The following is a 123,207-nucleotide window of genomic DNA, read 5'->3' as shown; positions in this document are numbered from 1 at the left end:
GGCCTACAGCGAGGGTTAGGTTAACCTAACTACGTTGCACATGGCGTGACATTTTTCACAGCCCTGAGCGGTGTAGCTAGGTTGACCTAAGTTTTAGGTGTAGATGGGAAAGCTAAGGGGGAGAGTTTAAGTGACTTGATAACAGAAGTGTTAAGGACCAGATTTGCAAAGGAGCTCAGCCCATTGGGTCCATAGCGCCTTTGAAAATCTTACCTACATGGTATTTAGGTCCCTAAATGGGAACTAAGCTCTTTTGGAAATCTGGTCCCATCTGTAATGCCAGAAGTGGAACCTCTGGAATGATAAGAACTGTTGGTTCTCGCATTATGTACTTTCCTTCTCTTCCTGTCACCTCTCTCTTTTTTATCCCCGCTTCTTCCATCTCTACCCTCTCTCCTCTTTTGATTTCCATCGCTTCACCCCTATACATTTTGAGGACCATGTGCAAGATGCTATCCACCTGTCTCCACATTGATAGCAATAAAGGTATAGCTCTTAGCATATTGCAGGATCAGACCCCTAAAATTTCCTTCCTTTCTCCGTGCTGTCATCAATGTAATTACAACACATGCTTGCTTTAGGCTATGGTTACACTATGAGGCTTTTAGTGACACGGCTGTGCCGCCATGCCACTAAAAGGCACGCAGCGTAGGTGCTGTTTGTCAGCAGGAGAGAGCTCTCCTGCTGACAAAAAACTTACACCCCACCCCCCCCACTCTCCCCACGAGCGGCAGCGGCTTTGTCAGCAGGAGCAAAGCGCTGTTCACACTGGTGCTTTTCATCCGTAAAACTTTTGTCGTTCGGGGTTTGTGTGTTTTTTTTAACACCCCTGAATGACAAAAGTTTTGCCAACAAAGCGCCAATGTAGACAAACCCTAAGTCTCATGTGTAATTGATCAACTGCCAAACCAGTGATCAGGTCTCTCTGTGCTGTTATCTATTAATTAGGATTTGTCTACACTGACACTTCATTGGCAAATCTTTTGTCATTACTCACGTAGCTGGAGATGTGTAGCATAGGTTGACTTACCATGGTAGTAGACATAGCCTGAGTGTGGGAAAGAAGGCACCACAGTTTGACTGTATTTCTAGCAGCAGTCCTTTATTCAGATCTAAGGATATGTCTACACTACCGCGGTAAGTCAACCTACGCTACGCAACTCCAGCTATGTGAATAACATAGCTGGAGTCGACGTACCTTAGGTTGAGTTACTGTGGGGTCTACACCGCAGAGGGTCGAAGGGAGAAAATCTCCCATTGACTTACCTTACTCTTCTCGTCGGGGGTAGAATACAGGGGTCGACTGGAGAGCACTCTGCAGTCAATTTGGCGGGTCTTTACTAGACCCACTAAGTCGACCGCCGGCGGATCGATCTCAGAGTCGATCCCCACTGTAGTGTAGACCTGCCCTTAGACCAGTTGTAGGGTCACACACTTACTTAGGACTTGTCAACACATAGTTTTTATACAACTTTATATTAGTTTGAAACTAGTATAGTTAAAGCTATAAAAACCCCTTGTAAGGATTCAGCTATACCAGTATTACTGTGTTTATACCACTATAGTTTATTCTGATAAATGTAGGGGAAGAAGCTGTATCGATATAAACACCTATATACTGATACAGCTGTGTTCATACTAGGGCTTGTGCCAATATAAGTATTTTGGTAATTAAAACCACTCCTAATCAAAATAGTTAAATTGGTACAAAACTGTCTGTAGACCAGGCCATATGTAAATTTTAATTTGAGTAGTTCCATTGACTTCTATTGGAGTTACCCATGATTTACCTTGGTGTGAGATCAGAATTTCAGATCACCTTTCCAAGATGAGAGAGCAGGAAACTGAGATGTCAGGTACGTTATTTGTTTATTTCATTACATTGTATTGATAATTTTTAAAATTTTGTTTTCACTGATTTTCAGAACTGACACATTGGGCTAGGATTTTAAGTATGCAGTATTCTTACAGCCATTTAACAAATCTGAATTATTGTCTTGTCTTGAGATAGATTTACGTGCAGTGTACTGTAAACACTAAAATGAGAAAACAATCATGATCTGTAAACTTTGTGAAATGTTCCTCTCACCCTTTCTAACCACAGAATTCTCCCTCTGAACCACGACGTCATCTTTACAGAACAGCATGTATTACTTTAGTTACATTAAGAGAAAATAAAAGTGAAATGATGTTTTGGATCACATTATAAACCTCCTTATGCTTTGCATAAGAGTTAAGAGGAATATCCTTTTTCAGTACACTGACTGTGACTAATTCCTTGTTTTGTATACATCTGAATGCGTTTACAACTTTGCTTTTCTGGTTTTGCAGTGAGGGGATGAATTGTTCAACTGGAACAATCTAGTACAGTACATTTTGGTTCATAGTTATTTAATTTACTGGACAGTCTCCTACAAATTAGGTTTAATAATAAAGGAAAAGTCCTGACAGTGAGCTCTATAAGACTTTGAAATAGTCTCCCAAGAGAAAGATTGAAGTCCAGTCCCTGGAAATACTTGTAATTAGATTAAAGAAAGCAATAGAACAATCCTGTACTAGCAGGGTATGGATGAGGGTTGGGATTTTCAACACAGCCTAAGACAATTAGGCATCTAACTCAAATTTGAACAGAGGCACCCAACTCCCTTAAGCTCCTTGAAAATCCCAACCTGGATGACTTACTGTAAAAGGTCTTTTCCATCTCTGCCCCTCCATCATTTCTTCCCCTTCAAGAAACAAGACTTCTGTTATATAGTTGCAACAGTATTATTATTTTTTACTGTTTATACTGCAGTAACATCTAAGAAACCCAGTCATGGACCAGGATGCCATTGGGCTAGGCACAGTATAAAAACAGAACATTTCACTCCCTGCCTCTGAGATCTTACAAAATTTTTGTCCTGATCAAAGTAAAAGAACCTACCCTTTTTTGTTTTGTTTTGTTATCCATGACATCTGATTTTATTAAGAACTTGGGATAAGGATAATAATTTTAGTGGTTGGAGGTAATCTGTTAGAAAATGTTGACTTTTGAATGTCAGTGGCAAACACTGTGTCTGTTGTGGTTGCCCTCATTTGCAAATAGGATAGCTTTTATACCAGTTGTTCTCAAACTTTTGTACTGGTGACCCCTTTCACATAGCAAGCCTCTTGAGTGCGACCCCCCTTATAAATTAAAAACACTTTTAAATATATTTAACACCATTATAAATGCTGAAGGCAAAGCAGGGTTGGGGTGGAGGCTGACAGCTCACGACCCCCCATGTAATAACCTTGCAACCTCCTGAGGGGTCCCAACTGTACTGAGACCACCACATTGATTTTATGTACATCACCAAACAACCATCCTCAAACCACTCACCACACAAAGGGCCAGCTTCCTCCAGAACACCATCCTTGACAGCATGGATGTCACCTCCCTATGCCCACATCCCTCACAATGACGCATTTCTGCCTGCCTCAGCTATCAACAAAACTATGGACAACACTCAGATATCCATCCCAAACACATCCATTTCATCTTTATCCATAACAATTTTACATTCAACAACAAACACTGTCCAAACCATGGGAACAGCTGTGGGTACTAGGATGGCTTTCCAATATGCCAACCTCTTCATGGGTCACCTTGAGGAAAACTTTCTGGACAAATGCACCACAAAACCAATGACATACCTGAGATACATTGATGATATTTTCATCCTCTGGACAGACTGCCTAAACTCCCTCATAGATTTCCACCAGAACTTCAACAACCATCACCCCTCCATCAAACTCTCTTTAAAATACTCCTGGATGAGTACCTGGACACCATGATCAGCTTCAACAATGGAACCCTACAGACAGCTATATACAAGAATCCCACAGATCACCATGCTTACTTTCACTGATCCAGTAACCTGCCAAACACACCAAGAAATCTGTTATCAACTGCCAGGCTCTCAGATACCACAGAATATGCGCCAAGGAGAAGTCCAGGATACAAACCTTAACACACTTAAAATCACCTTAATGAAACAAGGACACTTTCCAAGAAAAGTTTTAATCACAAACAGGCAACTCAAGTCTCCAAGAGAATCTGCTTCAATACAGGGGAAAAAAACAAAAACAAAACCCTCTGACCATACACTCCTAGTTGTTACCTACCACTCCACAGTGGAATCCATGCAGCGTATCATTAAACAGTTACAAACCATACTTGATGGGAGCCCCATCCTGAAATAAATCCCAAACCCACTCTTCTCGCCTTCAAACAACCTCCCCCCGCAACAAGATCCGTGTGTCCTGTCACATGTGGTGTACCTCATCCAGTGCAGTAAATGCCCCAATAACAACTATGTGGGTGAAACCAGACAATCACTACACTATTGAATAAACTTCCACAGAAAAATGACAAAAGAGAAAAAACCACATCACCCTGGGCAAACAAAAACTTTTCACAAAACCATTAGTCCACATCTGACCTCTCAGTACTCGTCCTCAAAGGAAACTTGCACCACACCTTCAAAAGCTGAACTTGTGAGCTTAAATTCATAATTTTGCTAGACACTAAAAATCATGGTCTTAATAAAGACATTGAATTTATGGCTTATTACAACAATCTGTAACCCACCTTTTTTGTCCTGTGATTGGAGAGATGTTAATGGGCCACTTCACCTTGAATAGTCTCTCCTTGTATTCAGTTGTGACTCTCTGAGTACTTTTCCCAGACCTGAAGAGGAACTTCGGGCTTGTCTTCACATACAGCGCTACAGTGGCACAGCTGTAGCACTTTAGTGACAACACTACTACGCTATTACTATGGATTTTTCATATCCCTGAGTGACGTAGTTATATCGATATAGGTCTGTAGTGTAGACCTGGCCTTTATGTAGCTGGAAAGCTTCTCTTTCCCCAACAGAAGTTGGTCCAATGAAATATATTACTTTTCCCACCTTGTCTCTCAGAGAACCATGAGACACGCACCAACAACTTTCAGAGACTTCTGAAGTGGGCTGCATTTCAATCAGTAATACAGTCCTCTATCAGTTACTTTTCTAATCTGCACAGTTTTTCTACTATAAATTGGAAGTAAATTTTGACAAGCCACTTTTTTTTTTTTTAGTTAAATGAATGTTATTTCACTGATGATTTAACAACTCATAGGGTCATGAAAAATTTGAGCACTATCATTAACTGACCAGTACCTTCTGGTGTGATTTTTCATGATTGTCATTTAAAGTAGGTTGAGCCCTTATGTTCAGCAGGAGAGCAAGAAGTATGTTGCATTTCTATGTAACAAATGGATAATCTCTGTTATCTTCAGTTATGCTGAGGGACAGGATAATTCACTGTTGAAGACACAGGTCAGAAGTGTGTGTGTGTGGTGAGAGAGAGAGAGAGAAAATGGCTAATGAACAAGATGACAGAGTAAAAAGGGAACCATGAGTGGACTTGATTTGTACCATTGAGTTCTAGCACTGAGCAATAAGATGATTCAATCAGAAAATATGCATATCACACAAGTGAGTGCTGTGGTCTGCAACATATAGGCAAAATTCTGGATCTCTCTGTTTGACCTCAATTAATGCTGCTTTTTGCAGATTTAGTTTTTGCCTGTGTTCTGGCCAGCTGTGGTCATCAATACAGCTCCCACACAGCCACCACCTGCGTGGATTATTCCTTACAGAAGTATTCGTCTGTGAATCAGTGTCTGAGAAGTGTCAACATCACAGGTTTGGGTGAACCAGGTCAGGTGACAGAAGTGCCTTTTAGTGTCCCCCACACCCCACAATCTGTCTGCCTCTTTCCTACACATGTAGCTGGCCAGCCAAACTAACTTTTTACATGCAGCAGGATGGGCTAAGTGAAATCAGGCACATACCAACATTATTGTTAACACCTAGATTATCACTGGCAAAGGTGAGGGGGAGCACCTTAGCAGGTGCCAGGGGGACCCTAATTTTGTTTTTCTTTTAACCACATAGGGTGGCAAGGTAAATGAGGGACAGGAAAAAGGGGGAAGACTCTTAGATGGAATAAGATATCGTAGCACTTTCAAATATCCCCTGGACAGATGATAGTCTTATCATAACACACATGCCCAGCAGTTCCACCGTGAAGTCCATGTAATCAAAATCACTCAGTGTTCAGCATACTCAACAAGCCACTAAAGCAATGCTTTTTCCAGGTGTAATATGTTCCAGTGTGTTAGAAAGTGCTCAGAACTTGAAAAACAAGTTCTACTGAGTTGTAACAAACTAACTTCGAATGATTTTTAAAAGAAGCAAGAAATTCCAGTGGTTAGAGCAGAAGATTGGGACTCAGGATATTTTCTGTTCCTAGCACTGCCATTGTTTTGTTTTGTGAGTTGAGACAAATCATGTCTTCTCCCTGTGCTACAGTTTCCTCTTCTTGGGGATGTTAGAGGGCTTATTCCTTCACCCGCTCACTTCCCTGGTCCTTCTCGCATGAACAGAGAGCAACAATACCCAAAGTCCGAAGGTGCAAACAATTCGATGTTTATTGGGGTGAACTTCCAGCAAGCATGATTCCAGTTTCCTTCCTTAGGGTCTCCCTTCCCAGCTCTGACACCACATAGCCTTGCCTGTGTCCCTGTTCCCATTTCCCCCCCTTAGCAAAACATGATTCTAATTCCCCCATTCCCTGTTCCCATTCTCCTCCCCCACTTACTTCCTGATTGACTGCAGACTATATAGTAAAATTTGAGTTCTGCTTAGCTATACCTTAATCAATCATTTTACTGAAATTTAACTAACCAATCCTAACACATTTAACATAATTATTTAACCAATTATGTCCCACCACCTTAATTGGTTTACACCCAACAAAATTAATTATACAGCAGACAGAAACAATCACAGAACCAGACAGAGATTACACAGACAAACAATAGGGAAGTGGAGACTACAGTGATTGAACAATACAGAAATGAGGATTTCATATCCCAGCTATTGATAAGTGAGTTCTTGCCAGACAGGATGCTATCTGAGGCCTTGGCTACACTTGAGAGTTACAGCGCAATAAAGCCTCCCCCAGCGCTGTAACTCACTCCCCGTCCACACTGGCAGGGCACTTACAGCGCTGTATCTCCGTGGCTACAGCGCTGCAGGTACTCCACCTCCCTGAGAGGATTAACAGCTGTTGCGGAGTGGCTGAGACGCTGGTGCTCCAGGGTAAATGGGGAGTAACCTTATTGCGCAGTGATTGACCTCCGGAAACTCCCCATAATCCTTTTAAGTGAAGGTTCCTCTCCTTGCTTTGTTGTGATGCCTCTCTTTGTTTTGTTGTGAACTCCGGAGGCTCCGGGAGCTGCTTATCAAAAAAACAAACAGCTACTGTTTACTAAAAAAATAACAGGAGTACTTGTGGCACCTTAGAGACTAACAAATTTATTAGAGCATAAGCTTTCGTGGGCTACAACCCACTTCTTCGGATGCATATAGAGTGAACCATATATTGAAGAGATATATATACACACACATACAGAGAGCATGAACAGGTGGGAGTTGTCTTACCAACTCTGAGAGGCCAATTAAGTAAGAGAAAAAAAACTTTTGAAGTGATAATCAAGATGGTTCAGTACAGACAGTTTGATAAGAAGCAAGTGTGAAAATACTTACAAGGGGAGATAGATTCAATGTTTGTAATGGCTCAGCCATTCCCAATCCCTATTTAGCCCTGAGTTGATTGTGTCTAGTTTGCATATCAATTCCAGCTCAGCAGTCTCTCGTTGGAGTCTGTTTTTGAAGTTTTTCTGTTTTAAGATAGCCACCCGCAGGTCTGTCATAGAATGGCCAGACAGGTTAAAGTGTTCTCCCACTGGTTTTTGAGTATTATGATTCCTGATGTCAGATTTGTGTCCATTAATTCTTTTGCGTAGAGACTGTCCGGTTTGGCCAATGTACATGGCAGAGGGGCATTGCTGGCACATGATGGCATATATCACATTGGTAGATGTGCAGGTGAACGAGCCACTGATGGTATAGCTGATGTGATTAGGCCCTATGATGGTGTCACTTGAATAGATATGTGGACAGAGTTGGCATCGGGCTTTGTTACAAGGATAGGTTCCTGGGTCAGTGTTTTTGTTCAGTGATGTGTGGTTGCTGGTGAGTATTTGCTTTAGGTTGGGGGGTTGTCTGTAAGCGAGGACAGGTCTGTCTCCCAAGATCTGTGAGAGTAAAGGATCATCTTTCAGGATAGGTTGTAGATCTCTGATGATGCGCTGGAGAGGTTTTAGTTGGGGGCTGAAGGTGACAGCTAGTGGTGTTCTGTTATTTTCTTTGTTGGCCCTGTCTTGTAGGAGGTGACTTCTGGGTACTCGTCTGGCTCTGTCAATCTGTTTTTTCACTTCAGCAGGTGGGTATTGTAGTTTTAAGAATGCTTGATAGAGATCTTGTAGGTGCTTGTCTCTATCTGAGGGATTGGAGCAAATGCGGTTATATCTTAGAGCTTGGCTGTAGACAATGGATCGTGTGGTGTGTCCTGGATGGAAGCTGGAGGCATGTAGGTAAGTGTAGCGGTCAGTAGGTTTCCGGTACAGGGTGGTATTTATGTGACCATCGCTTATTAGCACAGTAGTGTCCAGGAAATGGACCGCTTGTGTGGATTGATCTAGGCTGAGGTTGATGGTGGGATGGAAATTATTGAAATCATGGTGGAATTCCTCAAGGGCTTCTTTTCCATGGGTCCAGATGATGAAGATGTCATCAATGTAGCGCAAGTAGAGTAGGGGCGTTAGGGGACGAGAGCTAAGGAAGCATTGTTCTAAGTCAGCCATAAAAATGTTGGCATACTGCGGGGCCATGCGGGTACCCATAGCAGTGCCGCTGACTTGAAGGTATATATTGTCCCCAAATGTGAAATAGTTGTGGGTGAGGACAAAGTCACAGAGTTCAGCCACTAGGTTAGCTGTGACATTATCGGGGATACTGTTCCTGATAGCTTGTAGTCCATCTGTGTGTGGAATATTGGTGTAGAGGGCTTCTACGTCCATAGTGGCCAGGATGGTGTTTTCTGGAAGATCACCGATGGATTCTAGTTTCCTCAGGAAGTCAGTAGTATCTCGAAGATAGCTAGGAGTGCTGGTAGCGTAGGGTCTGAGGAGAGAGTCCACATAACCAGACAAGCCTGATGTTAGGGTGCCAATGCCTGAGATGATGGGGCGTCCAGGATTTCCAGGTTTATGGATCTTGGGTAGCAAATAGAATGTCCCTGGTCGGGGTTCTAGGCATGTGTCTGTACAGATTTGTTCCTGTGCTTTGTCAGGGAGTTTTTTTAGCAGATGGTGTAGTTTCTTTAGGTAATCCTCAGTGGGATCAGAGGATAATGGCCTGTAGAATGTGGTGTTAGAGAGCTGTCTAGCAGCCTCTTGGTCATATTCCAATTTATTCATGATGACGACAGCACCTCCTTTGTCAGCCTTTTTGATAATGATGTCAGGGTTGTTTCTGAGGCTGTAGATGGCGTTGTGTTCAGCATGGCTGAGGTTATGGGGCAAGTGATGTTGCTTATCCACAATTTCAGCCTTTGCACGTTGACGGAAGCAATCTATGTAGAAATCCAGTCTGTTGTTTCGACCGTCCGGAGGAGTCCACGCAGAATCCTTTTGTTTGTAGTGCTGGTAGGGGGGATTCTGTGGGTTAGTATGCTGTTCAGAGGTATGTTGGAAATATTCTTTGAGTCGGAGACGTCGAAAGTAGGATTCTAGGTCACCGCAGAACTGTATCATGTTCGTGGGTCTGGAGGGACAAAAGGAGAGGCCCCGAGATAGGACAGACTCTTCTGCTGGGCTAAGAGTATAGCTGGAAAGGTTAACAATATTGCTGGGTGGGTTAAGGGAACTACTGTTGTGGCTCCTTGTGGCATGTAGCAGTTTAGATAGTTTAGTGTCCTTTTTCCTTTGTAGAGAGGCAAAGTTTGTCTTGTAAATGGCTTGTCTAGTTTTTGTAAAGTCTATCCATGAGGAAGTTTGTGTGGAAGGTTGGTTTCTTATGAGAGTATCCAGTTTTGAGAGCTCATTCTTAATCTTTCCCTGTTTGTTGTATAGGATGCTGATCAGGTGGTTTCGCAGTTTCTTTGAGAGTGTGTGACACAGTCTCTCAGCATAGTCTGTGTGATATGTAGATTGTAATGGATTTTTTACCTTTAGTCCTTTTGGTATGATGTCCATCTGCTTGCATTTGGAAAGGAAGATGATGTCTGTCTGTATCTGTACGAGTTTTTTCATGAAGTTGATGGATTTCCACTCCATACGGCTAAATGCAGTGCCTTGCATAATGACAGGTTTCAGAGTAGCAGCCGTGTTAGTCTGTATCCGCAAAAATAACAGGAGTACTTGTGGCACCTTAGAGACTAACAAATTTATTAGAGCATAAGCTTTCGTGGGCTACAACCCACTTCTTCGGATGCATATAGAGTGAACCATATATTGAAGAGATATATATACACACACATACAGAGAGCATGAACAGGTGGGAGTTGTCTTACCAACTCTGAGAGGCCAATTAAGTAAGAGAAAAAAAACTTTTGAAGTGATAATCAAGATGGTTCAGTACAGACAGTTTGATAAGAAGCAAGTGTGAAAATACTTACAAGGGGAGATAGATTCAATGTTTGTAATGGCTCAGCCATTCCCAATCCCTATTTAGCCCTGAGTTGATTGTGTCTAGTTTGCATATCAATTCCAGCTCAGCAGTCTCTCGTTGGAGTCTGTTTTTGAAGTTTTTCTGTTTTAAGATAGCCACCCGCAGGTCTGTCATAGAATGGCCAGACAGGTTAAAGTGTTCTCCCACTGGTTTTTGAGTATTATGATTCCTGATGTCAGATTTGTGTCCATTAATTCTTTTGCGTAGAGACTGTCCGGTTTGGCCAATGTACATGGCAGAGGGGCATTGCTGGCACATGATGGCATATATCACATTGGTAGATGTGCAGGTGAACGAGCCACTGATGGTATAGCTGATGTGATTAGGCCCTATGATGGTGTCACTTGAATAGATATGTGGACAGAGTTGGCATCGGGCTTTGTTACAAGGATAGGTTCCTGGGTCAGTGTTTTTGTTCAGTGATGTGTGGTTGCTGGTGAGTATTTGCTTTAGGTTGGGGGGTTGTCTGTAAGCGAGGACAGGTCTGTCTCCCAAGATCTGTGAGAGTAAAGGATCATGAGGCAGGCAGGGGGGCTCCCTTTGGAAGCCCACAACTAATGTTTGCTTGAAGGGGGGGGGGGGGGTTGTTTCGGCAACCGGCTGCTTATCTGGTCTGTGAGAAAAAAACAAACAGCTGCTGTTTGCTTTCAGTGAGTGAGAGAGGGGTAGAGGAGGGGGGGTTCGGAACTTGCAAGGCAGGGTGCTGACAGTGTCGGCACTCCAAAAACCTACTCTCTCTTCCCCCACCCGCCCCTTTTGTAAAGCACATTGCAGCCACTTGAACGCTGGGATAGCTGCCCAGAATGCACCGCTCTCAATGCTGCTGCAAATGTGGCCACGATAGTGCACTGTCAGCTGTCAGTGTGGACAGACTGCAGCGCTTTCCCTACTCAGCTGTACGAAGACAGGTTTAACTTACAGTGCTGTACAGCTGCAAGTGTAGCCATACCCAAACTAAGTTTCCTTTTACATCTTCTAGGCTCTTCCCTTTCTCTGGGGGTGATAGATTGGATCACCTTTCTAACAGCCCCAGATTGCCTTATTTCAATGTGAGGATGTGACCGTTCGCTTCCCAGCTTATGGCTGCCTCTGCTGCTTAGCCTAAGAACAGGGCCTCAGACTGTCACAGTAAGAGAAGGCCCTTACACTGGCAAACAGTGATTTTGATTCTTTCTTTTATACCTCTATAACTAGCTAAGTGATAAGAATACACCTAAATTCTTAAAGTATAGGCCTTTGCAGACAGGCCTGAATATCTATATCAGGCCTGCACAACATACGGCCCGCATGCGGCCCGCGGGGGTTCACTGTGCAGCCCGCGGGGGCAGGGCCGGCTCTAGGCACCAGCAAAACAAGCTGGTGCTTGGGGCCGCACATTTTTAGGGGCGGCATGGCCGGCGCCAGAATGCCGCCCCTAAAAATGTGCCCCGGCCGCCCTAGCTCACCTCCGCTGCCGCTCGCGCGCCGTTACTCGCCCTCCCTCCCAGGCTCTCAAGCCTGGGAGGGAGGGGAGATCCCGAGTGGCCGCGGCGCGCGAAACCGGCCCCCCTGCCCCAAGCGGGACACGGGCAGGGAGGCCTCGCGCGCTGCCGCCCCCCCCCCCCCCGCCCGGGAATATTTGAGAATGTCAGTCTATCACGCATGACTGTACGGAGAAGAATAGCTGACATTTCTACCAATTTAAGTGATCAGTTAAAGCAGAGAGTCAGTGAATTCTGCTTTTACTCCCTAGCTATGGATGAAAGCACCGATTTAAAAGACACCGCCCAACTTCTTATTTTTATTAGCGGTATTGATAAAAACTTTGAAATTACTGAAGAACTTGCTGGCATGTGCTCCATGACGGGTCGCACAACCGGAAAAGAAATCTCCAGTGAAGTGATAAAGTGCACGAATGATAAGTCGGGATTAGATTTCACAAACTTGGTGGCCATTTGTACTGATGGTGCTCCAGCTATGTGCCAAAAAAATGTTGGAGCAGTTACTCTTCTTGAAGAATTTATCGGGAGAGAAATAACCAAACATCACTGCATTATGCATCAGCAGGTTTTGTGTAGCAAAGTCTTAAAATTTGAGCATGTAATGTCAGTGGTAGTTTCCATTGTAAACTACATCCGTTCTAGAGGACTAAAACATAGGACATTTCGAGCCTTTCTTGAAGGGGTAGACACCGAGTGCAATGACTTAATATACCATACAGAAGTGAGGTGGTTGAGTCGAGGAAGAGTGCTCCAGCGTTTTGTTGCTTTGAAAGAGGAGGTAGCAAAATTCCTAGAAAATGGGCCAATAAAATTCCCAGAGCTTGAAAATGAGTCCTGGAATCAAGATCTCTTTTTCTTTTGTGATATTACAGCACACCTGAATGATCTCAACATTCAACTTCAGGGAAAAAATCAACTTATATTTCAAATGTGTGCAGCAGTGAAAGCTTTCAAAATGAAATTGAAACTTTTCAGAAGTCAGCTGTCAAAAGGTGAAATGTGTCACTTTCCCACTTGTGCACAGCGTATCCCTCAGCACAAACACGCCGAGTTAGGAGAAAAATACGCAAAGCACATCATTCTTTTGATTGAAGAATTTGACAGAAGACTTACTTTGTCTAAAGAAGAAGACGTCCAGTTGAAGCTGATTGAAGATCCCTTTTCTGTGGATCCAGAGGAAGTGCCACTAGATTTGCAGTTGGAGGTTATTGAACTTCAGTGTTCAGCAGTTTACCGAAATAAGCACAGAGAAAGCAGCTTGCGGGACTTCTACAAAAGTCTGGACAATGAAGTTGCACTGAAAACGTTCAGCATTTTTGGACGCACTTACATATGTGAACAAACATTTTCCATCATGAACATGAATAAAAACAAGCAACGTTCTTCTCTGACTGACGACCATTTGGAAGACATTATGAAAATATCCACTTCAAATATGACCCCCAAATGCGACAAGTTTGTTGCCGAAAAGAGATGTAATATTTCTCATTAAATTTGCAAGGTAATTATGAAAAGTACAAATGTTTTCTTTCAACGGAACAGATGTTTTTAATTTTTCCATGATTAATAAAAAAAATTAAAATAATTTAAAAAAATGTTTGATTTAATTGAAAAATTCTTAATAAAGTATCACACACCCTCCCCCCCAAACCTTAGCTGTTTCGGCGAGGCGGTGCTGGGGAAGGAGGGTTTGTTTCCACGGGGCTGGGCAGTGCTGGGGGGGGGGGGTGTTTCCACGGGGCCGGGGGGTTTCGGCCCTCAGCTGTTTTCTTTGGAGTAATATGGCCCTCGCCGCTTTACGAGTTGTGCAGGCCTGATCTATATCCTAACAGGGGATACTAGTGGGACAGTGGCAGACCAGTTGCCGGCTCATGCCAATGCTCCTAGGCCTCACTCAACACTGACAAAGCATAGCTGGAAACCCGTCTAGCTAACCTGTGTGCTAGCATTGTTAAAATAGATGTTACGCTGATAATGTGTTTAGGCTTTATGAAATGCTTGTAGGATGCTACATGTATTAATCTTACTAATAATATCTGTATTGTATGTTATAAGGCTGTGGTTCTTAGAGGTCTTCCAGGGCATACAACAGGCTACATAAAAAGCACTAGTGAAGTCAGTAAAAACTAAAATTTCATACAATGACTTGTTTATACTGCTCTATATACACTGATATGTAAGTACAGTATTTATATTCCAATTGATTTATTTTATAATTATATAGTAAAAATGAAAGTAAGCAATTTTTCAGTGTGCTATGAGACTTCTGTATTTTTGTCTGATTTTGAGTACTGTACTAAGTAAGTTGTTTTTAAGTGAGGTGAAACTTGGGGTACGCAAGACAAACCAGACTCCTGAAAGGGGTACAGTAGTCTGGAAAGGTTTAGAGCCACTTTTATAAGGTAATTGTTTGTAACTATAAAAGTGTTTGCTAAAACTGTAAAACCCCAGGCAGGAGAGAAGCATTACCAAGTGTGAAATACTAATTTACCACAAGAGATGTCATCTCCTGCCCAACAAAACAAGGCCTATAAACACCAGACAAGCTCGTGTGGAACATCAGTGGACAAAATACTTTGTTCATTGCTCCCCCCTATGCCTTTGGAGATCGGCACAAAACTTCTCCCATCAGCTTGAGCTCTGGGGGAGGGGGATAAAAATCTGTGTAAAAAAAAATTATCACTATTAAATTGCTTGGAATTTGGAGAAGGCAGTATTTCTAAGCAGAAGAAAGAGATCCACAAGCTGCTTAGCTTAGGTTAGCCCTAAAGGACATATAGTGTTTGCACATTATAACAGCTTCTATTATCTTTTGAAACCTAAGCAACTCATTTGTGTATGTTTACCTGCTTTAACCTTGTAAACAACATTTCTTTTTCTTAGGTAATAAATCTGTATTAATTATAGGATTGGCTACAAGCATTGTCTTTGGTGAGAGATCTAAGGTACAATTGACCTAAGTGACTGGGGGGACTGGGAGTAACCGGAATATTGTTGTGATTTTTGGTGTAAGGGACCATCTATCCCAAAGGCAAGTTTGTTTAGGTGGCAAGATAGACCAGAGTACCCAAGGGGACTGTCTGGGACTCCATGTTAAGGCTGTTGTAGTACTTGAGGAGTTCACACTTGATACTTCATTGGTGAAATCTAAGTATAGAGAAAAAAAATTGGGGGGTTTGTGCCTTATTTCGTAATAGTCTGCCCTGAGGATGTCACTCATGGTTGTGAGCCACTCTAGACAGCTTGAAAACTACTACTTATTTCATAGGTGGGATAGGCTCTCTATCACTACTGTGGGTCTCTCTGCCCACCCTTCCCCCTGGGTCTCTGAGGTTCCTTTTGCAGTCTTTTTGCTCCTTCCTTTATCACTGAAGGGTTGAAGGGAGAATGAACTGTATTCAGTCTCCAATGTACACAGCGCCCTCTGCAGAGAAGAGCAGGAAGCGATGCAACATGTTACTTCTGCCTCTACAACTTGTTCTAAATTGGGATGAGCTTTGCCAGTGACCTCAGGGATGAGAGGAAACAAAGTAGGCTGTGGGGAGGACAGCCAGGAGAGTGAGCTGCTCCTTAGCAAATGAAAGAGCTGAGGACTCCTAGCTCTTTGTTCACCCAGCAAGTGGGTTGCCCAACTGGCAAGTGCCTTAGACCTACCCTCCTGCTCAATAGGCAGAGATAATATCCTTACTCTCTTTGTAAAGCAGTTTGAGATTTTCAATGTCTCATACATACAAATTATGAATTATACTAAAGGGGTACACAGATGTCTTCCTGGGATTACATCAACTCTTCTAGACATTTGTATAGTTTAATCACAGGCTACATAAAAAGCACTAGCAAAGTCTGTACAAACTAAAATTTCATACAATGACATGTTTATATTGCTCTATATACTATACACCAAAATGGAAGTACAATATTTATATTCCAGTTGATTTTTTTTATTACATGGTAAAAATGAGAAAGGAAGCAATTTTTCAGTAATAGCGTGTTGTGACACTTCTGTATTTTGTCTGATTTTGTAAGCAAGTAGTTTTTAAGTGAGGTGAAATTTGGGGTATGCAAGACAAAAAATCAGACTCCTGAAGTAGTCTGGAAAGGTTGAGACAAAAGTAAACAAGCTAAAGACATCCAAAAGCTGGAGGGAAGGGAGCCCTCAATGGTCAAACTCATTCACTGGAGTTTGCTTTTAAGGATCACTGCTTGTACAGTGGGGCTGATTTGGTCCCATGGATCAAAAGGTACTTTCCAAAAACCCTTTCCTATTGACAAAGGCATTTGGTATAAAGATTATACTGGAGAATAATTTCTCTGACATTTCCAAAGAGAGGAAAGAATTTCACGCAGTTCTTAAGAGCAACTAAGAGTTAAGCATCAGCATAGTTGTTTACTGAAAAAAGTCTTATTTGCAGCTAAAGACTATTACAGCTGATGGGAGTGCACATTAAAGTCAGTTATAACCAGATGGACCTGACTTGGCACTAAAATGACTAATAGAACTTGCTGTCCATGCAAAATAGAGGTGTTGCTTGTATCACATACTGGAAGGGGAAGTTGACTGTTCGAGAAATCTGTAGTAACCATTCAAATATAATGATCAAAAGGCCTGGTAGACCAATTTAATCGGTTTAACAAAAGTCCTCTATAATCTCAAAAAGAAAATGAACTATTTTTCTAGAACAATTAATGTCTGAAATTATTAGGATTAAAATTTCAATTTGGAAATTATTGCAACCTTTGAAATTAGAGGTAAATGTTGCTAGATGAGTGCAAGGATTTAGCTATATACTGGGCATTGACTTTAGTGGACCTTCATACAGATGAATCTGTGGGAATTGTTTGGAACTCTTTCTCTGAAGTATATGTATTTCCAGTACACAACCTATTGATTTGTGGCCACCGTATATTACACCAGGACCATCCTTCCAAGAAGTGAAATTTAAGAGCCAAGTTACAATTGTTTTCATTTCTATAGATTTAAGTAATTGAGAAAAATGACCAAGACACTGGAACTCTGCAAAACAGGTACCATCAATTAAATACTTTTCTCTACGATATTTTGTACGGAGGTGTGTCACATACCTAAGTGTGTATTTTTGTACTATTTCCACACTGTCTAGTCCATGAAAGTCAGACTCATTCTGTGTGGAGGGCCAAGTTACACTTTTCATTATGCTGTGTGTGTGTGTGTGTGTGTGTGTGTGAGAGCTGCAAACTTAGGGCATATAATACCCATGATCTACAGAAGATTTCTTACTGAAATCAGTGAAAATGAAGCCATTTAGTTTAGGTGTCTAACTATGGATATATAGGGACTTTAGGTATCAATTTAAAAAAAAATCCTAGCTATGCAGTGTGACGTTATGCAGTCTATATGGTTTTATAAAAACATGGTAAGTGAATATAATGTAACTGGGATAGTTTTATAAAGATTTGATAATAAGTGAATATAATGCAACTGGGATATGCTTCGTGCAAAAGGTCTCTTGTAAGGTATCATTACAAAGCTCATAATCTACTGAGTCTGATCATCCTATTTGTAGAAATGTACCACTCTTGTATCTAAAACTAGAAATATAAAATATAACTCTGAGGGCCTATTGTAATTATGTAAAGTGTGGGCCATTAATGATGGTTTGGAATCTTGATGACTCCCATTAACAAGGACCATTGTCTGCAGATGGCTGTGTTTACCTGTTAGTCTTCCTGTATGTGTGTGTGCTGGCAAGTGGGCAATGAAGTCTTGCAGTGACATGTGATCATGTCACCTGAACTGGAATCCATCTTTAACCTAGTGCTTTTCCAGTGAGGGGGGGTGGAAACCCAGAGGGACAAAGGGTTCCCGCCTTATGCAAAAGATATATAAAGGGGTGGAAGAGAACAAAGGGGAGAGGAGCCATCATGAAGAATCCCCTAGCTATCACCTAAGCTGGAACAAGAGCTGTACCAGGGGAAAGAATTGTGCCCAGGCCTGGAAGGTGTCCAGTCTGAGAAAAAACACTTACTGAAGCATCTCTGAGGGTGAGATTATCTGTATTCAGTTTGATTAGGCATAGATTTGCGCATTTTATTTTATTTTGCTTGATGACTTACTTTGTTTTGTCTGTTACTACTTGGAACCACTTAAATCCTACTTTCTGTATTTAATAAAATCACTTTCTACTTAGTAATTAACTCAGAGTATGTATAATACCTGGGGGAGCAAACAACTGTGCATATCTCTCTATCAGTGTTATAGAGGGCGAACAATTTATGAGTTTGCCCTGCATAAGCTTTATGCAGGGTAAAACGGATTTATCTGGGTTTAGACCCCATTGGGAGTTGGGCTTCGGAGTGCTGAAGACAAGCACACTTCTGTGAGCTGTTTTCAGGTAAACTTGCAGCTTTGGGACAAGTGATTCAGACCCTGGGTCTGTGTGGGAGCAGACGGGAGTGTCTGGCTCAGCAAGACAGGGTGCTGGAGTCCTGAGCTGGCAGGGAAAACAGGAGCAGAGGTAGTCTTTGCACATCAGGTGGCAGCTCCCAAGGGGGTTTCTGTGATCCAACCCGTCACATGCAGTTCAAGATGACACAAAAGAGAAGTTTGTACTTCACTTTCAGGCACTTGGTTAAGATTAGTGGTTTTCAAAAAACAAGAATCATATTCACAATAGTTCTACAAATCAAATATATTTTGAGTCTGAATGGCTGAGTTTAGGTTGGGGGAAGAAACAAACTGTTGTCTTTCATCCACCAGTGCTATGTAAAAAATTCTCTCTCAATCTCACTGATCAGGGAGGTTAGATTAGTGTTTCCCAGTTGATTATTCTTATTAATTCTCTTTGTAGTGATCCAGTATCTTCTCTCAACAACAGGTTTCTGACTCTTTTAAACCTAAGGGTATGAAGTTTTCTACAACAGTAATTAGGCAGGAATTCTGATGTGTGCTCACCTCTTCTCAAATGTTTTTTTTCCTGAGAGAAGTTCAAGGGTCCAAAGATTTTAATGACACATGCAGTGCATATTTGTCTCAATTAGACTAAAACACAAGGAAAGAGCAGAAAGACATATAGCAATGGAAAGAGGAGTCATGTTAGATATCTGCACTCTGTATCCTCTACCTCAAAATATTTAATTACAAAGTGTTGTATGTTCAAATTTGAATGAGAATTATATATCTTAACTAAAGCAAAAAGAATACACACAGGCCATCCGATTGTCCTTTTATATTTTTATTCGGTGTTAAGTAACCCCACAAGAAAACAAAATCAGTTACTCTGGTGTACATGAAATCAGAACAAATACAACCACTTGAAGCAAAACAGTAGAAACAAATTTCAGCCCAGGAATGGAAAACTGATATTTCAGTGCTATGGATATGCAATGCGCTTCATACCACAGTGCAGTTCAGCGTTTGCCAACCTTTAATGCTTTTTTGTGTCTCTATCCATACAGAAAAACTAAAAACCACACCTCAACTCTCTCACTGAAAGCTTCAGAGCTTTAGCCATTAAACTATGAAAACAAGTACAGACAATTTGTTATTGCCCAAGCTCATTTATATACCATTTTATTTCCCCCCAAAAGGTGCTGGAATATTACACCACAATGTAACTAAGGTCAACACCTTTGTTGTTTTTGAGCCCTTTCTTACTTAAAAAAGCAGCTCTATCCAAAATAAACTGAGCTAAAGATTGTGTTTGAAATATGTCCATTTGGTCATTTTTTATTCTAGAATGAAGCTCTATTCCATTCTTCCTTGTAGTGATTTGAGGAATTTACATGTTACGTTCATTTTACTTTCACGTTTACAGATAAATAGTTTTCAGTGCAGGTGCTACACAACCTCTTAAGGAAGCTCCAGAAGAAAGTAAAATACATAAAAACCTATCCAAAATCTGCAAATAAATAAAAATTAAAAAAAAATTTAAAGTGTCAAAAGATTTGTTGTATGAATATAAACCCTAAGATAATGTAGTTTAATAGCAGGATCAGAAAAATTTTCATGGTAAGAACAAACAAAGCCAATTAAGTAAGGGTTTCAACAAAAAGGATACATGCAGCCTTGCATGGCTTTATAACCACAGATCTTAATTCTTGTACTATCAATTAAGAAAAGGCAACAAAACCCAGTTATTCAATTCACTTTCCTGCCACAGAACATATTTCAAAGCCAGTTCAGATCATATTTCAAACAGCTATAAATCTTAGGAGTTTTTATTGCCTGTCAAAATTAACGGTTAAGCTTTTTCAAGTCAGTACTAGACTGTCTGCACTTCCTGCTGTTATAGACATGCTGCTATTGTATAGATTAGTTTTTTAAAAACTTAGTTGGTAAAAACTTAAGATGTTTATTTTTGCAAATATTGCTCCTCCTGTCTTATAAATTTTGCATAATGTGTTAAAAAGCACAAGGAGCTGATACTCTTGTACAGATGCAACTTGATGATGTATTGACTTTCTAGGTTAACAAAATAAAATTTAAAAGCAAGTCACATAAAGCAACAATCACTACTGCAATCACACATGTATGTTGTAAGTCATCACTTCCCGCCCTCCCCACCCTCCCACCCACCACACACATAACTTGCCCCTAACATTCTCTCAGGAACAAAATGAACTACGAGATTTACTAAATTACAGCCACAACAGCAGCTAACTGCAGCAGCCACAGGATTTCTTTCAAGTGAAGCACTGACCTTTTGCATATAAAACACTGAACATTCTGAGCATTTTAGATAGTTTTAGTCATCAGGCTCAAATTCAATATAGGATGCATTTGCAGGATACATGAATGCAACCATTTGCAACAAGACAAAATCCTTATTACTTGTTACAAAGTTTACAACTATCCCCACATAACCCCAGAGGTTTGGGGGCTTTTTTGGTGTGTGTGTGTGTGTGTTTTTTTTTTTTTTAAATACTTCTACCTTATAACGGCAGGTCACTAAAAAAGGACAAAAAAAAAAAAAGAAAAAAAAAAAAAAAGAAAACTCACATTGCCTCCATACCTACAAAAATCCTTGGCTTCTCCAGTTAGCAAGAAGACTACAAACCATAGCATTTTCAGTGTTGGTTTGCGGGATGGGGGGAGGGAGGGGAAAAATCACAGGATAGAAAACACAGTTTCTGTAAGTCTCTAAAGCACAACCCTGTTGTTCCTACTTCAAAGTTATGAGATTTACTGAATGAAGACTGGACAAGTCATTCATGCTTTTCTCCTGCATTCAGAAAGGCACTGATAGATTACAGTGTTTAGTATTTATCTCCCAGTTCTCAAAGAACAAATCCTAAATGTGCCAAAAGCTAAAGTCTGAATAGCAGAAGTAGTTGTAGACACTGCAATGCTAATAAGATAGTAATAGTGGTAAGGCTACAGTTACGAATGACAATAACTGCAGTTAAGATGCAAAAAAGCAGTGGTACCACTAAGACAAGCACATGCACATCCATTCTTGATTTGACAACACAATCTAGTCTAGTTCAAATAGCCAAGAATTTAACAGTTTGGAGAAAGTAAAATATTCAACAGGACAGTTATGTCCCTAACTATAAAATAAGCAAGAAGAGAAAGATAAATACATATCTGAATCCGTTAACTGAAGAGGAAACGCAAGTTGTTGTTTTAGAGCTACAGACCCTCAGGAAGGACAGTTTTCCATCTCATGTTACTTTTAAATCATTTGTTGTATTCTGGAGTTTTATAGGTGAGTTCGAGAAAAAAGCTCCTCCTCACAAGGATCAGCCCATTCACTTCCACCTTCTGAAGCTGTCTCTTCAGAGCTGGAGCTATCACTGGAGTATATTTTCTTCCTGAAGCCATTTGGTTTTGCTCCAGAATTTCTACCATCTGTACACCTTGCTTCATGAACAGAAGAAACCTAAGGATTTAAATTGACAGTTTATTTGGTACAGTGGAAAACAGAACATATTTGTCTATTTATAAGCTGGCAGATTTTATAATGATTTATTTTTTGGGTTGGGGCAAGATGCCACAGTAATTCAGAGTTACAGTTCTCACTTCCCCTCTCTAACTTAGACATGAATAGCGAGGGTTGGGCTGTGATGACAAGTCCACATTCAGGACAGCATTTTTTTCACCCATCCTTTCGTTCAAAGTCTTCCATTTCTGACTCTCTTGCCAATTTCTGAACCACATTTGTAATTCTGAGTACATTACTATCACTGCTAACTGCAGAGTAACTCTCCAAGTCATTCCCAAATCTTAACAACTGGCTCTATGTGGTTTACAGGAGCACATTATCCCACCCTAGTTACTGAAAGTAAGCTCTGTGAAGAAAAAATACAGCACTCTTCCAGCACATCTGACCAATCAATTCACAGTCATCCCAGAGGGCTTACATTCCATCCTCTTGGCCAAAAGACAGGTAAGTATGGTGAGGGGTTTGCGAAAAATGCGAGGACAAGAAAGTGGCTTCAAAATGAAAACGTGGAGAAAATCAGAATTTGTAGTCTGGAATGTAACTGGGGCCAGCCACAAAGACTGTGATGACAGAGGATAAAAATAAATCACTCACCATATTAAAATCTAAAAGATGTTCTTCATTGTTGGGAACTTCCTTTACATCTGGGTATTCTCCTACACCATTCTCTCCCTTGGCATTTGTGTAACATTCTTGAGGTGTTTTTGTTTCAGAGTGGAGGAGACAAAAAAAGAAGAGGAAAATCTCATTAAGAAACAAGGTTATCTACATTTCACTAAAATGTAGAACATCTAATACGTTTTCTTCAGATTTATCTTAGGGTAAATTAGGTCGATTTTATAGAAGTTGATTTTTAGAAATCCATTTTATACAGTCGATTGCGTATGTCCACACTAAGCGCATTAAGTCGGTGGAGTGCGTCCTCACTATCGTGGCTAGCATCGACTTACGCAGCGGTGCTCTGCGGTGCATCCCACAGTTCCCGCAGTCTGGGAATTTTATATATAGCTGGTAGTTCTATTTCTGGTCATCTGTAAAGTAAGCAATTTTAATACAGTTAGTTCAATAACGGATGTCTTCTTACCATCACACTGTGATGCAGGAAAGAGGGGAGAATAGAGTGCCTTTTCCCACCAGGACTTCTTTTCCTGGCTGCCACTCGTTGTTTGCAGATCAGCGTTCAATATAGGAAACTGTTTAGACAATAATCATACATTAGTATCCCATAAATAACAATGCACTCTGACACCCAAGGGCAAAGGGTCTCTCTTGAAAACAATCTGGCAAGCCATGGAAATAACATGGTACAATTTCTAATTATACTGGAAAAGGGCTCTTAGGGTACATTTACACTACAGCACTTACAGTGCTTGTGGTGGAGATGCGCTAAGCCCACAGGAGACAGCTCTTCTGGTGGCTTAATAACTCCTGCCTCTGAGAGATGGTAACTATGTCAGTGGGAGAAGCTCTGTTACAGACATACCACTGTCTACACAGGTAATTGATGTCACTCAGTTGTGTGGATTATTCACACCCCTGAGCGATGCAAGTTATACCCAAGTAACCTGTAGTGTTGACAAGATCTTAGCCTCCTAATGTTTGCGCTCTAATAGCATCTGAAAGTGGATGTAGCAATAGTGCTATCAATTGGATACACTGAAGGAAATCTAGATTGTTAAGGAGTTAATTAGTAACAGTTTGGTTATAAAACAATTACTCCATCTTTCTTTTTAAAAAAATCAGTTATATCATGTTTTAAAAAATCTTGATCCATTACTAAAATGTCACAAATTTTATTTTTGAATTCTAATGCTTCATTTATGTTTGTCACAGACTAGTTCCTGCAACACAAATGCACATGACCGAGATACTGAAAGCTTGCCACAATAGGCATGACTGTGCAATTCTGTAATCAGATTTGTGGTAACAGCATTTGTATTTTGTGCCAGCTTGTGAATCTTATGTAATGCCTTTTAAAGAAGTTAGCCTGTGTGTTTTTTATACGAGCCATATTGCAAACCTCAACACTGGCTCAATGTCCAGCTTCCGCTTTTATATAAAGCTGAAGATGATAAAATAGGGAAAAAAATCACTAACATGAACAAGTTGCTCTGTTCATCCTTTAGCTGAAAAAAGGTAATAACAATAAGTGGTAATTACAAATTTGGAGCCTAATCCTGATCCTGAAAAAAGCAGTTACCTACCTCTCCTAACTGTTGTTCTTCGAGATGTGTTGCTCATGTCCATTCCATGTCAGGTGTCTGTGCTCGCCACATGCACCGGTGCCAGAAGTTTTCCCCACCGTGGTATCCGAAGGGCCGGCTCTTGCGCCCTCTGGAGTCACACACATATGTGCCGATATAAGGGGCCCTTCAGTTCTCTCCTTCAGTTCCTTGTCAGAATTCCGACGAAGGGGAAGGAGGGTGGGTCAAGGAAAGGATATGAGCAACACATCTCAAAGAACAGTTACAAGATGTAGGTAACCATTTTTTCTTCTTCAAGTGCTTGCACATGTCCAGTCCACGTCAGGTGACTCGCAAGCAGTGCCTCTGGAGGTGAGCCAGGAATTCATGGATGGGTCAATTGTAACACCACTCTGCTGAAGCCAGAGTCATCTCAGGCCTTTTGAGTGATGGCAGTGGGTCGTGAAAGTATGGACAGCTGACCATGTTGCAGCCTTGCAGATGTCCTGGATTGGAACATGAGCCAGGAATGCTGCTGACGAAGCCTCTGCTCTTGTTGAATGAGCTATCATTATTGGCGAAGGTGTGACCTTTGCCTGCTCATGAGTGGTGATCCAGGACAAAATCCTCTGAGATGACACTAGGAGTCCCTTCATCCTGTCAGCCTCTGCAATGAAAAGCTGAGATGAGCTACAGAAGGGCTTGGTTCGCTCAAGGTAGAAAGCCAGGGCATGTCCGAGATCCAGAGCGTGCAGATGCCTCTCCTCGGAGTTCTATGGCTTTGGGAAGAACACTGGCAGGAGGATATCCCGATTGACATGAAACTGCAATACTACCTTTGGCATGAAGGCTGGGTGGAGGCGCAGCTGAACCATGTCCTTACAGAACATTGTGTAAGGGGGTTCTGAGGTTAAAGACTTGATCTCAGAGACCCATCTCACAGAAGTGATTGCTACAAGGAAAGCGACCTTCCACAATAGATCCAGAAGTGAGCAGGATGCCAATGGCTCGAAAGGAGGCCCAGTGAGCCTAGATAGCACTAAACTGAGGTCTCATGGGGGGGGGGGGGGGACCAGGTCATGGACCAGTGGAATCTTTCCAGACCCTTGAGAAATCTGATTGTCATTGCATGCAAGAAGACTGATCTGCTCTGGATGTGAGAGTGGAAGGCTGATATGGCTGCCAGGTGTACCCTGATTGATGAGAGTGCCAAACCTTGGTGCTTTAGATGGAACAGATATTCTAGGATGGATTGTAAAGATGACTGAAATGGAGAGAGGTTCCATTCAGACACCCAGCAGGTGAAGCACTTCCACTTAGCTAGGTAAGTAGCCCTGGTAGAGGGTTTTCTGCTTTCTAAAAACACGTTGGACCTGTCTGGAGCAAGCCTGCTCCTCAAGGCTTAGCCATGCAGCATCCATGCTGTCAGGTGCAGAGAGGCAAGGTTCAGATGCAGCAGTGGTCCGTGGTCCTGCGAGAGCAGGTCTGGAAGCGTCCACAAGCATGCCAAGCCAGTGTTGGTGAGGCAATGCCGGAGCTATCATGATGACTTATGGCCCTGTCCCTCTTGATCTTCGTAAGAACCTTGTTGATGAGAAGCATTGGTGGAAAGGCATACATCAGGTTGCATACCCGTAACAGGAGAAAGGGATGTGAAAGAGCCCTTGTTGAGGCTAGGCAGAGAACAAAACCAATGACATTTTCTGTTTTGTTTGGTAGTGAATAGGTCCACCTAGGGAGTTCCCCACTTCTGGAAGATGTTCCAGTGACATCCAGGTTGAGGGACCACTCGTGGCATGAGGAGGACCACCAGCTGAGGCAACCTGCTAAAGTGTTCAAGACCCCCAGGAGATGCGAGGCTTCTAGATGGATATCATGTTGGATACAGAACTAAGGGCTTCTTGGCAAAGAGCTGATGACTGTGCTCCCCCCCTTGCTTGTTGACATAGAACATCGATGCTGTGTTGTCCACCAGTAGCTGCACTACTTTGCCTGATAGTTGAGGAAAGAACACTTCACAAGCCAGACGGGTGGCTCTGACTTCCCTCATGTTGATATGTAACAACAGCTCCTCTTAAGGCCACAGGCCCTGGGTCCTGAGTGTACTGAGGTGGGCTGCCCACCACAAGTCCAAAGCATCCGACACCAGGGACATGGGGTTGCAAATGGAACCCCTTCTGTCACATGGTGTGGGTTCGACCACCATGCTAGGGAGGTAAGAATTTGCGGTGGTATGGTGAGGACCATGTCCAAGTGATGTTTGGCTGCAGAGTAGACCAATGCCAACCACATCTGTAGGGGTGGGGTCTAAGACGTAGCCTTGCATGCTGTATTACATAGGTGCACCCTGCCATGTGCCCTAGCAGTCTGAGGCATACTTTGGCTGTGGTGAGTCGTGACTCGGACAATCAGATTTGACATCGTCAAGAATCTGGCTTCTGGTAGGAAAGCTCTGGCTTGGGTAGAGTCAAGGACTCCTTCAATAAACTCCATTCTTTGTACTGGCGGTGCTTGTAGCCCTTGTCCTCCTTTCTATAGGGCTTAGCCCTGGCCTGGCCCCTGAACCTCTGAGGCTATTGAGGCCTGAAATGCTTCCTTGAGGCTGTGGGAGTGTAAAGGCCAGGGAGCATAGTGTGGCCCTAGAATCTTTTAGTCCGTGCAGCCTGCTGTCAGTTTGTTCTGAAAACACAGCCGATCCATCTAAGGCGAAGTCCTGGATGGATTGCTGGACCTCCACGGACAGGCCAAATGACTGCAGCCACGATGCCCGTCTCATGGATACAGCCGATGCCCTTGTTCCAGCTGCTTAGTCGGCAGCATCCAAGTCTGCCTGGAGGGAGGCCCTGGCTACAGTCTTTCCCTTGTCAAGTATGGCCAAGAACTCCTGTTTGGACTCCTGCGGCAGAGAGTCAGCAAACTTGGCCATAAAGTGCCACACACTGTAATCATATCGCCCCAGCAAAGCTTGGTGGTTCAATATGCGCAGTTTCCAGGCTGGCAGTCAAATAAACTTTTCTGCCAAAAAGATGTGGCCTCTTTGACTCCTTTTTTTGGGGGTCGAACTGGTCTGACCTTGTCTCTCTCTCTCATTGGCTGCTGTGACTACTAAGGACTGAGGTGAGGGATGAGAGTACAGATATTCAAAGCCATTGGCAGGGCATAGTACTTTCTCTCTGTGTGCTTAGAAATAGGGGGCAGAGAGGATGGGGTCTACCATAAGGTCTTGACAAGTTTCACGACCGCCTTGTGGACAGGAAGGGTGACCTTCAATGGGGACGCTGCTGCCAAAATATTGAATAGGGCGTCAGTGGGCTCCTTTAGATCCTCTGCTTCTAAGCCCAAGTTTGAGTTCTTGTGGAACTGTGGAACTGAGTGAGAAGGTCCTGCCACTGCCTTATCAGGTGAGGAAGAAGAAGAGGCCAGAATGGGGGGAGGTATCAATTCTACTTCCCTAGTTGGGGCAGCCTTGTCTGAGGCTAGTGGAGGCGCATGGACACCTCGGACTGATCCTTCATCTGAGTTGGGCAGTATACCGTTGTTGAACACCTTTCTGAGGCCCGAGAGACTGAGCATTGTACCTGGGATCCCGGGGCAGGGAAGAACCCCCACGGGTTCCAGAACTGCCAGGGTACAGGCCATTGGCCTTGTGGCCATGCGCTTGCTGACGGGCCTGGGGGAAAACCCGCTGGCAATGCAGGGTACACCTTGCTCTTGGGCACATCAATCTCCTCGCCCTCAGAGCAAGGGTCCTCCCTTGGTGACCAGGGCAGTGCTGCTGCCGTCTCCACTTCCCACACAGTATCGGGAGGGCTGGTGTTTAATGCTTGGGGAGCAGTACAGGGGTTCCATGGAGCGATGCCGTGCGTCTGGCGACCAATGATGGTGCTCAGGGGATCGGCGGCAGCACTCCGGGGACCAGCGGTGCACCTCTGGGACCACCGCTGAGGGACTGGTGCCAGGAGCTCAGCGAGCAGTATCAGGTCTCTGAAGAGTGATTGCGTGGCTCCAGGGATCGCTGATGAGACTCTGGTGACCGGCACAGTGCCATGGGGACGGGGAATCGCTGCAGGGGGTCCCATCGCCAGCCTGCCTCTAGACAAGACCACCACCGACAGTACCAATGGGAGGTCCCAGGACCTCTCTTCATAAGGTGTCAGCGTCACCAGCAAGGGACCAATGTCCATGGCTGCTTGAAACACTTGACTGGCAGTCTGTCGGACACCCCTACTGCTCCCAGGGGTTGGAGACAGGTCCTAGGACATGCTTGGCAGTCTGCTGGGTGAGGCTGCTGCCTCACCAAGTTCCGGGGAAGACAAGCCCCCCAGCATGGGTCTTGGCTCGTCCCCCACCTTCCCCTTGAGGGATACTGGGAAGCACCCTCTTCCTGTATGCTTCTTATGTCTCTTGGCAGGCACCGGAGACTGGGATGAGTGCCGTGAGGAGGTCGGTGGTGAAGGGGCATGCCTTACTGATGCCGATGTACTCGGCGCCAAGTCTGAACAGGCTGGCTCCATGAGAAGCGCTCTAAGTCTGCTGTCCCACTCTTTCTTAATACGCTGTTTGAACCCTTTACCAATCCTGCATTTGTCACATATGTGGGTCTCCCCAAATCACTTCAGCAGCTCTGGTGGGGATCACTGACAGGCATGGGCTTCTTGCACAGCTTGAAGACCAAGGACCTGGGCATGCACTATCCCTGGGCTAAGTCCCTCAGGGACTATCTATAACTTACACTGAAGTAACTATATACACTAAAATCACTACTGAAAACAGATAGGAAAGACCACAGATATGGACGTTCCAGCACCATCACTGGCATAAGAAGGAACTGAAGGGGGAGGAAGGGTGGGGGCGGGCCGGCGTCGCCCTTTATATTGGCACATATGCACGCAACTTCAGAGGGCGCTAGAGCTGGCCCTACAGATACCACTGGGGGAAAATCTTCCGGCACCAGTGCATGTGGCGAGCACACACACCTAACATGGAATGGACATGAGCAAACACTCAAAGAAGAATACTTACTACTGAGTGTATATTCCTACTGAAATCAACAGAACTACTCACACAACAAAGCACTGTACTCAGAAGTGTCTGCAGGACCACATTCTTATGAATTTGTCATTAGATTCAGTAGTAATAGTAAATAAGAGAGACAAGGTGGATGAGGTAATTTCTTTTATTGGACCAACTTCTGTCAAGCTTACATAGAGCTCTTCTTCAGGTCTGGGAAACGTACTTAGGCCTTGTCTACACTAGAGAGTTTTGTTGACACAAGTTAAGCTGACAATCAAAAACCAGTATAATTACAACGCTTGTGCATGTTCATACTAAGCTCCCTCTGTTGGCAGAGCGCATCCACTGCTGGTGTTCTAGCATTGACAGTGAGAGCAATGAACTATGGGCAGCTATCCCATTGTGGTACTCGCCATATTTTGCTGCTAGACTTTATGGGAAGGTGGAGTGGATTGCAGTGCATCATGGGTAAAGGCTCAATGTCCCATGATGCAGTTCTTTCTGTCCCAGCATTCCATGGGCTTCCGACTGCATTTCATGGAATTTTTCAATGGCCTCTGTTTACTGCGCTACCACCATCTCTGTCTGATAGGATGGATCCCACACTGCTCTCTACTGTTGTGGTTACTGTTATGAACACATTGCGGATGGTCATGCAGTATATCATGAGTAAGGCTACATTTTAGTCACAAGTATTTTTAGTAAAAGTCATGGACAGGTCATGAACAGTAAACAAAAATTCATGGCCCATGACCTGTCCATGACTTATACTATATGCCCCTGACTAAATCTTGGGGAGGGGGTGGCCTGGGATCCCTGCTGGTGCTGGGGCGGGGGGAGCGGACTGGTGGGGCTGGCAGGCTCCCGGCCTGGCTCCTCGTGGTTCCCCAGAAACAGCGACATGTCCCTCCCTCAACTCCTAGCTCTGCGCGCTGTTCCCACCCCAAGCGCCAGCTCTGCAGCTCCCATTGGCTGTGGTTCCCAACCAATGGGAGCTGTGGGGGCAGTGCCTGCGGGCAGAGGCAGTGCACGGACCTAGGAGCTGAGGGAGGGACATGTCGCCACTTCCGGGGAGCCCCCCAAGGGAAGAGCCGCCCAGAGCCCTCCCCCCCTCCCACGCCCTCCCCCCCCAACTCCTGCTGCTGGAAGGGGGGCACAGTGGCACAAGACTGCCCCAGCAGCGGCTGGCCCATGGGCTGCCCAAGCTGCTCAGGCGGTCCCCAGGCCAGCCGCACTGACCACGGCAGAAGTCACAGAGGTCCCGGAAAGTCACAGAATCCGTGACTTCCATGACCTCTGTGACAAACTCTCAGCCTTAATCATGAGCTCCCAATCTGAACAGGAATTAGAATTTCCTGACTTGCTGTGTGCCATGGAAAGAAACAACACCAGATTACCTTTGGCATTCACGGAGCAATTGAACATGGTGGACCATCGCTTTTGGGCTCAGGAAACAAGCACTGACTGGTGAGATAGCATCATTATTCAGGTTTGGGATGATGAGCAGTGGCTGCAGAACTTTCGGATGCGGAAAGCCACCTTTCAGGAACTGTGTGTGGAGCTTGCCCCAGCACTGCAGCACCAGGACACCAAAATGAGAATTGCCCTCTCAGTGGTGATCGCTGTGTAGAAGCTGGCGACTCCAGACTGCTACCACTTGGTCGCAAATCAGTTTGGAGTCAGGAAGTCAACTGTTGGGGCTGCATTAACCCAAGTGTGAAGGGCCATTAATCGCATCCTGCTACGAAAGACTGTGACTCTGGCAACGTGCATGAAATATTGGATGGCTTTCCAACAATGAGATTCCCTAACTGCGGCAGGGCAATAGATGGCACGCATTTTCTAATTTTGGCCCCGGATCATCTTGCAATGGAGTACATCACCAGAAAGGGTTACTTCTCTATGGTATTTCAGGTACTTATGGATCATTGTGGGTGTTTCACTGACATCAATAGGGTGGTCTGGGAAGGTGCATCTTGAGAAACACTGGCCTTGGGGCTGATTCCACTGTCCGCCGCCTCCAGTCCCGCCGAAGTATCCATGGGGCTCTTAGCAATGGAGGTGGGGTCGCCCCCAAGGATGGCATCCAGCCCCTTATAAAAACAGCAGGACTTTGCCGCAGAACCAGAGCGTCTGTTGCCTCCCTTGCCTTCTGGATTGCCTGTCTTAGCTCCTTTATCTTCGCACAGCACTGCTGCACGTCCCACTCATAGCCCTTCTCCAACAAGCCACGAGAAACCTGACTATAGAGATCTAAGTTCCTACAGCCGGAGCAGAGATAGGACTGCACAGCCTCCTCTCCCCACAGTACCAGCAGATCTAACAACTCAGATGTGCTCCAAGCAGGAGAGTGTTTGCTGCGTGGAGCCACCCTGGTCAGCTGGGAAGATGTGTAGTTGACAATAGTGCTTCTGTTTATTGTTAATTATGTCTCTCCAGACTTGAACTTGAGAACCAACCCCCCAACAGCAGCAGAGCATCTGCGCAAGGTAAGAAAACGGCTGAGACAGACCAAGGAAGATACGTTCCAGGTGGTGCTGCAGCAGTCAAGACAGAAAACACTGAACGCAAGAAGTGGAGGGAAAGCGAAAAGCAGGAAAGACAAGAGAAGGATTCTTACAACAGGGATGCCACAGAGAAGCTGATTAAAGTTCTGGAGCATAGAATCATAGAATATCAGGGTTGGAAGGGACTTCAGGAGGCCATCTAGTCCAACCCCCTGCTCAAAGCAGGACCTAATCCCAACTAAATCATCCCAGCCATCAAACTGACATGCTCCAGACTCTTGTAACACTACAGACTGCGCAGATGAGTTCCCGCCCTCCCCTTCAGCACATTCAGAACTCTTTCCCATGCACTCCCCAAACTCGCTCTATGCATTCCTTTCTGGCACGTCGTGCTTTCTACACTCCACCCCCGCAGACAGCTTTTCAAATGAAAACTGGACCTATACTCAGCTATGAAGGTCAGCACCCCTGGTACCGTCTACCCCACTGAGAGAGAGGTGTTGTGGTTTATTTGGCAATAAAAGCAAAGTTTTTTGAATTATAACCACTCTATTTGTTTACACGCAAGGTATGATACCTCATGGCACCTGCAAATCAACAGGCACTTTTATTAGTTCCTTACATTGAATCCTAGGCCATAACAATCACAACTGCTTCCTAGCATACCAAATGTAATTAACCATTGCAGTCCCCAGCATAGCAACAAACATTACAGGTTTTCATCTTCCAAGTGTTGCCTCAAGGCATCCCTGATTCTTATTGTCCCAAGCTGAGCCCCTCTAATAGCAATGGCACCTGGCTGCTCAAAATCAGCAGTCAGGTGTTCTGCCTCAGCAGTCCACCCCTGAATAAACCATTTGCCCTTCCCTTCACAAATATTATGCAGCGTACAACACGCGGCTATAACGATGGGAATATTTTCCTCATTCAGGTCTAACCTGCCATATAGGCATCGCCAGCATGCCTTTAATCAGCCAAACACACATCCAACCGTCACTCTGCACCTACTCGGCCTGTTGTTGAACCACTCCTTACTGCTATCTAGGTTTCCCATGTACAGCTTCATGAGCCATGGCATTAAGGGGAACGCCGGGTCTCCCAGGATCACTATGGGCATTTCGACTTCCCCTACGGTGATCTTCTGGTCTGGAAAGAAAGTCCCTGCTTGCAGCTTTCTGTACAGGCCAGTGTTCCTAAAGATTCGTGCATTATGCACCTTTCTGGAGCAACCCACGTTAATGTCAGTGAAACGACCACAGTGATTCACAAGCACCTGCAAAACCATGGAGAAGAACCCCTTCCGATTGATGTACTTGGTCGCAAGGTAGTCCGGTGCCAGAATTGGAATAGGCCATCTATCGCCCCTCTGCAGTTAGGGAAACCCATTTCTGCAAAGCCATCCACAATTTTATGCATATTGCCAAGAGTCACTGTCTTTTGCAGCAGGATGCAATTAATGGCCTTGCACACTTGAATTAACACAGCCCCAACAGTTGACTTCCCCACTCCAAACTGGTTCGCAACCGACCAGTAGCAGTCTGGAGTCACCAGCTTCCACACTGCAATCGCCATACACTTTTCCACCAAAAGGGGAGCTCTCATTCAGGAGTCCTTGCGCCACAGGAGCTGAGGAGAGCTCAGCACACAGTTCCAGGAAGGTGGCTTTACGCATCCGAAACTTATGCAGCCACTGCTAGTCATTCCAAACTTGCATAATGATGTGATGCCACCACTCTGTGCTAGTGTCCCAAGCCCAAAAGCAACGTTCCACTGTGTTCAACTCCTCCGTGAATGCCAAAAAGCAATCTAATGTTGCTGCTTTCCATGTCGGACACCACGTCAGGCAACTGTGACTGCCGTTGCCTTTGTAACTTCAAGAATAACTCCACTGCCACTCGCGATGTGCTAGTCAGAGCTAGCAAAGCCGTGGAGAGCAGTGTGGGATCCATTCCTGCAGACAGATGTGACGGGGAAAGCAGAAAACAAGGGGAAATTGAAAAATGCCGCAAACTGAAGACAGGAGCACATGGAATGCTGGGACGGAAAGCAGTGCATCACAGGGAATTGAGCCTGGACCCATGATGCGCCATGATCCCCTCTGCCTTCCCACAGTGGTACCCACAGTGCACTGCTCTCATTGGCAATGCAAGTGCCGCAAGTGTGAACACGCTATGCCACCAGTGGAAGACCATGTGAACACACAACAGCAGTTTTCTTCAAGCACTTTTTTATCAGCGACTAAGCTCTCAGCGAAAAAACTCTGCCAGTGTAGACATAGACTTCCAGTGTCATTGCTAAATACAAGGTGGAACAGATTGTTTACCATAAGTACTTAACAGATATATATAAAGGGAACATTCAAGGTGAAGCAGCCCATTAACATCCCTCCAGTCATAGGAGGGAAAGGAAGCAGGGGAGGCAGCTTTCCCCCCTAGGACTGGAGAGTGTTCACAGGCCACTTCACCTTGAATGGTCCCTTGAAATATGTGTTAAGTACTTATGGTAAACAAACTGTTCCACCTTGTATTTGGCAGTGAAACTAAGTACATTTCCCAGACCTGAAGAAGAGCTCTGTGTAAGCTTGAAAACTTGTCTCTCTCACCAACAGAAGTTTGTCCAATAAAAAGATATTACCTCATCCATCATGTCTCTCTAGTAACCTGGGACCGACACAGCTACACCCCACCACATATAGTAATAGTAAATTAACTGTTGAAGAGAACCATGATGGTTTCCCATTGATAAGATATCCCTCCAACATGGTTCTCCTCTGAGAACTGCTCCTATATTGGTGCCCAATCCTTAATTGTGCTGTATTTATCGAATGTAAAAACATGTCTTCCTACTCTCTTATTTCAGTAGAGCATGGCACCAAACGTATGAACATTGAAAATTCTAAAAAACAGTACTAGCCTTGTCAACAAAAGCATTATTGCATGCTCAGATTCCATGGTAGTACATGTGTTAAAAATAACTTGTTTGATACATAATCAGGCTTAAAGAATACTTGTGCTTAGAAACTTAAAATTCTTGTGAGAAAAGTATAATCTCTGTGATATGAACATACTAGTTTATAAAATACATTACTACCAAATGTTAAAATTAAAGAGATTCTTGTCACATATTGTTTTATATGCCCTGACTCTTTGTGTCCTGTATATTGCTGTCATTTTCCTGCTCTATCAACAACATAGACACAAGTAGCACACTGTACTCTATTTAAGAAGAAATTACAAATACTAAATGCAAACTCTGCATTAATACAATTTATTGTGGACATTTTACATGCATGTTAATAAAATCCAACTTATGCTTCCCACGTAATCTAGAAGTCCATCTCTTTATACAGTAAAATAGAAAATACTACATCTGTACATAGTGGTAACAATTGTACCTTCAAGTGTTTGCCATTTGGCTGAGTTATGATTGCTGTGGGAATCACAACTGATTTTCTTAACTTTAGTGTTGTCATTTGGCATGGGGCCAGCAACTCCTGAGTTCTATCCCAGCTCTCCCACTACAACCCCAGGCTCCTTGTCTCAATCTATTCCCCCAACTCTTACCCACTCTGCACTTGATACAGGTAGCTTTCTCCTCCTCACTACCTGGACCCAGCAGGGGGGCACTGATAGCATAGGAGAGAGAGCGTCCCTCCTCTCACTTCAAGTGCCTGAAACTAGCTTGGCCCACAGCAGCCCAAAGTTTCAGTTGCAGGGAAAGTCCTGCTTAGTTTCCTGCACTCCCAGGGCTGGAACACACCCAGTGTAGATGGGACCTTGCGAGTTTTTAGCTGGGAAGCTCTAGAAAGTCTCTGAGCATGTGAGAAATGCAATTTTTAAAAACTCTTACAACCTGGTACATTTTCACAGGATGGCAGAAGGCATGTCCTTGACACAAAGGCCAATCTCCTGCCAAATTTCAAATCCTGGCTCAAACGTATGGGGGCTCTAGAGCTTCTCAAAAAAGGTTTCCAGTTTTTTTTTCCTATGCGTGCACACACTGTATTTTTTCCTTACTTCTTTTTCAGAAACCACTGAAACTTTCTGGCTGAAATTTTCTTTAAAAAGCAGACAGCATGTAAAATTTGGGCCCAAACAATTAATATTCGGCAAAGTTATAAGGAAATTAAAACAGGATCTTATAACGGGAAGTGTCTCGCAACTTTAATAATAGGCCCCACCTATAACAAAAACACCCACCCACCATGCACTAACACTTAGACTTAACAGAACAAAGTCATTTAAAAATAACCAGCTGTGAAGAGAAGCTGTCGCATAAAATGTGAAGCATTGTAATGTGCTTTGGTGCATTCTGTTTACATAATGAAGATTTGTTTTCTTATTTTAAAACGAGAGTTTTCCCATAGAATTTGTGAAAAAAAGAAAATACATTATTGTCAGTGATAGATAAAAAAAGACAACCATGGGTAAAGCCTGGTCTTCTGGTTTCTATTCCTAGCCCTACCACTAACTTACTGTGTGTCAGGGGCAAGTCACCACTTCTCCATGCCTCATTTGTAAATCAGGGATAATACTTTTCTACTTCACAGGCGTTTTGTGAGGGATTGTTCATTAGAATTTTATTAGCATTTGACAGGTTTCAGAGTAGCAGCCGTGTTAGTCTGTATCTGCAAAAAGAACAGGAGTACTTGTGGCACCTTAGAGACTAACAAATTTATTTGAGCATAAGCTTTCGTGGGCTACAGCCCACTTCATCGGATGCATACATTTGTTAGTCTCTCTAAGGTGCCACAAGTACTCCTGTTCTATTAGCATTTGAGATTCTCAACTGGGGGCATTATTAAAAGAGTCCTGTGACATGCAAAAAATGCATACCTACTTACTAAAATGCTTTGAGGTTTTGAAATGAAAGTGTTAAGTACCACTATTATTTTATAAGCTCAGATCTAAATATTCAGACCTGAGAAAAGTGGCTTATGCAGCCTCAATGGGCATTGCTTTCTAAATGGGAATATGCAGTCTATTCTAAAAGTGGTAGTATTATCCAAGCACCAATGGTGTAGAAGTATTCACTGGTAAGATAGATACAGTTTCCAGAACATCCCAAAGTTGGTTTTTTACTGAAGAAAAAAAAATATTCAATTGCACAGTAGCTTAGTTAGCTACTATAACGCATTTTAGTCTGTCACCATTAAAATTTCTGGCGACTACATAAATATAAATTATTTTTAAAAGGTGTAGAACACCTAGACCATTACAATAACTGTTGTTTCTACCTTTCCCTCTTTTCTGTGTGTTGGTTTTCCTCTTGCTTCAGAGACTGAGTTTTCAATCCATTTCTCTCTCTCTCTCTCTCACACACACACTCCTGCTTTTGCTTGCATAGAATGTTCCACAATCGCCACAGCAAGGATTGTATCCAACTCTACATTTTTCTACTATGACTAATTGGCAGCCCGATGAATAGCACATGTAAGCTGCACCATCAGTTAACAGACCTGGATAGGATTTAGTTGTAATCTTGTACGAGATTAAGCTGATATTTGATAGAAATGCTAAGAATCAGAACTTGGATTCTTCCAGGCTTAGCTTTTGCAAAGATATTAGGTAGTAAAAGAGATTGACTAATATAAAGATGAGGATGACTAGGCCTTTATAGAGATTATGAAAGCACACTTACATATTATTTCTTCTGAATGTTCTAACAGTAAACGTGGAATTATCAAAGCTAAAACCCTGGGGCTGAATAAATGAAAGTGCAGCTGCTAGAGGTAGCAGAGAGAAGTTTAAAAAGAAAGCCATCTTATTTCCTAAATTTGGCCTGTGTATGCAAGATACATCAAGCAAAACTTGAGACTGAAGCAGACGTGAAAAAAAAAAAAGAATGCAGATATTTGATTACTGTGTTAGATTCTGAGTTCACACTTATCTTCTCCGTAAGTTTATTCACATGTAAGTGTTCACTACACATTCAAAATGCAGTCCAGTCTATTACAGATGAACATAATCAACCTAACCTACACAGGGGTCAGTTCAAGCTACTTGAACAACCAAGGCTGGAGTTGTAGCAGGAGACCAAATCCCGGTAGCCCCATCTTGTAAATCAAAAGTAACTGTTTGGCTGCATTGTATATCTCTTGAATTGGAACAGGTCTCAGGCTGTTTTCGAAAGTATGCATGCCTGGGACAGAATGTATCTTAACATGACCTAGAAGCTGAAAGCCTGCCAAGAAGCAATTTAAAAAAAAGAAGGCAGCCATGGTTGTTTCAAAGCCTTCTGATCCAAGGTCAAAACAATAGAGCATCATGGACATTTTAGGTGCTTTAGTCCACTCCAGATACAATGCAAGGGACCTTTTATTTATTATTTGTTATTTGTTGCTTTATTGTTATTTCACATTATTTCTGCCCAGGAGTGTCTGCTGATGTATGAAATAAATGGATTAAAACCACAAACCTAGTAAAAAAATTAAAGGATATGGTATCCTCCCAGGGTGAAAGTTAGTTAGAAAGTTCTCCTGCCTTCCTCTTTAGTCTCAGTCAAAAGGAGGAGTGCACCTGAAGAGTCTTCTAGCTTATCAAGAGTAGTCTAGGTCAGGAAAGGTTGTCTCTATCATCTCCTGTTTCCCAGGGTTGACATCTCTCTCTCCTGAACAGGCTGCAGTCATGTGTAAGTTCTCCTTCTGGATGGCAGTCTCCCTCTGACTCTCAGAAATTGTTTATCTGGAAATGGAGGTTGTTGGATTTTTGTTTCTTCTATTGTTTTTGGCTTTTAATTTGGCCAAAGGGCTAAGCTAAACTAAATCCAAGAAACCAAAGCTATTCTTCACTCCATGAGTCCAGGGATCCACTAATTTTCCTTTCCCCTCCACTCCCTCAGAATGTTTGGAAATGCTGAATGGAGAGGTAGGAGAGGGTGCACATGCACTATAATGGGCACTGCTTGGAGAAGGTTCTACTGTTAGGCAGCACCAGGCAATGCATTACCCGTAAGTGGCAATATGCAGAGACACTTGAAGAACTGTATTACCAATAATATTCACATGTATTGGGAGCCCTGCCTGCCAAATGCCTGAGTCATCCCTGCTCTAGAATTGTCATTTTCATGAGCACTAAATAAAATCAAACCAAATAAAATAATTCCACCCCTAAATAAAACAAATTCATTTCACAGAAGGCTTAGCAATATGGAGTTTATACACTTAATACAATTCATAGTAGTCCTCTCCGCTTATTAGAGTTCACTAAATAGTCTAGGTCATCAAAAATTTGCTTCAATTCTTAGAACTCTATTCTCTTACTAATAGACTTAGAGTGATAGTTTTAAGCTTTCAGTAACGATCCCCAGGTATTCTGCCTATGGCACCTTGTCTTCTGCTCCACTCAACTTAAAAAAAATAATAATCATTTATTTAAAAAAGACTTCTTATTAAAAAGAAATAGGGTCAAGACATGGCCTCTGATGCAGCCATTGTTGTAAGTCCATTGTTGTAAATTCATCTTAACTACCCAATGATTCTCTCAATGTGCAAGAATCCTCAGGTGGCACAGGACTGGCATAGTGGTTCCAACACAACCCAGCCAGTGCAACTTAGAGAAGACCAGAGGCTGCTTTAAATTGAACCTAGAGACAGAATCATGGAGTTGTAAAGCCTCTTATTTCCCTATCCTCTTACCTGTTCTGAGTTGGAAGAGCTACTCCTGGGGACCTGGCCCACAGCCTCTCCACAGTTGAAGCTGCAACAAGGTTCCTCTGTCCACTTTAGTGAGGAGCTAACTTTAGGCTGCACTCTACATTCTAAAGCACTAAATCAAATGACTGTGATTTGGAGCTTCATACGGCTCAGCAGCTTAGAACTTTGTAGCTATAGAGTTCCCACCTGGCTGTGTGATAGAAGCAGATTCAAGAGTGGGAAGCCCCTCGGTGTTCCCCCACAGCACGAAGATTAGGGAGGAAAGACATCACTGGATAATTTCAACTAGCAACTCAAGCCAATGGTTCTTATTAAGCACTGTGCTTATCTGGCACCAGGCACTGAACAGGGGAAGTAATGCAGGAAAGTTCCTTATCAAGGACACACATCCGATGGATGGATGGACGGACGGACACGGAAGAAAAATGATGAGAATAAAGATCCTAGTGGTTCTCTTCACCAGGGAAGGGTGGGAGGCGTGTTTGAAATTCCAGCATTTCTATTCCAAAATCGATGTAGGAAGTGTAGTTACAATCTTGGTGGCTCCTGTTGCAAGGTTTGGGGCAAAGGGAGTGTTATTCCAGCAGTTTGAACTGTGCTTATGAGAATTCAACTTGTGCTGTCATCCTGTCATTCCATATGCAAGAAAAAAACGAAACCTGAGAGTATATTTGTGGTGACTATAGATGTGTACTAGAGAAGTCTACTTCACCACATCAAATTAAGTAAATCATGACAACCCATGGCTAAATAAAAGTTTTGTATAAATTCTGAATCTTAAAATTATTGTGGTTTTTATTAAGTCTGATAGTGCTCGATGATTAAGTGTAATTAGTATCCTTCTATAAGGGATTTAATTTTTTAATCCTTGATACAAGAACACATTCACATAAGTTTAACCTGAGAGGCTAAAATATTTTTGTATTTTCATTTTGAAAGATTCTGCTCAGCAAAAAACTTAGTTTTTCTAGAATTTAATTAATATTCCAAGCCTATAATTCATTTCCCCCCTTTGAAGTATTGACCAGGACATGGCAATTCAATAAACTAAAACAGATGTGATCAAAACATTCATTATTGTTCTGTTTGGCAAATGAATGTGTTTTACTCAAGTGTAAAAATGTAAAACTTTTGACTACTTAAAATATATTCTGCTCTATTAGTAAACATATTGAAAGAACTGATTTAGGATTACAATACTCTATTTTAACACGCTTGCTTCATGTTTCAGTATTGTCAAGCTAGGAATTTAAACACATTTTTTCCATCAGATTACATATAAATCAGACAAACCAAAAAAGGGAAAGTTTACTTAATCTTTCAATACATGAATTTTTAAAACACTGAGATATTTGCTTATGTAAGATGACTCAATAATTACTACCATTAGATCATTAACTTTGCTATCGAAGAATTAGATGTCATCCATTAAATCGAACTACCAAATGACTAGAATGGGTGTTGTATAAACAGTCTATTTTTTGACTTTTGCTAGGTGCAAATCCAATAATCTTACATCAACACATACCTCTTCCAGCTCTCCTGAAGAAACAGGATTATCCTCATATGTAGGGAAATGGCAACCTGCTTTGCAACTGCAAAACCTGTTTATTTCTTCATGTTGCTCCACTATTCTGCAGTTTATTCTGGAATTTTCCATATCCCTCATATCTAGTGATTCTTTCATACTGCACTCTAAGCAGGGATTTTGGTTTCCAACTGGCAACATTCCAGCTGATTCTTCCTGGGAATCCAGTGATGTTTGTGCACTCTTCTCCATTCCAGACTTCTTTAATCTGGGAAGGAATTTTCCAGATTCAAGCTCTAACTTTCCATAGTAATGCCCTTCTTTTTCTGCATCTTCTTCTAGTGGTTTGAGATCTGCTTGTGGATCTTCAAACACGTCTACTTGGGAAGGGGCTGGAATACTTCCTTCATCTTTTTCTGACTCAAATTCTGACTCACTTCCACCCCTTGGAGAAAGCTCAGATGCAGAAATTGGGCGAAAGTGAGTTCTTGGAGAAATCCGTATAGCCCTGTACTGCGTCCTGTCAACACCACATATCCTGGGATGAAAAACTTCACTGTCTGAATCAGAGCACAGAATTGATTTGGGTTTAAAACTAGGGCTGAAAGATGCAATTCCTTCTGGTTCGAATGAACACTCTACATGAAGAACTTGTGAAAATGGATTGTTCAGGTCAAAGGAAGAGAATGAATATTCAAGTCCAGGTTCTTCGACTTGAAAGTTACCACAAGCTCCCAGTAAGTCTTCATGGAAGATAAAAGAAAACCCCTTATTCAATCCATTATCTCCATTCTTCGATTGCTCATTCTGTTCAAATGATACAAATGGCCTCCATAATTGCCTGTGACCAGGAGCAAAGCTGTTTCCTGGTGTCATGAAGACATCTGTACCAGCTATTGTCACTACATCAGAAGCTGCACACTGTAATAAGCTTCCTTTTGCGTGACTGGGGGGCACTAGTGCCCATTCTCCATCACTATTAAATGTTTTGAGCTCCCCATACACACCACCAAGTATAAATGAGTTTTCTTTATCCTGGTTTATGTCCCAAGGTTTTGATGGTGTAGTATAATCACCACCATCTATTTCTGATAAATCATTTGCAACAAATGCTCTCTTCTCCAAGTTCTCTTTTTGACCTTCCCAAAGATGATACTCTGATCTCTGCACTGCCTTATTAGGTTCCTGGAGGATTTCAACTTTTGCTTCAGTATCTAAGCAGCAGCAGTAGTTATTTACATCAGTTGAAAACAATTCATCTTCTATTCCTTCTATCTCTACTATTGCTGCAGAATTTCTGTCTGTCATATTTGTCCAAATGTCTTTAATAACCCCTGAGCTATAGCCATCTCCATGTGGGCTGCTTTCACTAGACACTTGTGTTGTTTCATAATCTTTACCTTCTCCTTTTTGTTCTAGCTGAATACCACAGACAGATTCTAGTTTAGATTTTTTTTTGAAAACCAAAGTGGGCATTTCTCCTAAAGTTCTAGCTTGTTGCTGGCAAGTTTCTTCTTGAAAAAAATCTAGAATTTCTTCATCTACGTAACTTGAAGACACCCTAGGAACTACATAATTTATATCTTCTGCATTAAATTGTGTGGATTCTTCAAATGGAATATTTAAAGTTTCATTGTCTGAACGTGTTTCTTCCGAGTGTGACCATGGACTACAAGTTCTTGTTGAAAGATTGGAACAGTGTTCATTTTCATCAAAGGCACTATTTTTGGTCCATATGAGCAATCTAGACTGTGTCTTTCCAAGCATATTAGCACTGCTACTAGAATCTGCATTTTCATTTCCCAAATTGAGTGTTTCAAAAGAAAATGGTAAAACAGAATTTCTGCATTGCACTTCAAACACTGAAAAACAAGAGTTTATACCAGACCCTTCATTAATATCCAAAAAGAGCTCTTGATTGCCAGCAAGCATGTGTGAATTAAGCATTGTGCTGTCTAAGATAGGAGAATCTGCTCCAAAACTTTCTCCATCTGCATCACCAGAGCTAGAAGATGAACAGCACTCCCAAAATTGAGCTAAATTACTAAGGTCTTGCAAGAACCACCCTTCAGCACCAACAGAGCTGGTTGAATCTGTCCATATTGCACTTTCCCCTTGCAACTCCATTCCATCTAACACTATGCAACATTCTGCCTCAAAATCAGATTTCTCTTTACTTTTTTGTCGAATCATATTCAAAATCCGACTTTCTCCTTGCATTTTATCTGAGGCACCAGGATCCAACATGGATTGATCAATATCCACTTCATAGAAGTGTGTTAGTTCTGACAGATGAACATCATCCAAATATTTATCGTCCTCTGGTTGAGAACATATTGAGGTCCCAGTGAGGTCAATATCCTCATTTAGAACTGCAGGCATTTCTACAAAGTGACCATCAATAAAAGTACCTGCTGCGAGGTATGTTTTATGAATATTATTGTTGCTAATACAAAGACCATGCACTGATTCGGACAATTCTTCTACAGCCTCTGATGTTATATCACACGTATCTTGTCTGTTGCGGTATGTAGTCTCAAGCTTACTTTTTCTGCTCAGAGGAACAAAGTATTCTGTAATCGGCTCAGTATACCATAAGGGTTCTTCTTTATATTCCTTTTCGTTTCTGCTGTTTAAATACAGATCTTTTCCATCATTACTGCCAGTTTCTTTCCTTCCAATTTCTTTTATTGGTCTTTTACCCCTTTTACACAGCTGTTTGATCGATCCACTGCTGCTGCTACTTCCACTATGGATTTTTCTTTCGGTCTTTTCACCAGTCTTCACTGAAAGCCTGCTTTGCCCATTCCGCCCCTTTTTATTTCGAACCTCCCTTGTTTTATGTCTTACTTTAATACATTTCACTGATGCTTTTAATTCACCTTGATTACCACTTGAACTTGAGCCTGCTTCACTGGAACCAGACGACCAGGAGCGAGGACGCATCTTTCCCTCAGACTTATGTCGGACTTGCTTTTTATATAAAGCAGGCTTATCTTCAACAGTGCCATTACTGAACTTGTTCTCTCTCTCAGTTTTACTTTTTTTCTGCTGGCTTCTTTCATGTACAGTGGCAGACACTTTGTTACTTCTCTCTTTAGTTACTTCACTTTCACTATTGCAGTCCTTTGGAGAGGATGTATCAGTGCTAGTTGGTGGAGCATTGGATGAAGATGAGGAGCTAGAGTAAGAGCAAACTTTCGATTTATTCCATACAGTCATAATTTCTTGCAGGCAAATTGGCTTCTCAGAAAGAGGAGGAAATGCTTCATAATACCTGAAAGAAAAAGAAAAGAGATATTTAAATTCAGTTTTTAGAACTTCTACAGGCACTTTTGAAATACTTAATTTCCAATTTTGCTTTTTTCAAGTTCTTTTACTTCCATAATCACTAGAATATTCTACAACCCAAGAGATCCCAAATACCAAGCATAAGTTAGTGTATTTGAATGATGATACAACAGAAAACCACCTAAAAGTGTGCACAGAATTATATTAGATAATTATATTTTAAATATAATTATATTTTAAAAACCCACAATATATACAATCCTGAAAGCTGCTGAGCATCCTCAATTCCTACTGAAGCCAATGGGAGCGGAGGATGTTCAAAACCATGAAGGTTCAGCTATGAAGTTATCAGATGACATAGCTTTTCACTAGAAATTTTTAACTTAACTGTTTGGAATTTATGATTTCCCTATTAAAACTGCACTATTCAATGCTCTACAGAAGCTCTAAAGCCAATCTATCAATTGTCAAATGACTTACATATATGCAACACGAGAAACTTCCTACATGAGCAACAACCAAATTGTAAGCACCTAGAGGATAATAGGGTTATATAGAATAGGCAGCATGGATTTGTTAAGAACAAATCATGTCAAGCCAACTTAATTTCCTCCTTTGATAGGATTATTGACCTAGTGGATAGGGAGGAAGCAGTAGATGTGATATACCTTGATTTTATTAAGGCTTTTGACAAAGTTCCACATGACATTCTCATAAGTTATCTAGGGAAATGGGGTCTAGATGAAATTACTATAAGATGTGTACAAAATTGTTTGAGAGATCATACGCAAAGAGTTGTTGTCAAGCTGGGAGGGTGTATCCAGTAGGGTTTTGTAGGGGGTCAGTCCTGGGTCCAGTACTATTCAATATTTTCATTAATGACTTGTATAATGGAGTAGAGAGTATGTTTATAAAATTTGCAAATGATACCAAACTGGGAGGGGTTGCAAGCACTTTGGAGGACAGATTTAAAATTCAAAATGAGGTTGACAAATTAGGAGAATTAGTCTGAATTCAAGAAGATGAAATTCAATAAAGAGAAGTGCAAAGTACTTCACTTAGGAAGGAAAATTCAAATATAAAATGGGGGAATAACTGTCTAGGAGATAGTACTGATGAAAAGGATCTGGGTGTTATAGTGGACCACAAACTGAATACCATGTGATGCAGCTGCAAAAAAGACTAATGTGATTCTGGGGTGTATTAACAGTAGTGTTTTATGTAAGACACAGCAGGTAACGGTCTTGCTCTATTTGGCATTCGTGAGGCTCCAGCTGGAGTACTGTGTCCAAATCTGGGGACCACAATTTAGGAAGAATGTGGACAAACTGGGAAGAATCCAGAGAGCAACAAAAATGATGAAAGGTTTAGAAAACCTGTACTATGAGCAAAGGTGGAAAAACCTGTCCATGTTTAGTCTTGAGAAAGGAAGACTGAGAGGGGACCGGATAACAGTCTTCCAATATGTTAAGGGCTGTTATAAAGAGGATGATGATCAATTGTTCTCTATGTCCAGTGACGATAGGACAAGAAATAATGGGCTTAATCTGCACCAAGGGAGATTAGGTTAGCTATTGGGAAAATCTTTAACTATAAGGGTAGTTAAGCACTGGAATAGGCTTCCAAGGGAGGTCATGGATTCCACATCATTGGAAGCTTTTAAAAACAAGTTAGACAAACACCTTTACGGGATGGTCTGGGTTTACTTGGTCCTGCCACAGCGCAGGGGGCTGGACTTGATGACTTCTCGAGGTCCCTTCCAGCCCTACAATTCTATGATTCTATAGTTTGATTTTTAAAAGAAAAGCAAATTATGACTAATACATGATACTAATTTGCATTAACCAGTGAGAAGTTTTAAATATACATTCTAGTAACCCCAAACTCTGGGAACATTGTTATAGCCACTGTGACAAGCTTTTCAAATATATTTTTTTATTTGAGTCAAGCCATGGAAACAGCTTACACAAATACTACTTTAAAATCAGGGTCCCAAGCATATGTGACCTGAGACTCTCTGGCATGCCCATCACAAATAGGAACACCATAATCCCTATATGCTCTTAAAATTATTATGTTATATATCATTTAGATCAACTGTAAATTTATGGGATCCAAAGAGTCTTAAAAGCCACTGTAATGAAGGCACATTTCTCAATCCACCACCATGCCCCACCCCCACATTTCAAAAATAGCCTCCCACTAACAAACCATGTAACACATATATTATCTGCTTAGATAATAGTTTGTACTTGTTTGTACAGAATGCCAAACAAACTGTCTCCTTTAAATTTGTGAAGTTTAAATTAACATGCAGGGGTCTGGACTAGACAACCTCTCGAGGTCCCTTCCAGTTCTATGATTCTGTGCTTCTATGGTAAAAACAGGCACTGCTACCTCAGCTTTATCTACACTAGGGCTTGCACTAGTTGCAATTTTTTTGGTTAAGTTTCACGAATGCAGACAAGTCTGAAATACATTATTTTCCTTAACTTTAAATGATTTCTGAGATTGATATTCAAGATATCTATACAGGGAAATCCCCCCCCCCCCAATGACTACCCATTCAAAAAAAGTTTACAATTCTATGAGATCCGTAAATTGGCACAATTATCAGTGTAATAAGTGTAATGCTGTAATAAGCAATGTTGGGGTCACTTATCTGAACATTAAACTCACTATATAAGTTCCTTTGAATATTATTTTGAACATTAAGGTATGATAATTTTTCTCTCTTTTTTTTTTTAAAAAAAAAGAGATATTGTCAACTTAATGACACTTCTGTCTGACACATTTTACCTGTTGCTGCATCAGTATCAGAAAGATTGCTTATAATTCTTTAATTGAAAGATAAAGACAAAATCATACTTCTTTCCCCAAAGAAGTCAAAAGCAAAACTATTGTTTTCAGTGGTAGCAGCACTTTGTTTACAGTCGACTTCATACTTTCCCCTTTTTGTATGGAAGACAACACTGTCTTAAAGATATAATACCATAATTATACCACCACAAATCTGGAATGGGGACAAAAAGGTTGGAATAGTACCTGAAACTACTTTTAGCACTTTAATTTGTGTAGCTGACACAGTCCCCTTAATAAAAATTGGAAAAATTTAAATAAATAGAACACTACAGTTTAAAAATTCAATTCCATAAGTGTCAACAAAAATAAAGTTGGCCTTGTTGCAAATATATAAGGCATCAAACACCTAGAACACAGAACACTACATGTGCAAAAGGGGACTGTAGGAATAACTTTAAATTTCCTGACTTTTTAACCACTTTATTTAGAAGATTTTAAGTTTCAAGTTAAAAGAAACATACATTTCCACTTGATCCTTTGCTGTGGGAGATAAATCAGCCTCAGGAGACAAAGAACCCTCTAACTTTTTGTTAATCTTCTCCTCTGTTATGAAACAAAATGCCAGAAAGTTATACCTTAGTTTTACAGAGAAATTCAGAAAGTTATTAAATATAAACTAAAAGTATCTAACAAAAACACAGGATATACACCAGTAGTTAAATATTTACAATAATATATGGTAACCTGTTATTACTTAGCAATAAAAACAATTTCATGTACAGAAATTGTTATAAAGTGTAACCTAAGATTGAGAGTTTCTAAAATAATCTAATTAAGCCCCATTAATTTCACCAAAGATGACCAGGATGCAACTGTGGGCTACACTAGGCCCTAGCTACACTCTTTTCCAATTCAGCATTTTACTGTACTTAGTTTGTCAATATCCTTAACCTCTTTTGGAAATTCTACATGTAAAATAAAAGACTAATTGTCCATTTAACACGTAATTGCTATTGGTTTTGCCATCTAACTGCAAATTTCATGTATTTCAGTGGGAAAAAATTAAACTCCAGAGCAATTAGTGTAATTATTTTTGTGGCGGGAGGGAGAAATGCAGAGGGGGGATTTCAGTTGCAAGGGCTGTGTATAATATAGGATTATGAATTTTCCTATGAAAATATACAAGATATAAAAATGCAGTTGATGTACATACTTGTCTTTTTTACTCATATCAAAATTAATGGTTTTATATAATCAACACCACAGAGGCAGCTCGAGGGGGTCACTGAAAAGCAACCCGAAGAACTCACTGTGAATGTTGAGAGTGTGCTTCTTTTTATGGTTAAAGAGTTATACTTATGCTGGGTGCTCACAGTGATACACAGATGTTCTTATAAACACTGGAATCCAAAGAGCATGACTTATAACATCTGAAATCATGTTTAGAACAGTTAGATTTATTTCTTCTGAAAGACTGAAGCAAAAGAAAGTAACAGTTTAAGATGTGAATTAGGGTTGCATATATAAAGTATAAAAAAGAGAACTATCAAAAAGGGAAAAATATATTTACTTGATTTTAAACTTTTTTGTTTTTGTTTTCGGTTTTTTAAAAGGGTGTCTGTTTAGAGGTACTGCCACAACAGCCTTTTGGCTATACAATGGAACAAGGCTACTAAAATTCAACTTTCTTGGTTTGTTTTATTCTGATTTTCAGAGAGAGGTCTTATTTAAGAAAGAGTGAAATTTTTATTTATTTCTGTTTTTCATGAGTGTGCAAGACACTTGATTTTCACTTGACTGAATATGTACTGCTGTTGAATTGTCAAAATATGCTGCCCTATGGTTAGATGAATGTTCAGCTACTATGAACTCTGGTTGTAGACTCTACAACTATATTTTATGTAAAGTAGTATGAAGTCATTCCAAATCATATGTGAATATAATAGGACTGCAGAACTTTAGTATAAATGAAGATCAAGCGTTTTAAAGTCTTAACAAGAGAGGTTTATGGAGAGAAAATAGTGCAGTAGTAGCATTTTGAGAAGCAAAAGTGCAAGAGTAGCACTGTGAGGTTCCACTTTTACAGTCTCAATTTAGATATCAAATGTAAATAAAAGGTTCTTCCCCTTAGACCTGGCGAGTCCCATTTACAGCCTCAGTTACATTCAATGTAGTCTTTAAATTATGACCTGACACCTAAGCAACCTCACTTCATGTTAGTGGGTTTTCACAGATATACTTGATTGTTTCATAACTGTAATTTAGTAATCTATTCTTAGTAAATGAGTGGTAATGTACAAAAAGAAACAGAATCCAGCTCACAATCTCTTATCTTTGTTGAGGCTGCAATGTGACCAGGAATAAAAATTCACCAAAGCAAGCAGAAGGTATGACTGAACACACACACAAAAGCATATCTGTTCATAAAGGAAGTGCCATTTGAAGATAGCCATTTTTCAGGTAAAAGAACATATCGATATAAGATTATTCATTTTATTTTCCAACTGTTTGCCTTATTTAAAGGGAGCAGAGTAATGGGACCAGAACATCTCAACCTGAAAACCCCCAAATGATATACTTTACAAACATGCTCTTTGGCCTCAAAAGACTCAGTATACTTCTCACCTTGCTTACTCTGAAGGTCTTTTAGTCTGGAGCAAAGTTCCTCCACTAAAGTTTCGATCCCAGAGCTCTGTACAACAACAAACAACAACAACAAAAATAGAAGTGCAAATTACTAAAAAGAATATAAAAAAAGAATATGTATACCAAATTATGAATGCAGTATAAATATCTAAGAGACAAAGTAGATGAGGTAATCTCTCTTATTGGAACAATTTCTGTTGGTGGAAAAGACAAGCTTGCAAGCTTCACAGAGCTCTTCCTCAGGTCTCAGGAAGGTAATTAGAATGTCCAAGTTGAATACAACATAGGACAAATCATTAAGCATAAGGGGTTCACACATGCTGTAGATCACTTAAAGTTAAGTTGGCAATCAAGAGATAACTGTTGCGATGAGCCATAAAACCAATATCTCTGTTACGTCTATGGTTTTTAGTGTCCAGCAGAATTATGAATTTAAGTTCCCAGGCTCAGCTTCTGAAGATGTTGTGCAGGTTTCTTTTGAGGAAGAGGAGTGAGGTCAGATACAGAGTGATTGCTTTGTGAAAACTGTTTACCCATGGCGCTTTTGTATCTCATTTTTCTATGAGAGTTCATTTGAGAATGTAGTAATTGTCTGGTTTCACCCATGGTTGTGCTTAGTGCATTTAGTGCACTGGATGAGGTACACCACATGCTGTAACAGGCATGTGTAGAACCCATGGATCTTCAAAGGTGTTATATTGGGGGTCTTGATCATCATAATAGTGGAGATAGACCTGCAGGTTTTTCATGTGTTTTGGCAGGGTCTGGTGCCATTTTGAGTTGATATGTCCTAGTCTATGGGAAGCCTGCTTTTGACCATGAGCTTGGCAAGGCTGAGGAGGTTGTTTGATGGCCAGAAGAGTGGGTTTGGGAAAGATTTATTTCAGGATGTGGTCCCCATCAAGTATGGCTTGTAATTATTTGATGATACCCTGTATTGTAGAGTTGCATTGTTGAAGCTGATTGTGGCATCCACAAAATTGAAACTGGTGTGGGAGTGTTCTAGAGAGTTTTTGATGAATGGGGGTGATGGTTCAAGTTGTTGTAGAAATCAATGAGGGCATTTAGGTCCTCTGTCCGGACGATGAAAATATCACTGATGTATCTCATGTATATTGTTGGTTTTGTGGTGCGTTTTTCCAGAAATTCTTCCTCAAGGTGGCCCATTAAGAGGCTGGCATCTTGGGGAGGCATCCTAGTACCCATGCCTGTTCCCATGGTTTGGACAAATCCACCAACAGAAGTTGGAACAATAAAATATATTACCTCACCTACCTTGTCTCTCGCATATCCTGGTACACCTCTACCCCGATATAAGGCGACCCGATATAACACAAATTCGGATATAACACGGTAAAGCAGCGCTCCGGGGGGGGGGGGGGGGGGGAAGGCTGCGTGCTCCGACAGATCAAAGCAAGTTCAATATAACGCGGTTTCACCTATAACCGGTAAGATTTTTTGGCTCCTGAGGACAGTGTTATATCGGGGTAGAGGTGTACCTGGGACAGGTACAACAATTCTGCAAACAATGTATAAATATCTAGTCAGTCATGAATTTTCTATGTTTCACAGGCTAAGTATGCATCAAACTGCACCAGAAAATGGTTAAAATTATGTATTTGTTCCCAGGAAGAAATGTGTCATAGTAAGAGTCAATGTGATCAAGTGAAACAAGTTAATAAATACGAACATAAAGAAGAGGTTTTCCAAATGCAAGTATCATACTATGAAATTTACTGTAAAGTATTTGTGAGTTTATCACTTGTATACTTTTATGTATACACGCACTATTGTCAATTAGGGTTGAGTTGAATATCATAGTAAAAATCATATCAGTAGATCATGGAATTTACTTTAAGAAGCTGAATGACTCTTCTATTGCAGGGCTCACATAAGATATTTTTCAGAAAGGGACTGTGAAGACGACTTTCAAAGTTCTTACTTCAGTTCAGGCCCTACCCTAATGCTCTTTCTACTTACCATGCCTGAATTAGCTTTTCTGTAAGTGATTTCTTCATCCTCTCTTTTCTCATGCTTTTATTATCCATCTCATTTTTGATGTTGGCCTCCCATTATCTCCAGTCTCTTTTCTATGAACTGCCTTTCCTCCATTACTCTCACCCCCAACTTTTTTCATTCTTTATTCCCCCCCTCCTGCCACCCTGAAAGCAGTTCTAGAATTAGAGAAAGCTGTACTACTAATGTTAGATATTAAACATCAGAAGTGCAGCATGTTAGTAATACTACCAGCAATCTGATGGAGTAGTATTCCGTAGTGTTCCAATGGAATAAAAGGTGTGCGACAGTCAATACAATACAGGATGCAAACCCACAGCCTGAAATGACCCCTTGGGGAAGAGCAGAGCACAATGGTGTACGCAGAAAAATAGCTAAAGAGAAACCCAATTGAAAGGGTCAAGTTTAGAGACAATATGGTATAGCAACTTACACTCAGAAGCAGAAGGTTGGAGTTGTAATAGGAAAAGCATCATACTGGGGGATATAAGAAGCTGTATGTGCAGCCCCCTTTACACTGTCACACTTCTTAAAAACACCTGTAGGTTGCTTTTCCTATTACAACTCCAACCTTCAGTCCTCACAGCACTTGAAGTTACTGTGACTTAGACAAACCTACTGGCCATAGCTACCACCACCATTTACCTTCTGAATTTGACCCAAACATCTTTTTAACCTTTTCTGTATGTATGAATGTGATGTACACTTCTTTCCAAAGGTACTACATACAGCACACAGAGACTAACAAGTGAAGAAACAGATGCAAAAAAGAGGCAGATTTGCCTGCATCACCATGTTGGCGCAATGCATTTCTTTTTAAAAAGATTTACATACACACACTCACCCCCTCCCCGCTTACTTCTCAGTAGAGGAATTGGCAGGAATGAGAACATAAGATGATACTGATACACAATGAAGTTTTAGGGGAAAAAGGACCAAACTGTACAATTAAAATAGCTTTTCCATTCTGAAATAATATGCTCATTTGAAAAGTCATACTAAAGTAATGGCTTGTGCTCTTTAATTTATAAGTTTAATTATTTAAAGTTAAAGTGACAAAACAATTTCCTAACCCAGTTAACTGCGACTGCAGGGTTGAAAGTGCTAAATATAAAACTTCACAACATATACTTAACTCAAGATGACTCAGCAATATTGAACATTAGGTTATATCTCCTGTGTTTATGAAGTACCTACTATTTAAAAAGATAGAAAAGAATAGCATACTACAGATAGCCACTGCAACCACACAAGTTGTCAGTATATACATGCACCATCTACAGTAGCTTTTTTGTATGTTTGTTTTAAAAAGTAGAACAGAAAGAGCTGGTCTTGTTTTCACTGTGCTCTGAAGAATGACTACATGAAAAACAACCTGTGGCAACTTTATAAAAGCTAAGCAATTTAAAATCACTACACTAACCTAACACAAATACATGTAAGAAAAAGGTAATCTGCTTACCATTATGCTGAAGAAATGAAAAAGTTTTGGATTCAAACACTCAGTTTCCTCCTGTATCACAAAACTAATACTTAAATCAGCTGACATACTGCATGCTGTTATGCACAGCAATCCTATGTAGCGAGCACTAGGTTAAAAAAAAGCCTACAGTGCAGAACGTCAAACCTCTAGAGATCATTTATTCAACTTCTTACTGCACTGTGTAAAACAGGCTGCAGATTAGCAAAGTAACACCTCACAAGCAGTGCTAAAATGCTTTAATATTCTCTTGTAGATTGTGAGATGTATTTAACAAATCAATACAATATAAAAGTAATTTTCTGGTGTTTTGTTAAGGGATATATCTTAGCCGTTACACCCCAAGTTTAAAAAAAAACCTAAAGTAACCCAGCTAGCGTCCGTTTGTCTCAGTAGGATATGTAATTATATGAATTTGCTTTTCTTAGTTTTAAGTTCTGCAATATTTATATGGGTTTTGATTATTTTAAGAAATATTTATCCCAACATGAAATACACAGAGCTTAAATCACAATAGCATTCTGCAACAATATCAAGTGGTTAACTCTCACGATTTCTGTCTTCGGGTGGAGTATGAAATATTGTTTGAGCTTATTTCAGCTACTAAGCTAGCTTCCAATAATAGTCCCTCTTTTTTTCCTCCTTCAAGATCTGGAGGTGGGGTTTCTAACCCACCACTTTTAAATTTTGTATTTTTAGTTTTTCCCTTCCCCTCAAATCAATCCCACATTTTCCCCTCTCTGTTCTAGTGTCTTCCAGGATCCACTTACTCCCATCCCTCCTCCTTTTACTTCCATCCCAATCCATCAAAGATATTACTTTTTGGCACTCTGCCCACTTGTTGAGCACAGATACTACACTCCTCTGTCAAGAGTCTCCTGCAGTAGGTGAAGAGAAATAACGTTAAATATGAGATCTGTAGGATTTCATTTCTAGTTTAAAAAAATAACTAATAGCTCTACTGTAAAATCCCTCAAAGTGACATATACAGCCAGATGCAATATCAATGAAATGCATCCGGTTGAAACATAACCCTTTAGATAACATTATGAAAGGTGGTAGGTTTCATATACTCATTTCCAAACTTAAGTATCTCTTGATATTTTTAAGAGAGGGGAAAAAAGGCAAAGACATTCTCTAAAGAGAAGGGAGCCTGCACACTTTTTAAAAATTGTGGTCTTCAATTAGTACAGAAGATTTGCCTTTAAAAAAATAAGTCCACCGATTTGCTGCATTTGGAATACTGTATATAATTTTAAAATGTTGATTTAACCAATTTTAACTCACAAAGACAAAAACTGTCTCTGTCAACAATTATCTATGCCAAGTTCCAGCCCATTAAAACGCAACTGTCAGAGGTACATCTGTAGGCAGGAGAGATATTTTGTGCCTTTAAGGCTTTAGCCAGGAGCTTCAAGAGATTGGGTCCCATTGGGAGCCTGAAGATTAGCTGTAATCTAGGATAAGTATATCAGGCCCAGTAGACTCATTCTAAAGCAGGGGTTCTCAAACTGGGGGTCAGGACCCCTCAGGGGGTCACGAGGTTATTACACAGGGGGTCACGAGCTGTCAGCCTCCACCCCAAACCCTGCTTTGCCTCCAGCATTTATAATGGTGTTAAATATATTTAAAAGTGTTTTTAATTTATAAGGGGGGAGGGTCACACTCAGAGGCTTGCTATGTGGAAGGGGTCACCAGTACAAATGTTTGAGAACCACTGTTCTAAAGTTTATTTGAATATAGTTACCATCCAATAGGTTTAGCATGTTTTCCCAGAGTTTCTGCTACCATGATGGTCACATCTCGAGATTATTTTACCAAGTTTCTAGTCTACATAACTGAAGGTAGCATGAGTAAGTAAGGATATATGCCTCTTTATCCTATTTTCAGTGGATCTGTTAAGAAGTCATTGCCTATTTCCTCCCAATGGTATTATTTGGCTAGGGGCCAGTTGACTGAGCTTGCCTTCTATGACATATCAGTGAAACAGCTCCCTGTACTGAGAAATTTGAACAATTCAGAGCTAGATATTATAAACGACATCTTTCTAAAATTACTTAAAAAATATATGTACAATATAATCTACTTAGCTAGCTATGACTTTGCATCTTGTTCCATGTGAAGCAAGGTAAAGTCTTCCTTGTCCTGCCCTGAACTGTGTCCTAGCCTTTTCTTTGTTGGTCATGTCTTATTTAGCTACAAGTCTTTTCTATATTGGTGAAGCACCATAGTAAATTAAAGGCACTATATTTTAATTGTTAATGATAATTATAATAGTGATATGAGAATTAGTCACTACAGTTTCCCTTTGGGTTCATAGTATACTTTAAATCTTAAAAAGCAATTCTTCATTTTCATAAAATACAGCTTTGAACAATGAGATACAAGTTCTTAGTTTGACTTTTTGATAGTGTATAACTGCAGTGCACCAGATTGCTTTTCTTGGCATGTGGCCTGTCACCAAGTGAAAGATTAAGCAGCTGTTCTGGGTGAATCAACTGTTAAGACATATGAACTGACTAAGGTACAAAATGTGACTCACCCCAACTGTACATTTGTTGCTAAACTTACTCTGTCAAATGTAGACGGTTTTTAAATAGTCAATGTTTTCATTTGCTTAAAAGATTGCTTACATGTTACAAAATACAAATTATACTTTAACTGCACTGTAAAACATTTTTAAAAGTTTGAATATAAATTTAATGCAAATAATAGAAAAAATGTATCCATATTTACCTGAAAATTTCCTCTCTTTCAAGTAATAAAGTGCACAGACCTGTTAAAATGGGTATTTCAGCCTGCTTCCAACTTGGAGGCAGAACCAGACCTCTCAGTCAGCCACTAGCAGGCAAGGGAAAGCCCTGACTCCTAAAGTTCCCTCCGGCTGAGATAACTTTCACAGCTAGGGAATTCAAATCTACTTTCCTACATCACAGATTGTGTTAAATATAATTTGTGGGGGGAAACAACAATTTTTCCAACTGCAGAGCATAGTAATTTCCGCTAACTGACAACGAACCTCAATCCTTGAATGTCAATTTTCATTGGTCTGCCAGATGATCCATTTGTCTTTGGCTGGATCTGTGGCCCTTATTATTTGACTAAAGTATTTTTTCAGGTAAGCACAGATATATTTTCCTATTCTTTTTCTAAAGGTCCACAGATCTGTTATCATGGAATTTTCAAACCATGTGCCCACAGGGTGGGAGGTAAATATCGTCTTCATCTTCCCCTAGTACTAAGCCATAGAAAAGACTTCTCCCAAAATAAAGAAAATGGCATTTGCTAAGACTAGATAACCAAAATGCAGAATTTGATGAACACATGGCTGACTGACAGATTTCAATATAGGAGACATGACTGTCTGCCCTGAGGTTGACAGTGCTTTGATAATTCCCAGAAAGAGAAATATTTCTTGAATTTACTTAGGGAATGAATGTTATGATAGTTGTGAGAATCACCTGCCTGAATTAAAAATACAATACTGGGGCTTGATAGAGAGAGAAAGCTCCCAACTTCAAATAAAAAACCCTTATCTGATTAGACATGGTAACATTGTCAGGCCTACTCTAAAAGATCTGTGGTATAACGAAGCCTCCTGCAGGGCTTCAATCTGAGTAGTGCTGCAAGGAGCAGAATGAGATTTCAAGATTATGCTCTATAACCTTGCAGGGTTGGAATACTGTGGATGCCCTAAGGAAGCATTTAGTGCTGGGATTGGTATAATCTTCCTTTTCTTGAAAATGCTGAGAACATTATACTACAGAGAGCTGATCTTTTTACTTGGATGTTTATACACACAAAATAAAGCCCTGCTGGAAGAACTCAAGGTTATGATTCACTGGTTTAAACACAATAGTTAAAACTATGGATGTTGCACCAGCCAGCAGAATAAGTTCTATTTGTTGTCTTCTATTTTGGTATCCATACACCCAATATCACTTCATCCAAGTATTCACTATAAACCCGTCTAGTTTCGAATGGCAGGACTGGTCTTGCAACCGCGGACTTCTGTGAGACCGTCAAATATCTAACGTGAGGCAGCCTGAGAGCCATAGCCTTGTCAGACAAAGGCATAAACAGTATCCATGCCCAGCTCTCTCATTCTATCTTTTTGTACTGTCCTGAGAAGCAGTGGAAATGGTAGGAAGTCATTCACTACCTCATTTCCCTGATCCAGACGCAGAGAGGGGTAAGCAGGGCACTTTATTTACTATTTCCAGATGCAAAGAGGTCAATCACCAGCTCAACAATTAACTTACAATGAATGAGATATTTCTAGGTGCAGGAGACACTCTGCTAATCCACCTTGCAATGCAAGTCTGTGTGTTCATCTCCCCTTTGACGGTCAGCACAAGAGATAGGAAATTCTGATCCAGCCAATGCAGGAAAATTCTCTTTGGAGTAGGGTTAATCATATTCTTCCCAATTATCATGAAACCCCTATCAGACACAGTGACTGTGGTGACCAGAACAGATCTGTTATCCTGTGAAGGAGCAGTGCCCTGAGACCTCAGTGAATCATTGTGTTTCAGAGGGTGGATGCTGCGCTGTCTCTTTCTAATATCCATTCCCTGAACTGAATCAGAAAGATAGTTAAAAAATAAAAATCTGCATTCACTAGCTGTGGGAACACAGCTATACATCTGAAGCTAAATCTGTCCCAACAGTTGAAACAAGATATGATGTGGAGGGGATACCTGGAATTACTGGACAGGTAGCATATGAACTCTTGATCACTAAAGCATACCTGCATAAGAACTGAATTTTTGTTTCTGTGGCACCACTTGTTTTTCTTTATGAACGTCTTCATCTTCTGCTTACATTCTTCCGAGATGAGACCTTGGTACCTGACAATATTCATCCTCAGCCCGGGTCTATCAAACTTCCCTGGTACCATGTGTCTGTCCTGAAACCAAGATACTCCAGGGACGTTATCACTGTGTGCTTGCTTCTGAACCCTAATCAGAAAAGTTGTCCAAGAAGAGAAGTGAATTTCCTTTTCCCCTTAAAGCCAACATTATTGCTACCATGATCCTGGAGAGACATCCTGGGATAACATTTAAGATCAAATGATACTGATTGAGACTGGGTGAAGAAAAAGCCTGCCTCCCCTCTGAAAAACAATTATCGAAGGATGGTAAAATGGGAATGTTTTGAAGACAACACTCCATCAGGAAAAACGGTTACTCACCATCTCGTAACTATTGTTCTTTGAGATGTGCTGCTCATATCCATTCCAGTTAGGTGTGCGTGCGCTGCGTGCACAGTTCTTGGAAAGTTTTCCCCTAGAAGCACCCGTCGGGTCGGCTGTAAGAGCCCCATGGAGTGGCACCTCTATGGCGCTCAATATATGACCCTGTCAACCCGGCGCCTACTAAGTTCCTTCTTGCTGGCTACTCCGACAGGGGAAGGCAGGTGGGTCTGGAATGGATCTGAGCAACACATCTTGAAGAACAGTGATGAGTAGCTGAGTAACCGTTTTTTCTTCAAGTGCTTGCGCATATCGATTCCAGGTAGGTGACTTCCAAGCCCTACCTCGGAGGTGCGGTTGGAGTTATGGAGCGTCAGACTGGAGCACTGCTCTGCCAAAGGCTGCATCGTCTCTAATATGTTTGGTTATAGCATAGTGAGTGGCAAATATGTGCACCGAGGACCACGTCGCCGTCCTGCAGATATCTTGAATTAGCACCTGAACCAGGAACGCTGCCAATAAGGCCTGCACCCTCGTGGAATGGGTCATGAGAACCGGGGCTGGAACATTAGCTAATTTGTAGCAGGTGCGGATGCAGGACGTAAGCGACAATGAGATCCTCTGCGACGAGACCGGGAGACCTTTCATACGGTCTGCTACTGCCATGAATAGTTGGTTCGACTTCCGGGTCAGGCCTGAGCTGCACCTTGTCCCCAACAGAGGGGAGAGGAACGGGTGCCACCCTACTTATGTAAAACATTGCAGTTGTGTTGTCCGTCATGACTCCCACACATTGACCCCTTAAGCGGGCCTGGAAGGTCTAGCATGCTAGCCAAACCGCTCTCAACTCCTTGATACTGATGTGGAGTGAGAGCTCGTCTTGAGACCAGAGGCCCTGTGTCTGAAGGTCCCCCAGGTGTGCAACCCACCCCAGTGCTAACGCATCTGTTACCAGGGACAGGGAGGGCTGAGGTCTATGGAAGGGGACGCTCTTGCACACGTCTTGGTTGAGCCACCAGTCCAGGGACTGGAGGACGTGACCTGGAAGAGTGACCACAGAATCCAGATTGTCATGTCCTGGGTGGTACGCTGACGTAAGCCAAACCTTGAGAGGTCTGAGACACATTCTGGCATGCTGTACCACGTATGTACAAGATGTGATTTGACCAAGTGGTCTCAGGCAGGCCCTTGCTGTGGAGGTAGGGTACTGTCTGAGTAGAATCCCTTGCCCCCTAGCTGCCGAGGAATCTCCTCTGCTGCCCCTGCAGCAAGGAGCATTTGCACCTCCTGGATAAGGAGTTGCTCATGAGAAGGGTCCCTGAAGAGGGATGGGGAAGGGGGTAGGAGGGAGGGCAGGAGCAGAACTGGAAAGAATAGCCCACTTGTACCATGCGAAGAACCCAGCAGTCCAATGTTATTTGGGACCAAGCACGGTAGAAGTGGGATAGACAGTTCAGAAAACAGGGTTGAGGATCTGGTCCATAGTCTGGCACGCTGTCCCTGGGCGCACCTTCAAAAGGCCTGCTTGGAGCCCGAAGAGCTGCATGCCTGGCCCTGAGTGGATGAGGGCTGGGACGGCTTCTGCCTGCCATTCCTACCACACTTCCTAGAAAAGTCCCATCTAGGATGTGGTTGGTAGGGACGTTGAGAGGTCTGTGGTTTAAAATGTTTCCGCTAAGTAGCCAGGGTGTGCACCCCCAGTGACTTCAGCGTAGCCTTCAAGTCTTTTAGGCTATACAGCCTAGAGTCAGTTTGCTCCGCAAATAATCCTGCCCCATCAAAGGCCAGGTTCTGGAGGGGTTGCTGAACCTCAGGTGGCAGACCTGAGGCCTGCAGCCATGAGCTTCTCCTCATGGCAGAGGACAAGGTGCACGCCGCTGAGTTTGCAGCCTCCAGTGAGGCCTGTAAAGAGGTCCGTGCCACTGCCTTGCCCTCCTCAACAATAGCCCCAAACTCCTCCCTGGACTCCGAGGACAACAGTTCCCTAAATTTCAACATGAAGTTCCAGGAACTGAAGCTGTATCTGCTCACGATTGCCTGCTGATTAGCAATCCTGAGCTGTAAGCCACCCTGTGGAATAGACCTTCTTGCCAAAAGGTTGAGTCCTTGGACTTTGGAGTGGGTCCTTGTTGCCCCTGCCTCTCACGTTCATTCACCACCGACACTACCAAGGAGCAGGGCTGTGGGTGGGTGTACAAATACTTGTACCCCTTAGAGGGGACGAAGTATCTCCTTTCTACACCTGGATGGTCTTGATAAGTGGCAGGGCCACTCTAGATGGACTTTCCGGGCCAGCATGTCCGCCGTCGGGGCCTCTTGTTCTGCCACCTCCTCAGCCTGTAGGCCCATATTGCACACCACTCTGCACAGCAGGTCCTGGTGGGCATGACTCTAATGGCAGCAGCCCTGAAGTACAAGTCCCTGCCACAGCCTTTTCCAGAGAGGACGATGAGAATGCAAACAGGGGAACAGGGTCATCCTGGACTTTCTGGTCCATCGGGACCTCCTGCCCAGCCTCCTGTTCTGGGTCGATTATCCCTGGATCCACTGAAAGAGCAGAGGCGGGCTCCAGGAAAGGCACTGTGACTGCAGTTCCCTCAGCACCCCTGAGGGAAGGGTGGCTGGACGACCAGGAGACCTTTGCCCAGGGGGTCCAAAAGGGCACTGTGCCAGCCTGTGCCATTGCGCCAGCCATGGCATTGTGCCCACATCAGGATGTCAATGTGCCAACCTGTGCCGGTTCCGGCACGAGTATCTAAACCCCGCCTCCGAGTCCGAAGATGAAGACCGTGATCTGGATGGCCATGGCAGTGCTGAGCGAAGCTGGGCTGGTGATTGGTGCCACGAGGATGGGGAGCGGTGCTGGGATCTGGAGCGGCGCTGTGACGAAGACTGGTGCCGAGACCTTGAACGGTGCCAAGATGCCCGGTGCCAAGAACGGCACCTCCGCTGAGTCAGGGATCAGTGCCGGGATGGTGTGCAGTGCCGCAAGTCACAGTGTCATTGTGAGATGGATCAGTGCCGGGACTCAGAGCGGTACTTCCCTGTCAGTACCGGCGAACGGTGCCTTGGAGATGCAGGCGGACGCAACATTGCCGGCTTGCCCCGTGACTGTACCTCCTTCAGTGGTGCTGGAGGCTTGTGGCAGAGAGTCGGGGACCCTAGTGCTGTCATGGCAATGAGGTCCCTCACGGCCTCAAAGGTGTCTGGGGTTCACGGTAGCCCCACCTCTTCCGACACGGTCCCGTTTGCGGAGCCGAAGTTGACGGTGCCAGCTCCAAAGCTCTGTGCCAGGTGCTCCCCAAAGGAGTGGGTCTCCAAGGCAGAAATCCACTACTATCCTGCTTCCGACGCCACTCCTGTGGCACCGGGGATGGGACCGGGACTTGTTGCGCCGAGGCGGATTGAACTTGGTGCTGGATCTTGCCGCGCCGAGCTGGATTGCAGTCACAGAGCCACCTCCATAAGAAGCTGCTTTAAACAGAAGTCCCTCTCCTTTTGTGTTCTAGGGCGAAACCCTTTACAAATCCTGCACCTATTGGCTTGGTGCGCCTCCCCCAGACACGTTAGACTGTTAGGATATAGTTATTTAAGCCTGTCTGTAAAGGCCTATACTTTAAGAACTTAGGTGTATTTTTATCACTTAGCTAGTTATAGAGGTATAAAACAAAGAATCAAAATCACAGTCCGCCTGTGTATGGGCCTTCTCTTACTGTGACAGTCTGAGGCCTGGTTCTTAGGCTAAGGCCTTTGGCTAAGCAGCAGAGGCAGCCATAAGCTGGGAAGCGTATGGTAACATCCTCACATTCCAAACTAGTCACATTGAAATAAGGTGGTATTGGGCTGTTCGGAATACAATCCTGTCCTGATAATGCCTAACACCACCAGATAAAGATGGTTAAAGAAAACTTAGTTTGATAGCATCCTGTCTGGCAAGAAATCACTTCTCAATAGTTGTGGTTGTGAAACCCTCATTTCTATACGTTTTATCTTTATGGCCCCCACTTTTCAATTGTTAATCTGTCTGGTTCTCTAATCGTTTCTGTCTGCTGTATAATTAATTTTGCTAGGTGTAAGTTAATTAGGGTAGTGGGATATAATTGGTTAGAGAATTATGTTACAATGTTAGGACTGGTTAGATAGATTTCAGTAAAATGATTGGTTACGGTATAGCTGAGAATATTACTATATAAATTAGGGGCAAACAGGCAATAAGTTGGGATTCGAAAATAAGGAAAAAGGAACTTGGATTTAAGCTTGCTGGAAGTTCACCCCAATTAACATTGAATTGTTTGTACCTTCGGACTTCAGGTATTGTTGCTCTCTGTTCACACGAGAAGGACCAGGGAAGTGGGAGGATGCAGGAATAAGCCCTCTAACATAGACAAGTGGCATGGGCTTATTGTAGGACTTGCAGGGTTTGAACCCTTGGGACCAAGGCATGTCCCGAGTCGCCAAAGTGAGATAGGCAGTCGGGGTGGAGGGCAGTGTTCCCTCTAATTTTTTATCACCCATATGCAGAATGCATTTTGTTATGTGTACCAATATGGAGGTGACATATTGATGTGCATAACAAAATTAATGTGGTGGGGGTGGGTCCGAGGGATTTGAAGCGTGGGAGGGGAGCTCAGAGCTGGGGCACAGGGTTGGGATGCAGGGGTGTGAGGTTTCCGACTGGAGGGGTGCGGGCTCTGAGGTGGGGCTGGGGATGAGGGGTCTGGGGTGCAGGAGGGTGCTCCAGGGCTATGGCGCGGAGAGAGGACTCCCCCCCGCTCTCTTTCCCCACAGAAGCACCTGGTTTGGGAGGGGTGGGGGAGGTGGAAGGAGAAGCGCCTCTCCCGACCTCGGCAGCTCCGGGGCTGCAGGATAGGCGCCCCTTCCCCGGCTCCAGCAGGTACAGGCTGGGTTCGAGCAGGAGAAGGGCCACCCTGGCTGCGCCTGGTGCTGGGCTGGGCCGGGCCACTCCGGCCACGGCAGGTTCGGGCCGCAGCAGAGTTGGGGCCGGCGGAGGGCTGCCCTAGCATGTCCAGGCCTCCCTGGCCGCAGCACGTCTGGGCAACCTCAGCAGGTTCACTTACACTGGCCTCTCAGAGCCATGGTTGCTTATCTGAACCTAAAAGGGACAAATGTTTTTCCCCCTTCCTAAGCTCTGCTCCATATATTTAGTAAGTTTTTAATTTGCACAGAGTTTTTTGCAGTGGTTTTTGTTAACAAAATTCTATTGTGCTGAAAATAATTCACCTTTATTAGCTCCCAACATATGCTGCAGAATGCCTATGTGTACTGAAAGCGCCCACTTGTTCTAAAAGTTTGACAACAACTCATAGGATGAGTGACAAACAGCGTAATAATCATCAACGTAGTAACATCACAAAATTAAAAGGTGCATTGAGAGGGTTTTATTTATAGATCTACACCAAGCACCACACAATTCCCAACAGGTCCCAAAACAATGTAACCAGGTAGAGCACAATAAACCAAAATACATCACTGTAAAGCCTGCTTGAGCTGTACAGCTCTATGTTAAGCTCTTCTAATAGCCCTTGTATCCAACTGTTCAAATTCAGCAGACAGCCACTCCCACCTCCACCCCAGCAGCAACTTTCCCCCTCTGCTCCACAGATATAATGCAGGACACAGCAGGCAGTTATAACCATTGCAATGACTGAGAGATCCAATCTTGTGAGTAAACACCACCAGCATCCATTCAATCTACCAAAGCACATTCAATTGTCTTTCTGTACTTGCTGAGCAGGTAGTTGAAACTGTCCTTGTTGCTCCCCCAAGATCACTATTGGCATTTCAACATCACCACTGGTAATCTGGCAGTCAGGAAACAAAGTCCCTGCTTGTAACTTTTTGAACAGATCTGTGTTTTTAAAGATGCGAGTGTCATGCATCTTCCCTAACCAGGCAACACTGATGTTGGTGAAGTATCCCCAGTGATCCACCTACACTCACATAACCATAGAAACGTGGCGCTTTCGGTTGATGTACTCTATGACAAGGTGGTCTGGTGCCAAAATATGGATATGAGTGCCATCTCTTGCTCCACTGCAGTTCGGGAATCCCACTGCTGCAAATCCATCCACTATATCTTGCACCTTGCCGAGAGTCACACTCCTGAGTAGCTGGAGATAATTAATGGCCCAGTATACTTGCATGACAGCAGCCCCCACAGTGGATTTTCCAGTTCCAAAACAATTTCCTACTGACCGGTGTTGCAAGTTTCCACAGTTCAATCGCCACTTACTTCTCCACTGTCAGTGCAGGTCTCATTCTGTGGGCTGGGGCGAACTCTGCACCCAGATCCAGGAATGTGGGCTTGTATAACCAGAAGTTCTGCAGTCACTGTCCGCCATCCCAATCCTGCATTATAATGCAATCCCCGCAGTCAGTGCTCGTTTACTGGGTCCAGAAGCGGCGCTTCACAATCTGCAGCTGCTCCATGAATGCCACCAACCACCTTGAACTGGTTCTCGCTTTGTACCACAGCCATCTGTCCTCCATTAAATTGTCATGTTCCCTGCTGATTCTGTTTCCTCTTCAGCTCTGCAAGTGCATCCTGTACTTGCAATGCTGCTAACAACAGTGGAGAGCTGTGCAGGCTTGATGCTTCTGTCAAAGATAGTGGACAACAAGGAGGGCCGCATGGGTTTGTGGCATTTTTTTAAAAAGAAGTGCAAAAGTTATGGGATACAGATGACACTATGGGATTGAGAAAGTTGCATGTTGGGAAACTGTTCCCAGTCACCCTGAGCAACCTATTTCTGCCCCACTATGCACTGCCAAAACTTCCCAAAAGACCATGTGCTGGATAGTGGCAAGTTGCACACTGGGATATCTACCCATGGCGCATGGCACCATGCATCAATACAAGCAATCCTGGTGAGTATACAGAGCACTGACAAAAGGAGTCAAGTATACATGCGCAAAAGCAATATACTAACTGCAGCAGCTTTATGTCAACCTAACTTGCATTGGAAAAAGTTTGTAGTGGAGACATGGCCTAAAGTGAATGACGTCCCTCACCATGAGGGACAGTTATGAGATACAATGTGTTAATACAATATTGTCATAATGCAACATTTTAAACAATTAGAATATGTGGTCAAAAATCAAGTCAATTACCAGTAGGTCATATTCACAGAGGGCACTTTAAAGGCTTTCAGAGTTAAAATACTTGAAAAGGAAAACCAACTTTGAAGCCCTACCTGTTCTCATGTAGTTTCTAATCTTTGAGTGCACCAGGCTGAGCCATGAAAACAATCACTCTGCTAGCAGACATTACTTTTATGATTACATGTCTTCTTTTCTCTCAGGACATTTACATGAGATTGCCATCTCCTCAGCATCTCTTTTCAAACTGGTAATTATACTCCTTACTAGTCTTTTGGACAAGAAATTCAAAGTGTGTTCACAACAGCTATGTTACTGCTTTCCTCATCTTAGTAGTATTGACTCCTCTGAAGAGGAAAACTAGTTGCATGACACTTACGTCCTCTCACACATTTTGACTGTATCACCAGCAATTATAGTGAAATATTCAGATGAACATGGAGAACTGGAGGCATCAATGTTTGTCTTACAAGTAAACAGACCCACCCCAGCAGTTATTTTATCACATGTACACACACGAGATTTTCTGAACTTTACATCACCCATCCACATTCTCACATGCACTCACTAACAGGTGCTATAAACCGTTTGGTCTTCTCCTGTTAAAATATTTAATACAGAAGATGTTCAGTCTCTACCAACCCTGATGAAGGGGCAGCCTTTTGAATTTCAATTTCCTCGACTTGTGGATGTACACTCTCTCTCTCTCTCTCTATACACACACACACACACACACACACACACACACACTATATCTATATAAAAACACACACACATATACACACACACAGACACAGGGTCCTGGGACTTCCCTTTCTGTTACAGATGAATATTTAAATGTAAACTTAACAGAAAAAATATATAAAATCTGATTTTCTACTAACAATTAGGAAACTAATTAGCAAGTATAATACATCCATTTTAGCAATCTATGATTATAAAATAAGAAAATAAAGAACTGGCAAACATGTAAATAAAAACAAAATAAATGGATCCATCTCTTGTTTCAATTACACCCTCCACTCTCAGGCCTGGTCTACACTACGAGTTTAGGTCGAATTTAGCAGCGTTAAATCGAATTAAGCCTGGACATGTCCACACGACGAAGCCCTTTTTTTCGACTTAAAGGGCCCTTTAAACCGGTTTCTTTACTCCACCTCCGACGAGGGGATTAGTGCTAAAATCGGCCTTTGCGGGTCGGATTTGGGGTAGTGTGGACGGAATTCGACGTTATTGGCTTCCGGGAGCTATCCCACAGTGCTTCATTGTGATCGCTCTGGACAGCACTCTCAACTCAAATGCACTGACCAGGTAGACAGGAAAAGCCCCACAAACTTTTGAATTTCATTTCCTGTTTGCCCAGCGTGGAGAGCACAGGTGACCACGCAGAGCTCATCAGCACAGGTAACAATGATGGAGTCCCAGGATCGCAAAAGAGCTCCAACATGGACAGAACGGGAGGTACGGGATCTGCTCGCCATATGGGGAGATGAATCAGTGCTAGCTGAACTCCGTAGCAGTAAACGAAATGGCAAAATATTAGAAAAAGTCTCAAAGGCCATGAAGGACAGAGGCCATAACAGGGACGCACAGCAGTGCCGCGTGAAAATTAAGGAGCTAAGGCAAGCCTACCACAAAGCCAGAGAGGCAAACGGAAGGTCCGGGGCAGAGCCGCAAACATGCAGCTTCTACGCGGAGCTGCATGCCATGCTAGGGGGTGCAGCCACCACTACCCCAACCGTGTGCTTTGCCTCCATCAATGGAGAATCACGCAACAGGGAAGCGGGTTCGGGGTACGAGGAAGATGATGATGAAGACAATGAAGATAGCTCACAGCAAGGAAGCGGAGAAACCGGTTTCCCCAACAGCCAGGATATGTTTCTCACCCTGGACCTGGAACCAGTAACCCCCGAACTCACCCACGGCGTGCTCCCAGACCCTGAGGGCGCACAAGGGACCTCTGTTGAGTGTACCTTTGTAAATATTACACATGGTTTAAAAGCAAGCGTGTTTAATGATTAATGATTAATTTGCCCTGGCAATCACGGCCAGTACAGCTACTGGAAAAGTCTGTTAACGTGTATGGGGATGGAGCGGAAATCCTCCAGGGACATCTCCAGAAAGCTCTCCTTCATGTACTCCCAAAGCCTTTGCAAAAGGTTTCTGGGGAGGGCTGCCTTAACCCGTCCGCCATGGTAGGACACTTTACCACGCCAGGCCAGTAGCACGTAGTCTGGAATCATTGCATAACAAAGCATGGCAGCGTATGGTCCCGGTGTTTGCTGGCATGCAGACAACATCCATTCCTTATCGCTCTTTGTTATCCTCAGGAGAATGATATCATTCACGGTCACCTGGTTGAAATGGGGTGATTTTATTAAGGGGACATTCAGAGGTGCCCGTTCCTGCTCGGCTGAACAGAAATGTTCCCCGCTGTTAGCCACGCAGTAGGGGGGGAGGGGTGAAGTGATCATCCCAGAGAATTGGGTGTGTGGGGGGGGTGGGGGTAGTTGGGTTTGTGCTGCATGTTAACCCGGAAACTGCAATGTAAAAGGAGGGGCTGCGAACACATTTTAAATGGCCAACCCAACGGGTGCTTGGTATGGGAAATGAGGGCGCTACTGTTTGAAACCATTCCCACATGTTAAGAAGGTTAAAAAAGCCAAAAGACTGTGGCTTACCATGGCTGCCTGCAAGCCGAAATCTGTTGCCAGGCACTGCGTGAGTGATCTCTCACACCAAACCGGCAGGCCCTCAATATAAAAGGAAAAATGCGACCTTGTAATGAAAGCACATGTGCTGTGTAATGTGAACAGCAAAATTTAACGTGAAAGAGTGTACCCATTGTTCTCTAAAATGTGTCTTTTTTAACCACCTCTCCCTTCTCCACCACCAGCTGCAAATGTTTCTCCTTCACAGAGGCTAGTGAAGATTAGAAGGAGAAAACGGCGGACTCGGGATGATATGTTCTTGGAGCTCCAGATGTCCTCCCATGCTGACAGAGCACAGCAGAATGCGTGGAGGCAGTCAATGTCAGAGTGCAAAAAAGCACAATATGAACGAGAGAAGAGGTGGCGGGCTGAATCGCGGGCTGAAGATAGCAAGTGGCGGGCTGAAGAGGATAGGTGGTGTCAGCTTGCTGACAGAAGGCAAGAGTCGATGCTCCGGCTGCTGGAGCACCAAACTGATATGCTCCAGCGTATGGTTGAGCTGCAGGAAAGGCAGCAGGAGCAGAGACCGCCGCTACAGCCCCTGTGTAACCAAACAGCCCTCCTCCCCAAGTTCCATAGCCTCCTCACACAGACGCCCAAGAACGCGGTGGGGGGGCCTCCGGCCACCCAGTCACTCCACCCCAGATGATTGCCCGAGCATCAGAAGGCTGGCCTTCAATAAGAGTTAAAGTTTTAAACTGCAGTGTGTCCTTTTCCTTCCCTCCTCCCCCAGCCCTCTCGGGCTACCTTGGCAGTTATCCCCCTAGTTGTGTGATGAATTAATAAAGAATGCATGAATGTGAAGTAACAATGACTTTATTGCCTCTGCAAGCGATGCTCGAAGGGGGGAGGGGAGGGTGGTTAGTTTACAGGGAAGTAGAGTGAACCGGGGGGGGGGGGGGGGAGCGGAGGGTTCATCAAGGAGAAACAAACAGAAGTTTCACACCATAGCTTGGCCAGTCACAAAACTGGTTTTCAAAGCATCTCTGATGCGCACTGCTGTACTCTTCTAACCGCCCTGGTGTCTGGCTGCGCGTAATCAGCGGCCAGGCGATTTGCCTCAACCTCCCACCCCGCCATAAATGTCTCCCCCTTACTCTCACAGATATTGTGGAGCGCACAGCAAGCAGCAATAACAATTGGAATATTGGCTTCGCTGAGGTCTATCCGAGTCAGTAAACTGCGCCAGTTTCGCAGCCACTGGGAATCGTCCCACACCTGCAACACGATGCGGTCCCACCAGTCTGTGCTTGTTTCCCGGGCCCAGAATCGGCGTTCAACGGCATGAATCTGCCCCAGTAACACCATGATTTGCACACTGCTGGGGCCTGTACTTTGTGAGAGATCTATGTCCATGTCAATTTCCTCATCACTCTCGTCGCCGCGCTACAATCGCTGCAATCGCCTCCTCGCCTGGTTTTGCTTTGGCGTGTTCTGGCTCTGCATATACTCCAGGACAATGCGCGTGGTGTTCATAGTGCTCATAATTGCCGCGGTGATCTGAGCGGGCTCCATGATCCCAGTGCTATGGCGTCTGGGCTGAAAAAAGGCGCGAAACTATTGTCTGATGGAGGGAGGGAGGGAGGGGCGAGTGACGACATGGCTTACAGGTACAGGGAATTAAAATCAACAAAGGTGGCTGTGCATCAGGGAGAAACAGAAACAACTGTCACACAGAATGGCCCCCCCAAAGATTGAACTCAAAAACCCTGGGTTTAGCAGGCCGTTGATTTCACGGAGGGAGGGGGAAGCAAATGAATACAGAACAAATCTGGTCCATCTATTTTTTACATCTTAAGCTGGCAGCAGACAGCGCAGCATGACTGATAGCCATCGGCATCTTCTGGGTGGTTGGCAGAAGATGCTGTACTGCGACTGCTAGCCATCATCGTCAAGACAGTTCAATAGGACTGCCGGCAGGACTGAGTCTCCAGGAGACAAAACATGTCTGCCCAGGTTCCTCTGATCGAACTCATTGAGGAATACGACGATGACGGATATCAATCGTAATACACCATCTACTGCCAAAAGGCAAGGAGCTGCTGCTGTATAGCAATGCAGCCCCACGTCTGCCAGCACCCAGATAGCCGATGACGGCTACCAGTCATACTGCACCGTCTACTGCCAAAAGGCAATTAGCTGCTGCTGTGTAGCAATGCAGTACCACGTCTGCCGGCACCCAGTTGACATATGGTGACGGTGAGCTGAGCTGAGCTGAGTGGGCTCCGTGCTTGCCGTGGTATGTTGTCTGCACAGGTAACCCAGGTAAAAAGGCGCGAATCGATTGTCTGCCGTTGCTCTGATGGAGGGGGAGGGGCCTGACATGTACCCAGAACCCCCCGCGATACTGTTTTTGCATCATTCGGGCATTGGGATCTCAACCCAGAATTCCAATGGGCGGCGGAGACTGCGGGAACTGTGGGATAGCTACCCACAGTACAACGCTCCGGAAGTCGACGCTAGCCTCGGTACTGTGGATGCGGTCCGCCGAATTAATGCACTTAGAGCATTTTGTGTGGGGACACACACAATCGACTGTATAAAACCGATTTCTATAAAACCGGCTTCTATAAATTCGACCTAATTTCGTAGTGTAGACATACCCTCAGAGACAGAACCACCAAGTAATTCCTTTCTTGTTCATGGAAATGACATGAGAGATCAGGGACACTGCTCCCCACTGAAAAAAAACACAGCCATGAATGCTCTTTGAGCTATAAGAGCTAGCTAGTCCATTCCCCAGTGCTGGTGTATATCTTTAACTACAAAGTGAAACTTAAGATTTTTTAAAAAGTGTCATTATGCAAGTCTACTGCTATATAGGCAGTGCAGAGACTTCAGAGGTGTCTGGGGCCTGGGCAAGAACCCTGGCAAGAACAGCTGAGGCTTGTAGATCGAACAACATGTCACACAGTACATACTATAGAAGTCTTAAATAGATGTATGAAATCTGGGTACAGATTCAGATTCAGTCATCATACAGGGACATAAAGAGCTCTCACAGACACCTAAGGCAACTAATTAAATAATTTAACCGAAGTAAGAAGTCCACTTATTAAAAGGCTAAACACCTTAAGTTAATATAGCCAGTTTTGAAGAGCATTACTCTAGTAAAGAATCAATTAAATAATCCAAACTTACTTCATCAGAAGCAGAGCGAAGACACTGGACAGCTGCCTGTTTTTTCATTTCCTCTAGTGTTAGATCAGAACACTTTTTCTTACTCTTTCCCCATTTCTTGTAAGCTCCTTTTTCCCAGCCCAGGAAGATGTCATTCTCCTAAAATAAGTTAAAGGAAAAAGGATCAAAATTAACTGAAAGAAGATTTCATTAAACATAATTTATAACACTTATATAATCCTCTCAACACCCACATGAAATGAGTAGACAGCTATCATATCAGATCTGAGAAAACAGAGGTATAGAGAAGTTTGTCTCCCAATACCTCACTTAGTCCACTAGACCAGGGGTCAGCAACCTTTCAGAAGTGGTGTGCCGAGTCTTCATTTATTCACTCTAATTTAAGGTTTGGCGTGCCAGTAATACATTTTAACATTTTTAGAAGGTCTCTTTCTATAAGTCTATAATATATAACTAAACTACTGTTGCATGTAAAGTAAATAAGGTTTTTAAAATGTTTAAGAAGCTTAATTTAAAATTAAATTAAAATGCAGAGCCCCCTGGACTGGTGGCCAGGACCCACGCAGTTTGAGTGCCACTGGAAAATTAGCTCGCGTGCCGAAGATTGCCTACCCCCGCACTAGACCATGCTGCTTCTTGAGACTCAGCATACACCTACACTGCAATCTCAACGGTGACTGCAGCACAGGTAGAGATACCTTTGCTAACTTTACCAGCACTAGCATGGCTAAAAATAGCAAATCAGGCTTCACCATGGGCTAGGAATGCAAGTAAGTACTCTCGATCCTCGGCCCTTGTACAGTTCACACTGCCACATCTAAACTATAGCTATTTTTAGCTATATTAGTACAGGTATCTCTACCCTTGTGGCCATCACACTTTGGATTACAGTGCAGACATACCCTTAGTTGCGTGAAATTAACTGTGATACTTCATTGAAAAATATCTGCCCTTACAATACTTGAAAGGAAAATTTAAAAATTTCAAATAAGCTTTTAGTACCCATTTGCTGTGAAGCCGTTCCCTCAACAGTTAAAGCAATGAGAATAAACATCTGGAACTGACATCATCAGATAAGTTGGGGAAGACAAGGGGGGCAGAAACAGTGCCGATGTACAATATTATAGCCTACATTTTAAAATGCTCTCTTTCCTTAACATTAATTTATGTCTTTTTTTAATTCTCAACTATTTATGCTTCATGAAACAGATACTTAGAATGATCTTTAATAGTCTATGTCAACCCATTTTTATGTTTACTCCCGGTTACACTTCACTACTTGTATTATCTTATAGTTAAGGCTACGTTTTAGTCACGGGTATTTTTAGTAAAAGTCACGGACAGGTCACAGGCAGTAAACAAAAATTCATGGCCCATGACCTGTCCCAGCCAATGGGAGCTGTGGGGGCGGTTGCCTGCAGGCAGAGGCAGTGCACAGAGCTGACTGGCCATGCATCCATCTAGCAGCTGAGTAAGGGGGATGTCGCCGCTTCCGGGGAGGCCCCCAGGTAAGCACCGCCCAGAGCCCGCCTCACCCCGCTCCGTGCCCCAGTCCCCTCCCACACCCAAACTCTGCTGCTGCTGGGTGGGGGGTGCGGGCGCCCAAGACTGCCCCAGCAGCGGCTGATGCACCGGGTGCAGGAGCTGCCTAAGCTGCTCTGAGCCAGGCGCACCGGCTGCTGCAGAAGTCACAGAGCACACAGAAAGTCATGGAATCTGCGACTTCCATGACCTCCGTGACAAACTCGCAGCCTTACTTATAGTTCTGTCCCTGTTTAACACATGCTACTAAGTAAATATTTTCTTTTATCACTTAAAAGCTAAGGAAAAAACTTAATACTTTTGCTACAGACTAACTTCATTTTCCAGCGTCTCACAACTTGTTCATATTTGACTGTGACAACCAGGGTCCCGACACGTCTAGGGGAGAACAGGGGGTCTCTGAATCCCAAAAAATAAACAACTGACTCAACTGGTTGTATGTAATGTTATAGTGTACAAAAACACGTCAAGTAAGGTCTTTTATGAAAGCTTGTAACGTTCTGAAATTGATGGCCATTAGCAGATATGTATACAGGTTATGGTAATATATATTATGCACACATGCATATATTCATCTAAAGAACGTGTGCGTGTAGCTGAATCACCAGAGAAAGAGAAATTGTAACCATGATGCAACTACAGCATCACCTCACAACATGGGTAATGTAGCAATCAGGCAGCAAGACGCCCCTCCTGGTGGGGGGGGGGGGGCGGGAAACAAGCATGGGGACAAGGGGGAATCCAGTGAATATAGTGTATTTAGATTTTCAGAAAGCCTTTGACAAGGTCCCTCACCAAAGGCTCTTAAGCAAAGTAAAATGTCATGAGATAAGAGGGAAGGTCCTCTCATGGATTGGTAACTGGTTAAAAGATAGGAAACAAAGGGTAGGAATAAATGGTCAGTTTTCAGAATGGAGGGAGATAAATAGTGGTGTCCCCCAGGGGTCTGTACTGGGACCAGTCCTATTCAACATATTCATAAATGATCTGGAAAAAGGGGTAAACAGTGAGGTGGCAAAATTTGCAGATGATAACTATCTTGAGTAGTTTTGTAAGTCCCAGGCAGACTGCAAAGAGCTACAAAAGGATCTCTCAAAACTAGGTGACTGGGCAACAAAATGGCAGAAGAAATTCCATGTTGATAAATGCAAAGTAATGCACATTGGAAAACATAATCCCAACTATACGTATAAAATGATGGGGTCTAAATTAACTGCATCTAGTTAGCAACCAGGCAGGAGTTGTAGACCAAGCTGGATGAGCAATTATCTCAGAGAGGTGATTAAGAAAAAGCAGAAAAGCCTACAAGGAATGGAAGATGGGAGTGATCAGCAAGGAAAGCTACCTTATTGAGGTCAGAACATGTAGGGATAAAGTTAGAAAGGCCAAAAGCCATGTACAGTTGGACCTTGCAAAGGGAATTAAACCAATAGTAAAAGGTTCTATAGCCATATAAATAAGAAGAAAACAAAGAAAGAAGTGGGACTGCTAAACACGGAGGATGGAGTGGAGGTTAAGGATAATCTAGGCATGTCCCAATATCTAAACAAATCCTTGCCTCAGTCTTTAATGAGGCTAATGGGGAGCTTAGGGATAATGGTAGGATGACAAATAGGAATGAGGATATGGAGGTAGATATTACCACATCCGAGGTAGAAGCCAAACTCGAACATCTTAATGGGACGAAATCAGGGGGCCCAGATAATCTTCATCCAAGAATATTAAAAGGAACTGGCACATGAAATTGCAAGCCCATTAGCAAGAAGTTTTAATGACTCTGTAAACTCAGGAGTTGTAACGCATGACTGAAGAATTGCTAACATAGTTCCTATCTTTAAGAAAGGGAAAAAAAAGTGATCCGGGCAACTACAGGCCTGTCAGTTTGACATCTGTAGTATACAAGGTCTTGGAAAAAATTTTGAAGGAAAAAGTAGTCAAGGACATTGAGATCAATGGTAGTTGGGACAAAATACAACATGCTTACCTGATCTCCTTCTTTGAGAAGGTAACAGATTTTTTAGACAAAGGAAACGCAGTGGATCTAATTTACCTCGATTTCAGTAAGGCATTTGATACAGTTCCACATGGGGAATTATTATCTAAATTGGAAAAGATGGGGATCAATATGAAAATTGAAAGGTGGATAAGGAACTGGTTAAAGGGGAGACTACAACGAGTTGTACTGAAAGGTGAATTGTCAGGCTGGAGGGAGGTTACTAGTGGAGTTCCTCAGGGATTGGTTTTGGGACCAGTCTTGTTTAATCTTTTTATTACTGACCTTGGCACAAAAAGTGGGAATGTGCTAATAAAGTTTGCAGATGACACAAAGCTGGGAGGTATTGCCAATACAGAGAAGGACCGGGATATCATACAGGAAGTTCTGGATGACCTTGTAAACTGGAATAATAGTAATAGGATGAAATTTAATAGTGAAAAGTACAAGGTCATACATTTAGGGATTAATAACAAGAACTATTGTTATAAGCTGGGGAGGCATCAGTTGGAAGTAACAGAGGAGGAGAAGGACCTCGGAGTATTGGTTGATCACAGGATGACTATGAGCCGCCAATGTGATATGGCCATGAAAAAAGCTGATGCGGTCTTGGGATGCATCAGGCGAGGTATTTCCAGTAGAGATAAGGAGGTGTTAGTACTGTTATACAAGGCACTGGTGAGACCTCATCTGGAATACTGTGTGCAGTTCTGGTCTCCCATGTTTAAGAAGGATGAATTCAAACTGGAACAGGTTCAGAGAAGGGCTACTAGGATGATCCAAGGAATGGAAAACCTGTCATATGAAAGGAGACTCAAAGCGCTTGGCTTGTGTAGCCTAACCAAAAGAAGGCTGAGGGGAGATATGATTGCTCTCTATAAATATATCAGAGGACTAAATACCAGGGAGGGAGAGGAATTATTTGAGCTCAGTAACAATGTGGACCCAAGAACAAATGGATATAAACTGGCTATCAGGAAGCTTAGACTTGAAATTAGACGAAGGTTTCTAACCATTAGAGGAGTGAAGTTCTGGAACAGCCTTCCACGGGGAGTAGTGGGGGCAAAAGACATATCTGGCTTCAAGACTAAGCTTGATAAGTTTATGGAGAGGAAGGTATAATGGGATAGCCTAATTTTGGCAATGAATTAGTCTTTGACTACTAGCGGTAAATATGCCCAATGGCTTGTGATGGAATGTTAGATGGGGTGGGATCTGAGTTACTACAGAGAATTCTTTCCTGGGTGTCTGGCTGGTGAGTCTTGCCCACATGCTCAGGGTTTAGCTGATAGCCATATTTGGGGTCGGGAAGGAATTTTCCTCCAGGGCAGATTGGCAGACGCCCTGGGGGGTTTTTGCCTTCCTCTGCAGCATGGGGCACGGGTCACTTGCTGGAAGATTCTCTGAACCTTGAACTTTAAACCATGATTTGAGGACTTCAATGGCTCAGACACAGGTTTGATACAGGAGTGGGTAGGTGAGATTCTGTGGCCTGCATTGTGCAGGAGGTCAGACTAGATCAGGGGTCGGCAACGTTTGGCACGCGGCTCGCCAGGGTAAGCACCCTGGCGGGCCGGGCCAGTTTATTTACCTGCTGACGTGGCAGGTTCGGCCGATCGCGGCCTCCACTGTCCGCGGTTCGCCGTCCCGGGCCAATGGGGGCGGCGAGAAGCCGCGGCCAGCACATCGTTTGCCCGCGCCGCTTCCCACCGCCCCCATTGGCCCGGGACGGCGAACCGCAGCCAGTGGGGGCCGCGATCGGCCAAACCTGCCGCATCAGCAGGTAAATAAAACTGGCCCGGCCCGCCAGGGTGCTTACCCTGGCGAGCCGCGTGCCAAACGTTGCCGACCCCTGGACTAGATTATCATAATGGTCCCTTTTGATCTTAAAATCTATGATTCTATGAAAGATATTTTGGAGTCACTGTGGATAGTTCTCTGAAAACAGCCACTCAATGTGCAGTGGCAGTCCAAAAAAAAAAAAAAAAAATGAACAGAATGTTGGGAATCATTAAGAAAGGGATAGATAATAAGACAGAAAATATCATATTGTCTCTATATAAATCCATGGTCCACCCACATCTTGAACACTGCGGGCAGATGTGGTCACCCCATCTCAAAAAAGATACATTGGAATTGGAAAAGGTTCAGAAAAGGACAACAAAGATGATTAGGGGTATGGAACGGCTGCCATATGAGGAGAAATTAATAAGACTGGGACTTTTCAGTTTGGAAAAGAGACAACTAAGGGGGGATATGATAGAGGTCTATGAAATCATGACTGGTGTGAAGAAAGTAAATAAGGAAGTGTTATTTACTCCTCATCACACAAGAACTAGGGGTCACCCAATGAAATTAATAGGCAGCAGGTTTAAAACAAACAAAAGGAAGTATTTTTTCACACAATGCACAGTCAACCTGTGGAACTCTTTGCCAGAGGATGTTGTGAAGGCCAAGACTATAACAGGGTTCAAAAAAGAACTAGATAAGTTCATGGAAGATAGTTCCATCCTGGCAAGGGTGGTGTCTCTAAGCCTTTTTTTGCCAGAAGCTGGGAATGGGCGACGGGGATGGATCACTTGATGATTACCTGTTCTGTTCATTCCCTCTGGGGCACCTGGCATTGGCCACTGTCGGAAGACAGGATACTGAGCTAGATGGACCTTTGGTCTGATCCATTATGTTCTTATGATTCCTATGCCAATACTTTACAGGAAACCAACTTCAAATACCCATCCACTGTTCAGCCAGGAAGAGAACAGTGGACCCTTCAAGTTAATGGGAAAACACCGAAACAACTTGAAAATGTAAAGAAAATCATAGTCTTGGAAAACTAAGAAAGAAGGGAATTCTTCCCACTCTGAATAACTCTGAGTCACAAAGACAAGAGAAAAGACATTTTAAAAACAGGCTTGGGTCTGGGTTTTTAATCCAAAAACTGAGGGCCAACATCTAAGCAGGGTATAGTCCGTGAAACAGTGGATCCCCGATAGGACAGAGGGGCCATTGGGAAACTGTGCAGAGGCAATGGGTAACTTGTATTAGAAAAGGGAATTTAGGTAACGTACAAGTGTAAAACCCAAGTTTTTATGTTTATTTTCTGTGTAACTTGTATGTATTTGCTTTTCCTTACTATTTCATCTTTGAATCTCTGCTTTTTCTATTAAGTATTTTTTTTTTACTTTTACCCCAAACAGGTCTCTGTTGTGCAAACTGTGAGAAGTGTATCCCAAAAATGAACTGATACTGGGGAGGGAGGGGCTTTTTCACACCTTCAGGGGTGATGAGCCTGCCAGGAGAATTAGGTTGGTGGAAGCTAGGGTGAGATCTTAATGGTCTTAAGCTTGCTACTGGTATTAATGTCTGAGCCATAGCAGCATAGCAATAAGACACTCAGGGTTACAAGGCAGGGGCTGACAGAACCCTTACTGGTCAGGGTGAGCCCCAAAATGTCACAAAGGAAGGACAGTCTATTTTGCAAATGAAAAAAAAGTCACTCCACCCTTACTCAAATCTGCTGTTCGCTCAAATATAATTACTTCCATTAAAAAGTAAAAACTGTTACAAAAATGTTAAAGTTGAACACTCAAAAGTCAAGAAATGTCAAAAATAAGGTTTCATGGGGACCCTTAATTCTACCCTCTTGTATAGCAATGTGGTCTAATCACCTCATCACACAAAAACAACAAGGAGTCTGGTGGCACCTTAAAGACTAACAGATTTATTTGGGCATAAGCTTTCGTGGGGAAAAACCTCACTTCTTCAGATGCATAGAGTGAAAGTTACAGATGCAGGCATTATATACTGACACATGGAGAGCGGGGAGTAACTCTAGTATATAATGCCTGCATCTGTAACTTTCACTCTATGCATCTGAAGAAGTGAGGTTTTTACCCACGAAAGCTTATGCCCAAATAAATCTGTTAGTCTTTAAGGTGCCACCAGACCCCTTGTTGTTTTTGTAGATACAGACTAACTCATCACACAGTATTTATCAAATATAGTAGGTAATGTTTTCACCTCTCTTAGATATATATTCCCAATCTGCGATAATTACATCAGTAACTTAAATTAAAATTAATTATACAGATGTAAATTGTCTCAAAAACAAACATGGAAAATTCAGAATTATGGTTAAACTTAAAAGAAAGCCAAACATTTTGAGGTATAGAAATTCACAGTTATGTCCCACAAACAACCTTAACTCTGCCCTGTAGTGACAGCATGAAGCAATCAGGACGATGAAAGTTTCTGATTAAATTCAAATAATTTCTGAAGATAGATTTTTTCATCCTCATCTCCATGGGGAAAATTTTCTTGTTTTTCTTACATTAAAAATGTCATGCATGAACCCTCTATATTCCCCTGAACTCATGCACACACCCCAGATGCCCCATCCCTCTTCCACTCATTACATTCTTCAACATGGATGTGTACTCACACAATTTCCCTCCCTCCCTGTTGGGCAGATTGAGTGCAATTAATATTTTTGACAAAAACATTTAGGATTAATGGTCATTTTTTGCTGTTATTTTTAATAACAAAGATTTTCTTTCTGCAAAGGCTGGCACACATCTTCCTCAGAGAAACCCAAAGAATTGGTGGCTTTCAGAATGCCAACCACTTTCCATTCCTCTTAATGGAACTGAGGCTAGGGACTGCCCTCACACAAGAGGCTATCTTTCAAATTGCCACACCTCTCCCATATTTCCAAACTGGAATGAAGACAACCAGCTCTCAGGGAAGATAATTGTCTCCTATGCTGTCAGGAGGCAGAAAGAAACAAAAGTGAAGGCAGTAGCCATCTTTGGAAAGGGCAGTTTATGGTCTCAGTTCTATTAAGAACAAAAGGAAATGACTCCCATTTTGACAGAGGGACGTTTTTTCATTGTTTCTCAAAAGGAGAACCCTATTCATCTGTCTCTGCTGAAGCAGATACTTGTTGTTCTAAAGAACAGGGAAAAATTACCAATAATTCCTATTAAAAAAAAACGTTTTCTAATGTATGCACAACATTTCAGTAAGTATTAACTATATGAGAAGTCTGAACAGTCTGAGTTATTCCATTACTAACATCGTTAACAGAAAAAAAAATTTAGGCGACTGAAAAGTTTCTTAGAAAGCCCATTTTGAATTAATTTTAACTAACAAAACCTTTATTGAAGTAACTTGTAAATTCTTAGAAAATTCATGTTATACCCAATAAGTACTGAAATTTTGGAAAGAATATGTTAATTTTTATACATAGTAAAGAAGCTGAATTCCTGCTTTAAGTACAAGACTCAACTCAGTCTTAAATATGGAGCTGCAATTGGTACCTCCCTAATATCAACAGATTGTTTCTGTAACCTTGGGTACTCAAATAGCAACTTGTAAAAAAACAAAAAAAACCTTCATTCTATGTAGCCTATGCATTCCAGCAACTTTTCATTATTACTCCATGTTATACTTAATTTATAAAGTATTGTGCAAGAATAATTAGTGGCATATTTTTCATATGTGCTTTTCATCTCTAGCATATGCAGCACTAAAAAAAAAAAATACTACTGTTTACCTAAGGTTGTAGAAAAAAAAATCATTCTATTTACAAGATAGAATATAGTCCTTCATTACATCATAAATACTAATTCATATGCACAAGAGTGCAGAGTGAAGAGTGTTCGACCTTAACTTTGTCACTTTCTGACATTTGAACACAATGATTTTTTATGGAAATTCCTACTTTTTGAAAGAACAAGTAATTCCCTAACATGGAAATGTTTTGCCAGACAATACCTTTCCACCTTATCAGAGACAATAACTTTTGTGGAACTGCAGATTTATATTGCTCTATCCTCAGTCACCGTACCTCTTGCTCCAACACAGGCATTGTCTCTATCCCAGCACTCTAAACAAGATGCAGAGTTTGTTATGGAAACTCTGTCCCCATCACATATTATTTTCAATGGAATCAGGCTCCCCAATGCTTGAAATTGGAATTTTAATGCACTCAGCACAGAGTTTTCAGTATTGAAAACACACACAATCTCAATTTCTCAATGCATAACTAAGTTTGCCACCTCCTAAGGCAGACACTTCACAAAACAAAAGTGTGCAAAATGCATTACATATGCAAGAAGTAAACTTTTAAAGGCTTAATACTCTCAAATCAAAATGTACATTTACCAGACCTGAAGAAGAGCTCTGTTGAGCTCAAAAGCTTGTCTGTTTCACCAACGGAAGTTGGTCCAATCAAAGATATTACCTCACCCACAAGAACACTCAGTCAACACTTGGCAGGGAAACTGTCTTTCCACACAAAGCCATTTTGGACACCAGACACATTTTTTAAAAATAATGTATAAGATATTTTTAAATAATGAAGAAAAATACTCTCTGTCCCTCTCCAATTTTTGTTTGCAAACGCACTGGAACCATTTTGAATAAATTAAAAAAGAAGACGACGACACCCCTTGGGGTGCCAGGCACTTCATCTAATATAAAATATACAGCTCAGAATGAGATACACTCCTCTAGAAAGTCCTCTCTGCCCTCCAAGTCTTTTAAGTAGATTAAAATGGAGTACTGATCAGGGAGATCTGTTAGTATAGGAATAGCACCAGAATGGTTGATTTAAATCAAGGTTTCTTATTTGCTGATTTAAATCATGATTAAATTCAAATGCAAAAAAAAAAAAAAAATTATTAAAATAAATGAAGTTCTTTTCCTAAAGAAAGTTTGATTCCAATTGCACGGTATAATTTGCTATTTCTGTTTTGCTACCCAGGAGGATACATTATGTCTATACACACTCATTTAAGCAATTACATAACTTAATATACATTTATTTAGCGTCTTATTTGTTATTTTTTGTTATAAAAATCTATACTATAAAATCATGAATGGTGTGGAGAAAGCAAATAAGGAAGTGTTATTTATTCATTCAATAACACAAGAGCCAGGGGTCACACAATGAAATTAATGGGCAGTCGGTTTAAAACAAACAAAAAGTACTTCTTCTCACAAACGCACAGTCAACCTGTAGAACTCAATGCCAGGAGATGATGTGCGGGCCAAAAGTATAATGGGGTTTGAAAAGGGATTAGTTAAGTTCATGGAGGATAGGTCCATCAATGACTATTAACCAAGACTGTCAAAGATACAACTCCATGCTTTTTGGGGATCCCTAAACCTCTGACTGCTAGAAGCTAGGACTGGATGACTCGATAAATTGCCCTGTTCAGTTCCTTCCCTCAGAAGCAGATGGCACCGGCTACTGTCAGAAGACAGGATACTGGACTGATGAACCATTTACCTGACCCAGTATGGTCATTCTTATGTTCACTAACCAGTGGGTACAAGATGGCTATTCTTAACTGATCAAGAAAGCGCAAAGCGGTGTTTATTCTTCTGTTGTCGCTCCATGGCCAAGTCTCTCTCCTGCTCACTTTCACCAAGGGACAGCAACACTGCCCCCCAATGCTGTCTTAGCAAGCACTTGCATTCCACTCTGCTCTTAGCTGCCCTCCCTGATTTGGTCCTCAGTAAGTACACCATGAGACTACCTTTACTCTAGTTTTTAAACTAAGTATTCATAACAGCATGACTCATTTATACAGAGCTGAAGAAATAGCACTTCATAATAATGGTTACTTTGAAATCAGGGTTTATATAACTTTGAACTTTCATAGTACCATTCATTAGAAGATCTCAGAGCACTTTACAAAGACACGTATTATTCCCATTTTACAGATCGACGAGGGAAAAAACCCACAGAAATACAGCAATGATAAAGCCCAAATTTTCAATGTTAGCCTCGATTTTTGGGTACCCAATTTTAGAAATCTAACCTTCAATTTTCAAGAGGTGCCCCATACACCCAAGACTGAAGCCAATGGGAGCTGTAGCAGTCAGCACCTCTGAAAATCAGGACTTGTGTATCTGAATTAGGCAGCCCAATTTCCACTTTCCAATGTCCCATTTTAACCACCAGAAACCTCCTAGTAACTGGACAACTTTACAGTGGGAAATTTAACTTTGTATAAAATGTTGAATGTGCCAAGTTTTGTGGAAGGTACAGAAGCAAGGTCTTAAAAAAGGGACAACTTAGTTTTACCATAGCCAATATTTATTATCTTATAATTCATATACTTTATCACTCTTAACAGGTCTGCCAAAACCTTATAATTCTTTATGTTCCAGCAATTCCGATGCTTTGGAGTACTTAAAAAAATTCAATCCTCAATAAACCAACATACAGATGTAGTGTTAAACCCCTTGCAATCCATATAAATAAAAGTTTCTAATTAATGCGTGTGACAGTTTTTTAAGTTGCAAGACTCTGCCAAATCAAGGGTACAAGAGTAGCAAAACCTTCCAGCAGCACTAATGATTTGCTGGAGCAAGAGACAAAAAAACTAGCCTGGCAGTGGTTAACAAAGAGGGGAGGAGGAGGAGGAGGGAGGGAAGATGAGTCAGCAGCTACAGATATCCATTTTGAGGAACAGCAGAAAGTGGCACCTTGTGTTGGGCCTATGTAAAGGAATGAGTTTATGTTTGTTTTAAGGTTCTTTGTCTATATGGTTCAAACAAACATTTTGAATTATGTAGATTATAGTTACATCTCAGGTATCTGGAAGCTGCACAAGTCACAATGACTCTGTTCTCACTGACTTGCAGCAGAATTCCTGCAAGGTATTATAAATCCATAATTCACACTATTTATCCAGTGAAACAAAACAAATTCTGCTTGTCTTGATCTTTCCAGTATGAAGTTATATGACTAGTAAAACTAACCAAGTGTTACAAAAACTAATATTGAGAGAGTAAATTGACTCTCCTGCTAAATAAAGGCAGAAATTTTACAGAACTGTTGGGTGAATAGTCATTTACTCAGGTATAGCAAACAGGTTGGATTCTGCCTCCATAGCAGAACCCAAAAGGACAGAACCGGACTTAACAGCTTGGTAAACACATTAATGTAATGGAGAAACTACATCAATGCAGTGCTATGGTTGAGAATTTAAATGAATAAAATAAATATGTCAAAAGGAAATTCAGCGCAATGGATCCCATGGAAACCATAACTCACCCCTCTGCATATAAGTACAGATAAAGATTGTACTAATTAGTTATCTCACTGTACATACATATTGAACTAACAAAGGATGTTCACAGATAGTGAATGCCACAGGTCAAGATGATCTTAGTCAATCCTGCTCTTAGAGTTACTAATGAAACTTTGAAGATCGTGTCCTTTTAGGATGACATTTTCTATGCTTGTCTCAGCCCAGAAAGAAACATTCCTTATCTTCAAAGAAACGGAGTCACTGGCAACATCTGGAAGGATTCTCACTCTGGGCCTCATGCCTCCAGTACAAGTCACTTGGAGAACGCCCATGGTTTTGGATTCTTGGCCCACTAAAACACCTGTAGGCGGCTCAAAGGCACTGCTCAACAGAGCATGCTCCAGCCACAAGCAACTCAGGGTCAATTCCTATCAAGAGCAAAAAGTAATCATACCCATTACCTCCTAAATGCACAAAACATATGCACATTTTTTCCTTAGATTCCAGTTTAGGAATGCATATAGAAGAGGTTGCCCAGATGGCAAACCAAGAACATATCACACCTCCTATAGAAAAAAAATCCCCAGACATTTAAGACACACGAAGAGAGTCCTATAAGTAATTTTTCCTCTTCTAGAAAGGGGCAAGGGGGTATCACCACATGGAAGTAGGAGTCCTGTAAGGCAAGGGCAGCATACCAATCTCCAGGGAAGGGATAACAGAAGTGAGGGTGACCATCCTGAACTTTATTTTCTTGATGAAATAGTTCAGCTTTCACGGATCTAGAATGGACCAGACACCACAAGATTTCTTTAGGATCAGAAAGTACCAGGAATAAAAGCCTTTTCCTGTTTTGGTGAGGAACTTCTATTGCTCCCAATTCTAGAAGAGACTGAACTTCCTGAAGAAACACCACCTCGTGAGAAGAGTCCCTGAAAATACAGGGAGAAGGTGTATGGGGAATGGGAAGGGAAGACCTTCTCTAAGGGCTTGTCTTCACTACCAGGGAGATCGACAATGCTGCAATCAATGCGGGGGTGTTGATTTAGCAAGTCTAGTGAAGACTCGCTAAATCAACAGCAGAGCACTGTCTGAACAACTACGGTACTCAAGCTCCCCAAGAAGAGTAAGTTAAGTCAGCCGTAGAGCGTCTCCCATCCATGCAGCATAGTGAAGATAGCAGGGTAAGTCGACCTAAGCTACGTTGACTCCAGCTATGTTATTCACGTAGCTGGAGTAGCATAACTTAGGTCGACTTATCTTGGTAGTGAAGACAAACCCTTAGAGGCATACACTGACCTTTATCAGAAAGGAGGTCTGGAATAAGTTTGTGGCCTAAACAGTTTCCTCTTTGTAACTGGCGCATAAACTCTTAACAAACGAAGTATTGCAGGAGAGTCCAAGTGTCATCTGTTTTAGTAGAATATAGTTTGGGATCTCAAAATTTAAGTTTTCTATTGTGTTCTGCATGAAGATTGCAGTGGCTATGGAACACAAGGCTGTATATCAGGGGTGTCTGTTACTATCCAAAGGGATGTACAGCTGTAAAATATCCCTCGGAAACCAAAGCTAAAAACTGTTCCTTATATGCCTCTGGCAACTTGTCAGCAAATTTAAAAACCGCAGAGAAATTAAATAAAACTATTTTGACACAAGAGCCTGATAATTAGCTAATCATTTGAAAAGTAGCAGTGGAATAAACCTTTCAGCTGTAGGAATCCAGCCTTTTAAATTCCTTATCCAGAAGCGTGGCCTTATGGTGGGATTGATGGGACTGCTCATTAGAAGCTGTGACCACCAAAGAATGAACAGCCCACGTGCTTTGCTGTAGGAGGTACAGAGATTAGTGCCTGCAAGAGAGTTTTCAGTGGCTTCACTGATGGGAAGTGGAATCCTTCCTGAGGCAGGAGCTTGATCAATTGGTCCTTCAGCCCTCATATAGATTGCACCAATCATAACATGTCTTCCATTCCTCTCTTATCCTGGCCTTCTTTCTCCCTGTGCAACCATGCCTTTTCATGATAAAAATCTTCCCATCTCTTTGGGGGTTGGCCGAGTGGTTGTTTCAGTTCCCATGGATACCACTCAGTAACAGCTGCAGTCCATTGATTTCCACTCTGCTGTCTCATCACTTCATTGGGGACTCGGTCGCAGATTGAAATCTCCAGAATTCTTCTTTCCATCGTCCTCTCTGTGACAAACTATCTTCGTCAGCGCCCATTTTTGCAGCCGTACCACATTGCCGGCAGTACTATTGAGTTGAAAAGGTTGGCATGTGTTGCCTTGTTGATTTTTCCTTGGAGAACATCCTTGATAGAATTGAATGCGCGCCAACCAGCTTTCTTTCTTCACGAGAGTTCGCCTTCCTGATCGTGGTGCACATATGGAAAATATCTAGGAGAATGTGCACAAGTTCCACCTGCACCTCTAGAGAAGTGGCCACACTCCTCATGAGATTCTGAAAAACTATGAAGTCCTCTGGGGAGAAAAGAGGGGGAGACAAGGGCTCTGGAGTTACAGCTACACATGGTGAAGATGAAGAAATATGGTGAGGATGATAAGGTTTCCTCCATTAATTCTCCCTCCTCCATGGGGTCCAGCTCAGAGGGTTGAGGGATGGTAATAGGATGTCAAGTAGAGGTTTCCAGTTGCAGGGGAGTAGGAGACTTCCTCCTAGAGCATGAGCATGACCATGATGGAGGTCTACAGTCTCTTGGAGCAGCCCAATACCACTAAGGTCACAGAGGCTACTGCATAGATTGAGCCATCTATGACGGGGACCCCATGCCAGGACTTCCCTATAAGATAGCCAGTCCTGACCTTTAGATCTCAGTGTTCAAAGACCTGTAAGATGATCTAAACAATCGCAATGGCAAGACAAATTTCTCACTTTCAGAGTCAGGAGAAGAAATATAAGCCTCCTTAGAATAGGGAGCAACAGTTACCATTTGGGTTCTAGGTAGTCTGGCTATGGGAAACACATTAAGCTCCAAAGAAAGTGAGAGTGAGGGTGCACAGAAAGCTGGCAAACTCTAACAGAGTTGAAATGGACTGGAGTGACTGCATCAATGGAGCTGAGGACTCCGTCATTGGTTGCATAAAAGGATAGTCCAGTCAGGAAAAGAGATCCCTTGAGGACAAGTAGGCTCATTGAATGGAAGGCACTTCAGGTAAGTGTACCAACAGTACCGGTGGAGCCAAAAGAGGGACCGGCCTGGGTGAAGAGCTGGAATTGACAGTGCTGCCTCAGACAGGACTGACGAGTGTTTGAATTTGTGAACCTTACATTGGCACGTGAGAGCTTACCAGATTTTCTGCATAAAGTCCAAGACTTCTTGCTTTTGTCAGCATCAGAATGCATAGAGTGATTCAGTGAGCCTGACAGTGAAGAGAAAGTGTGACATTTGTCACCAGACTTGTGCTTCAAATCAGAAGTAGTTGTAGGGGGACTCCTGGTTGATCCTGAGTCCCCTGCATCATGGTGGGGGCTTGACTCAGGATGCATCACCTCTTTCACAAGGTGAAGTTCAAGATGAAAGTCCCTCTTTTTTAGTCCTGGTGGGGAAAGAGGTTTGTCCCTCACATGGCCCTCACCCAGACAAATCAAGCATCTCTTGTATCTATCTGTGACAGGAAAAATGGCGCTGCACATGGCACACTACTTAAATCCTCCAGGTAACTACTAAAACTAAAACAATAACTATGTTCATCAAAGTTCTGAAAACTGCTAATCGAAGCAAATGCAACTTGTATCTCAGTGGGTGAGAAGGAACTTAGGCTACATCTACACTTCACACCTTAAGGCTTCCTGCGTAGCGTCTCTATGCCAGTGGAAGAGAGCTCTCTCGCCAGCATAATTAAACCAGCCCTAATAAGCGGCAGTTGTATGTCAGCCAGAGACCCACTCCAGCTGACATAGCACTGTCCATACCGGCGCTTTTGTTGGTGAAACTTATGTCAGGCAGGGGTGTGGTTTTTTCACAACCCTCACCGACAAAATTTTGCCAACAAAAGCGCTAGTGTAGACAAAGCCTTAAAGGGAGGTGGTGACCACGTCCCTTTTATGCCTTCTCCTGAGAGCATGAAGAGATGATCCTGGGGGAATTCTGCACCACTGTGCAAGTGCACAATTAATGTCCCCCACAGATTTTTCCTCCCCTGCAGAATAATTGATTGTTCTGGGAAGCCATGAGAGGGGTCATGCTGCAATTACACCTTTCACCCACCAGGGGCTGATGTGGTGCTAGAAAAGAGGGCAGCTGGTTCATGGGCCAGAGCAGCCAGCTGTGGAGAGGGAGAGGGCGAGGGCAGAAGCTGCCTTCCTCACAGCACCCTGCCCACAGGGCCAGGTGGAGGCAACATGGAATATGGGGAGACGGACAGAGTGAGGCACATGGGGCTGCTGCAGCTCAGGCTAGTTGCGAGGGACAGACTGGGGCTGAGGTACAGGAGCTAGTAGTGTGACATTGAACCAGGGACTGAATGGGAGTGGGGGTGCTGGGACACATGGGGACAGGAGCAGAGGTGCCTGACTGAATGGGAGAGGGGTCAGCCAGGGTCTGCATGGAGGAGGCACCCCAATTCTCTAACAATCCTTACTCCCCTGCCCTCCCAAAAATCAAAACTGTTCCTTACTTCTCCCACCCATAACAAACTGCCCTCCAGGTTCATTCCCAGACTCCTTCCCAGCAATTACTTCCCTCTCCCTCCATTCCTTCATTGCTCCTGACTCCCCCAAGCCTTTGCACTGCTTCTGAGGCATGCGGGAAATATGTTTCCGTATTGTAGTTTAAATGAGTTATTATTCAAAGTTCTGTATTAATATGCCAAATTCCAAATAAGGAATCTATATGTCAAAAACCAGTTCCTGAATCGTTTTTGTTTCCTGAATCGTTCCCTGTATTGTTACAGGGAAGAGACAGAGACTGCCTTCTTCGCAGCAAGTCAGGTCAGAAGACCGGGGCTATGGGGAGACAGACAGCGTGGGGTGCTGGGGAAGTCAGACAGTAGCTCATAAGGGCTAGTGAGGGAGGACACACTGGGGCAGGCACTGAATGGGAGTGGAGGCACAGGGCCACAGTGGGCCGGAGGTACAGGGCCACATGATGATGGGGGAGGGGTGCAGATCTACATAGGGACGGGGAGTGTCTGGGTGGGGGGCATAGACAGATGGGGACAGGAAGAGGATACAGAGCCACAAAGGGACAGGGGGAGAGGGTGCAGGGCCACATAGGAAAAGGGGGAGGGGGTGTCTGAGTGGGGGGGTGGAGGGACACATGTGGACGGGGGTGCAAGGACACATGGGGTGCAGGAACACATGGGGACGGGTCAGATGTGCCTGACTGAATGGGAGAGGCTAGGGGTCAGCCAGGGTCTGCATAGGGGAAGCTCCCTAACAATCCCTCCCCGCCGCCCCCACCCCAAAAAAGCCCCCTGTTCCATACTTTTCCCACCCATACCCAACAATCATCTAAGTTCACACCTAGGCTCCTTCCCAGCAATTTACTTCCCTCTCCCTCAGCTTCTCCATTACCCTTAACTCCCCCAAGCCTTAACACTGCTTCTGAGGTTCTGTATTGTAGTTTAAATGAATTATTACTCAGAGTTCTGTATTAATATGCCTAGTAAGGAATCTATGTCAAAAAACATTTCCTGAATCTTTTGTATTGTCTGAATTGTTACAGACATACTTGCTGACCGGTATTTTGAAATAAATGACCAAAAATAATTGAAACTGGTCTGATTATATTGTGCTATTTTGACAAATAAAATACACAGAATTTTAAAATATTGTGTGCAGAATTTTTTTTTTTTTTTTTGGCGCAGAATTCCCCCAGGAATAATAGGCGCACAAAACCTACAGTGGAATGTATATGTGCACAATCACTTGAAGGAAAACAGACGCTTATCCAATTTAAGAAAAGATTGTGTGGGATAGAGGGCAGAAGCATCACAAAGGTTCCTTATAAGCTGGGATCAAACTGGAAGGAGGAGTTGTACTCTTTCAAGCTTTGTCCACTTGAGATATATCCACAAGTAGATTATACAGATGTTAACTAGTTAGTGTGCTGGGCAAGGTGGATTTTAGCTACCCTCTCTTTTGTGGGGCTTGTGATGCTGGCAGACCAGGTGCCAGCTCATGCCAATGCCCCTAGGCCTCACTGAATATTGACAAATGGATAGCTGAAAACCAGCTGGCTCACCTGTGTGTTAGCATTGTTAAAATAGTTGTTAAGTTTATAAGAATGGGTTTAGACATCACAAAATGTTTGTAGGATGCTGCATGCATTAATCTCATGTATAATATCTGTATCCCATGTCATAAAGTAATATTTAAGTGTTTGTTTTGTAACTATGAAAGTGTTTGCTATGAAACTGGTAACCCCATTAGGGTGACCAGACAGCAAGTATGAAAAATCGGGACCCGGGGTGGGGGTGGTTTATAGGCACCTATATAACACTAAGCCCCAAATATCGGGACATCTGGTCACCCTAAACCCCATACACTCAGGAGAGAAGCATTACCAAGTGTGAAATACTAGTTTACCACAAAAGGTGCCATCTCCTGCCCAATAAAAGGCCTGTATACACCAGACAAAGACTTTGTTGATTGCTCCTTCCACACCAATGAAGTTGGGACTTCCACAAATCCTCATCCAATCACACTTTGAACTCTGGGGGAAGTGAATAAAATCCCTGACCAGAAGGAACTGGATCACTATGCTGCTTGGAATTTGGAGTGGGCACTATTTCTAAGCATAAGCAAGAGATCATACTGCTTAACTTGGATTACACCTAAAGACATATAAAGCTTGCACATTACAGCAGCTTCTATTAACCTTTTGAAACTTAAGACTAGCTCATTTGTGTATGTTTACCTCATAAATAACTCTTTTTTCCCCCCTAGTTAATAAATCTTTAGTTAGGTTAACATAGAATTAGTGTGATGGATTGTACTCCCCACACTGACCCTGAGAGGGTAAATTAGGCCCAATTAACTGCCCAGGCTGCACCTGCAGCAGAAGCCAGGGAGCAGGGATTGACTGGAAGCAGGCTCAGCTGGGCAGGAACAGTCAGGCCTGTATAAAGCCCAGGAGCTGAGAGCAGAAGTCTCACTTTGTGGGAGAAGGGAGGTGTGTCTGGGGCTAGAGGCAAGTAACCTGGGAGGGGGAGTTTGGGCTGGGAAACCCAGGGAGAGCCAGGAAGGTAGGAAAAGGCTCAGGGGAAAAGCAGTGAGGTCTGGGGTAGGTCAAACCTTGCCTGCTCATGAGAGGGCCCCTGAGCCAGGACCTGAAGTAGAGGGTGGGCTGTGGTCCCCGTACCAGCTGCTGACAAAGTGGCATTGCCGAGGCAATGAGCAGAAACACTGCCTGAGTCCATTTGCCAAGCAGGAATTTGATAGCTGAAAGGGGGAAAACACAGATAGTGACCTGGCTGGAGGGCCAATTCACGAAGGGGAGACTGCGGTTCCTGGAGCAAGAGGGGTCTGCAGGGCAAGAGGACGACAGGAGAGGCACCACCAGAGGGGGGCATAGCACCTAGCAAAGCTAATCCCCAGGATGGCCAGGAGGAGGTGCCACACAGTGAGTGGACCCCCCTGACAATTGGCTAAAAGCATTAGCTCTCTCACCAAAGACAAGCTACAATTCACGTGGTGTAAGTGACTGTTCCTTTGAGACTGGGAGTAACCTGAATATTGTGATTTTTGGTGTAAGGGACCATCTATTACAAAGACAGGCTTGCCTGGGTGGTAAGATAGACCAGAGTTTCCAAGGGGACTGTCTGCAACTCCTTGTTAAGGCTGTTACAGTGCTAGAGGAGTTCACACTTGATACTTGGTTGGTGACATCCAAGTATAACACAACCAGTTTGGGGTTTGTGCCCTGATTTGTAACAGTCGGCCCTGAGGTTAGCACCCATTTGTGAGCCACTCCAGATAACCGGAGAACATTCAGATGGCTCCTGTGCTCTAATCCTCCCCTGTGGTTCATTAGATCCTAGTGTTAGATTAGGGGGCACAGGTGGCGGATTTAAAAAGTGGCAGCATTCTTCCAAGCTCTGCTCACAACCCAAGCTGTACCTAGTTGAGGCACCAAAATGAAAAGTCATTCACAGTAAGTTGTACAGATCTTCAAATTATGATTATCCTGCTTTTTGCAAGCTCTGATAAATAATGAATAATTTTGACACTTAATCATCATTATGGAGGTGCCTGGTAGCAACTGTATAGTTAGGCTTGTGTTTCAAGGTGGGCTTAAAATGGGGCATAAATCTGTATTTTCCTCTAACAGTAGGTGGCAGTCTCCTGTGAGATTTCAGAGTGTTAAATTTTAGGCCCTTTGAATTTTCTGTGCAGCTTTTGTTGGTTAGAAATTGGATTCTGGTTGAAATATTTCCTTGGCACTCAGACAATGTATCCTGAGCAGAACTGGTTCAATACACAGGGTTTTTTTGTTTGGTTGGTTTTGGGAGGGGGGGGGGGGACGGCGAGGGGAGGGTATTAACTGAATTTCAGGTCATTTTTGGCTGCTATAATTCATAAGCAAGAATTATGCACCAAGAGATATGCATATTATGTGCAAGTGTACTGTACATAACAGAAAAGGTTTTAATGTAAAGACACAAGACCTTATGTGCAGCAGCAGCAGCAACTTGTGCATAAAATCTTTGGCAGGGGCTGTCTTTAGACCCCCTCCACAGGTCCAAATCCCTGCACCTGCTTAAGCTTAAAAAAATACAAACAAACAAAAAACCCCACCAGTGAGAAATACATAAAAAACTTTCATTTTGATTGTTAGACTTGCTATCACACACTCTGTACCTACTAAACTCAAAACCACCCCCATGGATATGACAAGTTAAGCCATCTGATAATACCTCATACTTTTCCACCCAGAAGCACATCCCTTACCATCATCACAACTACCTTATAGCATGAACCACACACCACAACCTTATCCCTGCCTCGTGGATGCCAGCTTTCTATCACACCCTTTACCAAGCCACCTCTCTTCTCTCTCCCCATACCCACCACAACCAACACACCATTACACCTAATATTGTTAGGAAGGAGTAGTTGAATAATGGAGGGTGGAAAAGGAAAGGTTGCGGGCAAAATTAAGGTTGCAGTGCATCGTCTGTGATGCCCCACAGCTGACAGTAAGTTTTGCGCCTGTGGGTGGAGGAACAGAAGTTATACATAGTGTTAGGTGGCTTAACTTTTCATTTCCTTGTTTTTGTGGATTTGAGTCATGAACGGAGCAACTATTTCACCAGTTTTTTGTATATTCTTTATTAGGCTACACAGCCAACATCCTGTTAAATTAAATGCAGTTCATACCTCAGCTTTTTGTTTCAAGTTATCTGCAGACCTATAAACACAAAAACTAGACCCTACATATCCCCGATCCCAGCATACATTCTGGAGTAAAAGACTACATCCATCAGGAAAAGGGTTACAAATTACCATGATCCAGCCCAATTTGACCCATGTTGGCAAGGCTCTCTCAATTTATAGAAATCTCTACACCAAATTAGTGCAGCCAATGGATGTATGTCAAAGTTCTATTTTTATATTTCATGAAATACCAGTGTTGATTACAAAGGTCTAATTTCATAATGTAATAGAAGTCAGGAAGTGATAAAATTCTTTAATGCAGTATATCTGCTGTTATAGTAAGCTATCTACATCAAACTTAATTTTTCATCTAATCAAATCGGATCCTGTCACGGTTTTTCAATGATGAAATACATTTAAAACATCCAAACTGTATCCAATGTATAATACACAATACATAAGAGATACAAGCATCCATTTTCACCAGACAACATCTAAAATATGTAAATACCTGTTCCTGCAGGTCGTAGTCATAGCTATCATGCAGCAGAAGACTGAGGACATACCGAGTATATATCATGGCATCAATGCCACACTTCTCTAGCTCTTGTCCCAGCCAGGTCTGCACTGGGCCCAAAGCATGAAGCAGAGACATTTCAGAAACAGATACAGGGCCTGGATAAGAGCTTGAGGAGCTTTCAGATGGCAAACCATCCACAACAATTGTACAGATAGGGCGCATGAATCTAGGTGGTTGGCATCCTTATAACGTGAAGCATTTTCTGTAGCTGATATTCCGTCGATATCTGGAGGTGATTTTCACTCCAGTAAATAGGAGAGAGGCTTGACTTCTAGGACAATCATTTATATTTCCTGGCAGTTAGCCATCTAGAGACGAACATCACTCTTCAGGCATGACCAGTGAATAAACTAAATCCTACTAGCAAACACATATGAAGATGTGTTTTTCTACCTTAATTTCACATTGAGGCCAGATGCAAGTCCCCAGCAGGACCTATAAAGAGTAAAAAAAAAAGAAAAAAAGTTGTGATGTGTATCCATACAACAAACATGAACAGTGAGCAAACATTCAAGAATGCAGTCATTTACATGTTGCTTACTTCCAAATGACACCACAGTAGGTATACTATTCTTATGAAATACCAAGTTTCCAGGAAACTTTTCAAGCAACATTATTTAAACACAAACACACACACCACACCAGGAGAGGGGGGATAATAAGCACTTTACCAAGCAACTAACAACCAACTCATAGTTTGAAATTTATTTGCTTGACCTGGCTTTGTATGAAAGCTTCAATTTTATTACCATTGTTATCACTTTAGAAATAGCACTTAGAGCAACAGCAACTCAGTTTTGGATTTTGGAAAGCCACAGTTTTATTAATCAACCGACAGAAGACTGCTGAGCAGTTGAAATTCAGGGGTTCTTTCATTTATTTTATAAACAAAAGAGAAAGCTTTACTGTTCTGTAAACAGACATCATCCCTGTTGAGTTATATGGCCGCGTGGTCTAACGATCATAGTCACATCTCCTCAAAAAGGTAACTCCCACTAACTTACCAAGGTTCCTTTTCTGATCTATTCATAGATTTTGAGAAATAAGGACCATGGTAATCATTTAGACAGACCTCCAACACGACAGGCCACAAGTCTTTCATTAATTAATTCCTGCTTCAAGTCCAATAGCTGTGGTTGAACTAGCAAGCGTCACTTTTAGCCTGGTGTATGCTACAGAAAGTTAGGTAGATGTAAGGCAGCTTATGTCAACGTAACTCCGTAAGCGTCTACACTACAATGTTGCTCCCACCAATGTAAGTTGCCAACTACACAGACTTAACTCCACTTCTGCGAGAGGCATAGCACTTAGGTTGGTGTATTTAGGTCAACGCAGGGTCAGCCCCAGGCGGTAGGGCTCCGGGCTGTCAGTTAAAATTGGTGGAAATGCCCCGGTGAGGAGGCACACCGCCAAGAGAATGAACCTAGTGTGAACATGAAAAATGGATTTAGTTACTGCAGTGGCTGTACGTCGATATAACTTAAGTTTACTTAATCTTGTAGTGTAGAGTTGCCCATTGTAAAAATGTCCAATCTAGGTTTAAAGATTTCCAGGGATGAAGAATCCACTGAACCCATCACAACCCTGGGTAACTTGTTCCAAAGGATATGAGGCCCCCCCCTCCTTTTTTTTTTAAATTGTACCTTATTTTTAGTTTGAATTTGTCTAGTTTCCACTTCCAACCATTGGATCTTGTTATATCTTTGTTTGATTGAAGAGCCCTCTATCACCAAATTTCTGTTCCCATTAAGCTTCTCTTTGTTAAACTGAACAGATTGAGCTCCTTGAGTCTCTCACTATATGGCATGTTTTCTAGTCTTTTTCAGACTAAGAACAAATTGCATTTAGTATTTCCCAACGTTGGCATAGTGTCTCAAATTCCAAGGCCAAAAGGGACCCTTGATCATCTCATCTTACCTACTGTATAACACAGGACATAGAACTTCCCAAAAAATACTTCCTAGAGCTCATATCTTTTACAAAAACATCCCATCTTGATTTAAAAATAGTCAGTGATGGAGAATCCACCATGATCCTTGGTAAATTGTTCCAGTGGTTAATTACTCTCATTGTTTTTATGCCTTATTTCCAGTCTGAATTTGTCTAGCTTCAACTTCCAGCAACTGGTATTACACCTTATATTTCAGTCTAGCAAAGACTTTTCCCCACGTAGGTTCTTGCATACTGATCAAGTCACCCCTTATCTCCTCTTTGTTGAACTAAATAGATTGACCTTTGAGTCTATAAGACAGTGGTTCTCAACCCGGGGTACATGTATTGCTGGGGCTAAGTCAATTCATCTAGATCAGTGTTTTTCAATCTGGAGGTTGCAGGACTAGTTTGTGGGGGGGTCACAAGTGCAGGGCCAACGTTAGGGGGTGACAAGCAGGGCAACTGACTGGGCTGCACGTCATAGGGGGCCCCATGAAACTGAGGCTAGGGCTACACTACAGAGATTTTAGCGACACAGCTGTGCTGCTACCTCCGTGCCACTAAAAGCCGTGCAGCGTAGCTGCTGTTTGTTAGCAGGAGAGCTCTCTCCTGCTGACAAAACGCTGTTCACACTGGCGCTTTTTGTCGGTAAAACTTTTGTCGTTCGGGGGGGGGGGGGGGGGGAAATGTTTGCAGACAAAAGTTTTGCTGACAAAGTACCAGTGTAGACATACCCTAAGTTACATGCTTAGGCAATGGGGATAGGTCTCAGGCTTCACACTCCTGAAAGGGGTACAGTAGTCTGGAAAGGTTTTGAACCACAGGTATAAGGCATGCTTCCTAATCCTTTAATCTTTCTCATGTCCCGTCTCTGAACCCTCTCCAATTTTTCAATATTCTTCTTGAACTGTGGAAACCAGAACTGGACACAGTGTTTCAGTAGTGATCACATCAGAGCTAAATACAAAGGTAATATAACTTCTCTACTCCTTCTTAACATTTCCCTGTTTATGTATTCAAGGACTGCATTACCATTTTCAGCCACAGCATCACACTAGGAGCTCATGTTCAGCTGATTATCCCCCAGGACCTTTTTCAGAATCCCATATCATGTAGGTATGGCCTACTTTCTTTGTTCCTACATATTACCTTTATTAACCAAATTTGTAATCTCATCAAAAAAATGAAATCAGGTTTAACATGACTTATTTTCCATAAAGGCATATTGATTGGCATGATTATTACCACCAAACTAATTCCTTGTTCACTGGATCCCGTATTAGCTTTTTCTAGGAATTATTTTGTTCACCACTGACATGAGGGTAACTGACCTATAATTATCCAGGTTATCCTGCTTGCCGTTTTTGAAAATTAGCATTGTATTAGCCTTCTTGCACTCTTCTAGAAGTTCCAAGATTTATTATAAGTTAATATCAGTGGGCCAGAGATCTCCTCTGCTAGCTCTTTTAGGACTCTTGGGGATCAGTTCCTGACCTGCTGATTTAAAAATGTTTATCCCTATTAGATCTTGTTTAATATCCTCCTTAGTTAAAAGTGGATTGAGAAGTTTATCATCTTCATGTGATATTAGTACTTCAGAATTCTTTCCAAATAACGAATAGATATATGTTTGAATGCTTCTGCCTTTTCTGCATCATCAACAACAATTTTACTGTCTCCATCTACTAACGGACCTACACTATTGTTAGGATTTCCTTTGTTCCTGATATACTTACGAAGTTTCTTGTTCTCCTTAGCCTTGCCAGCCATGGATTTTTACCAGATTTCTGTAACTTTTCTTATCAACTATCTACAAGAAAGAGCCAAACCCCAAAAGCCCAGCAACGCATCTGAGCCCTCCTCCTCCCCTCAACCCCCAAGTAAGGGAGAGCCAAGCTCAAGACGACTAGCCAGGAATATGGTCTCACTGAGGGGAAGCCCAGCAGAGACTATGGGTATATTTGGACCCCACTATAGATAATTGATCCCAAGGGGCTCACAGGACCGGCATGATCATATTTTGCATATCTGCACAATCTGTGTGTGGCATCTCATGTGGACATCATTTATTTTGTGGGCAGTGCTTGGGAGAGTACTGCAAACTGCCACTGCTCCCACAAATTCAATCCCTGCCATTCATGTCCCAGTGGGTGGCCTGTCAGTACATGCTTACACTATGTCTAGCCAACAAAAGAACTGAAGTCTTAACACACAATGTCTTTCTTTATTCTACTGCCCCTTGTGCAATTATAGCTTCCAGTACCTGGAGGATAAATCAAGATCTTCAGTGGTTCAATACAGACATTGTCACAAGCAGGACACCCAACACTACAGGCATTATTAGCCAAGGCACCTAATACAAAGACAACTTTTCAATTAAAGTTGCCAGTATTAGTCCCTGCCACCTTGTCTGTTGGAATACATAAGCCTAATTTTGAGAGAGAATGAATTAATAAAAATAGTAAAATTTATTCTTAAAATAGTCAACATGAATTGGTCAGTATCAGAGTTACATCAGGCAGATGAAGGATTGAAAGATAAAAATATTGTTTCACCAAGCATTTTTTTAAAAAAGTAAAAAATATTCCCCATTTAAGTTCAGCAAAACTTTCAAAAATTCTGTTTATATGGAGGCCAAAATTTTCAAAATTAGAAGCTTAAACTTAGGTATCTAAAACCACATTTAGGCATCTAAATAGTAGACGGAGGTCCAGAAATGCTGGGAACCAACAAATCCCACTGAAATCAATGTGAATTGTTGAAGAAAAAGTAACCTCTCTCTTAAACCACATCCTCCTATTTATCCCTACAGCAATGTCAACTGCTGCACAATTAACTTTTCCTTCCAGTCTATTATCTGCATGCTACAGCATGTGATAAAATCCCCTCCCCTGACTCAATATGTGCTACCTCAACCCACTCCTCCAAATCCCCTCAAAGCTCTCTTCTTTCTAAAGGAGCGAGGCCTAAATGCTCCAGTCTTCCTGCAAAGTAGCCAGCAAAACTGATAGAATATACAAATAAGGTGTTACAAAAATTGTGAAATTAACAAGAAATATGCTAAACTTCACCACACTATCAGTTCTCTCACTTTGCTTTTTTGATGTATCCCTTTCCTCATCATTACCTGTGTCTATTCAGATCCTAAAGTTATTTGGGGCAAAGAATATGGTCTTCATATGAACTTATCCTAGGACACCGTTGAAGCCATATAAATAATAAACAGTAATATCAAAAATTCAGCACTGTAACATCTATAGCAGTAGCCTGAAAAGTACATGGATTACTTATAGAGGGGGATCCAGCTGGTGCCGGGTAGGGGAGGGGGGCTGGCAGGCTCCCTACCTGGCTCCTCGCGGTTCCCCAGAAGCTGCGACATGTCCCTCCCTCAGCTCTTATCTCTGCGCACTGCCCCCACCCCAAGTGCCGGCTCTACAGCTCCCATTGGCTGAAGCTAGGAGCTGAGGAAGGGACATGTCACCACTTCCGGGGAGCCCCCAAAGGTAAGCGCCACCCATAGCCCTCACCCCCTGCCACGCCCTAACCCCCAGCCCTGAGCCCCCTCCCACACGCACCCAAACTCCTGCTGCTGCTGGGGGGTGGCCCGAGACTGCCACAGCAGCGGTCAGTGCTGCTGGTCCATGGGCTGCCCAAACTACTCAGGTGGCCCCTGGGCCAGCCGCACCGACCACTGCAGAAGTCACGGTGGTCATGGAAAATCACAGAATCCATGACTTCCGTGACAAACTCACTTATTTAGGACTAGTGGAAACAAGATAAAGTTATGCCACCCTTCTCAAACAAAGAATTTCTGTGAAGTTTTTATAGTGTGGCAATACTTGTTTATTCAATTTTCTGGTTCCCTTTTTCCTTCTTGGTACTTTGCCTTTTCCCCTTTGAAAAAAGTACCATTGTTAAGAGCAGTTCTAAATACCATTCACCAGGGTGGATTTGATTTAAAATCAAACTGATTTTAATCATGATTTAAAATCACTAGTCAGGAAGACTCGATTTAATCATGGATTTCTACATAAAAGTGCATTCTTGTTGGTTGTTATAACCTTAATACATATTCTCCACAACTCAGAGATAGATGTACATTTCATTTTTAGAAGGTACACACTATACATTTTTTAAGTGATTTATTTTGAAAACTTTTTAAATTAGTTTTACAGCTATATCAGAAAATGAATGATTGTTTGGTTATTTTATTTACCAAAGGTAATTGAAGCAGATATTTATGAAGTCATTGGGAGGTGATCTCCAATTCAACAGGTTAATCATTAATATTTGGATGATTTTCTTGCCATGCTGTATTAGGAGGAGAACATCACCAGGCCTTGCATTTCTTTGTTGCACAATTTGCATTTTGCACTCATGCCTGTCTTACCCACAGGTAGAGGAACTTCATTAAAATATTCCCAAACTGGGTCTTTTTTACAGCCTGCTGCCATTATAGGTTTTCCCTTCTAGTGAGAGAATGGTATGGTAGATCTCAAATCAATGAAAGCTACACTCAGAAAGACCTCAAGACTTCTGGAATATACTGTTCAAACACTTTCACTTTTGTTTCTACTGCCTGTCCCTCCCTTCTCACATTTATCTCCAGACTTCTCCTTGTCTAGATCTATTCCGCCCCCAACAATCTTCTATTCATTGAAGTTTTTGAAACTTTGCACTTTTAGGGAGAGGTAGGGGACTGACTCTGTGTACACAAATTTGCAGCAGGACAATAGGGTTGAGATCTCTTATTTCTCACCTCTATATGTAGGAGCTGGATTTTATAATGTACTATGAGAATTAATGTATGATTTGATTTCATCCTGTCAGCTACCCTTTTTGAATAGCAGAAAGGAATGACAGACCAGAACAATCCTTATGACTGTTTATGGTCACCTTTTTGTTTTAGGATAAGTTATAATGTCTACTATGGTTTCCTATATGTATTACAAATTAGGCACGCTAGTTAAATATACATTTCTTTGTTTTAAGGTTTAGAAAGTAAAAAACAGGATCTTGTAGTGTATCTATGTTAAGGAGATTAGAGGAATGTTGAGGGCCTGAAGCCCAATGTAAACTGTAGGCTTGATTTACAATGTATTCTGCTGAATATAAAATGCTGTCTGTATACCTTTGAAGATTTCTGTAAGAGATTGTTTGTGTGAATGAGGAATGCATGCATCAGGAAAAGATAAGGTGTGAAAGCCATCACAAATGTCCAGATGGTCAAGAAGAAGTGAGAGACTTGGAAAGACCAGGAGACAATCAGAAAACATCCATTGTATCCGATGTTAAACATGTTAGCAGCATTGACGACCTCAGAGGTGAGGCAGGCACCCCTGAAGGTGAGACAACAAATAGGAGATAACGATGGGAAGCCCGACAATAACCATCAAATGATAACACCATTTAAGGACTAATGATTACAGGATGACATTGCAAAATGCCTGGACTCAAATGGGAATTTACAACTATAAAGCTGGGGTGTTTTGCCATGGAACTCTGGGTTCAGTCCTGCAAGGCCTCGGAGCATCAGATCGCGACCGACAGAACCCAGCTCCACACTCTGCTCAGTCTAACTGGCCATTAGATTGACTCGAGCTACAACAGACTGGTAACTATAAACATCACTGCAGGAAGGAGGGAGGGAGGGAGGGAGAGAGAGTGTGTGTGTGTGTAAAAAGCATATGCTAACTGTTGTATTCTCAATAAATGCTACGTATTTACCTTCCTCTATAAAGATCCCATGTGCTTTATATGAGCATAACATATATATTTATTTACTTATTTAAAAACATTTTTGCAGTTAACAAGCATGTTATCTCTGGAGACACAAATCCACAGTTTGAGAACTGCAAAACTAAGCATCTCTGATGATATCTTCTAGACTGAGCACTGAGTCCCATTGGGTAGATAGAAAGATTAACCTAAATAATCTATACAGAAGCCCCTGGAACCCCATAAAATTGGGTCCCTAATCCACAAACTATTGGAACTCATTTACAAAACTTTTCTTAAACATTACATGAATATATCATCTCATACTATAGAATTAGAATTTATAATCCCTATTCCATGATGAGATAGTTTTACATTATAGCTCAAAGATATCTTTAGATAGGTTTTTTCCTCAAAAAGCATTTTATCAAAAAAATCCGATTTTTGATTTTTTTTTAAAAATTGATTTTATCCACCCTGCCATCCACAAGTATAATATACAATAAATTTACAAAATTCCATGTAAAAGATGTTAACAGAACTTTAAAATTACATAGCTAAGCAATATCAGAAAGTGTCAAACTAAGGGTGCAAACACAATCTTCACTCTGTCCCTTGTGTGTATGCATTACAAGATACTTTAATTACGTGACCATACACTATTTCTCAAATAGTACATTAATATATCATCACATTTTCTCTTTTACCCAGGATACATAGGTACCATTTCTACTGTTTGTTACTCTGTTTATGCCAGACAAACTGAGCCCACTGCATTTTCATTAGCAATTGGAGGGAGACATCTTTATGGCACATTAAAGTTTCCCTAGTAGAAGAGAGGAAGGATGATCCAGTAGCACTAGCCTGGGAGTTGGAAAACCGACATTCAATTCCCTGCTCCATCACTGACATTCCTCTGTGGCTTTGGGCAAAGTCTCTCTGCATTTCAGTTTACCAGCTATAAAATGGGAACAACCGTAATTCCCTACTTTAGTAGTGTTGTGGGGATCAATACATTAAAGATTGTGAGATATTCAAATAGTATGGTAATTGGGACCATGAAAGTACCTAAAATAGACCAAGAAGACCATCCTGCTTTATGGTAGAGTGGCAATTATAGCTATGAGTATATCAAACAGTTATCTAGATACTAGCATAGGTAGATTACAGTAGAAAAGCTATAATCACTGACTCTTTACTGAAGCACGGTCCTCAATATATGCTCACTGCAGAAGTGCTAGGAGTATGTATTTATATTCCAACTATCAACAAGCAAAGCAGACTAGCTGGGCCAGGGCTCTCCATGTCTTTAACAGCTCCTTTCTCCACATCTTTTTCTCAATACAAAAAAATGTGTTTACTTTCCCATTACAAAAGAAAGCAGATACAGACAAACTGTATCTAAAACAGCCTTATTACTTGCATTTCACAAGCATCAAGAGACCTGCAAAAACGTCAGGCACCCAAAGGGCTAGGTGCTGTAAAGAATTTGTTATTTAACTAAAACTTCCTGCTCCAAAGAACTTAGTTCTACTTTAAGACATGACAAGAAGATGGGTGTAAAACAGACAGTGATGGGAGAAGAGAAAGGTACAACAGGGTAATGGTAATACAAACATGTTTTTTGTACAGACTGGATAGTCACATAATTTTGTATTTAGTTATATAACACACAATTTGTGGCAGGGCAAAGTGAAAGAAAATTAACTCCCCCCCTCCCCCAACTTTCCTCCCCCAAAAAGCCAGTAATATTTTTAACCAAAAGAAGGCATAGAAAATTCATTGTCCACCGTATGGTAACCTGGTTACAAAATACAGTTCTGTGTATTCTAAAGTCTGCAAGACTTTCACAAGACACATACCTGTATGAGCATATATACAGATTTCACTTTTGTTGGGAGGAAGAAAATCTTTCAAAAAAATGTGATAAGGAACTCGGCTATTGCCCACCCTAACCACAAGGACTGAAATTTATGTCCTTACCATTTCAATTTCCAGGTTAGAATGCCTTGTAATAAAGGCACAAGAATTCAGAAATACACAAATTGTTACTTTTGTTGCATTCCTTGGTATCGCCTAATCTCCCAAGTAACTTTGTACAGTCTTTGGTTCAAGGGCAGTTTTTTGTCGTCTGTTTGTACAGCGCTTAGCACAACAGGGTCCTGATCCAGGATTGCAGTACCTAAGCACTACTGTAATACAAATAATTATAATAATGCTTACACCAAGAACAAGCCTCTCACTATTACTCATTTCAAAGACCACTTCTGCAACAAGGCTTTAACCAGAAGTACACCTCTACCCCAATATAACGCTGTCCTCCGGAGCCAAAAAATCTTACCGCGTTATAGGTGAAACCGCGTTATATTGAACTTGCTTTGATCCACAAGAGTGCGCAGTCCCCCGTCCCCCCCCCGGAGCACTGCTTTACTGCATTATATCCAAATTCGTGTTATATCGGGGTAGAGGTGTATTGCCATACCACTAGTCACACAGAAGGAGCAAAGCGCCTGACTAATCTCAAACAAAAAGAGGAGTTATTTTACTTTCAGAGGGGCAAGAAAGAGACCGGAAATTTTTGAAGTCTAAGGACTCTCAACCTTGTTTGAAAAACAACCCCCCCCCCCCCCCCCCCACATATTTAGGCAATAGGACACAGAATCTAAGATAGAGAATATCCATCAGAATACAGAAATGCAGCTGCAATGGAAAGTTCCAACATAACTATGAGGGAGAACATGCAGAATCAAAGCAATCTGCACTGTTAGCCCATCCATAGGGTTGTACATTTTTGACATGTACTAAGTCCTCTACAAAATGCTCTTATTGGTCTGTACTATCATTGTCTGCTTCATCTAGTGAATTCTCACAGTACTCTACCGCTGCCAGTGAGCAGAGTGAGGAACTGGAATCCAGTATCATTTGTTTCCTATAGTCCAGAACCATATTCTTTAGGTGGAGGGTTTTGCACTAGTTATTTATTGCAGCGGAATGATGCGTTTGTGACTTAAAGTTGTATAATTATTTGCACTGCAGTAGCACTTACAGGATCCAGTCAGATTAGGGCCCCATTTGTGCACATCAACAAAACAGTGCTCAATGCCTCAAAGTACATGTCTGTACTAAAGTGTTTTAACTCTTAACTTGGGCTAAAATAGCAGTGAAAATACATAGATTCTGCTTAGCAGCTTGAGTTCAACCTCTGACTAACTTGAGCAGCTAACCCAAGCTAAAAAAACAAGTTGCTATGTCTTCACTGCTATTTTAACCTGAGATAGTTGATTTTCAATCCTTTCAAGAAGGACGTTGATAAATCAAACCATGTTCAGAAAAGAGCCCTGACAAGGATTAAAGCATTAGAAAACATGCCTTATAGTGACAGACTCAAGGAGCTCAATTTGTTTAGTTTAACAAAGATACCTTTTGTCTGCTAGGCTGAAGAGTGTATCACAAAATCCAATGGCTGGAAGTTGAAGGTAGACAAATTCAGGCTAGAATTGAGGTGTACATTTTTTAAGTGAGTGTAATTAGCCATTGGAACAATTTACTAAAGATTGTGGTAGATTTTCCAGCAAGGGCAACTTTAAAATCAAGACTGAAGTTTTTCAAAATATATGCTCTTGATCAGACTAGACTGTCTAGTGCTCAGGGGTGCAGATGGAAGCGGGGGCTATGGTCTGTGAGGGGGGAATGTCGGGGGGAGAACAAGAGCAGTGGAAGCATGTGACCGTGAGAAGCAGGCCAAGGAAAAGGAGGGCTAGTGAGGGGGAAATAGAACTCAGGAACAGGTTTGGGTGTTTGGCTAACGAGGAGGGGACGCAGCAGGTGGTACCTGATGGTGGGAGGCAGAGGAAGAAAAGAAGGGCGGCTAATCCAATACACAGGGGGGAGGAGTTGATGGAAGTAGCATCAACACTTGGCCCCGGGAGGATACAGGATGGCAATAGGGGGACTATAAGGGAAAATAGAGACAGACAGGAGTTACGGCCGCAGGGAACAGGGGATAGATTGGTAGATTGCGCTGCCCCCAGGCAAAGGCAGGTTTATGTGATTGGGGACTCCTTACTGAGGAGGTTAGACAGGCCTGTAACCAGGGCGGACCCGGAAAACAGAAGGGTGTGCTGTCTGCCGGGCGCTAAGATACGGGATGTGGACCTGCGGTTGAAAAGGATCCTAAAAGGAGCGGGTAAGAACCCCTTGATCATCCTTCATGTAGGAACGAATGACACGGCTAGGTTCTCGCTAGAGAGAATCAAGGGAGATTATGCCAGGCTGGGGAAGACGCTTAAGGAAGTCGAGGCTCAGATTATCTTCAGTGGGATTCTGCCTGTTCCTAGAGAAGGACAGCAAAGGGCAGACAGGATTGTGAGGATAAATAGCTGGCTAAGGGAGTGGTGCTATAAGGAGGGCTTTGGGATGTATGGCCACTGGGAGGCTTTCGGGGACAGACAGCTGTTCTCGCGGGATGGACTTCACCTGAGTAGGGAAGGAAATAGACTTCTGGGAGGGAGGCTGGCTCATCTCATCAAAAGGGCTTTAAACTAGGAACTTGGGGGAGACGGTTGGGAGATGTCCAGTTGATCTCCACGCCAGATTCCAACACTGAAAAAGAGGGCGAGGAGAAAAGCACAGATATAGGTAGGGGTAGGGAATTGGACATAAGAAGGAGGGGGCAGATGGACACTACAGGGTCCGTACCAAAGTGCATAACTAATGGGAGAAAGGATAGACTGCATACGGTAAGATGTTTATACACCAATGCGAGAAGCCTAGGTAACAAAATGGAGGAATTGGAGCTCCTGGTCCAAGAAATGAAACCTGATATCGTAGGAATAACCGAAACGTGGTGGAATGGTAGTCATGACTGGAGTACAGGTATGGAAGGGTATGTGCTGTTTAGGAATGACCGGAAAAAAGGTAAAGGTGGGGGTGTGGCATTGTATGTCAATAATGAGCTAAAATGTAAAGAAATAATAAGTGATGGAATGGATAAGACGGAGTCTGTCTGGGCAACAATTACACTGGGTAAAAGAACTACTAGAGCCTCCCCTGAGATACTGCTTGGGGTGTGCTATAGACCGCCGGGATCTAGCCTGGATGCGGACAGAGAACTATTTAATGTTTTTAAGGAAGTAAAAACTAATAAGAGCTGTGTGATCATGGGGGACTTTAACTTCCCAAACATAGATTGGGGAACAAATGCTAGTAACAATAATAGGGCTCAGATGTTTCTAGACGTGCTAGCAGATGAATTCCTTCATCAAGTAGTAGCTGAACCGACGAGGGGGGATGCCATTTTAGATTTGGTGCTGGTGAGTAGTGAGGACCTCGTTGAGGAAATGGTTGTAGGGGACAACCTTGGCTCGAGTGACCATGAGCTAATTTGGTTTAAACTAAATGGAAGGGTTAACAGAAATAAAACTATGACTGTGACTAAGGTTTACGATTTCAAAAAGGCCAACTTTAATAAATTAAGGCAACTACTTAGGGAAGTGGATTGGGCTAACATACTTAGAGAGCTAAAGGCAGATGAGGCCTGGGATTATTTCAAGCTGAAGTTGCACGAGCTGTCCGAGGCCTGTATCCCGAGAAAGGGGAAACGGTCAGTAGGCAGGGGAATTAGACCCAGCTGGATGAGCGGGCGTCTCAAAGGGGCGATTAAGAAAAAACAGAAAGCATACAAAGAATGGAAGAGAGGAGAGATCGGCAAAGAAACCTACCTTATTGAGGTCAGAGCATGTAGGGATGCGGTGAGAAAGGCCAAAAGCCGTGTAGAGTTGGACCTCGCGAGGGGAATTAAATCCAATAGTAAGAGGTTTTATAGCCATATAAATAGGAAGAAAACAAAGAAAGAGGAAGTGGGGCCACTGAAGCTTGCAGATGGAGTGGAGATTAAGGACAATCTAAGCATGGCACAATATCTAAATGAATATTTTGCATCGGTGTTTAATAAGGCTAATGAAGGGCTTAGGAATAGAGGGAGCGGGACAGAGGGGAATAAAGGAGGGGCAATTGACATTAAAGTATCAGAGGTGGAAGCCAAACTTGACCAGCTAAATGGGACTAAATCGGGTGGACCGGATGATCTTCATCCTAGAATATTGAAGGAGCTGGCGCGAGAAATTGCAAGCCCCTTGGCAATAATTTTTAATAAATCTGTAAACTCGGGGGAGGTACCGATGGACTGGAAAATAGCTAATGTGGTTCCTATTTTCAAGAAGGGGATAAAAAGTGACCCGGGTAACTACAGGCCTGTTAGTTTAACTTCTGTAGTATGCAAGGTCTTGGAAAAAATTTTGAAGGAAAAAGTAGTTAAGGACCTTGAGGTGAATGGCAATTGGGACAAATTACAACATGGGTTTACGAAAGGAAGATCGTGCCAAACCAACTTGATCTCCTTTTTTGAGAAAGTAACAGACCTTCTAGATAAAGGAAATGCGGTGGATCTAATTTACCTAGATTTTAGTAAAGCGTTTGATACTGTGCCGCACGAGGAATTACTGGTTAAATTAGAAAAGATGGGGATCGATATGAAAATCCAGAGGTGGATAAAGAACTGGTTAAAGGGGAGACTGCAGCGGGTAGTACTGAAAGGGGAACTGTCGGGTTGGAGGGAGGTCACCAGTGGGGTTCCTCAAGGTTCGGTTTTAGGTCCGATTTTATTTAATCTATTCGTTACTGACCTCGGAACCGAATGTAGGAGTGGGCTGATAAAGTTTGCGGATGACACAAAGTTGGGAGGTATTGCCAATTCGGAGAAGGATCGGGATATTTTGCAGGGAGACTTGGATGACCTTGTAAATTGGAGTAACAATAATAGGATGAGATTTAATAGTGGGAAGTGTAAGGTGATGCATTTAGGGATGACTAACAAGAATTTTAGTTATAAGTTAGGGACGCATAGGTTGGAAGTGACGGAGGAGGAGAAGGACCTCGGAGTCCTGGTTGATCGCAGGATGACTATGAGTCGGCAATGTGACGTGGCTGTGAAAAAAGCTAATGCGATCTTGGGATGCGTTAGGCGAGGTATTTCTAGTAGGGACAGGGAGGTGCTGCTTCCGTTATACAAGGCGCTGGTGAGACCTCATTTGGAGTACTGTGTGCAGTTCTGGTCTCCTATGTTTAAAAAGGATGAACTCAAACTGGAACGGGTACAGAGAAGGGCCACTAGGATGATCCGAGGAATGGAAAACCTTTCCTATGAAAGGAGACTCGAGGACCTCGGTTTGTTTAGCCTAACCAAAAGAAGGCTGAGGGGGGATATGATTGCTCTCTTTAAATATATCAAAGGGATTAATACCAAGGAGGGAGAGGAATTATTTCAGCTTAGTAGTAATGTGGATACGAGAACGAATGGATATAAACTGGCCGTGGGGAAGTTTAGGCTTGAAATTAGACGAAGGTTTCTAACCGTCAGAGGGGTGAAATTTTGGAACAGCCTTCCGAGGGAAACGGTGGGGGCGAAGGACCTCTCTGGCTTCAAGATTAGGCTTGATAAGTTTATGGAGGGAATGGTTTGATGGGATAATGTGATTTTAGTCAAACAGGCATTAACGGGCCATCGCGGGTAAAATGAGGGTCCGGCTGTAGAATCTTGCCTGTATGCTCGGGGTTCTGCTGATCGCCATATTTGGGGTCGGGAAGGAATTTTCCTCCAGGGTAGATTGGCAGAGGCCCTGGAGGTTTTTCGCCTTCCTCCGCAGCATAGGGCAGGGGTCGCAGGCTGGAAGATTCTGTTGTGGGTGAGTCAGCTTTTGTGGCCTGCATCATGCGGGAGGTCAGACTAGATGACCATATTGGTCCCTTCTGACCTTAAAGTCTATGAGTCTATGAGTCTATGAGTCTAGTAGATAGGCCCTTCTGGTCTTTGAATCTATAAACTTGGGTGAGCTAACCAGAGCTAAGAACACACTCTCTTTCCCCTTTCCCCCGCTTCAGTGAAGACATACGCAGACAGCTTACAATCTTTGTACAAGACAAGAAACAACAGATAGGAATAGATGCAGAGAGCACAAAGCATCAGCAAAACTATTATGATTGGTGTAAGTAGCAGCAGTCACAGAACATTCACTGCTTAGCCATTATCATTTGCTTTGTAGGCACTGTGACACAGGTGAGTTTGAGAGCGAGATCTGAAGGGGGATAATGTAGTGGCTTCATGGATTTTTGCAAGGAGCTCCTCCCGTGCATAAGAGGAGACATGGGAGAAAGTGCAGAGACGATAGGTGGAAAATTTAGTTAATAAGCAATTATTAGGTCTACACAATTCTAAGGCCTTAGAACCCTGCACAAGCACAATATAAGATCAAAGCATACCTGAGGTGAACTGCATTCACAACAGTTACAGCTTCTGGTAGCACTGTTTTACTATTCAGCTACTTACCGGACTGACGGGATCAAACACTTGTATCTGTGACGTTGCACAACATCACAATCTCTTAATACCTTGCTCTTAGAGAGTGATATTCATCAGTAGATCTGATGAAAGTAGACTTTACAAAGCAGGTAGGCATTATTCTCCCCATTTTACAGATGGGGAAAATAGACACAGACAGGTAACGCGACTTGCACAAGGTCTCCCAGCAGGACAGTAGCTGAGACAGAACAGAACCCAGGTATCCTGAGTCCCAGTCCAATGATCCATCCACTACACAACAAGGCTTGGATTGAGTTGGTACACTGTTACAACACACTGCCATCTCTCTCAAACTGCTAACTTGTTTTCTGGAACCTCAGCTTTAAAAAAAAAAGGAAAAAAAAAAAAAAAGGTGGTCTCTAGTTTTTACAATTGGTGGGGATGAGAGGAAGAGAGGTGGAACTTAAGGGCTTGTCTATACTGGCAATTTACATCGCTGCAACTTTCTCGCTCCGGGGGAGTGGGGAACACTCCCCTAAGCGCAGCAAGTTTCAGCGCTGTAAAGCGCCAGTGTACCAGCACTGGTAGCTGCGCCTCTTGTGGAGATTTTTTTTTTTATTATTATTATTATTATTATTAAAAAGAGCACTGGGAGAGCTCTCTCCTAGTACTCTGCCGTGACCACACAAGCCACTTTAGCGTTGCCAGTGTAGACTAGCCATAAGTGTCAACCACCTGTAACTGATAAATAGATGTCTATGCGAGTCTGAGTGTCTGGAGATCAGCTGTGAGATCAGCCTCATTCATCTTGGTTAAGTCACTTAAGTGTTAACTCAGATGTCCAATGATGATAATATTAATGTCAACATTGTTATCTATTTCATTCCTCATTTAAGTGAGGAATCACAGGGCTTCCCTACACAGGGAAATTACCAGCAGAACAATGCCAGTATAAGGGTATGTCTTCACTAGCAATGTTAAAGCGCCACCTGTGTAGTCGCGGCACCATCGCTGGGAGAGAGCTCTACCAGCACTGTAAAAAAAAAACAACACACCCTCATGAAGGGAGTAGCGCCCAGCGCGGTGTACTGTCTACACTGCCACTTTACAGCACTGAAACTTGCAGCACTCAGGGGGGTGTTTTTTCACACCCCTGAGCGAGAAAGCTGCAGTGCTATAAAGTGGCAGTGTAGACAAGGCCTAAGTTATACCACTTAGTGTTACAAAGAAACAACTTCCAGTGCAGACACACTTATTCCAGAAGAGTACCGTTTTCTGGTTTATATTATGTCACTCTGAAAGGCCCTGTCACATTTGACCTCTGCTTAAGCACTGTTCCAGCTCAACATAATTTGGATGCCCAGTGTACACAAAGCAACACAGTTTCCAACAGCCACATTTGAAAGAGTGTTACACTGGAAGAGTATTCAAACAGTTCACACACTCTTCAGAACCCAATGTAGTTAGTGCATGAATGTGAGCTTTTTACTTTTCTGTGTACCTTAACTTTTAACTAAAGAGTCAGAGTTTATGGCCAGAAGGAACCATCAATTCATCTAGTCTGACCTCCTTATGTCACAAGCCATCAACACCACTGAGCCCCCATACACTAAACCCAACAACCCCAGTTGGACCAAAGTATTACAGCCCATGGGAGACTAAACTATCATGTGCCACAGGGAGAGAATAGGAGGCACTGAGGTGCACCAACACCAGAGCCCCTCATCCCACCGCAAAGGCAGGGAATTGATTAAGTGAGATATACCCAGATAATCCCAGTAAGTGACCCCACTCTGTGTTGCAAAGGAAGGTGAAATCTGCCCAATGTCGCTGCCAATATGACCGGGGGGGGGGGTGGGGGGAGGAGAGTCCTTCCTGACCCCACATATGGCAATCAGTTACACCCTGAGCATGTGAGCAATGCCAGCCCAACACCATCAAATTCTGTCTAGAACACTCCCACATCAGCATCAGCTTCCTGGATGCCAGGATCAGCTTCAGCAATGCAACCCTACAGACAACTATATACAAGAAACCCACGGATCACCACACTTATCTTCACAGTTCCAGTAACCACCCCAGACATGAAGAAATCTGTTGTCTACAACCAGCTATTCAAATATCACAAAATATGCTCTGAGGAGAAAGTTAAAACTGCTTTCATCAAATAAGGACACTCCATCAGAGAAGATCGCATCATAGAATGGGCTGCTCAAATACCCCAAGAGAACATGCTTCAATGCAGGAAAAAAAACAATGCAGCGACCATCCACCCTTAATTGTCACCTACCCCCACACAATGGAACCCAGATGGGGTATCATCAAACAATTACAACTCATATTTGATGGGGACTACATTCTGAAATAAGTTTTTCCCCAAGTCTCCCCCACCCCTACCCCAAAAAAATCCCAACATCACCAAGATGATCCTCGGAAGCAAGCTCCCCACTGACCAGGGCACATCAACTCTAAGAGGCACCAGATTCTGCCAGAACAACAAACGCAAAACCTGCAGACAAATCTCCAGTAATATGATGATCAACACCCTCCACAACATACCTTTCAAGATGCATGGGTCCTACACATGCCTATTAACAAGCGCCGTACCTCATCCAGTGCATCAAATGTCCCAACAACTATGTGGGTGAAATCAGACAATCACTACACTCTAGAATAAACTCTCAGAAAAAAAAGAAAGAGAAAAACATCCTATCACCCGTGGGAGAACACTTTTCACAATGTAGTCACTCCATATCTGACCTTTCACTCTTCTTCCTCAAAAGGAAACCATCACACCACCTTCAGAAGACAAACCTAGGAACTTAAATTCATAACTCTGAAAGACACTAAAAATCATGGCCTCAAAGGAGGGTGATACTGGTTATATGCCTCATTACAACAATTTATGACATACAGTACTAACCGTTCTTTATCCTAGGACTACAGAAGTATTAATTGCTCACTTCATTTTAAGTGGTTTCTTGTAACATCTGTTAAGCCCTTATCCTTAATCTAGCCCACCTTGTTTTTAGCTGACACACTTTGGTTACTTTTTCCAGACCTGAAGAAGACCTCTATGAAGCTCAAAAGTTTGTCTCGTCCATCAACCGAAGTAGCTCTAATAAAATATTACCTCACCCGCCTTGTCTCTCCCATTGCCAGCTGTATTTTAACTGTGCATTCTTAACATTTCATTAACATGCCGAGCATTTACATATCGCTTCACCAAATGACAACTACACTGGCAAAAATGGCAGGACTACATCCTTCAAGAAAATTACTTCTGTTCTTAAATAAGGTATGCAAGTCACAGCTACTGAACCAAGCTACTAAAAATTAGAACTTTGAAGTTTCTCTGGGCATATCTATATTGCAACATAAGCCCAGGGTTAGCAGAACACAAGTTAGCAGACCCTGGGTTTGTTAACCTTGGACTTGAGTGTCTACACTCATTTGTAACCCCAGGATAGGAATTGTTGAACCCTGGGTCCCAGTCTGGGGCTCCAGCATCTACACTGCATTAAGTAGGCACGAGTCCACCCACCCATAACCCAGACTTCCCTGTGCCCTCCCCAAAATGTAGCTACTCTAACCCTTTCTTCATGGTGCAGCGTGGGAAAATTTGACTGTCCACAAACCATGACTTCCAGAGGACAAAGAAAGTCAGCCCGTGAGATTGTGGAATAATTTTGGCGGACTCCCAGAGCACGAATCCAGTGGGGTTGCATCTACACTTCAAAGCAAGAGGGCTTGAATCCTGGGTTCCAGCTTGACTCAGGCTTGGACCATCCACCCCCATGGGGTCCTGGGTCCAAACCCTGGGTTAGCACACTTTGTGTGTAGACAGAAAGGGGTGTTAGCCTTGAGCCTGAGTTCAAACTCTGGTCTTATGTTGCAGTCACCGCCCACACACTCCCCCTCAGGCTCATAGTAAAATTATCCTGTTTGCCACATACAGTTGACAAAAGCAGAGCTTCCACACAAGTACTGAACTGGAAATTAACATTTTCAAGTGACAATGAATTAAAATAACTATGCTGCCCCTTTAAATGATCATTTAACTGAACTCAGTTGATCAGGACACTCTAGGGCAGGGATAGGCAACCTATGGCACGCGTGCCGAAGGCGGCACGCGAGCTGATTTTCAGTGACACTCACAGTGCCCGGGTCCTGGCCACCGGTCCAGGTGGCTCTGCATTTTAATTTAATTTTAAATTAAGCTTCTTAAACATTTTAAAAACCTTATTTACTTTACATACAATAGTTTAGTTATATATTATAGACGTATAGAAAGACCTTCTAAAAACATTAAAATGTATTACTGGCACGCAAAACCTTCAATTAGAGTGAATAAATACTTGGCACACCACTTCTGAAAGGTTGCCGACCCCTGCTCTAGGCAGCTTCACCAGCAGTAGAGCATAGGTATGGCTACACTACAGCACCACAGCTATAGCACTCAGCTGTGTTACTCTGGCACCATAGTTGTAGATGCTTCCTACATCAACGGAAGGGTTTTTTTTGTCAATGTTATTAATCCACCACTCTGAGAGGTGGTAGGTAGGTTGACTGAAGAATTCTTCTATCAACATAGCTGCATCTGCCTAGGGGGTTAGGTCAACCTAACTACAGGGCTCGGGGCGCAAATTTTTTCTCAGTCCTGAACATCACAGCTAGGTTGATCTAATTTTTAAGTGTAGACCAGCAGGCCCATGTTAGCCACACAACTCAGTATAATTTTCAGCAAAGCAGTTAGACATGCTGCAATAAGATCAAGCACTTTATAATCTTATTTATAATGTCTAATATTACAAACCAAATAAGAAGCAAAATGAACTTGCTCTACTCCAGAAGACTGGACAGAGAAGAAGAAAAAAGGGGAATGGGAAGTCATTCAAGAGCAACTTTCAGCTAATTAGGTGACTAACTCCAAATCCTCAAGCAGCATCTTGAGGTCATCCAGAAAAGTTTACAATAAAAGATTTTTACATTACACTACTATATAAATCACAGGGAACTGGCTGCATTTTTTTCAGTACTCTAAAACAAATTTATCTGGGCTAGTAATGATATACTTCCACCCAACTGTGCAGCCTTTCAGATCTAACACACAATTATGGCTGTACACATAGTGAGATGCTTCTAGTGCAGTGGTTTCCAAACTTTTTTTCTGGGGACCCAGTTGAAGAAAATTGTTGATGCCCGCAACCCAACGGAGCTGGGGACAAGGGGTTTGGGAGGGGCTCAGGGATGGGGCAGAGGGTTGGGGTGTGGGGGTGAGGGCTGCGGGGAGGGGCCAGGAATGTGGGGTTCAGGGTGTGGGAGGGGGCTCCGGACTGGGGGGGTCAGGGCTCTGGACAGGGGGTGCAGGCTCTGGGGTGGGGCCAGGGATGAGGGGTTTGGGGTGCAGGAGGGGGCTCTGGGCTGGGAAGTTGGGGTGCAGGAGGGAGTCAGGGCTCTGGGCTGGAGGTGCAGGCTCTGGGGTGGAGCAAGGGATGAGGGATTTGGGGTGCAGGAAGGGGTTCCAGGTTTGGGGGGGCTCAGGGCTGGGGCAAGGGGGCGCGGCGCAGACTTACCTCTGGCAGTTCCCGGTCAGCAGCGCAGCCGGGGTGCAGAGGCAGGCTTCCCACCTGTCCTGGCACCACAGACCGCGCTACGCCCTGGAAGCGGCCAGCAGCAGGTCTGGCTCCTAGGTGGAGGCGCACAAGCAGCTTCGCACGACTTTTGCCTGCAGGCACCGCCCCCCGCTCCCACCAATGGGAGTGCAGAGCTGGTGCTCGGGGAGGGGGCAGCGCATGGAGCCACATGGCCCCCCTTCCTAGAAGCCAGACCCGCTGCTGGCCACTTCTGGGGCACAGCACGGTGTCAGAAAAGGTTGGCACTAGCCTACCTTAGCTGGGCAGCACTGCCAACGGGACTTTTAACGTCCTGGTCAGCAATGCTGACCAGAGCAAGGTGACCCAATGCCTTACATGCCACGACCCACGCTTTGGAAAAACACTGTTCTAGTGTAAACAGTCTACAAGTTAGGAGGTTAATGGTATTTCATACTGAAAACAGCAATGAACAATGTGGTTCTAATGCAACAGACTTACTTTGTGATCTTCAGTTGTATCTGGTAAGAAGTTAATAAGAAATTCTCTCTTCAAGGTCTGGATCCTAAACGCATCCCAAAATACTAAACTAATAAAGCCACATAACACTTCAAAGCATTAGAATTCTTATTTACATACCATACATTTTAACTACTCCATTCCTATAGATTTCAAACTTCTCTATTTCAAGCAACTGATGACAATTTATGTCGTCACAAGAGATCACTGGAATTAGTTCTTCATTTAGTGACAATAACTACTTTTGATCCATTTGCTGCTTTCTAGCTAAAAGGCTAGTTAAAGTACCAATAAAGGTGGTTTAGGTATTTTTAAAACAAAAAAAGTACACGCATGACAGCTTCAAACCTTAACCAGTAAGTCAGTTTAATCACTTTACTGTTAAAGTGATTAGCTAACATAAAAAAAAGTTCACATGCAAAGGTATGCTCATAAGTTTTGACTGGTTTCCTGTATGCTTCACTTTACATTTCTACAGTGCTTTGACATTAAAATTGTAAAGCATTATATAAACAGCCTCCTCTTCTCCAGTCAGTCTCCTGCTACCCACTGATCCATCTCTCACACATCTTCACACCTTCTTCCATGGTTTATACGCATGGGACACCTTCCCTAAACCAGTATGTAAGGTTATTACCCTCTCTTTCAAAACCCCTTGTCAAGAGCAACTTCTTCCATGAAACCTACAAGAAACTGGCCAACTAACAACACATAATATAATACCTGACTCTTATACAGTACTTTTATTAAGTAGATCTCAAAATGCTTTACAAAGTAAGTTAGTATCAATATCCTCATTTTACAGATGGGGAAATGGAAATACAGAGGTGATATCACTTGCCCAAAGTAACCCAGCAGACCATTGACAGCAGGGACTAGAACTGAGGTCTCCCACGTCTCAATCCAGTACTCTACATATAGGCAATACTGTTTCATGTATAATGTTATAAACTGGAGATATTAAAACATTAAGAAAGTATATAAAAAGTGTATGGTTAAATTTTATCTCAGTTCCAAATGTGTATATGTTATTTGTTTTCTTAGATTGTAAGCTCTTTTGGATAAGAGCTGAGTCTTCCTGTGTATATGCATACTGCCTACAAAGTTGTAGGCATTATTGGAACATAAATATTTATTTAAAAAATACTCATTACACAGTTAAGAAAAATGACTGCTTCTCCCTCAATGTTGTGGACCAATACGTAAAAGTCAAAAATCCAAAAGATGCTACATCATTTAGGTTGAAATTCACTGTAGCAGTTGTGTACAGGACCAATTTAAGTCTTTAGTAGACTATAGTTTAACTATAATTGTTAGAACTTAAGCAGTGTATGGGGCGAATTACCTACTTTCAAATAAACTGTTCTTCCTTCAAAGACTTCAGCAAAGCAGATACATCTCTACCTCGATATAACGCTGTCCTCGGGAGCCAAAAAATCTTACCGTGTTATAGGTGAAACCGCGTTATATCAAACTTGCTTTGATCCACCGGAGTGTGCAGCCCCGCCCCCCCCGGAGCACTGCTTTACTGCGTTATATCCGAATTCGTGTTATATCAGGGTAGAGGTGTACTAGAGTGGAGGCAGAGAAGTTGGAATATTAACTGTAGATTAAAACATAAGAATTCTGGAAGACAGTTCAATAAGTTTTTAAATACATAAATTCAGATATTTTTGCCTGAAATTATGTAAGAAATAACTGATAGACTGAAGTTGAGTATTTACAGTAAATTCAATGACTCCTCCTCCAACTGGATTTCTAGTTTTAACTATCGTGAAATAAGAGCTGTCTGACTAAAATGCTTAAGCTAGCTTAACAAAACCACAACATATAATATGGACCACTACACCACACATTTAACCCCTAAACATCTAGTGCTGATGTGCTGAATCCACTTTTGTGAAATCATCTCCTGCAACATATATTCAAAATAAAATATTAATTATAAATCCTCTTTAAAGTCAGTAACTGTAGGAATAACCTTGCTAGCTAAGGCATTCATCAAACCACCCTACAGTTAACTAGGTATTTCTTCCCAAGAACAATTTGTAAGTCAGTTAACAAATGTGATGAATACAGGAAAATAAGATTTTTCCTCAAATTGTTGTTAATTAAAATATAATTGAACATTAAAAAAATAAATTGAACACAGAAATTAAGTATCCATTTAAATCTTTACAATTTTATGCGTAAAGTCTACTTTCCTCTTGATTTGCTGGGGAATTTCAAAAAGTCTAACTTTTGTCTATGATAATAGCTCTACTTGCAAATTATTTATTAGGCCAGACACAATGTTTTATTGACCTAAATGGTGGCTCCAACTACCACTGAACAGTTCAAAAGGAAATATGGTAGAGAGACTACACTAAGCATTTTCTGAAAGCAATTTGCTTTCTGAGTTCCATTAGTGGTATGAAAACTAGAATATTTCCTATTCCTTCTCTTAATGTGCATTTCACTTTACTCTGCATTGTCATTTATTTATCCCTATTACAGTGATATTCATCCACAAGTGTAGTTACCATTTCCCTCAGAGGCAGTTTTAAGGACTTTACTACATTGTTCTGTTGGACCACTATAAAACGTATCTTTTCTGTAAGCTTTCATGTATTTAAAAAAAATGAGGTACTAAGTAAAAGAGGATAATTTCACTCCCTGTTCTGAACAAACAGCTACTTTACAAATAAGCATCTTTCAAACACTTGGACATTTTTGAATAAGTTTTGTTAACAGCCAGATCTTATACTTTTAAAAGCTGTTAATCAACCCCTATATCAATTCCTTTTTAACATTGACCATTCTGGACTATAGCCCAATGCTCTCCTTTACTTTTGTTAAATGAAAGGGAGACAAAACTAGTAAGGCTTTGTCTACACTACGCACCCTTTAGCGACCCAACTGTGCCACTACAGCCGTGCCACTAAAAGGCACGTTGCATAGCCACTGCTTGTTGGCAGGCAAGAGCTCTTCTGCCAACAAAAAACTTCCACCCCCAACAAGCAGAGGTAGCTTTGTCGGCAGGAGAGCGCTCTGGCCGATGAAGCGCTGTTCACACTGGTGCTTTCACTTTTCATCGGCAAAAATTTTGTTGTTTCGAGGGGGGGGAGGGGTATCGTTAAGTTTCCAGTGTAGACAAAGCCTAAATCCTGGCTAAAGCTCTAAAAAAAAAAAAAAAAAAAAGGGGGAAGATAGCTGGGTCCTGTGGTATACAGTAACTCCTCACTTAACGTTGTAGTTAAGTTCCTGAAAAATGTGACTTTAAGTGAAACGATGTTAAGCGAATCCAATTTCCCCATAAGAATGAATGTAAATTGGGGGGGGGGGGTGTTAGGTTCCAGGGATTTTTTTTGCCATACAGTACAGTACTATAGTTGGGAGGTGCCCCCGCCTTACCACACACAGGCACAGCCCACTGGCACTGGAGACAATGAGGCAGGCAAGGAGGCTGAAGGTGCTGTAGGCTAGAAGCATTTGCGCAGCAGCAGCTTCCCCTATTCTGCAAGCACCAGGGGCTCAACCCTCAGCCCGCACATGCCCCTCCTTCCCCCAAGCACCCACCCTTAACCCGCCTCTTCCTCCCCCCCCTTTACTCCGCACACCGCATCCTCTCTCCTCCCCTGCCCGCGGCAATCAGTGGCTTGCAGCGCTCAGGAGGCTGGAGGGGAGGAGCGAGGACATGCGCCCAGGCTCCCCCTCCCTCCCCTGCCTCCTGAACACCGCAAGCCAGCTGATTGCCGCGGACAGGAGGCAGGGGGGAGGTGCGCCGCATCCTTGCTCCTCCCTCCTGCCCGTGGCAATCAGCTGGCTTGTGACGTTCAGGGGGCAGGAGGGAGGAGCAAAGACTCAGTGCGCAGGCTGCCCCCTCCCTCCTGAACACCGCAAGCCAGCTGATTGCCATGGGCAGGAGGCGGGGGGGGGGGAGGGGGAAGGCGCTGATCTGCAGGGTCTGCCAGCAGGCGGGTGGCGTGGGGGGGGGGGGCGTGCATAGGAGAGCTGATAAGGGGGCTGTCAGCTGTGGACAAAGCAGGCAGCCAAACAAGGTTATAGTGAAGCATTGCACAACTTTAAATGGAGTATGTTCTGTAATTGAGCATGGATGTAAGATCGAAACAACGTTAAGCGAGAGGTCGTTAAGTGGGGAGTTACTGTACTCCTTAAAACTCAATGAAATTCCAAAAAGATCCAAATCTGCAAATTAGATGGTAGGTTGGCTGCTCTTGCTGGCATCATTTTCCTTCCTTTGTCCCACTTCCCAATAAAGCCACAGAGCAAACCACTGCCGTACAATGCTGACCAAATCAGAATTATCTTGTGTGTGCTCCCCTTCATGGTGCATCCTTGGAATTTCCTTCTTATGAAGAGGGAAAGGACATTTGTATTTCCTGCTGCTTCTCTTGAGGTGATCAGACCACCAAGCCAGCAGATCTCAAAGCAGGGATAGTTCTTTAACCTTCCTTAGGGGAAGGGATAGCTCAGTGGTTTGAGCATTAGCCTGCTAAACCCATGGTTGTAAGTTCAATCCTTGAGGGGGCCACTTAGGGGATCTAGGGCAAAATCAGTACTTGGTCCTGCTAGTGAAGGCAGGGGCCTGGACTCAGTGACCTTTCAGGGTCCCTTCCAGCTCTATGAGATAGGTATATCTCCATATCATCCAAAAACCCCTTCCTCCTCCACTGATTCTAGGCACCAACCTGCTGATGAGCAAGATGCGGGGCAACAGGCAGTCAGAAATCCTACCCCACAATTCAAGTCTGCAGATTCTCTGTTTGATCTCATACAACGTGAAGTGTACTATAAATGCATGGTGGTGTTACACAGTTATTAAAATTGTTCACCACCTCCATTCTACCTGAAGAATCTCACTTCATATATTAAACATTTATTTATTAGCCTTTTCTGTACACTATGTTAGCAGTCTGTTCTATTAACAGAACAAACATGTGGCAGGTGCATAATTGGTACCATTTAAAATTTCAAGGGACACTATTAGATTACATGTCATTTTTAAATATAAGATTTCCTTATTTTATTACAAAGAATTTTTCTCAACTTTGACTAGAAACTAAATCTTTTGTCTATTTTCAGATTCTCCTACATTAGCACAAAACTTCTATGCTTTGGTGAACAGTGCAGTGAAATATGTACCCTACAAAACTGTCCATGGAATCACGATGGGTTAGGCTTTGACATATCTACAATCTGAAGCCAAGTTTAACCTAGAAATGTCCACCCCAACCCAGTAATAAAAAGTAACCCTTTATAAAAGTAATGTATAGAATATGATGCAAGACCGAAGGCAGAAAAAGTTGCATCTACACCACTTTTCTGGTATGAAAAAACACACTCACGATAGTAACCTTTAGTCTTTAATTCTGCCAACTGCAGGCCAAATCCTTTAACATACAATATTAAAACATAGGATATGATAGTTTGCTTGCCCTTATTAAAAGAGCAGAATCAGCCCCCTTCAAATGAGTGCCAGATACAATGAGTGTTTGAAACTAACTAAAACAAGAGTCAGTAAAGGCAGATTAAATACATGATTTTAAAACAGCAAAGACGTGGGGAGGAGATAGAAGTGAGGCCGACTTTCCTGAAATGAAGTGTCAGTTTGTGCCACTTCTGCATTCAGCCGTAACCTTCGCCAAACCTTGTACCTCTGCCTCTCCGCCCATGGCCTGTAAGAGGCTGCAGCACTTTAGAGCCCGCCCAGACGGAGGACAGTTCAGATACCATAGGACATAACTCCCCATCAATCTCCCGCCATCGTAGCTCCTCCTCTTTAAACAGCAGCAGCGCCCAGCCCCAACCTTCTCTATCCGCCTTTTCCTTCAATAGGCCCCTAAAGGACAATGCTGTGGGAAGAAAGACAGACTTGAGCGTCCGACCAAGTCTGCTCCTGTTCTTTCTGCTCTTAGCGCAAACCTTATATGTTGTACATTAGATACGGAGTATTTTATCGTGTCCTCATTACAAGCGTTTAGACCGAGCACACAGCTTCTCCCGATAGGGCAGCACCAGCCGCCGCCTATGTCTTGTACAGGAACTCGCAGGAGGAAAGGTCACGGAGTGAACCCCATCTATTCACGATCCGGGCCTGGTAGCCGCTGGGGCCAGGCCAGCCCTGTCACAGCCGCCTCACATACAAGCCGGGCAGGGCCTGCGTGTCTTAATCAGAAGCTTGGGGCGTTGAATCCTCCCGAAGCAAACCCCCAGGTTTCTACCCGCTGCGCCCGGCTGACATCGGGACAGCGGCGCGGGCCAGGGCAGCGCACGGATGGCCGCTGCCCCCTGCCAACGTGTGGGCCTGAGGAAATCAGAGCGGGGGGAGGCAACGCTTGAGGCCCCTACACAAAGCTCCCGACCCCGGGCCAGGCCGTCCTCTCCTCCCCTCCCCTGAGCCCCATGCCCAGTCCCGCTTACCTGGCACGGTGACCCCGGAGACGCCGAGGAGGAATCACCTCCCAAGCAGAGTCCGCGCTCGGGCCAGGGAACCCCGGACGGGCCCCCAGCCCCGCCCCCGAGCCCTCCCTCCTAACCGGCCTCTCGCCAGCCCCTCGCGCCGGCCCCTCGCGCTCCCTCCCACCCCGCCCCTTGCGCCCTGGGCCTCCCCGTCCCGCTCCTCCAGGCAGGCTCCTGGCAGCGTGGAGCCGGGAGAGGGGCGCTCTATCCCGGGAACCCCCGCCCGAGCCGCTGAAGGGCAAGAACCTGCCTGGCATCCCCACGGCTCCCATCCGGGCGCGCCAAGAGCAGCGAGAACCAGCTCAGGCCTCGTTAGCCCCGGATCTTTCCCGCTGCCCACCCGGACCATCTAGGGACCCCGGACCCGCCAGGCTCGCCCTCAGAGCGGGGCCCTACGTTCCCCGTCTCGCCCGGGTCCCCTGAGGCCGGCCGGCCCGCCCGGTAACTGCCCCTCCACCCGGGCCCGTTAGCGGCTAGTTACCTGCCGTGGCGGTGGAGGCGCACAGCGGGGCCCTGGGGCCTCTAGCAGCCGGAGGAGGCAGCGGACTCCGTCCCGCTGCTGCCGTCCCCGAGTGAGGCGGGCGGGACGGAGCCGGGACCTGCCCTGGGAGGCGTTACGTAAACCGGCGGCGGCTCCCAGCACCACGGGGAGGGAGGAGGGCCGGTAGCTCCGTCACCCGGCAACAGGACTCAGCGCCCCGGCGGACCGAGCCGGCGGCTCCGCCCCGTATCCTTCCGCCCAGAGGGCGACCCAGCAGACCGCCGCGCCGTGTTGCGCAATTCAGCCCA

General features: G+C 43.0%; 1 protein-coding gene across 1 annotated transcript; it reads right to left on the bottom strand.

Moving 5' to 3' along the window:
• Positions 1 to 21,810: 21,810 nt before the first annotated feature.
• KIAA0232 (KIAA0232 ortholog) lies at positions 21,811 to 123,000 on the bottom strand. The gene is made up of 9 exons (XM_065404853.1): positions 122,900 to 123,000; positions 93,769 to 94,272; positions 71,339 to 71,476; positions 49,657 to 49,723; positions 47,553 to 47,634; positions 40,939 to 44,215; positions 23,138 to 23,246; positions 22,648 to 22,745; positions 21,811 to 21,990 (listed from the first exon to the last, which is right to left on the bottom strand). The coding sequence occupies exons 2-9, from the start codon at positions 93,997 to 93,999 to the stop codon at positions 21,811 to 21,813; spliced, it is 4,182 nt and encodes a 1,393-aa protein (XP_065260925.1). The 5' UTR covers positions 94,000 to 94,272; positions 122,900 to 123,000.
• Positions 123,001 to 123,207: the final 207 nt, after the last annotated feature.

Source organism: Emys orbicularis, chromosome 5, assembly GCF_028017835.1.
Source record: "Emys orbicularis isolate rEmyOrb1 chromosome 5, rEmyOrb1.hap1, whole genome shotgun sequence".
In the NCBI taxonomy this organism is placed as follows: domain Eukaryota; kingdom Metazoa; phylum Chordata; order Testudines; family Emydidae; genus Emys; species Emys orbicularis.
The sequence above is the reverse complement of the archived record's forward strand: the minus strand, read 5'-3'. Positions and strand labels throughout refer to the sequence as shown.

Coding starts and splice junctions, on each gene's coding strand:
- KIAA0232 (XM_065404853.1), bottom strand. CDS start 93,999: ATGCGCCCTATCTGTACAATTGTTGTGGATGGTTTGCCATCTGAAAGC. Junction 23,247..40,938: donor CTTCAGGAGAGCTGGAAGAG/GTATGTGTTGAT, acceptor TTGTCTAAACAG/TTTCCTATATTGAACGCTGA. Junction 21,991..22,647: donor ATCTTTTAGATTTTAATATG/GTGAGTGATTTA, acceptor TTAAATCCTTAG/GTTTCTTCTGTTCATGAAGC.